We start from the raw sequence: 144,179 nt of genomic DNA, 5'->3' as shown, positions 1-144,179 counted from the left end.
AACTTATTGAAAATAGACACAAGATGTATTATAAAAATTGTCTAGTTCTTTATCTACTAAAGAAACATGACAGAAAATAAAAACCTTCCCACAAAGTAAACTCCAAGCATAGATGAGTTTAGTGGTAAATTATTCCAAACATTGAAGGAAAAAGATAGCACCAATCATATCTAAATTTAGAATAGAAAAAGAGGGAATGGGGATCCCTGGGTGGCGCAGCAGTTTGGCGCCTGCCTTTGGCCCAGGGCGCGATCCTGGAGACCCGGGATCGAATCCCACGTCGGGCTCCCCGGTGCATGGAGCCTGCTTCTCCCTCTGCCTGTGTCTCTGCCTCTCTCTCTCTCTCTGTGACTATCATAAATAAATAAAAATTAAAAAAAAAATAGAAAAAGAGGGAACACTTCGGATTTTATTAAGCCAGTATAATCTTGATAACAAAACCTGATAAAGACATTTTTTTTTTAAAGATTGATTTATTTATTCATGAGAGACACACAGAGAGAGAAGCAGGCTCCCAGCGGGGAGCCCGATGCGGGACTCGATCCTGGGACCCCGGGATCACGACCTGAGCCAAAGGCAGACGCTCAGCCACTGAGCCACCCAGGCGCCCTGATAAAGACATATTAAGAAAGAAATATTACAGGTTAATATCTGTCATAAACATATGCCAAAATCCCAAATTATACTGGCTGATAACAGAATCAAGTGAGATCAGAGTGGGTTTGTATCAGATTGTTTCAATATTCAAAATCAATATGAGAAAATTAAGCAGAAAATTATATGATTATGTCAGTCATTGCAGAAAACATTTGATACCACTTAACCTGAAGTCACATGATAAAATTCTAGCATACTAGAAAAAAACTACTTTAGCCTTACGAAGAACATCTGCAAACCCTCCACTGATTAATGGTAAAATCTTTGAAATTTGCACCATGAGATAGGGAATGAAAGTAAGATGCCCACCTACATCTTTTCTATGTAAATTGTACTGGGGCTCCTAGTTAGAAGAAAATGGCCTGAGTTTTGGAACGGAAGAAATGCCATTAATTGTGGATAACATGCTTATAGATGTGGAAAATCCCAAAGAGTCTCTAGATAAACTCTAAGAATTAGCAAGTGAATATAGTAAACTCAGCATACAAGTATCAATTTGCCTTTTTATATATCAGCAAAAAGTAAGTAGAAAAAATTTAAAAACTACATAGCTAATGAATGATGTGCAAGGTCTCTATCTACACAGAACACTATAAAATTTGATTGAGAGATTGAAAGCATTTAGTCAGAATCCAGATCAAAAGCACAAATATTCAGAGATACCCTATAACCCATTAGCACTAATTGTACAGGAGCCCCAGTAAGAAGAAGACAACCTATTAGCTGCTCATCATAGAACAGCTGTTGACAAACTTCCATGAAAAGTGTCACTGACCTCAAAGCTTTGATCACGTCTGGCAGGAAACATTGTGGTACGTCTTGTGAATGTCTGGAACATGAGAGGAGATAAAGAAGATAATGTTAATAGTGACCTTCAAACTACAAATGAGGGAAAGGTCAGGAAGATGGACAGTGTTGTTGGAATAAATTAATTTCTGTGTATAAAGTGATTATCAGGATCTGAAGACAAAGTATAGGTCACCTGACTTGATTTTTCTGCTCTAATGAAGACATTGTCTTAAGAGTTGTTTCAGCCTTTTGATTCAGCATTAATGTGTGCCCAAATCTGGCTTTTTGTTACTAAGAGTCATCTATAGTTGCTCCTCTGTCTAATTGGATTTATTGGTGAAATACTAAGACCATGAGGCAAGAAACACCAGGACAATGCTCTCCAAGCGTGGACAAATTTTCTGTGTGAATTGTGAGGCCTGTGAATTTATTGAGCACTTATTATGTACCAAGTGCAATAGAAGTTTTACATAGTGTAATATCTGTTAGATATTATTGTCTCTTTCTTAAAGATAAGGAAATGAGATTCAAAAAGCATATTCAACTTATTCAAGGTACTCAGAGGGCTAAGGGTCAGTTTTGAGCTCAAACTTACCTGACTCTGAAACATTAGCTCTTTTCATTACACCATGATGCCTACAAACTTGAATTTTGTGATAAACCATTCAGCTCAGTATCTGATACATCACAAGTTCTATTATTATTGTTTAAATATGACTGAGCTTCAAGAGGAGGCTACTTTTTCCTCCAATGATGTAGAGCCTGCATCTCTTATCTAACAAATGATTGTTTCTTGTTCATATTATGAAATTCTGTAGGAATGATAATGCAAAACATGGTAGAGATAAATTTCTTTAACCTTTTCTCTTAAGAAGTGACACTTATGGTGGCAATTTGATACCTTTGAAATTTCAGCTAGGATTTAGCAAATTCTGGGTGGCAGGCTCTTTTTCCCTCTACTATATTCCCATCCTAATAAACTCTTAAAAACACACGACACTTTTCAAAGAGAAGGATGTTTTGCTCTAAAACTCTGAGGATTGTTTTGTCTTTGCAGTGTATAAGTCATTTGATGACTTTTGATGAAATCTTAATTTATTTAATAGATAGCAATCCTGAAAGCACCATAAATATACTACTAGGAACTAAATTAGTTCTTCCATCTTGATTGGGTTAGATTCAGGTGGTCGGTAGATTTGCAAAAAAGGACTCTTTTTCTGCCTTCTGAGTAGGTGGCAGATTGGGCAGATCAAAGATAATTTCCTTTTCATATTTGCATGAACTTTAGAATTACACCTGAGTAGGTATATTCTAAACAGGAAGATGATTATGGAAAATTGCCAGTTGTCTTAAATTTTTTCTCTAAGAGTGCTCAATGGCTAAATAAAAAATGTTTCAAGTCAAAAGCAAGAGGAAATATGTAAGTTGTTTGATATTTGTTAATGCAACACATCAAAATTGTATATTAGCTTTATATAAGCCAGAAAAATAGAATCTAGAAATGTAATTCTTTATATTTACTCAAATTTTCAGGAAGTTTTCTCTTTCCTCATATCTCATTTCTACTTACCCTGATCCTGTATCTCTGCACTGCTTAGCTCTTGAAGATTTTTTCCCCCATGGCATGAACATTAAGCCATGTTTTGTGGTGGTTTTTACACATCATTTCCCTGTAAATATCTTTTTTTCTCTCTGAAATATACAGTCCTTAAAGACAGTTGACTATTTTAAAATTTATTTTTTGTAAGCCCTAGGGAGCCTAGTGCAACGCACTGCATGTGGTAGGTGCTCCACAAATGTTTAGTTGTTGGATAAAGAACAGAAAGATTCCTTTGAAAAAAGTGAAGTAGAGATTAGGAATTGAAAAGATTAGGTCTTAAACTCTCCGTGGGAAAGAAATATTTTTCTTTTTCTTATTTTGAAAAAGATATTCCAGTAGAAATGGAAGAAGCAGTTTAAGATGCATGTATGATAACATATAAGAATAATAACACTACTAATTCATTAATTATTTTTAGGGAAATAGGAAGACATTTTTTTAAAATTAAAAAAATGTAATTAAAAATGCTATCCATATGTGAATACACATTGTGGATTGTGACAAATACTTCATCTTCAGCAATCTTTTTATCTGTGACATTTAGATATTCCAAGTAAGAGAGAATTTGGTTAGTCAGCCCCATTACCTTTAAAACATGCAAGCTCTTTCTTAGTTAAGCTTAACAAAACAGTTACTGGGCAGCCCTGGTGGCTCAGTGGTAAACCGCGCCAACTTCGGCCCAGGGCATGATTCTGGAGACCCAGGATCAAATCCCACATGGGGCTCCCTGCGTGGAACCTGCTTCTTCCCCTTCCTCTCTCTCTCTCTCTTTCTCTCTGTGTCTCTCATGAATAAATAAATAAAAATCTAAAAAAACCAAAACCGTTACTATTTCTCTAGTCTTTCCTTCCTGGATTCATTTCATCTCCCACAACCTAACAGCTACAGTTCCCACTTTACACTTCTTTCTCACAAATCTCATTCACTGTTAAGAACTCAATTAGCACATTATCCATGTGGCTATTGTTTCAAAGCTCACATGTACCCCAAGCTCCAGTCCTGTGTCTGTAAATGTCATCAGGTGGTGCCACTTGAATGCCAACTATCTCGTGGGCATTTTCTAGGCAGGCCCATCTCTATCATCTAATTGCAAAATGAAAATACCTAAAATTTAAATACCGAATCTTCTCCCCACCGCATACAGTGTTGTGCTATCATAGGAGCTACTGTGTACTCAGCCACCTAACTGTGCCCTATGTACTGTGCAAGTTACCGCTTACACTGGAGATCTCTTTAACTAAAAATAAATGAATGAATGAATGAATAAATGTAGGTAGGTGGTATTATTTTCATCTTTCAAAAAAAATATTTAGACTCAGAAATTTCACGTGCCCGAGATTTCATATGACAGAGAGGGGATTCAAGTCAAGTTTATTCCGAAGTTAGAGGTCTTTCTGCTTCTCCTCACTGCCTCCAATCTTCATTATCTTATTAAAATACAACATAGTGGTTAAGAACATTTACTAGAGTCAGACTCCTTGAGGAGTCTTAATCTGAGGTCAAGTTATTTTCCTATGCCTCTTTGTTCTCATCTATAAAATGGGTCTATAAAATACATATCTCACTGGATTGTAAGAATTAAATGAAATACAAAGCATATGGGGATCCCTGGGTGGCTCAGCGGCTTAGCACCTGCCTTCAGCCCAGGGTGTTATCCTGGAGTCCTGGGATCGAGTCTCACGTCAGGTTCCCTGCAGGGAGCCTGCTTCTCCCTCTGCCTGTGTCTCTGCCTCTCTCTCTCTCTCTGTGTCTCTCATGAATAAATAAATAAAATCTTAAAAAAAAAAAAAAGAAATACAAAGCCTAGTACAGTAACTGGCACATTGTAAGCTCTCAATATATCATTCCTGGGAATCATCTAATAGTTATGCTATGCTATCAACCCATTATTTAAAATTCTCCTCTGTCCCTTTTCATCTTTTCAGTTATTTATTTATTTATCTATTTATTTTCAATCTTTTAAAAAAATATTTTATTTATTGATTTTTAGGGAGAGAGAGACAGCATGGGGAAGGGTAGGGGGGAGGGAGAAAGAATCTCAAACAAATTCCCTGCTGAACGCAGAGCCCAATGCAGGGCTTCATCCCACGACCCTGAGATCATGACCTGAGCTGAAATCAAGAGTCAGATGCTTAACCGACTGAGCCACCCAGAGACCCTGCATCCTTTTTGTGCTGTGCTTCCTTCCACAGACACCCTCTCTGTTCTTTTCTGATTGTATCCCATCTACCTCTCCAGGCCAAGCTCAAATTTGTGCTTAAGCAAATTTTTCTCTAATGCAACCAAAAGTCATAATTTCATCTTCCCACTGAGAAACCAGGAGTTGATCTTGTTTGAAATTTGGATAGGGTTTGGGCAGCTTGGGTGGCTCAGTGGTTTAGTGCCGCCTTCAAGGCATGATCCTGGAGACCTGGGATCGAGTCCCATATTGGGCTCCCTGCATGGAGCCTACTTCTCCCTCTGCCTGTGTCTCTGCCTCTCTCTCTCTTTCTCTGTGTCTCTCATGAATAAATAAATAAAATCTTAAATAAATAAATAAATAAATAAATAAATAAATAAATAAATATGGATAGGGCTTAATTCCCAACAGACCTCAGCCTTTCCTATGGACCTCACATAGACATACCCTACTCTTCTCTCCACACAGCAGCCTTGAGATGCAGTGCTGATGGCTGCCCACTAAAGGACAGAGTTCTGTGATTCTGTGTTCTCATCTGGCTTTAGGAAGAGACCTTTGGTTCTCCAAGGAAATCACTCTCTACTTAGTATTACTATTCACTGATTAATCACAATTGGTTGTATGATGCATATAATTGCTAATATTGTAGAAAGAGAGCTAGGCTGTGTGTTCGCCAGGGTAATTATCTCTAGCTGCTGAGGAAAACAAATCTCAGTAGATTAAAATAACAGAGGTTTATTTTTTGCTTATGTTACAGTCTGCAGGGCGTCAGATGATTTGCTGGGGATTTTTGGGTACTACTGTCTTCCAAGCAGTGACTTGGGAATACTGATTTTCATCATGCAGCATGATTTGCATCATCCGTGGTCCCAGACCTCACCCTTCTAGGCATAAGGTTAGAGAAAATTAGGATAAGAATCATTGGGATGGTTAGTAGCCTATATAGTAGTACATCCCCAGTCACTTTTTACTAGGCAGCTACTGCCCAGATTCCAGTCACATGACCTTAACGCAACAACAGTGAAAGCTGGGAAATTACTTTTCTTGTGTTTCCCTGGAAGAGGAAATGGAATTGATCTGCATCTAGCTAGTATGTGGTAGGAGGCTGAAGAAACAACTGTCTCCTCACCACCAATACCAATTCATGTAACAACCATGAAGCTGTTTCTTCCTTTGCTACCTGTGAAAAATAGATCAGGTATTAAGACAATTCCAGTCACTCCCAGATAATTAAACATCACTTTAAGTCCAAGAAAAATCTCAGTCTAGTCATTGAAATGTCCAATCTGAAAAAATAAGACTATGAAATCCCTTTGAAACTGAAATTTTCCTTTTCTTCAACTTGCATGAACATCATGTTAGGATAAGCCTGTTCTGGGGTAGGAACCCATGACAAGCTTCTTTTCACCAGATGACATTCTTGAATTCTTTGGGATTGGTGTAGGGAAAGAACAAAGAGGTCAGATTCAGGAAATGCCATGCTTTAATTGTATGCTTGTGACCTGGAGCTAGTGGTCTTTGGGCATGCTAGATGGTCGTGGTTCCTCCCCACATCATGAGGCACATTTGTGGCTTCCTCGGAGATTTCTCAGTTGGAAACATCTGATTTTCACACCCTTGATGTTGGCAATGTCTTCCTGTTGGCTGTCCACTCATGACTTCTACCCTTTTCTTTATGTATCTAATAAACACATTTATAATGAGGCTGACTCTTGGGCAGTCTATTTCAAAGTCTTTTTCTCCATGCTGGCTCCCTACTATGCAATCCTTGTTGGGTCTTTGATGTATATATCTTTCCCTATCATCACTGGAAACTCAGCTGCTCGCCACCATGGATACCACTTTTCTCTCTGGCACTATGACAGTAGTCATAGCCTACCAGGTTCAGAGTTCTCAGGCATTAGTTCCAAAACTCCAAGGGACGTCTATCAAATTGTCTACATGGTCTTCTTGCGCCCTTTCTCAATAGGCCCGAAACAAGGAGAAACATGCCTTTACTTTTGTCTGAGAGCAAGTAGTGGGGAGAAAGTATCATTACATCCTCAACTGCTTTCCTCTCAAATTTCTGTCATCCTTTAACCTCAACTCAGGAGGTGTCTCTTTAGGCCACAGATTCTGTGAAGAATCTGCCTTGCAGTTTAGCATCCTTGTGGAATTTTGGGGGAGTGGGTATTGACATACATTGTTTGATTTCAGCTTTAGGTTTGCCCTCAACTAGTACTGAGAAAATGACCAATTTAGCATGCTTTTTAGGTTAATATTAAGTAAAACTTCCAAGCTGTGATTTACTTTAAAAAATAAATTAGAATGGATCGACTAAATGTCATGTCACACTCTTTTGCATTCTGACTGGGAGAGAAACAGAGAATTAGAACTTTGCACACTGAGAATTTCTGGGCATCATCTTAAGTGTGCTCAAGAGATTGCTGAGTGTGGGAAGCTCATTGTTCATATGTGTCTCTGCAAAGTGAATGTTGAAAGCATTATGTGGAAGGGATGTGAGAGTCACACCCGACTTCATGCCTTTCATGGTGTGGCCTGCAAACATAACCATGCTGGATATTAGGCATGCAATGTGAAGCCTTTCTGATCACTCAATAAATTGAAGCTACCGTACCATATTATTAAAATATGAGAGAAACTGCTGTGGGAGAAGGAGATGTGTACATTTGTACCTAAAACTAATCAAAAGAACTTGTGTGACTATAGTCATGTCAAAGTAAACTTTAGAAGGTGAAATATTACCATAAAGAAAAGAGTCCCATCACATGACAACAAAGAGGACAATTCACCAAGAAAGCGTAACAATCCTAAATCCTGGGGTTTAAACTGAGGGATTGGCAAACCTCTGTCTCTTTGGTATTAAAAAACTGTGGGGGATCCGACTATGTTCTTCAGAGGTTTCCACATAACTTTTGAGCCTTCTGTGTCATGCAACTTCAAAATCTGGTAAAATGTCTCTAGAGAGAGGTTGGCTGTGTGGTTACATCCAACTTCCTCCCACTGGTCTTTGTATTTTCATCACCCTGAGACTAAGGGAGTTTTACCATCCCCTTATAGAATCTTTTGCCTAACTTTCAGTCTCTGTGTGCCCCAGAATTTAAGAAATATTTTATGAGAACTTTGTGATATTGTGATTTATAATAAGATCTATGTATTGAGTCTTTGGCCCAGTTTCAGGCACAGAACTCCTAAAATCCTTAGACTTTCCTAAATGCCCAGAGATATAAAAGTATTCTGTTACGTTAATAAAACAACTTAGGAAGCACCCAAAGATGAGGGTGGAAGAGAGGGGCTGGTTCCCTGTGATTTGAGGGTTGAAATGTCCAGTCCTATCCCAATCTCCTGGTGATAGGAGAAGGGTTGGAGATTGAATTCAGTCACCAATGGCCAAAGATTTAATCATAAATCATAAATAGCCTCCATAAAAAAACCCCAAAGGGATGGGGTTTGGAGAGGTTCCCTTGGTAGACACATGGAGATGTGGAGGGAGTGGTGTGCTTGGAGGGGGCTTGGAAGCCAGGTCTTTTCCTCGTACCTTTCCTGTGCATCTGTTTTATCTGGCTGTTCTTGAGTTACATCCTTTTATAGTAAACCAATGGTCTGATAAGTAAAATGTTTCTCCAAGTTCTGTGAGCCATTCTAGCAAATTAATTGAATCCATGGAGGGAGTGGTAGAAACCTCTAGGCTCTATATAGCCAGTTGGTCACAGCCACAGGTAACAACTGGGGCCTTCAACCGGCATCTGAGGCAGGATGAAGAGTCTTGTAGAACTGAACCCTTATCCTGTGGAAACTGATGCTATCTCTGAGTAGATAGTATCAGAATTCAGTTGAATTGTAGGCCACCCAGCTAGGGCTTTATAAAGAATTGGTGGTGGCGTGGAAATCCATCCCCCACAACACACTGGAAATTGGGAGCAGAATCATTGAAGCCTTTGAGGTCCTTCAAATCTCCAACTGTTTTATACCAGCCCAGTATGGTTGTGACCAACTTTTAATTTCTCTTTCCTCTTTCCCCAGGAGAGGTCCTAGGCCTGGGCACTCCTAGTCCTCAGCCTGGGGTCAGAATGAGCAAAGCCCTTCGTGGGGGAACAATGACTGAAGATCATTAGCTCACTCACCCAGGACATAAGCTTTTCAGAAATTTTAATCTAATCCTTGTTCCCACAGCATCTTGATGTCTTCAAAATTGGATTTCTGTAATTTATCTGACTTTTTCTAGGCTTAGTTTTTTGAGTCCAGCGGGAGTGAAAGTGTGACCCAGCCTACTACATTTGAAAGTAGAGATCCTTTTCTTTATTAATTTTTGGAAGGTAGACTACCTTTCATTATGTTAAGTTTATCCTAATTTTATGAATCTTCTCTTGCTTTTGGGAACTTCTTGTATTTAGAGATACAGTCACCAAACAGTTTATTGAAATAGATCACTTTCATTGAGGAGCAATATAGAAGGATTTCTTTGAAATTCAGTCTCTATCTGGAAACATGAGTTGATATTTGCAGAGTTGTGAAACTAATATGTATGAATAGGCTTTGGATATACAAATACAAAGGGTTTTTTTATTATAATGTGGAACAACAAAAGTAGGATATTTCCTTTTATATTATTTATTTTTGTAAGCACTGTAGAGATAATACATCCAAAGTAAAGTCATAGACAATCTTCTCCTAAACAAAGGCTTCTCAGACATATAAATCCAAAAGAGAACAAATGTCATTTTTGAGCATACAGTTTTTATTCAGCTATTTTCATGTAAATTTTATATTGTAAAAATAAGACAATTCGGGCTGCAAAGGGTTAGGAATCTTACATAGAATCACACAAGTAGGAGACTGAGGGGCCAGCATTCAGACCCCTGGAAGTAAGTACAAACCTAGACTCCTAGTCACATAAAAATGTGAAATGAGGTTATAACTCAAAGATTATCTGTAGTTCTGTTCTGTTACAGTTGCAGCATAAAATACATAAGAAAGTTAAATAGTGTCTCCTATGATAATTCTAGGGTCACTGAAGCTCATTTACCTGGAGGTTGAAGGAAACCATCCTGGAAGTCTTCCTGTGGACCAATCTTTTCTTTCAACTACTAACCATATATTAATGTCTTATGATGACTACATTGGCATGTTAGACAGCGACGGGGAAGGCAGGATCCTTAGCAAAAGTCAGTTTCCAGAAGGTGGAGAGACTGTTGAGAGACACTGTTTTGAAGTAGAGGACTTTGTGGATGACATAATGGATGAGTTCCTGAGGACACAGTGGAAGGATTTCAAATGCTGAAACTAGATAAGAATCGAAATGACAGTAGGGGATTCAGAGCTACAAGCAGGAGACAGTGAATGATCCAAGAGTCCTGAACTTTGGGAGGTGACTGATTGGAACAGGAATAAAGACACAATGGAATTAGTTCTGAAGGGCTTCAAGGCAGATGGCACAGCAGGGCTGTGAAGTTGGGGAGAGAGAAGAGTGAGAATTGGAACTAAGACAAACAGAGCAGGTCTTTCTGTGGGGAAGCCATTAGGGCAACACGCAAATCACAGAAGGGTGGGAAGCCAGGCCCAGCGAGGGCAGGAACTCCTGGAAGAAGCTGAATGAGCCATGCTCCACTTCTTCAGCCACGATCTCTTTTGATTATCACTCACAAGTTCTTACATTTGCAAATTTTCAGGCTCACAGTTCCAGTTTTTAGAGCTGAAAGAATATCACTGACTGTCATGATGAATAAAACCCTGTATTTCTCAGGTATTCCTTTTTAATAAGACTATTTTTCCTTACCAGGTGTCTCTTAAAATAGTCATCCCAGCTTTAGTGCAGTCAGTTTAAAGCTTTACCAAGTAATTTCAAGGGCACTCAATTAATGATTCAATGATTGAAAAGTTAGCTTAGATCCAATCACTAATAGTGTTTTATACCATCAGCTTCCCTGGTTCTCATGCTTTCAGACTCAGATTGAATTCTACAACCAGCTTCCCTGGGTCTCCAGCTTGCAGACAATGGACTGTGGGGCTTCTCAGCCTACATAATCATGTGGCCTATTCCTATAATACCTGTGTATCTATCTTTCTATCTGTCTGTCCAACGGATTGTCTCCTACTGGTTCCCTGGAGTACCCTAACTAATATGCTAGATGAAGTGTAAGATCTTAATGTTTGTAGCCCATATGCAAACATTTTATTTTTTTAAGATTTTATTTATTTGTTAGAGAGAGAGAGAGAGAGAGAGAGAGAGAAGCAGGCTCCATGCAGGGAGCCCGACGTGGGACTCGATCCTGGGACTCCAGGATCACACCCTGGGCTGAAGGCAGCACTAAACCACTAAGCCACTGGGGCTGCCCCAAACATTTTAAAATATAATTTTCTCTTCTTTGACTTTAGGAAGAAATTAGTTAAATAAGTATAGTATGTTCAACTAGGTAAATTCAAATATACTATTCAGTCTGAGTAAACATAGCATATTACTTTTCTAGGTAGTTTATTTTGTCACAGAATTCACCACTCCATACAGTTCGATCTTTTAAAAAATTTGACCCTTGTGTTTCCAGGGCATGTACTCTGCCTCCACCTAGAATGATCTTCATACTCTGTACCATTTATTTAAAACTGAATGCCAACATCTCCTCTGTACCTGTTTCCCTGACCCTCCTCCCTCTATTGCTACCATTCTGAAGTGACTTATTCCATCTTCTAAACAATTTCTGGATATATATATATATATATATATAATTTAATATGTAATACATATTTTATATAAAAATAAATATATAAATTATAATATTTGTCTTATTTTTACCATACTGTTTTTACCATACTGTTTCATAGTTTCTATGTCTATCTCACAGTGATTATTCATGGGGATAAATCATATCATTTTCATTTGTACATCCACAGCACCTAGCGTAGTATATAAATTATAATATATCACTGAAATTTCAATACCAGTTTATTTTTTATTTTTTTATTTTTTTCAATACCAGTTTAGAATTTAATAGTACAAATAAGCATTGGCTTGTTCTGTATTTTACATTTTGTGTATTTTGATTTTTGATTTGTTCTTTTGAGATGCCCAGACTATTCTTTGGTTATTTTTCACTATCACTATCATTTTAATGTCATTTTTAGTAGAAACATTTTTGTCACTACCGAAACATTATTTTGGCAGGCCAATTTGATTAGTGGTGCATTATAAAATACAACATTGAAAAATTTAAAGGATCATTTAATAAAAATTCCTTCACTTTGTATTTACTACTATATATACTGCCAGTGAACTTGTAAAATTGGTAGGTGCGAACAAGTGACCCGCCCAGCATATGTGCTTGCAACCTGCACTGACTGTTCTGCTACCAGCTCGGTATGAGTTCACCATGACTTACTAACATGATGTTTTGACAACTTTCAGCCATCACATAGCACCAAACTGGTAGAAATCCAAAAGTAAACCTGGCACTGGAATTAGTGGCAGAATTGATGTTTAATTTGGTTCTCTAGGTGATTCATTTACTCCTATGTTTGATCTCCCAGATTCACTGCTACATCTTGAAAGTGTCTAGGAAACTTTCCTTCTTGGGTACTGCATCCATCAAAACATTTTGCACTCTTGGTCATTGTTAGATATAACACACTATATGCTCAAGAATTCTTGTCATTTCTTGTCTTGAGAAAAGGGGAGGTGGCATAGTTACATTTGGCACCTAAGTACTTTCCACTCAAAATAGAGGTATTGGTGGAACTCTTTGTAATTAGACCACCTTTTCCTTTGTTGACCAAAAAAAATTTTTTTTTAAGATTTTACTTATTTATTCATGAGAGGCAGAGAGAGAGAGAGAGAGAGAGAGAGAGAGAGAGAAAGGCAGAGACATAGGCAGAGGGAGAAGCAGGCTTAATGCAGGAAGCCTGATGTGGAACTCGATCCCAGGACTCCGGGATCACACCCTGAGCCCAAAGGCAGACACTTAACCACTGAGCCACCCTTTGGCCACTGAGCCACCAAAGGGACCCTTTGGTGTCCCTTGACCAAAAATTTCTGTCTCCATTAAGTCCTACAGGAATTTTGATTCACAGTCTTCCAATCCTAGGCTGTCTCTGTGGTTGTATTCCTAACTTATTAAATGCATGCAATTAATTATAATTAAAGGTAGAAAGTTATAATCACTGTAAGAGATTTTTAAAAATATTTTTTAAAAATTTACTTAGAGGGTGTGAGAGTGTGAGCAGGGGGAGGGACAAAGGAAGGGGCAGAGAGAATCTTAAGTGAGTCTTAAGTGCAGGGCTGGATGTGGGGCTCCATTTCACCACCTGAGCCGAAATCAATTGTTGGATGCTCAATCAACTGAGCCACCCAGATGCCTCTTTAAGAGATTTGTTTATTTATTTATTTATTTATTTATTTATTTATTTATTTATTTATTTAATTTTATTTTTTATGTTTTCAAAGATTTTATTTATTTATTCATGAGAGACACACAGAGAGAGGCAGAGATATAGGCAGAGGGAGAAGTAGGCTCCCTGCAGGGGAGCCTGATGTGGAACTCCATCCCAGGACCCTGGGATTGTGACCTGATCCAAAGGCAGATGCTCAACACTGAGCCACCCAGGTGCCCCTGTAAGAAATTTTTTATAAGTTAAAACTGTATAAGATTTCAGATAAGTGAGATTGCTTTCATCTAGAATATCAGAAAAGACATAGGAATATAGTAAATGCATGATAGCCATACCAACAATCGTAACACCACGAGCATTGTAGTGGTCATTTTCTGGTTCACTTCACCCTTAGCTACCATTCTGTTCCTTTCCTTTTCCTACTAGAGTCTATCTGCCTGACCACTAGGATCCAGACCTACATAAGGTTGTATGTCAACTCTGTGCAATTAGAGAAAGATGTACCTTTCTTGCAGGTGAATGCAGTCCAGCATCAGATTTGTATAAGTTTAGTAAGCAGAGCGCATGCTGGGTTTGAGTCCTCATTTTTCCCCCTTGGTTGGATGCCCTTGTTCAAGGCATCACCTATGTAATTATCTATGGTGGTGCTGACATTGTAGCATAAATCAATTTAGACTAATAAGATACGAGGATACATACATGGAGGCTTTTGAAAATAAAAGCTCTTTCTCCTATGGAAGCTACTAAAAAAGACTCTACGTCCAACTGGACATGAATTAGAAAGCATACAGTCTTAGTTACTACAAGTTAATATCATGGGACCAGGTTAATATCTTGGGACAAGCCCTAGTAAAAAGCTATAGTGGTAAGGATATAACATACAAACAGGCATAAATGGCTCAATACAATACAGGTTTGTTTATAACTTACATCAAGACTAAATTTTTTCATTGCTTTCCATACTTTTAGGGATTAAGATCTTTAACATTGTTCTTAACAGATTTATGGAGGAATAACTGACATGTGATCAACTGCATATATTTGAAGTATACAATTAGATAAGTTTGACATATGTATACACTTATAAAACTATCACCAGAGTCAAGAAAATTAACATATTTGTCCCCCTAGAAGATTCCTTGTGCTCCTTTGTAATTCTTCCCAGCAAACCATTCTTATCCTCATCCTCTCCCCAGGCAACCACTATTCTGCCTTTGGTTACTATGCATTAGTTTGTATTTTGAAGGGGGTGAGGGAAATATATATATCATACAATATGTACACTTAATTTTTCTGGCTTTTTGCACCCAGCATAATTATTTTTACATTCATCCACATTATTGCATGTATCCATACTTAACTCATTCTTATGGTTAGGTAATGTACTATTGTAGGGATATATGACACACTTCCCCTGTTCAGTGGTTGATGGACATTGGGATTGTTTCCAGTTTTGAGCTATTACATATAAATGTACATCCACATACACGTCTTTGATGGGCATATGCTTTCATTTCTCAGAGGTAAAGACCTAGGAGCAGCTGGATCGTATGGTTGGTGTATGTTCAACATTTTTGGAAGGTGTTAAACTATTTCCAAAGCAGTTGCTCTGTTTTACCTATTTTTTTTCAATTCCTTTACCCCTGTGTGCTTATGTAGGTTAGTTTTTGTTGCCATGGCCTCAAATTCACTAATAAGTCTCCTGCATTTGGTTGTTAATATCATCTATGTGGTCTTCATTTCAACCATTGTAACTTTCATCTAGAAGCTCTGATCTTTTTAGTCTCTTCTCCACCAGTTTTATTGAGATACAATTGAAATGTAACAATGTATTAGTTTGTATACAACATAATGGTATGATATATATATCATAATAATACCATAATAATATACCATATAATATATATATACATATATTATTTATTTATTATTTATCTTATAGCTGGTTTATTAATTTAATAAATTTCTGAACATATAGAGTATAGCTAGTACAATTACTGTTTTAATGCCTTTGTTAGTTCTATTATCTGTGTTAGTTCTGGGTTGATTTTCGATTGATTGGTTTTCTTCTTCATTATGGGTAGTATCTTCCTGCTTCTTTGCATGCCTAGCAATTTTTGATCGGATGTCAGACAAGGGAGATTTTACCTCGTTGGCGGCTGTTTTTTGTATTCCTATAAACATTCTTGAACTTTGTTCTGGGATACCGTTATGTTAGTTAGAAACAGTTTTATCCTTTTAGAACTTGCTTTTAATATTTGTTAGGCAGGGCTAGAGAAGCATTTAGTCTTAGGCTAATTTTGTCCCACTACTGGGACAAGACCCTTCTAAAACCTTTCCCCAGTATTTCATAAACTATGAGGTCTTCCAGCTTAGCTGATAAGATGTTTCTAGCCCTGTGTGATCTCCAGGAACTGTTTCCTCTAGAACATTCTTTTTCCAGCCTTAGATAGTTTCCTCACACACATTTGCTGATGAGTATTTTGCTGAAGACTAAAGGAGATACCCTTTGCATTTCTCTTATGTTCTCTCTTGCTGTTTCCTTTCGAGTACTCTATCCTGTAAACTCTGGCTGCCTGCATGTCCCCAGATTACCATCTCTGACTTCTCAGTTGACAGGTGTGCTGGGTCCTCTCTGGGTTCCCACCCCCTCAACCATGTCCTGGAAGCTTTTGAGACAGCTGTAGAGCTTACCTTGTTGACTGTCTCTCGGGGATCACTGTCCTTTGCCGCCTGATATTCATTGCCTTGTAAATCATTGTTTTAAATATTTTGTCCAGTTTATGAATTGTTTCAGGAAGGAAGGAAAATCTGATCCCTTTACTTCATTCCACAGAGAAGTCGAAGTGCCTGAGCTCCTTCATTTTCAACATACAGCCTGCAAGATCTCTGTGTTCTTTTCCATCAAGCTGTGGAAAGAGAAAGAACATGAAGGATTATGCATAGGTAATTTTATGAGTCAAGTCTAAAAGTTGTTGCTCATATCTGTGACATTCCCCTGGCCAGACATAGGTCACATAGTTATATCTGACTGAAAGTTCAGTGCGAAGTAGTCAAGCTATAATCTCAGGGAAACACAGGAAATGGTTTCGGTGAATGGCTGGCCAATTTCTGCTACTTGCACCTTTGTGGGCATCACATACCTATTTTACTCTTCCTGCCACATAATAGAAGACAGTTATTTCATGTCAAGAGAGACTACCATCCGGGTATTTATGATCTTCAGGTGATGCTTTTTTTCTCTACATTAAGTTTGAATCATTTTGCAGCATATAAAGCAAAAAGTAAGTTTTTTGCTCTTCCATGCCCACCCAATAAGTAGTACTGGACTAGGGATAAGATAATTGCAATGAAAACTTCCATTCAAAGAAAAGAGTAGGATTCTACTGCAGTGTGTGGTCCTTGGCAATGTTGAACATTCTGGCAGGCAGGCTTTGTGCCTGCCCTCTTCCCTAACAAATGGAGAAGATTCCTCAATTAGACATTTATTTTACTTTCTGAAAACATTTTGTCTTTTATTTTTTGCATGTCCTGACTCTTCCCCTGGGAGGTGCCTCCCTATTAATTATCCTCCACTATCTTTCAGGAATTTAGTTTTGGGGAGTGAGCCTTTCTTAGGGGTTGCACAAATTTTATATTTCTGTTCATGAAAGGGGCTTGTATGTTTGAGGCATGAGTGTTCGAGACATTTTTAATATTGGTTCATGGCTTCATTAGCAATCAATTTTCCTAAAAAATTAGTGGATCTCCTTGCTTCTAGACAATTTCATCTGACTGTAAATACACATTCTTTTCTAGACATCCATTTTGAAGCCCAATTCAGTTTTATGCTTTCTCATCCACGTATCTCTTATTCTTGACTTAATGATGTTACTTGGAAACCATCTGAAGGGATCTGTAGGAATATCACATGTTATTAGCCTACTGTTGTGTTAAGCTTTTTTCAATCTTACCTTTTACTTTTTGAGGTCTATAATCAGTCATCCTTTTCAATCTTTTGAGGCCCTGAGTTCTGGAATCAATACATTACCTTTTATTTCTAATTGAGAATCATTTTTTTAAAAGATTTTATTTATTTATTCATGAGAGACACACACACACAGAGGCAGAGACACAGGCAGAGGGAGAAGCAGGCAGAAGGAGAAGCAGGCTCCATGCAGGGAGCCTGACATGGGACTCGATTCCTGGTCTTCAGGATCACGCCCTGGGCTGAAGGCGGCGCTAAACCGCTGAGCCACCTGGGCTGTCCGAGAAACAATCATTTAAGCTGATCTTTTTCTTGTAGTAACTTGCTAAAAGCAGCAAACAATAGCATCACACAGTAAGATTTTGGATCTTTTCAAACACTTTCCTGAGTGCTGCAGGCTTGTAACATACCCTTCCAATTGCTGAACCATTTTATTTTAATAAAAAAAATTTTGTTTTGCATAATATGGATCACTTGCTTTACAGTGTGTTCTATCGATGCCTAAATTAACTAAATAAAACTAAACAACTAAACCAACTCTATAAAGTTTAGGTTGTTGTTGGGTTTCATTCTGCTTCTGGTATCAATATTTTAAAGTAAATCAGTAAAGTAATGCAATGGCTTAAACATTATAATTTATTTCCCATTCACATGACTTCCAAAATGAATGTCTTCATTGGCAGATATCTTTCCTTCGGGTGGCTCTACCCAGGCTTGCCATATGGCTTCTAAGATTTCGATGCTTTCCTCCATCAGCCTGTGGAAGAGGAAAGCATGGAGGATCATGTGTGGGCTGTGCATGGACATAGATACATCAGTTTTGCCCATTTCTTCTTGACTAGAACTCAGTCATATGGCCAGACCTAATGTAAGGAAGGCTATGGAATACATACAGTCCAGTTGCATCAAAAGGAAAAGTTGGGGATCCCTGGGTGGCTCAGTGGCTTAGTGCCTGCCTTTGGCCCAGGGCATGATCCTGGAGTCCTGGGATCGAATCCCATATCAGGCTCCCTGCATGGAGCCTGCTTCTCTCTCTCTCTCTCTCTCTCTCTCTGTGTGTGTGTCTCATGAATAAATAAATAAAATCTTTTAAAAAAGGGAAAAGTTATTCCATGTTGAGGAATAACATGGAATATGTTGGTGATAAATCACCAAAAACTTTGGTGATTAGCTTAGTGTCTGCACAGAACCAATACTGTGGAAGATAGAATAGGAAGACTGACAAAATGGTATCTGTCTTGACGTCTTTCATCAAGTTTCATGATCAGTTTCACCATATCACTAGACTTTTCAACCACATTAGGTAGCATTTTTTTTATTGTCAAAAGTTGCTTTAGCTTGATGTCTGCTACTTGCTATGTCAAACATTGTAATTAATACAGTTGTGAGATGGATTTTCCATTAACATCAGCAAACCCTCCTTAACATAACATCACCCCCTGCTGCCTTCCTGTTATTTGTTTGTGTAAAGCAAGTCTTAATGTTTAATGCCTGGGTTCCTGGTAAAATATCTGGTATATTAGGCTGCAAACTGCTCTGCCCAGGGGATGAAGCTTCAACATACGTAAGATAGTTTAGAGGCAGGCTAAGGTCTGAAGGAGCCCTTGGAATTCATGTGTATTTGAGGGTTAATCTTATAGCAGGAATGTGGTCTGTGATGATCCCCTAAGGCCTCAGAATCTGTGACACCACCTTTGGACTTCTCTAGAGCAGAAGAAAATCCACAGATTAGTCTCTGTTTCAGACTTCACTCCTATTGTTTGATTGTTTTTTTTCCATCTGTTAGATCGGTTGAGCCCAAACCCTACTTCTTGGTGATCCCCAATTCAAACTCATGTCCTCTGCTAAATTTAAACAGTTGTACTTTCCAAGGCCAAAATAGAGCTGGTTGTCATTGTTCTCATCTTCTGGTGTCTGCTTCCCTTTGTTTCCTTTATAACAGGAGAAGCTCATTTTCCCATCTTTTTCTGCTTTCAGGAATCATTTATTCATTCATTGATTCAGCCAACAAATGTTTGCTGAATGTCTGTGGTGTATTAGATACTCTATAGCAAGCTAGAAAAAAAAGTCAGATTTAGCTACTTCCATAAATCAGACATTTAATAAATGTCTGATAATAGAGCCTTGAGGCAATTTCTAGAATTGTAGTGTGATGTATGGGAGAAAGTAGAGGCTTTGAAATCAGATACTGTTGAGTTTAAGCTCCAACTCAATTACTTACAGGTTGTGTTAATTATGAAATGAAGCTCTCCTTCTGAAAACTTCAGTTTTTCCATTGTAAAAATGTGGGTATACCATTACTTCAAGGTTAGAAGAAGAATTAAATGATCGAATGCTAGCCAAATTGCTGGCACAGAGGAGTACAATGAATACTCCCTCTTTTCCTTTTTCTTTTCTTTCTTTCCTCTCTCTTACCTGCCCGCTACTCTTTCACCTTCTCTTCTTCCCTACCTCATTTTCTATTTCCCTTCCTTCTTTTCCAGCTTCCTAATTTTATAATTTCCTTTCGAGGTGAATATGCTAATGGCTAAATTGTCATTCTCCAAGATGACATTGAAATGTACTCCTTAGCACAAATGCTCCAGATTATATGCTCTTTGAAAAATCTAATTAAGGATATAAATAAAAATATTCTTTATGAGATCCATATGTTCTTCCCATTCTAGACAGCTGCATGGGTAGTTTCTTTTTCTGATTCTGGAAGTACCTATTGCTGTCCAATTGGAATGATGTCCATTGCCACTTTGCAGGCATATCTTGCAGATGTTACTGAAAAAGAGCAATGAGATATCCAAAATAGCAACCAGAGGGCTGAAGACTATTTTTTAAAAAAATGACAGGGGAAAGCTTGCTTTATTTATTTATTTATTTATTTATTTATTTACTTACTTACTTACTTACTTATTTCTAGGCAAAGAACTTTATTAACTTTGTTTCAAACTTTATTTCCAGGCTTCTTCAGCTTAATTAACTTCAAAGAATGAATTGTATATAAGCAAAAACTGAAAAGAGCTGCAGTGTCCAAGGAGCTTGGGCTTAAAAATGTTAGAGGTCTAGATTTTATCAAATCCATGAACAAAATTTTAAAAAGCAGTCATACTATAAAATAGCAGCTCCCAGTAACTTCTTCAACTTTTATCTTCTTCGGAAGTTGACTCAATTCAGTTTGCTCTGTTCTTGGAAGCTTCATCAGAATTCTCCACAAGATCTAGAACTTCATCTTCCTCCTCCTCCTCCTCCTCCTGTCTGGTAGCAAGTGATGCTACCAGATTGTTTGGGCAGAGCTTTAACCACTCTTAAACTAGCTAGACTGTCTGCACTAAGCTGGTTGAAGACCTTGGGTAGCATTTCTGTCGGCTGCTCTGGCTCAGCCTGGCCAGAAATGGTGAAAGCCTTCCTGCCAGGGATGTCCAAACTTTAGGGCTGTGAAAGTGGATCCTGTTCCTTGGTTTGGGAACAAGTTCACTTCTTCAATACTAGGAGATATCATTTACCCCTCACTTTTCAAAGAAAAACTGAAGATTTTTATTATCCACTGTAGCTGTTCTATGAACCATGTTCTTTGGTTGAGCCATGTTTTTAGTTTCTTTCCCACCACTGCGCCCTTGTGCTTGCAGTTTGGCAAGTTTCTCCTGGTTCAGGATAGCTCCTTTCATCTCCATGGAGTGGAAATGGGACCCCACAGGGGCACTAGAGTTGGCCCGCAGCTGGGAGGACCAGCTGAGATTAGGTGCACACAAGATTAGCAGCTTGACAGGGGAAAATATATTTTTTTTAATTTTTATTTATTTATGATAGTCACAGAGAGAGAGAGAGGCATAGACACAGGCGGAGGGAGAAGCAGGCTCCATGTACCCGGGGCCGATGTGGGATTCGATCCCGGGTCTCCAGGATCGTGCCCCGGGCCAAAGGCAGGCGCCAAACCGCTGTGCCACCCAGGGATCCCAGGGGAAAATATTTTAAATGAGAGACATAAAAGCATGAGAATTTTGTAAAATTTTAAAAACCATTTAGTTATCTAATTTACTATATTTGATAAAAAGTTACTATTTGCGGGACGCCCAGGTAACTCAGTGGTTGAGCTTCTGCCTCTGCTTAGAGCATGACCCCGGCCGGGGTCCTGGGATCAAGTACTGTATTGGGTTCCCGGGCGAGAGCTTGCTTCTCCTTCTACCTATGTCTCTGCCTCTCTCTGTGTGACTCTCATGAATAAATAAATAAGTAAATCTTTAAAAAAAAAAAAAAGAAGGTTACTATTTGCATCTATTTTATTTTAATATAATTATCATAGGTAAAAAATGAGAATAAATGGGTTTATTTGATTCCATTTGCTATAATATTCATCTTGAAATAGAGCATTTATTTTAGTGCTCGATAAATTGAATCTTACCATATATTATATGTAGCATCATATAAAGGATATTTTTATAGATTTTTCTTTGTTGAATATCACTCTGGATTAAATCTTTAATTAAAAAAACTGAGTCTTTATTAAGATGTGTGAAATGCTTTGATGCTCTTAAGATAAGAAGTGCTAAGTGCGAAGTATAATTAGATTTAGCAAATTTGCACATGCTAAAAATTATGTTCAAAGACCACATTGATTTTTTTGTGAAATTTGCATTTTGGATGAACTCCCAAAATATATGAAGGATAATTTATATAGCTCAAGAAGACTATTTTTATTACTCCCTATTTCAGTTTGGAAAAAAAGCCCCACAGATGTTTTATTATCTTTTGAAAAAGGAAATGATATTTCCTTAACATGCCATTTCCTGTGATATATCACTTCATACATATGGGGTTAAAAATAGAAAAAACTCCTTAACTGTAGTGATGTTATACCTAAAAAGCTCTATTTGGGTTCAAAACTAATAATTTCCTGAGCATTATCTTAAATACACTTTTAAGGGACAATGGAAGATGACTGTTTGGAAAAAATACATTTCATAATGCTTGAAACAAAGGAAATCCCCATTATGTAAACAATTAGATTTAAGAAATCAAGATACCTATATGATATTGTTGTAACTGTATTTACATATCTATGCATATATACACTTCAGAGGAATAAACATAGAAATAAGTAATAAAATACAACGCAGTAAAATGTTGGCAGTGATTATTAGCCAATGAAATTATGAATGATTTATTTTTTGTACTTTCTGTATTTGCCACACTTCCTGAAAATGTGCTTATATGAGTGTATAATTTTTAAAAATTAAACATAATCTGTTTGTCTCAGTGTGATGAATAAAAGAAAGAAAATAAATTATTTCTTTTTTACTGACTATGTTTTGCTCCTTCATAAATTAGATAATGATGCATGTATAGTACAGACTGGTGAGAAAAAGTTCAGAAATCATTGCTATTAAGCAATGATTATATAGTTTTTAAAATATTTATTTATTTATTTGAGCGAGTGGAGACAGAGGGAGGGAGAGGGAGAGAATCCTCAGACTCTCTGCTGAGGGCGGAGCCCCACACTGGGCTCCACAAAGGGTGGGGCTGGGGGCAGGTCTCTAGGCTGGATCCCAGGACTGTGAGATCAAGACCTGAGCTGAAATACTGAAATGGAGAGTCAGATGCTTAATGGACTGAGCCACCCAGGCTCCGCAAGCAATGATCATATTTTTTATGTACTTATTCTAAGCATTTATATGCATTAACTCAGTACTCAGAACAACCTGACAAAGTTGCACTATTTTTATCTCCATTTTACAGGGGAAGAGATTGAGGCACAGAGAGACCCTCACTATTAACCAGCATACCATGCTTGCACTTGCCAAATATCTACTGTGTGTTCTGAACTTTTGATTATGCATGATTGCTTGACAGTAAGCACGAATATCTCAGACCTGGACAGTTCTAGGTTTAAATTCCAATGCAAGTATTTCTATGTAGTGTGACTTTGGAGCAGGAACATAGCTTCCCAGTCTGAGTTCCTTCATAAATGAAAGGGGATAATGGTAAGATTCAGCTATAAAAAAAGAATGGGGCTTGCAATACCTACTGGATACAGACATGAAAACTCCAAGACCCATGGCTAAGTGACTTCTCCAAGATTATACAGATAGTGAGTGGGAAAACCACAATTTGAACTCAGCTCTGCTTGATGATCCATCAGCAGCATGTGTCACAGACTTTTAGAGGGGCTAGAGAATCACTCTAGTCGGCAATGTTTAGTGACATTTTCTTAGAAGAGGTTGAATTCTTTTGGTTTTTAAGTTTTATAGCCTGGGCAATAAAGTTCTCTTAGCCTTATAATAAAGGCCTTAGTAGAGTATTAGTACTTAGTCATATAGCAGAGTTCCTTTGGTTTTATAGTGTGGGCAACAGGAGTACTGAGAAATCATAACTCACCTTTGTATAGTAATCTCTTTAATTTCCTAAATAATTGCTCATTTATCCAATTTGATTTTTACAATGAGGGAAGACAGATAATATTCATCACATTTTACCGTTCAAGAATCTGAGGCTGAGAGAGATCCAAGGACTGCCCAAGGTCAAACTGCAAGTGAATTGTAGAGCTGAGACTAGAGCAAATAATTTGTCTTTTTCAGTGGAACCTGAAAAGGCACGAATGAAAAGTTAAGAGTATCCACTGGCCTCCCTGCTTGTGTGTACCAGGGATCTGCTATAGATGTTTCCTTCTCTCAGCCAAGATGGCCGTCACTTCTCTTGCTGGGACCCATAATTACAGGCTTTTCAGTAATGCCTGTCAGCCCAGTGTCCCAAATCTTGTTTTTCTTAGTTCTGCTAACTTTTCTGTATAATAAATGCCAGGCGGCACTAGCTAATTAGCAAACAGCAGACAATGCACGTTGATACATAACTTACTCTTCCAAGGCCCCTATTTACTGCCAGTGACTTGTGACCTCACTGTGAACCCTGGTGGCAATAAAGCTACCACTGTGATTAGGGTTAGAATACATGTAATCTTCTTAGCCTTAGTTGAAACTGTGAAAATCCCTTTCATCTTCAATTATTATTTATTTGGCCCTTTTCTCTGGAGGGCAAGGGGCTGTCTAATCCCCCAGGCTGAGCCTCGGGAGTCTGTATCAGTAGGAAAGAATGCCAGCCTTGCATACCAGGAGCTGGAAGACTGGACCATGGATTGGGGAGGACATGACCCTGATGGGGGTGGAGATGGGGCTGCAGCAGGAGCTTGCTTTCTGATGGTTATTCTCCAAGGGGACTGCTTTGAAAAGGGCTCAAGAAAAGTTCCTCGCAATATAAAGTTTTCATAAGGGGAAGAGAATTAACAAACCGTAAAACCTTTTATTAAAACCACACTATGTAACATTGAGTAGAATGAGGTACTACGACTCAGAAATGATGCAGCTGACTGAACTGTTGCACTCCAAAAGGATCCCATGTCAGCACAGCCAAGATATGCTCATTGGAGATGCACAAATTTTATCCCAGAACAGTTGAGAGTGTTGGAAGATGTGCTCATCCAAGTCGAATGCCTGGATTGTATTACCTTAGGGTACCTTGACTTTAATGAATCAGTAGTAAAGGCTTGGTTGAAGAATTATTTCATTGAATGAAGGAAGTAGCAGCCAAAAACACCTAGCAATGGCTGTCACCAGAAACTCTAAACTCAGTGGCGGAGTCCCTCTTCCTTACTTTGCCCATGGGTCCCAGAGTTTTAAATGCCTGTAGCCCTTGATCTTCCTGCCTTCTGGTACCCAACAACCTAAGGAGCCTGAGCCTTTTTTTTTCTTTCTTTTCTTCCTTTTTTAAAAATTTATCATGGAATTGCCAGGCTCAAGAAGCCCAACGGACATGTCTGGGAGACCTCTGGTCCTCTTTTTGGCTCTCTTCCTTATAACATAGGCCAGTTTGTGTAACAGTGTGTCTTCCTGAGGAAGGTGATCCCACCTGTCATACTAAGTATCTCTTCTCCGAGAGGAACTGGCCGAGGGAGGCTGGCAGCTGCTGACAAAAATCTGACCTGGGTACCCAGCTGCTGACAAAAATCTGGGATCCTGATCAATAACATATTTCCAAACCCCTTTAAGGGGCATACTGGAGTCTAAACAGACTCGAGCTAAGAGGTTTATTTATTTTTTTAGAACGATGACAAAAACAACTCCCATCCTTCCTCTGTGTCCACATTTTCTCTTTCCTTTGAATTATTCCTAATTCAAACTTCTGAAACAAAGAGGGCCATTCGGTAGGTGGGAGGAAAAACAGCAAAAACTAGTCAGTTTTCCCTGCCTTCTACCTTGCCCCAAAGTGAGCTGAGTTCAATGAAATGGTCTTCCAATATCAATCAAGGCAATTGAAGAATTCCTGCTCCCCAGTGGCCATCTATTACCTCCTTCACAAAACTCCTAGGTTATTGCTAATGCTAGGGATTGTCAGAGCTTATAGATCTGTAGGCATCATAAAATTCCAGTGCTATTTAAACACTTCCACTGTAGTGGGGTAGGGATGGGGAGAGCTGGTGAATTCTCTAATAATGTTTAGGGAGCTGCTAGGAAATTCTTCGCAAAAATCAGCAAAGAGAGCTTATTGATCAAGGTTTGTATTTATGTTTTTGGAAGCCGTCACATTTTTAAAAAGTAGTAGCTAATAAAAAAACTTTCAGTGGAATACTTGGAAAAGGAAAAGCAAGTTGAGCAAGTCTTCCAGAAAGTAAGATACAGAAATAAAAAGAAAACACTAAAAAACACTAAAAAGAAAAAAAAAAAGCCATAATAATAGTGGTTTAAAATTAGATTAAAACAATTTAAGATACTGCAAAACAGAAAAGAAGACCAAATTATCAAAGGAATAATGCAAGAATGCTGCTGCCAAAACGAAGGGCAGGAGATCACATAGTCACTTAAACAAAGATATATTACTGTAAAATTTCAAAATACCAAGAGTAAATAAAATAAAAAGGGTTTTAGTAAGGGGCTGAAAACAACTGCACAGTATACCTGAAGGGCTCTAATTAGAACCTCTTCTTAAACTTCTAAGATTTGGAGGGTGGCTGTGGGGATCCATTTGTCTTGCTGCCGCTCAAGACAAGCCTTATATGTAAGTTCCCTTTGCTTTTTAGAACTGCCACCTACCAACCTGGAGTGGCAGGCTCTATTCCTCTTCCTGCCTTCCAAGTATGGGGGTTGGTTTCAGATTACACCTGGGAAGCTCCCAGGAGTGTTGTGAATAGACAAATGATAACATGGATGTGTTTCAAGTGTAATTTCATAGTTTGCTTTTTTTCCCAAATAATATCCTAAACATTACATGGCACTATTTTTTTACAAATGTGATATTTAATAGCTACAAAATATTAAATTTTGTGGCTATGACATTGTCTTTTTTTAAAAGATTTTATTTATTCATTCGAGAGACCCAGTGAGGCTGAGACATAGTCAGAGGGAGAAGCAGGCTCCCTATAGGGACCCCGATGTGGGACTCGATCCCAGGATCATGCCCCAAGCCAAAGGGAGACGGTCAGCCACTGAGCCATCCAGGTGCCCCTGACATTGTCTTTTTAACCAATTTTCTATTGATTGTACTTGAGTCACTACTAAAAATCTTGTGCATAAATCTTTGAAAGACTGATTATATTTTTGGATGGATTCTTAAAAAAGGAACAACTAGTTAAAAGGCTACTATTTGTTGCATAATTATGCCTGTTTTCAAGACTTTTAATAATGTATAGGGCCAGATAGTCTTAGAGAAGTTCTTATCAATTTAGAGAAGGTATTCAAAGGGGGTCTGATGGTGTAGGGTGAAGCGACTGGGCTGACCTGGGAGTTAGTGCCAGAGTTAAAAATGGAACAGAGCCCTTAAACTTCTAGTCTAGCAGTCATGGGACTCTCCCCCTCCCTTCCCTTTGCTTTCTCTGGAAGCCAGCAGCGATGCTCAAGTCCCTTGTATGGAAAACAAGCAGCTTATTGCATCCAGGGCTCGAAGTGGTTGGCAGTAACATAAGACATGGTCTCACATGGTTTATATTTTCCATTGTCTTTAAAACATTTACTGTCTACACAAGTCAGGACACTAAATGCAGCCCTGTCTGAAGAAGACAGACCTTGTTTTAAGTCCATGGGTGTGACATGGCAGGTACTGTGGCAGGTGCTGGTAAGGTACATGATCAGTAGGATAGACTGGGAGGAAATCCACAAAAGTCATTCTGGTAGGACGCAGAGCAGGGAAAGGCATCCATAGAACCTGCTGTCACATAGGTGTGCTACGGAAGGAGGCGACCTTGTTGGACTCCAGGAGCTTTATCATTTAGGATTCAGTTTGGTTGCATACAACGGAGAACAACTCAAGAAGGGTTGAATAAGACCGAATTTATTCCTCTCAAGCATAAAATAAGTTTAGAGGTTGTGACTAGAGGAGTGCCCTACTGAAAGAAATTATTTTTGAAGAAAATTGATCTCAGTGGTAACAGACAGGCCTAAGAAGGGGAAACAGAGGCAGGGAGATTTCCTTAGGAAGCGGCCACTGGATGAGATGTCTAAGAGGGGCTGAAATGAAAGGCACAGGGCGAATCAGAGGGATATTGGAAGGAAGAATCAGCAAATTGGTGTCCAAGTGGAAAAACAGGACACAAGCAGGAAGGAGACGAAGATGATATCAAGGTTTGAGAGGGCCATCTCTTTAGCGGAAAGATGATGTTTCCTTTCGGGCATGTGGAGCCTGTGGGGACAGCTTCCATCAGTGCCTCGTGAGCTGAGCCTGGGCTTCTGTGGTGGGGGCTCCAGGACCGCGAGGGGACCTCGCCTGACATTCTGGAGCGTGGGCCTGCTTGTGCCTCCCATGAAATGGTTCTTTGGTACCCTTGTCAGGACAAACATCTCAGCACTGATAAGATCAGTGAAATCAGGATGAGAAAGATTGGCTAGAAAAAGACAAACCTAAAACACTGATTCTAAGCAACTGGTGGAGAGGCCTAGAAAATGCTGTTATACAATGACCCCTGAAGCCTGGAACTGGGGCTGTTTGCCATCCTGCCCCAAAACCTGTACAGTGTACATTCATTTAAAGATATTTTTTTCTTCCTTTGAAATCAATGTTTTTGTTTTAAAAAGAAATAAATATATATATAAATAGAAAAAAATACAATACAGCAAAGCAGTAACCTCATCATCTAGAGATAATCTCTGAACAAATAGGTAATTTTCCACACCTTTCTGGTATGTGTATTTATGTATATATGTAAAATGGAAATTAGATAGATATGCCAAATGGGGTATTTTAATATTTTATATTTTTAATATTAAATATTTTTATTTTTTTCCAATTTTAAAATATTGTGAAAAATATTATGAATACCTTGCCAAGTCATTCAGTATTTTTCTTTTATCTCATTTATAAAGGCTATATAATGTGCCATTACATATTTATGCCATTATTATATTTAACCTGATGCATATTTAGGAAGTTCCCATTTTGTTCTATGATAAACAACACTGTAATATGCATCCATGAGATTAAATGAGTACAAACCTCTAATGATTTCATTATCACAAATTCATACAAATGGTATCATTTGGTCAAAGGACACATACATTTTTAAGGTTTTTGGTACATATAACCACATTTCCCTCCAACAGCTTTTTTTTTTTTCAAATTATAGTTCCACCACGATCATATGATCATTTCAATTTCTTTCCATCTTCTTCAATATTGGATATTTCTAATATCAAAACATACTGGCCTATTTGAAAAGTGGAAATGGTATCTCATTGTTTAATTTTCCTACTTCTATTACTACTGGCTTTTCATTTTTCTTGTGTGGTGGTGGTTTATTTATATCTCTGTCCCTTTACCTATTTGGAGTTTTAAAAATAATTTACAAGACCTTTGTATATATAAAGTATATTCCTTTTTTGCCTGTCTTAAAAGTTGCAAATTCTTCCTCAGTTTGCATTTACCATTCATCTTGCCTCTGGTAATTTTTAATATATATGCATTTAAGATGTTTTTCCTTTTATGATTTCTGCCTTTTGCATAATGCTTAAAAATCCTTTGCCCACAATAATATTGAATAGGTATTCACCTCTATGTTCTAATAGTACTTTTATGGAGTAGAAGAAATACTCTCAAGAATTTGTCCTAGATAGAATCAGAGGACTCAGATGATGGGATGTGAGGTAATTCAGAGGGACGAGTGGAGTGTGACTGAGTTTTCAGGCTTGGTAGACTTTGGTGAGGGTGGAACCACTGACCAAAACCAGGAATACAGGAAAAGGAACAAGTCTGTTAGGGTAGATAATGTGTTCAGTTTTGCATATGCTGCACTTGACATGTCTGCCAGAGAGCCTAGCAGAGATCCCCTGAAGGCTGTTGGAACAGGGTATGGAATGCAGGAGTAAGGTTGGAGTCTTAAATACAGATCTAGAACTCATTGGCAAACGTTTGATAGGTGAAAAACATTTGGTTTTCAGTGCATATCCTGGGTCAAACACAGGTAGAGGCACTTCACTGCTAATCTCATGCAGATGTCCTAAAGATTTCAGGAGGTGGAAATGATTATTCTCATTTTACATCTGAAGAGGCAGGTTTCCAAAGGCTGTGTTTCTTTGCCAAAGTCTGTAGAGCTGCAGAGCTGGATGGTGGGGAAACTCCAATGTGCTTACCTAGTGGGCCTGTTCCAGAGTTAAGTTGATAGCCTCATTGGCTCCATTGCCACAGGAGTGGAAGCGATCAGGCAGGGAAAGGCAGAGTCCCACGGATGGAGACTAGCACAGTCGAGTGGTGGGCAGCAGAGAAAGGAGGGAGCCAGAGAAGGAACCTGGCAAGGAGGCCGAGGGGAGGGAGGAAGGCCACTTGTGTACCTGCTGACCAGTGCTCTAACCAGAGTGCAGGGACATGCTTTTTATTTTATTTTATTTTATTTTATTTTATTTTATTTTATTTTATTTTATTTTATTATTTTATTTTATTTTTTATTTTATTTTATTTTATTTATTTTATTTTTATACCAGCTTATTATAAAATGACTAGCAATTTAGGTAAAGAAGATATCCTCCAATATGATGTATATTTAGAGAGAGGGATATTAGTCAAATTTTAGGGAAATAAGCTCTCAAGTCCAAAAATATATATGAGTTTTAAGTGCACATTTCATAGGGAAGAAAAACATATTAAGGCTACTTTCCACATCATTGGAATCTCACTGTATTTTGGAAGAGGGGGGAATCTAGAGGTGGTAAGCAGGCATGTGATTGACAGCAGGTAGAGGAAGGAGGAGGGTGAGTGTGTGAGGTGACTGTATTTGTCGTGATGTCACTCTCCTATACGGCACTGTGACGGCGGCCACACCACACTGCTGTGTTGTCACAGCTCAGTAAACTGTACCCCAGAGCGACAGCACCTTCCTGTAGGCAGAGAATGTCATCTAGGAGTCTGGGGTCCATGACGGGGCACAGGGTGACATCATTCCATCCACTGCTCCAAGGAGGTGTGACCCCGTATCCCCGAAGAGAGAAAACAGGAAGGTAGGGATGTGAGGGAGTTTGAACAGTTGGAAAAGGGAGCAAAGAAACTGCACATGAGCCCCTTAGTCCAGATGACAGAGTGTGTCCCCTGGGCTGAGGGCTCAGTCATTGTAATGTGTTGGAGCCTTGCCTGGAATTGAAACACGACGTCCATGGTCACAGATGGTGGGAACCAGGGTAGGGACATGCTTTTTAAAACATTTTTATTTATTTACTTTTAGATTTTATTTATTTATTCTTGAGACATACAGAGAGAGGCAGAAACATAGACAGAGGGAGCAGGAGGTTCCCTGCAGGGAGCCTGACATGGGACTTGATCCCAGGACCCAAGGATCACGACCTGAGCCAAAGGCAGACGCTCAACCACTGAGCCACTCAGATGCCCCTCTTTTTTTTTTTTTTTTAATTTAATTAGCCAGAATACAGTATGTCATTAGTTCAGATGTAGAGTTCGGTAATGCAGTGCTCATCACATCACGTACCCTTCTTAATGCCTCTCACCCAGTTACCCCATCCCCACCGCCCATCTCCCCTCCAGCAATCTTCAGTTTCTTTCCCAGAGTTAGGAGTCTTTCATAGTTTGTCTCCCTCTCTGATTACTATCCATTCAGTTTTCCCTCCCTTCCCCTATGATCCTCTGCACTGTTTCTTATATTCCTCATGAGTTAAACCATATGATAATTGTCTCTCTCTAATTGACTTACTTCACTCAGCATAATACCCTCCAGTTCTGTCTACGTCGACGTAAATGGTTAGATTCCATGGACATTCTTGTAGATAAAGCTGAGACCCCCCTCCTGCCCCGGAGCCTCAGAAAACTCCTGTCACAGAGCTTTGCACACAAATACTCTTTGATTGACACTGTCAGTAATTTGCTTGAGTTACCCTCTCAGTGAGACCATACCAGTCCTGCTGTCCCCACTTGTTATGGCTGGGGGCTCACTCCAGGGAGATCCTGAGCATTACTAAACTATTGCCGTCTCTGAGAGCATCAGAAGTAGACTCCTTGTTTTATGCCCTCTACCTATGTTGATCAGCTCACTCCCACAAATGGATAGCATGCCGTTTTGCATGAGTTTTGAGGGAGTGTGCCATGTACCCTTTTATGTTTGAATCATACATCTTTCTTTTACTCTTTTATTTTTTTTAAGATTTCATTTATTTATTCATGAGAGACATAGAAAGAGGCAGAGACACAGGCAGAGGGAGAAGCAGGCTCCATGCAGGGAGCCCGATGTAGGACTCAATCCCGGGACCCAGGGATCACGCCCTGAGCGAAAGGCAGATGCTCAACTGCTGAGCTACCCAGACGTGTCCATCTTTTACTCTTTTATTGGATGTTCTTCCCTCCATGCTTAGGACTTTGTAAAACAGAAATAGAATCACCTCCCCTTCCCCTTTAACAGCCTTGATATCTGGTATCATAGCAGAAACAAAGGTGGAGAAGTCTGGATCTTTACCGCATCTATAGGAATGTGTAGAGTAGGGAAAGCAGGGGTGATTTAGGAATCATGAGTTACAATTTTCATTCTGTCACTTTGGGCAAATTACTTAAATCCTCTGATCCCCATTTCCCTCATTTTCAGAAAGTGGGGAAACCTACCAACAGTTTAGTTTTGAAGGTTAAATAAATTAAGACAAAGGCTTGGTGCATTGTAGGCCCTCAGTACAAGGAAGTTGAAACTGTGAGTCATATTGAATCATTTCACTCAGTGTTCTCAGATGCTTGCCTTTAGGCCATTCCATAGCCCATTTATACTCATCCATGTTGGGTGGGTTAGAAGGAAAATGAATCCCAGCTCAGCCCCATCTGTTGAATGCAAATCAAATATATGCAGCTTTAGCATATAAGTTTAGCTGACAATAAATCTACTGCTGAAAATGGTTTAGGGTATAATCTGCTTTTCTTGGTCCCAACTAAATGGTACGTTAAAAAACTCACCTGCAATCAATTTCTGATGATAACCAGTAAAAATCCTAATATAGTTTTCCTTTCTGGGTAAAAAGTCCAACATCAAAATTCTTTTAGACTGAAGTATATTCAATTCAAGCATTTTCCATACAGAATCTATCTTGGCCTCTCTCCAAATACTTTGAAAATGGTTGCCTTCCTCCAGACACCTGGAGGTCTACTTTCAGCCCAGTGTGGATACTGGATAACTCCCACTGCAAGTCAGCACAGGCTTCTGACAAACTAGTAGATAAAAGGGGGACTCTTTGAAGACAACAAGAAATTAGCTCCGCCTTAACTTGGCAGAACTATTTATTGAAATGGTGATTTAAGAGATTTTTCAAATGTCACTCTTAATTGTGGATTTTACTTGAGAACTCCAGCCCTCCGCTTCAGGACTAAACACTCTTTTAGACAGCTCTGGCTTGTTCCTATGGTTTGGTGTAATTATTAATATGTCCCCCTTTCACTCTCAAGAGTCCCTGTTTGGATGATAAATTCTATGGCAATCTTCTACAGACCTTTTTCAGAAGATCTATTGCTTGCATTAATCTAAGAAAAAGTACTTTACTTTTCCTCCAACCTAGTCTTTGGTACCCTACCTTGCGGTCATTTAAGTAATTCTCCAGATCTATAATTAAGAGCTATATGAACAAGGGGCACCTGGGTGGCTCAGTGGTTGAGCGTCTGCCTTTGGCTCAGATCATGATCCTGGGGTCCTGGGGTCCTACATCCAGCTCTCCGAGGAGAATCTGCTTCTCCCTTTGCCTATGTCTCTGCCCCCTCTCTGTGTCTTTCATGAATAAATAAATAAAATCTAAAAAAAAAAAGAAGAAGAAGAAGAAGAAGAAGAAGAAGAAGAAGAAGAAGAAGAAGAGAGCCATATGAACTGATGAATAACTTCTTACTGCTCTCTTCTTGGTGAAGGCAAATAAGGTAACCTTATAGGGACCCGTCTAATACAACAGTCCTGGGAGAGAAACATGTAGGCTTCATGTTTATGTTTGCAAAGCAATTTTCCAACCATTTTAATTAGTTTTACCCCTGAATCCGTGCAAGAATATGTACCTGCATTGGATAGCAAGGGAATGGAGATGAGAGAAATCTAAATCTGTGCTTTCTGGAGTGCCATTCCATGCTTGAATTCTGAGCCCTTTGTGGTCTCATACAGCTTTTACAGACTTGAGTCACCTCCCTTCCTGTTCTTCAGGAGAGGGTGTACTGTGGTGTAGCAACTTGAGGGTAGTAAGCCATCAGAACATCGCCAGAGATACTTTAAGAGTTACTGCAGGAAAACGGGTTTCCATGGTGCAGGTGGCTGCTGGGAGGAGCCCCATGGCACAACCCCAGCCATTCTCTCTGGAGGCAGGAGAGCCGGCTTGTCAGGATAAAGCCAGGCATCCTTCCGGATAGTCCCGAGGTATCTGAGGCAGATGGAATCTCAGGTCGGGACAGATGGGTTCTTATGGACTCTCATAATCTAGGGGAGAATAAGAGGAAAGGACGTCTACTTGTTTGCTAATGTCCCCTTCATCTAAAGGTGCCCTACCCTGAATCCAGCTGATATCCTGTCCTCAGCTACCCGGTTTCCTGATTGCAGCCTAGTTCTGAGGGTAGAAAAATTCAAAGCAAAGAAAGGGGACACAGAAAGGTTTGCCATCCAAAAAAATGTGCTTGGAGGGCCCTTATCTGTGGAGCAAATATGTAGCAGAGCTGGGGAGAGAATGGAGCCATGAAACCGGAAGCGAACCGTGCCATGATGTTTGTTTTGAAATGGCCCTTCCACAGGCTTCTCCCGAATGTCCTCACTGGTCAGGGGAGCAGATGGAGTGCAGGGGAGAAAATACCACAGCTCGGGTAATGGTGCCATTGTGGGGGGTGGTTAGAATTGGTTGGGGTGTCACTCCTTGCCGGAAGGTGTCTAAAAGGCCCAGACTTGAGTCTGACATGTTAGTCAGCAGTACACCCCGGAGATCTTGCAACCCAATTCTCTCATTTTACTTGGAATCTTTCAGGATTTCACTGAACTGCTAGCCTGGCAAGCTCACTGAGCTGCTTTAGTCTGAAAGGTTTAAAAAATATAAACCAAGAGTAATTTCTTCCCACTGTGAAGAATTATCATGAGACCTAAATGAGTGACCCTGGAAACTAGTTGCAATACTTCCTGTCTAGCCAGGGAGCTTGCTCTCGCTCGTGGGCCACTGCCCCAGACAGAGGGCTCTCCTGCACCTGAGGCTGAATCTTTAGGACTTATTCCTTAATTCTGTGTTCTTAAAGGCTACTCCCTGCCCGCCCCCCAATTTTAGAAGCTTTAGGTCTCAGAAAACCTGAATCTTGGTCTACCTGTCCTATGCGGTAATCTCACCGTCTGGCGCTCCAGCATGCTCCTGATCGGCAGAGGAGGCCAGGTGAGGGTGGGGATGACTCAGCTTGGACAAGGCTGGGAAAACAGGCTGGGGCCTGTAAGCATCTGGGTCAGGCCTAACATTGAGGGCTGGCTCATGTTGTGCCTCAAACTCCCACCCCTCCCTGTATCCACCACCAGCTCCTCGCCCAGACCAAACTTGTCTTCAGATCTCCAGAGCCACGATTTTAGATCTGGGGAGGGCCTTTGTCATTATTGCTGTTTTCAAGCTCTAAGAAGGGCCTAAGGCCCCTCAGGATTGTGAACCCCCCTCCCTGCAAAATGAAGCCACAGCGTTGGCCAGCACTTAAGGTAGGTAGAACACTTGGTTCGCTCATCAGATATAATCTGCTTGGTGTGTCCCTGCGTGGGCAGAAACCAAAGAATGATGTCTACCTATCTAAGCATTCAATAAAACACAAACCAGGGCAATTCTGCACACCTTCATTTAGTGCCCATTATGAGCAAAGCTTCTGAGTTACCCCCTGAGGGGATAGAAAGCTGACCAGACATGATGCGGGTCTCCAGTATTCCAGAGACCCTCGTGTGAAAAGCTTGTCGGTCATTTGCTATTAATAGCTGTCATTCAGCACCTTCTACAGCCTTGGCATTTTATTATATGGTCTCTACTTTTACCAACAACTCTAGAAGGTAGATCTCCTTCTTCTCATTTTGTGGATGTGGAAACTGAGCTTCAGAGAGGTTATGTGATTCATCCAGGTCAGGCAGCGAGGGTCCCCCTCTGCTCGTCTGGGCTTATAGAGGAGGAAGGCCTCAAGCGCAGTGTCAGATGGAGGCAGAAAGCCAATGGGCCCACCAACCTTTCTCTTCTCCATTTCACACAAGCCTTTATTGGAATCTCCGTTTTAACACTTCATGTGGGTTTGGGAAAGCTGCTCTCTGTCTTGCTTTCTTCATAAACTGGATGAAATCCTCCCTGACATAGCTGGGATGATGAGATGACAATGTGGACGTTGCTGAGTTCCTGGAATATTCAGGTGAAAAATGACTCACTCGGGTACAGGATCCTCATCATCTAGATCTGCATGCCACTTCCAGAGAAATGGATGTTTTTACTCAATTGTTCCCTTCTCGGCGAGGCCTTCCCTGGCAACCAATCCCATTCCAACTCTTCATACCCATTCCCTTCCCTTATTTTATCACCCACTAATATGTTACAAATCGTACTTATTTCTTTTTGTTTGTCTTGTCTGCCTCCACCCACAAGGATGTAAAGTTTTTTTTTCAAAGAAGCTATTCAAAGGTAGTTTTTAAATTTTTTACTATTTTTAAAGATTTTGCTTATTGATTCATGAGAGACAGAGAGAAAGGCAGAGACACAGGCAGAGGGAGAAGCAGACTCCTTGCAGGGAGTTTGATGTGGGACTCGATCCCAGGACCCCGGGATCACGCCCTGAGCCAAAGGCAGATGCTCAGCCACTGAGCCATCCATGTGTTCCCTAAAAAGTATTTATTTTTATAAGTGTTCTCTCTGGCCAGTCTATCTCAAATTGCACTTAAGAAACAGAAAAAAAAATCTGTATTTAATCCTGTGAAAAGCTAAAAGAATAACCAGTAGCTTCCATTTCTTGTTTTAGGTTGTTATTAGCGTTAAATTATATTCTCCTGGTATAGAAGTCGTTTTCAAAAAATCCCAAACTAATACGTTAACAAGCCACCAAACCTACCAACGTATAAATGCAAACACGGCCAACGACGGACAGGTCAGGTGAAACAGGAACGGGGTTTCTGGGGGATCAACAGTGAGGAGTCTTCGTGTTATTTCTGTAGCATCCCAACCACAAATATATATTGGCTAAAGGAATACATTGAACAGAAACACACAAAGTCTTTGGTTCAGAAAATTGAGTTTTAATTTGTTGTTTTTTTTTCCTTATTAGTGATTGATACTGGGGACATTACGTAGAATGTCTAGACCTCAGTTTCTTCCTTTGTAAAATGGGAAGAATCATGGTATCAATTTTAAGACTGCTAGGATAGGGGGTCCCTTGGTGGCTCAGCGGTTTAGTGCCTGCCTTTGGCCCAGGGCGTGATCCTGGAGTCCCGGGTTCAAGTCCCACGTCGGGCTCCCGGCATGGAGCCTGCTTCTCTCTCTCTCTCTCTCTCTCATGAATAAATAAATAAAATCTTAAAAAAAAAAAAAAAAAGACTGCTAGGATAATAAGATGATATGTATATAAAAACGGGCACATGGCAAGTCTGGATAAATGCCTGCTATTATTATCACTTAAAATAATCTGACTAGTTATTGACATTGTCTTTCGGGGCTTCCCGGAGCTTTTAGGAGAGGAGGCGGCTAAAAGCCAAGGATGCCGGCTGCGGTTTCCGCCCAGGTGGTCCCCCGGTACGGCCGGCGACAGCTGCGCAGGTGGGGGAGCGCCCATGAGTTCTCGCCCCGCGGCAGCGCAGCCCGATTAGCATTAGCGCCGCGCTGGGGAAGAGGCTTGCCCAGGGTCAAATGACTTACCCAGGGTCATTCGCCTCCAAACCCCAGAGCTCAGGGAAGCAGACCCCAGTGACGGTCCTGCCTCCTCCACCCGCATGACCGGCTGCGGGTCTCCCCTGGGCCCGGGCGGCGGGCGGCGGGCGGCGGGGGCTCGGGACCCGGGGTCACCTCCGCTCGTTCCCACGCAGTTTTCCCGCACGCAAAACAGGGAGAGCAGAGCCCACGCCTCACAGCTTGGGGTTGAGGCTCACAGGCGCGGGGGGCTCTTTGGGAACCGCCAGGTGCAGCGCCAATGGGCTTCGCAGCCGGCGTTGGGACGCGAGCCCCCGCCTCGCGGGCCCGGGCCGCTCGGGTCTCCGCCCTGCGGGGCGGCGCGGGGAGGGACCGAGGGAGGCAGGCCGAGCCCCGGGGCGCCGGTCCGCGCTCCCCCGGCGGCGGGAGGAGTTCCGCCCCGGCCCGCGCGCCCCGCCCCGCGCGCCCGTCCCCGCGCCCGCGCCCGCCACTCGCTCCGCCGCCCAGGCCCCGGCTGCCTCCCCGTCGGCTCGGCGCGCGGGCGGCCCGCCAGGATGCAGGCCCCGCACAAGGAGCACCTGTACAAGCTGCTGGTGATCGGCGACCTGGGCGTGGGCAAGACCAGCATCATCAAGCGCTACGTGCACCAGAACTTCTCCTCGCACTACCGGGCCACCATCGGCGTGGACTTCGCGCTCAAGGTGCTGCACTGGGACCCGGAGACGGTGGTGCGCCTGCAGCTCTGGGACATCGCAGGTGAGCGCCCGCGGAGGGCCGGGCCGGGCCGGGCCGGGGCCTGGCGGCGGCTCTGCGGGCCCGGGGCAGGGCGTGCGGGCCAGGCTTTTCCGGCTGGCTCGGAACTTGCTTCCAAAAGAAAACCAAAGTTTCCCTGCGCAACTTCCCGCGCAGCCGCTCCCCGGCGCGTTGGGGCCGCGGCTGGCGCTGCCTCCCACACCCTCCCCTGGGGCCTCGCGCCCCGGCGCCGGCCTCCCCGGGACCCAGCGGGAGCCCATCTGCAGTTCTCGGTCCCCAGCTCTTGTTCCGGACTTGGGCGACGCTGCCGGCCACAGGCCACGGCCACCGAGGGGGAAGCCCCTGGGCGGGTTAACCGCTGCAGCCAGGAGAGCTCCAGGCTAGAGGGATCTGTCCTCCAGCTGTTTTCCATCGCTCACCTTGTTCCAGCTCTTGCCGCCCCGTCCACTCTTCAGTCAAGCGAGTTGGAGGCTCTCAGCTTTGAGGAGCCAAGGGTCCTTGTATGTAGGTGTTGGGGGCAAAGTATTATTTCTCGGTCTCTCTCGAGATCCCTGTGGTCTATGAAAAGGAGCCTGTGCACATGCCTTGGGGTCACTTTTGTCAAAGAGTCGATGACATTAGCCCTAAGGTTTCTTGATTTGTCCTTAAAGTTTCCACTGGGAGATCTGGGAAATGAGAAGCTTCATTAGAATGTCTGAAACCAGAATTTGTCTCCAGAGGTAGGCGGGGGAGTTGGGCAAATGTGAGTCTACGGCAAGAGTGAGTCCTTGCTTGGACTGAAGCTGTTTGCAACCCCTGCCTGTCAGGCCCCTGGTACAGATCCTGGCTCTGCCACTCACTAACCTGCTCAATGGCTTCAGACAAGTGGCTTCAGCTCACTTGCATCCCTGTTGAGTGGAAGGGGGTTGGGCAGCTCAGGAATATTCCTGCTCTGAGGTTGCAAGATCCTCTGGGATTCTCTGCGAACAGAGCCACCTCACCTCTGCCTGTTTTGTGGTCTGTGGTACCAGGAACCTTTATAAGTGCTGCATGCAAACTGGCCACTTCTCTTTCAGAAAATAGGGTCATTTTTAGCTGGTGTGTTTGCCTGGAAACACTTTATCATGGCTTGAAGCAAGAACAAATGTGGAAAATTTCTGAAAGGGCATTTCTGTTTTTGAGGGCCCCGGTGCCTCTTTAATCATGAGCTGCTAAGTCTTATGATACAACTTTTGACATGTGAACAGATTCACGCACTTGGACTCATCTTCGGCAGCTCTAGTAGCACAGGGGTTATTAGAGACCGGAAGATGTCATCGGCCACTATCTGATTGGGCTTTTCATCTGGAAAAGCCACTGTGAGGCTCTGCACTGGGTTGATGCATGTTTTAGCATCTGAGACAGAATTCTTCTGGCTGCACTGATGTATGTATCCAGGACTGAAGCTTAGAATTAGCTTACTGTTTCAAAGGCCATGTAGCTGTCATGTAGACCTTTGGGTCAAATGCAAATAAGGATGTGACCTCAGGCATGTTAGAGAATGTCCATGTGTCTCATGTCCTCACCTAACAGGGAAGACAGAAAGGTATAGTAATTAAGAGCCTAAATTCCAGGAACACCTGGGTGGCTCGGCGGTTGAGCGTTTGCCTTTGGTTTGGGGCGTGATCCTGGAGTTCTGGGATCAAGTCCCACATCGGGCTCCCTGCATGGAGCCTGCTTCTCTCTCTCTCTCTCTCTCTCTCTCTCTCTCTGTCTCTCATGAATAAGTAAATAAAATCTTAAAAAAAAAAGAAAGAGCCTAAATTCCAGAGTTGAACTGTTTTCGACTGAATCCTTGTTTTACCCCACATATCCTGGGCGATTTTAGGCAAGTTCCTTAACCTCCTGATCTTGGTTACCTTATCTATAAATTAGGGAGAACGCTTCCTCCTAGTAAATGAGAAATGAGTAGCCAGCTAAAGGTGGTGCTCCCTACTATCGAGGAGAACTGCAAGGATTATTGTTACACTAACATATATAAATGGTAGGCAAAAAGGCCATGATATATATGTGCAAAGTCATAATAAATGATGAGTCCTATATTACACACATAATCTGTCCCCGAATACCCAGCACCATTTTTCAACTTTATCCATATTACAACATGCTGTCATGAGCAGTTTATTTATTTATTTATTTAAAATGTCTTTTTTTTAAAGATTTTATTTTATTTATTCATAAAGAAGGAGAGAGAGAGAGAGGCAGAGACACAGGTAGAGGGAGAAACAGGCACCACACAGAGAGCCTGACGAGGGACTCGATCCCGGGTCTCCAGGATGATGCCCTAGGCTGCAGGCGGCGCTAAACCACTGCGCCACCGGGGCTGCCCTGTCATGAGCAGTTTAAGTCCCAAGTTTAGAAATGCCTCCTGGGTGGTTCAGTCCTTTCAGTGTCTGCCTTTGGCTCAGGTCGGGATCCCCAGGTCCTGGGATTGAGCCCTGTGTCCAGCTGCCTGCTCAGTGGGAAGTCTGCTTCTCCCTCTCCCTCTGTGCTTCCTCTCTCTAATAAATAAATAAAATCTTAAGAAAAAAAGAAATGCCTCCTGAGCCAGGTTCTGGATTGAATGAAGTTGCTGTGAAGGCTCTAGTGACAGAAGTCTGTGTAAATAAGAAATCTGAGGTGCCTTGGAAAGTCAGTTGTACGGGTACAATGGTATGTAGCATTTCAGTAGGGGAACTTCTTTTTCCCAGAACTCTGAAGTTCAGTGGGAACCTGTGTTTGGCAGCCTACAGCCCAGAGACCCCGTGAGCTGAGTTAGAAGCAGGGCATCAGGCGCCGCTTGTTGTGGGAAAGCAGGACCCTTTTGGGAAAGGATGATTGGTGTGTCGCGGTGACATAGAGAGCCCTGTGAGGAGTGAATTCATATGAAATCCAGCCTCAAGGGCCCATTCAGACTCTAGTCAGCTAAGTGTACCTTAAGCACCTGCACATCAGCCTGTCTGTCCAAACATGGGAATGCTTCGCTCTCTCCTTTGGCTCAACTCTGGGGTGTGTGTGGAAAGAAGAGGTGAGGCTAAAAGATAACTGGTTGAGCTTCACTTTGAGATGATTGGGAATGTGGATGAGATGAAGAGGATGGCTCTGTCTTGATAGAATATCTTCTCTTTTTTTAGGTATTATTTATTTATTCACAAGAGAGATGCAGAGAGAGGCAGAAACATAGGCAGAGGGAGAAGCAGGCTCCATCCCAGAACCCCAGGATCATGACCTGAACCAAAGGCAGATAGATGCTCAACCACTGAGCCACCCAGGTGCACCCTTGATAGAATATCAGATCCATCTGCTATAGAGCATATCTTTGCCCATTAGATTGTTTTTTAAAGATTATTTATTTATTTATTTATTTATTTATTATTTATTTATTTATGAGAGACACACAGAGAAAGAGAGAGGGAGGCAGAGACACAGGCAGAGGGAGAAGCAGGCTCCATGCAGGGAGCCTGACGTGGGACTCGATCCCAGGTCTCCAGGACCACACCCTGGGCTGAAGGCGGCGCTAAACCGCTGAGCCACCCGGGCTGCTCTGCTCATTAGATTTTTGATATTCATTTGATTCAATGCCAAGTCAGGGCCTATTTGTCCAACTAAATTACTTGATAAATCTCTTGTAGCCACTTCAACTGGCCAGTCTGTTCCTGAAAGACTCCAAAAAAATACCTCTCAGGGGGCGCCTGGCTGGCTTAGCCTGTAGAGAATGAGTCTCTTGATTTCTGGATCACGAGTTCGAGCCTCACATTGGGCATAGAGATTACTTAATAAAAAAAATTATATATTTTTTAATACCTTTCAGGGCTTGTGAAGTAGGCCTGAAAACCAATATGGTAAATTACACAAACCTCACAGGGAATGGCAATCACCCTGAATCCCAAAGATTCCATCATAGAGGAGCAGCTGGGTCAGCTCAGGGTTCCAAGGCTCTTGATGGCATCAAGAGAAATTAAGTCACTTTGCCCAAGGTCACCTAATAAGTGGAAGAGCCGGATTAATAGAATTTTGTGTGATTTGGAATCAAGCCATGCTCTTCAAGACCATAGGCCTGTGAGTGCCTCAGGCACAGTCGGCCCACTGGGGCTATACCCTCCTCTTCTTTAAAGCTGCTACTTCTTTAGATTTACTAAAGGTTATCCTTGGCTTCTCCTTCCTATTTCTAACATATTTTTGGATATTAATCAGAACGACTGTGCGGGCAGTGGGAAGAAATAGAATGAAAATCTATTTCTGAAAATTTGACTCTAAGTTATAGGGTTTTTAAAATAGATGTATCAGGAAAAAAAGTAAAAGAAAAGGTTCCCCTTTCAGACTCTCCTTTTCTATTCCTCTCCAAATCTAATACTATAATTATTCCATTAGCATTTTCAAAGAGAACTATACAATTTTGTCTAGAATTCTCGATGTGCTTTGGGACCCTAGCTGCAGGAATTAGGTCAGTCATAGTAATAGTAGCTAACATTTCTCAAGCATTTATTCTTACAGTTGTCCATACATATTTAATTTTTAATTCCCCAGTAAAATAGCTGGTTAAGTGGTACTGCTGGAATTTAAAATTTGGCTGTGGAATCCAGTACCAGTTTCCTAACAGCTTTGCTCTACTTCTCACGATTTAAAAATAAAATACTTTGGGGTGCCTGGATGGCTCTATTGATTGAGCATCTGACTCTTGATTTCAGCTCAGATCATCTCATTGGGCTCTGAGATGGGTGTGGAATCTGCTTGAGTTTCTCTCTTTCCCTCTTCCACTCTTGCTCTCTCTCTCTCTTTCAAATAAACAAATCTTGAAAAAAAAAAACTTTAAAAATAAAAATAAAAGTAAAATGCCTTAGATATATTCGAAATTATTTTTAAAATATACTACTTGGCGTTGGGCAGGCCGTGAGAGCTTGCTGAACCTCAGTTCCCTCATCTATGAACTGGCTCCTGATTCATTTTCCTGCGATGTCACGTATTTGTATTATGTAGTCTCCTGCGGTTGCTGTCAGCTCTGATATATCTTGAGTGTGCCCAGGTAGCATGCCGCAGCTTATTCCACCTTCTTTCCTTGCCAGCTTTGGGACTGATGCAAGCCACTTAAACTTCTTTGCCTTGGTTTCCTGTCTGTAAACAGGGGACTATAGCAGAACCTGCTCCTTAGTGTTGTTAAAAGAATGAAATGAGGTAATTCACGTGGAGCTGTGCCTGACACATAATAAATGCTGAATAAATGTTAGCTATTACTCTTATTCTTAATTGCCATTTCTAACTACCTTCACATACAATTTCCTTCTTGATCTGCCCAATACGGCTAAGGATATAGATGGATCAGGTGGTATGAAATCTATTTGGGACGCCCGGGTGGCTCAGTGGTTGAGTGTCTGCCTTCAGCTCAGGGTGTGGTCCTGGAGTCCCAGGATCCAGTCCTGTATCAGGCTGCTTCTCCCTCTGCCTATGTCTCTGCCTCTCTCTCTGTTTCTCATGAATAAATAAAATCTTGAAAAAAAAATCTATTTCATAATAGAAAGAACAAGAATCAGAGAGGTAAGGGACTTGCCCAGGGTTGTAGGAGTTAGCAAGTGGCAGAGGAGGAAAAGTGGCTGAGGAAAAATAATTCCCTCAGGGCACGCATGTGTGCTAACTTTCCCTGACTGAACTCTGTGACAGACATTGGAGGACATTGACTGTCCCACAGGCCAAGTGGTGGGGAGGTGGCCTGGGCCTAGCGTCAAGCCAGTGGCCAGGAGGTTCATCTGGATCACAGTGCTGTGTTGTTTCAGAATTTATAAAATGTTCTTACACCTCGTGAAATTCAATGGGGGGAAGGTTTTGGACTTTATCTCTTCGGTGTCTATTTCTAAAAGACTGTAACTCTCCAAGGTTTTAGAAGAAGGGTCTTAAATGTTAATAGATCTAGAAATGTAGAGGGAGCTAAATTTGGCAACCACACATCAAGCCAAAAATAAATAAGTAAATAAATAAATAAAAATGCATGTCAAGTCTGGGCCACTCTCTTCTGGGCAGTTTATTGCCTTGTTTCTAGGCTGGCTAATTATAGATTTTCTAAATACCATGTGGACTAACGTGGTCTGTGCTTAGAGGTAAGCAGTATGTACACTGAGCAAGATGGGGAGCTTTCTTTTCTTTTCTTTTTTTTTTCTCTTAAGATTTTGTCTATTTATTCATGGGAGACACACAGAGAGAGAGACAGAGACACAGGCAGAGGGAGAAGCAGGCTCCATGCCGGGAGCCCGATGCGGGACTCGATCCCAGGGCCCCAGGATCATGACCTGAGCCAAAGGCAGACGCTTAACCACTGAGCCACCCAGGTGTCCCTAGAGGACTAGTTCTGACAAGAGAGCACATAGCAGTCTGCACAAGGAGTGCTAAGTCATTTGAGAGAAAGAAGAGATGAGGAGGAAGAGCTCTAATGTGTACATCTGGGTTCTTCAGCACAGATGGTATGAAGTGGCACAGTGTGTATGAATGTGTTAGAGACTGTTCTAGGTGAGAGGAAGACAAAAGTGGATAAAAAATCGAATAAGACCTGATTCCTGACCTCAAGAAATTCACAGTTCAGTGGGCACGATGGCACCAAAGCAAATCACTATAATAGTGAATGAACTGTATTGAAATAGGCCACTTGAAAATATTCTGGTGGCGCAGAGGGGGTCCGGCCTGCACCACATATGTCTGCTTTCTGAGCTTAAAACTGAGCAGGTTGGATAAAGCCTCTGACTCCTAGGGTATTTCTAGTGCTCTTACCCAGCACCAGTTACTCCCTGAGGGTGATTTCAGGGCCATGCAACCTGGGGCTTTCTTCAATTCTGTCTTTCTCTTGAGGATCTTACACATTCCCACGGCTTTAAATTCCATGCAGACAACTCCAAAAATGTGCATGTGACCTTGACTTCCCACGATCTTCAGACCTGCCATTTGGTCTTCCTGCTGAGCATCTCCTTCATGATAGCTCACTTATATTGCAAGATCAATATATCATAGGAAAGTGGCATAAAAAACCCAAAGATTGTTGGTTTTTCTCTATTGGTGAAGTAATATATGCTCAATGTATCAAAATTGGAAAGTAGGAAATGATAACAACAACAAAGGAGTACAGAGAACAGCCACAATAACCCTTCCTAATGATAAGTAGTAAAGGATGCTATTTGTAAGTCTAAACTAGGCATCCTTCCCCGCTCGCTGGACTTGGTATACACCTTTCCCGTAGTCACTTGGACTTAGAGCCTCTGCCATCTTTTCTTCTTTGACCCTCCAAGTCAGATAGTGATTATGCTTCTCCTGCCACTGCTCTAGACCAAGCACAGCAGTATTATTACTTCCCTGTTCTTCCATAATAGCCACCTGGCTAGTTCTAGTCTCTTCTTTCTTCAGTTGTTATGTGTACCTGGGTCAAATTCATCTTTCCAGAACATTGCCTTGGTGGCTTCCCATTGCTTATAGATTATGTGTGTCATGAAAAGAGGAATTAAAACACTAGAGATGGGAAGCCTGGGTGGCTCAGCAGTTGAGCGTCTGCCTTCAGCTCAGGCGTGATCCTGGAGTCCCAAGATCAAGTCCCACATCGGGCTCCCCGCATAGAGCCTGCTTCTCCCTCTGTCTGTGTCTCTGCTTCTCTCTCTGTGTCTCTCATGAATAAATAAATAAAATCTTAAAAAAAACCCCACTGGAGATGAGGTGATAGGAGGGCTGATGGCTAGAAAGAGGACAGGTTTCAGGTCATAGAGCCATTGAGGGAGGAGTGGGGTTCTTAGCAAGTAGAAGTGAATGGTGCCCTTGAGTCCTGACTAGATCAAAAGAAAACCCAGGATCCATTTCACTGTGGCTTATTGTCATGAATACAGTTATTCTCATTGAGGGTTGAAGTGGTACTTAAATATTTTTTTGTTTTATTTTGCTGAATCTTATTGAAAAGGTCATTTTAAAATTTGAGGATTTGAGAAGTGTAAGATTTTGCCTGGGAAAATTTACTCATTCACTTGATAAGCAGAGGGATTTAGGGGTAAACAAAATGGATCCATTTTTGCACTTATGGAATCTGATAGTCTAGTGGGACATAATATTTAAAACAGAAAGATAATTATTTAATCTCTGTTTTGATGAATGCTCTGAAGGGGAATTGTCAGATACTGAAAGGAAGTCAAAACAGGACACCTACCCTAGCTGTGAGGAGACATGGCATGGACAGCAATAATCTGACATAGCTACAGGTTACAAGGTGTGAGAAGGGGGTGTGAGAAGGGAGTGTGCAGCTTACAAACCATGAGAGGACACATATGTTAAGCTAAAGGTTAAAAGTGATGATCCGTTACATTTATCAGTTTGTAAAGGCAACTTTTGCAATTTAAACACCACAGTGATTCTGGCAAATAGGTCTTATTAGTTCCAATTTTGGAGGTGAGGAAACTGGGCCAAGCCTAAGTAAAGCATGGTGCCTGGTGTGTAGTGGTCACTCAGTGAAAGTGGTTTGATACTGGAGTCATCGCTCACCTGAAAAGTTTTTGAGAATGGTTGCTTTGTAGCAAGGCTTAGACTTTTTCTCCCTCTTCTGATGATTTACTCTGTGGAATCCTGAAAAGCTTTCAAGTCATTAAGAACTGCCCTGCCCCCATCCCCCTGTTTTTCTTTCTTTCTCTTGATTCTTTTTTTTTTTTTTTTTTTAAGATTTTGTTTATTCATAAGAGGCACACAGAGAGAGGCAGAGATACAGGCAGAGGGAGAAGCAGGCTCCCTTATGGGGAGCCTGATGTGGGACTCGATCCCAGGACCCCAGGATCATGACCTGAGCCAAAGGCAGATGCTCAACCACTGAGCCACCCAGGTGCCCCTCTTTCTTTCTCTTGATTCTGAGATGGAAACTGCCAGGAGGATATGCTGGCCCTGCTGCTCCTGGGGTGAAAATCATATTTATTCCACCAACGGATGACACTCATCTTCCAGGTTGATGTACCAGCGTAGCGTCTGACTTGGCAAGGCCAAGACTATGACTGTAGCCTGGGTTTGAAATCATTGAGTTCGACTATTTTTTTTTCCAGCTGTTTGAAAATTTAATTAAGAAACTATCTATGTGATTTTAAGTTACTCTTTGAAAAACACTCAGGTTTTAACCTCCCATTCCCCATTCCTTTTAGTTTCTTACAGGTAGATATTAATCAAATTCTATCTCTTCTGTCTTGAAAACTCACTCTGTCTCATCCCTCTGTGAGTGGCCATGTCTTCTTCACGATGCATCAGGACTACTGTAACAGCTGCCTAATACCGACCCTTCCTCAAGTTTTTGAACATGGCCTCATTCTCCTGTTTGGCATTCTTCAGTAGATCCCCATCACTTTCAGAATTAGAGGCTAAACTTTACCATGAAATTGAGGTTACTCATTCCAGTCCCATTTCTCATACCTCTGACTCTTGACCATTCCACACATCTTACTGTGGCTTCAGTTCACCTACCTCACCCTCTGTGTTATGGCTCATATGGTTGTCAGTGGCTAAATACACTTTCTTCTTTTCACTTAGATGACTCCTATGGATTCTTGGTCACTAAACCCGTCTCACCTCTTTTAAGAAATGTCTGTTGAGCCCATGTGCCCATGGGAGGCACTGTTTCTCTGTTCCTATAATAGCCATGCTTTTTGTGGATTTGAAGCCTTCTACTACTGCTCTGGAATGTCTTTTTCTTCCAATCTATAACCCCAATCCTAACATAGTTCTTGGTAATCAGCAGGTTCTCAGTGAGTGTTTGTTCATTCAGAAGTTTTCTAGACAACTATCCATCATTGCTTCAATTCCAAGATATATCATTGATCTAAAAATTTCTCCAGTAAAGCAAAAAAAAATAGCTTCATAATTTTATGAATATTAATATATTACAAGTGCATACATTGTAAAATTGATAAATATGGTAGTCACTTTTCTTACAGTGGCATTCTGTCTCATTTTTTCACCATAAAAATTGGGGAGCCACCCTAAAGACCATTCTTAAAAGCTGCACTTCATCATTTAACCAAGTCTTCATAATTTGGAATGAAGTGTCATTCATCTGGAGGTCAAATGGCAAAGCTATCTTTATGATTTTTTGATACATTAGATGGAGTAATAATTTTGAAGGGTAATTTTCACAGAGTTAAGATCTTGAGAGCTCATTAAACCAAGCTCTGCACTGAAAGGGAGGGGGTTTGTATTAGCTTCTCAGGCTTTTAGAGCTAGTTAATGGTAGAACTGAAACAAGAGTACAGGCATCTCTGGTTTACTAATGATGAGATTTGAAGAATTGATTTTTTAAACACTAGATGTTTTGATATAGTCTTACGCACTGAGACACACAATAATTGAATTTAGTGGGCACCCAGTCCTATGGAAATTCATGCAATGAAGAAGAGAGGGTGAAGAGACTGGGAACATCCAGAGACATCCATGGTCTGGCTCAAATAACATCTGTAATATTTTCCTCTGCTCTCCATTATGAGGCTAAGAATCTGGCCTTTTTTTTTTTTTTTTTTTTTGCCTCCTAGTTCACACCCCAAGTTCATTGCCTCTGAGACTTTGTTCCTGCTCTTCCTGCTGGTTCACATGCCCTTCCCTTTGTTTCCACATATCCAAATCCTATCAAATGTTTGAGATCCACCTGGAAGGGCAACTCTTCTATAAAGACTTCTATAATTCTCTCTCATTCTTCTTCCCTTGAATTGCATGCAACCTTTTTTTTTTCTCTCTCTCTCCCTGTAGCACTTCTTCCTTCAGCCGTGTATTAAGAGTTATTTCCTACCTTCCCAGATATGCCTGGTGTGGCTTAGCCGACCTTGCCATAAGTTGTGACATAGTTTAATTAAATGACTGTGGAGTGAGCAAAGAGGTAGAGAAGGAGAAAGCATTATACAGGGGATAACCAAACAAGGAAAACCAAGTTAATAGTTTCAAATATCTGAGAGAAATCAGAATTATTTCTTTGTGCTGAATCCCTACTTTTCGTAGTCTCTGTTAGCCTGATACATTATTTAACCTGTCTTCCTCATCAGCCTTACACAAAACTGCTCTCTCAAGAAAAGGAATGAAAAACTTTGCTTCTTATGGAGCTCCTCAGCCTAATGGGGACAAAGGAAATATCCATTGTGGAAGGGGTCCACACAATTTGGAATCTAACTTCCAGGGCAAAATTTAAAGTAAATTGACAAGTTATTTGTCAATTTCCCTACAATGTAATGTGTTATTAATAGCCATCATTATTGAGTGTCAGGCATGATACTCTGTGTTTTTATGTATCATTTCACTTATTGCTCACAATGAACAGATCCGGCGGGTCCTGTTACTAGCCCCATCACAGACCCGAGAGAACTACGCTTAGATGAGTTAGAAAACACATAGGCAAGGACAAAAAACATGTAAAACTTTTCAAAAGTCATACAGGTCATGAGGGATACTGCTGGGTAGGAACAGATTTGTTGTCTATTTTCTGACTACTCCATTTCTACTGTTTCCTGAGTGTGATACAGCAGTGCAGTCATTTTCACATTCCTGAGATTAAGTTGAATTTAGAAGATACACATTATATATTTTAAAGGAATAATTTATAATTTTTAGAATCTTTATATTTTTGGATAGAGCTAAGAATTAAATGAGCTGAATTCTTTGCACATATCACTGCTGAGACCAGAGGGTTGGCTTGGCTTAATAACAACTATCTTTTTTTTTTTTCTTTAAGATTTTATGTATTTATTTGAAAAAGAGAGCATAAGTCGAGAGGGGATATGGGGTGGGAGAAGAAAGGAAGATGGGGAAGCAGACTCCCTGCTGAGCAGGGAACCCTTCATGGGTCTGGATCCCAGGACCCTGAAATCATGACCTGAGGTGAAAGCAGACGCTTAACCGACTGAGCCACCCAGGTGCCCCAACAGCCATTTGAATATACTCCTTCTAGGTAGAAAAACCACAGTGACTATGGGGCGCAAGTCTCTAGTTTGAAAATTAAAGGTAAAAATAGTTTTGACGCTTGATGGTATTGGAATAAAAATTAAGTCTTGTGTAGGATAGAGGGGGAGGTATATGTGCATACGTGCATGTGTGTTTTAAACTTAAAGAAAACAGGGGATCCCTGGGTGGCGCAGCGGTTTGGCGCCTGCCTTTGGCCCAGGGCGCGATCCTGGAGACCCGGGATCGAATCCCACATCGGGCTCCCGGTGCATGGAGCCTGCTTCTCCCTCTGCCTGTGTCTCTGCCTCTCTCTCTCTCTGTGACTATCAAAAATAAATAAAAATTTAAAAAAAAAAAAATAAATAAACTTAAAGAAAACAGCACTCTAGACTCTAGAGGCTATAGCAGACTTCTTAGGTGTCAAAGTAATTTTTTCATGGTGCCTCTAGGTCAATAGGATTAACAGGCCAAGTTCTATGTAGTCAGTAGTTAGCACCAAACAATTCAATAAGTATTTTGTTCTAACAACTTAGTAGCCATTTGAAAAAAAATTGAAACACAAGTTTAAAATTTTTTCATTACATTTTTAATAATTTTAATTATTTACTATTGGCATATATGTGCCTTTGGGCCATGGAACAACATCACAAAATTTTGAGTCAGAATAGACATCAACACTCTCATTTCCTGTTTCACATGACTCTTACTTTTTTTTTTTTTTGTAAATACTTTATTTGACAGAGAGAGAGAGAGCACAAGCAGGGGGAGTGGCAGATAGAAGGAGAGGGAGAAGCAGGCTCTCCATGGAGCAGGGAGCCTAATGTAAGGCTGGATCCCAGGATGCTGGGATCGTGACCTGAGCCGAAGTCAGACCCTTAACCAACTTAGCCACCCAGGCCCTTGAGTCTTGGTTTTTTATCACTTAAACTGTGAAAACTATAGTTTTGAAAAGATAAGATCATGTCAGAAGGACTATAGCATGATCTAATGTTCAGATTGTGAACTGTCTCAAGCTAGAAGTTCCTGAGATCAAGTTCCTTGATGGAGCTTGAGTACTGCTGTGTCTGGCTTGAGATTTTAAAATATCCTGTTTATCCTGTTGCACCCCTGTGGGTTCACTGACACACCCTAGAGCAACCTGGTACATGTTTTGGGAATTAGGGCTCTAGAGGAATCTGGAAATTCTTTAAGTGAAACCCTTAGAGTCTAGTCATAATTCCTAGATTTCTGACTTATTTGTAAAAGTGTTATAACTCGTGAATTTTTTACTGTCTTGTGAGTTATTTATAAAAGTATCTTTGAAGGTAACTTAGAGGTGATGTCAAATGTTAAGTAATTCAAACATACCTTTTTATGAATACATTTGAGCTTCTTGTTCAGTGGAGATATTTTTAGGTTATTTGTTAGGCATTTGTTTAATTTGTTTAGGTGACAACATGGAATGCTGGTTTTGTTTTTTTTTTCTCAATTTGTGCCAACCTCTCTTCTGTGACTTGGTTTCATTTCCTCCCACTATCCAGTATTGGACATTACATTATTCTCTATTCAAGTGAGTTATTTCATCTAATCTGAGTAGTGTTGGACCTCAGTCAAAATAAATTCTGACCAAAAAATCTGGGATAATGGGGTACTAATTGTCTCTCTCTGTTTCTGTTTCTCTCTCTCCCTGCTCCCACCACAGCCTGAAATTTAAATATAGAATTTAATTAGAATATTCTGTTATTATTTTAAAAATAGGTCACTACAAATCATTCACCCTTCCTTTCCATAATGTTATTGTTTATTGACACCTGAAAAATCAATTGTTACTTTTTATGTCATCTTACTCTCACAGACTTTGGCTTCATTCGACATACCCTATCTAGCTATGAACTGAGGGAACTAAAGAAGTTGTGGAAAGAGCTTGAGTGGTTCTGAACAGGGCGGGAGGGTAGATTATTTTTTTCAAGGTGAATCTTAAGAATGAGCGGGAGTTTAGTAGGCATAGATAACAAATGAGTTGGATGAGAGATCTTGCTTTCTTCAGTTCACTGTTCTCCCCACTGGGGTTCCCCCCTCACTAATAAGAAATTAGTGTTAGTTGTTGCTTCATTATGTGAAGAGTCCTTGTATTATAGTCCCCTTCTATCACACAGGTTTGTTGTGAGTGTAGTAGCCTATGAGCGTCTCAGAGGGTGTGTGCTGTGGAGACATAGGGAACAGCATTGAGTAATTCAACAGTGGGCTCAAGGCATCTCTGTGCAATCAGGGACATAGGCTGCAGAGATGTGCAGCACATAAAAAGCCATACAAGATGGGGGGTGGTGCTGCATAAGTGGGCAAACAAGTGACACAGTCAGTGCTAGGTGAGTACAATGGAGGAAAGAGTTAAGAGTGGGGTCAAGTTAGTCAGAAAGCTCCAAGAAGCAGGGCTTGGTACAACCTTGAAGAATAGTTAGGGTTTAGTTAGGTAGAGGGGAAGGGAATGGGTCTGTTCCAGCAGGAGTGAAGGGTGCCCTGGAGTGAGTGTGAATGAAAGCAAGAAGAGAAACTTAGAGGAAAGCCAGGCAAGGCATGGTTTCAGGCACGAGGATCCTCAGTCTGAGGATTAGCCTTTAACTTGTATATCAAGGTATGCAACTTTGAAAATCCCATAGGAGCCCAGAGGGTAACATACGGGAACTCTTTTGTCTACCTGACAAACTCTTACTCATCTTTTGATGAGTTTCTCCCTGAAAAATCTGTTCCCAGTTTAGGACCACTCAAGCTACTGCTCCTTGTTTTCCTAGGAAGTGGTAACACAGCTTCCCCATAATCCTGGATCATGTTTTGTTTCTCTACAAAACTCCACTTTTAGGAGCCTTGGTGTCCATCGAAAGATGAATGGATAAAGAAGATGTGGTTTATGTATACAATGGAATACTACTCAGCAATTAGAAACGACAAATACCCACCATTTGCTTCAACGTGGATGGAACTGGAGGGTATTATGCTGAGTGAAATAAGTCAATCGGAGAAGGACAAGCAGTGTATGTTCTCATTCATTTGGGGAATATAAATAATAGTGAAAGGGAATATAAAGGAAGGGAAAAGAAATGTTGGAAATATCAGGAAGGGAGACAGAACATAAAGACTCCTAACTCGGGGAAACGAACTAGGGGTGGTGGAAGGGGGGAGGAGGGCGGGTGTTGGAGGGGAATGGGTGACGGGCACTGAGGTGGACACTTGACGGGATGAGCACTGGGTGTTTTTCTGTATGTTGGTAAATTGAACACCAATAAAAATTAATTAAAAAAAAAAACTCCACTTTTAGCTAGATGAATAAGCTGGAACAAGCCCAGTGGGTTAAAGAGTATTTTGATGCAAAAATAAACAAACATGGAATCCTAGGTAACCATTTGGAAGAGGCTTATAGTAAGAAAAACAGATCAGTAGCAACAACTTTAAAATAAAATTATATCAATTTCATTAAATTCTAAATATTTTGTTAGAGTTATTTTTATAAAATGGATGCAATTATACACATTTAAATTTAAGACAGTGTTTTTGTGGTATATGACAATGCAAAAGGAATAGCATCTGAGAAAATTATCTTTCCTTTAAAATTGGGTGTTTGGTACTAGTTAGCTCAAATAAAATAAACTAGCTTCTAGACATCACTCTTATTATGTGAACTTGGTAGTTCTATATGCTCTGAGTTTTTAAGAAATTCCAATATCTGTCTTATTAGAGATCTTCCAATTTTTAAAAAGATATATTTATTTATTTGAGAGAGAGAGAGAGAGAGAGAGAGAATGAGAGAGAACACACCAGTGTGGGGAGGGGCAGAGGAAGAGAATCTCAAGTAGACTGACTCTCCATTGAGCTTAGAATCTGACGCAGCATTTATCCCATAACCCATAAAATCATGACCTGAGTTGAAACCAAGAGCTGGAGGTTTAACTGACTGAGCCACCCAGACATGCCTAGAGATATTCCAATTTATGACTGTTGGAAAATAGCTCAAATTGCCTTAATTTTGTGTGGGTCATAGAACATGTTAGCAGCCCAACCACCAGTTTGTGGCATCTGCTGTTAGTGTGGTGGCTCTCTGAATGTGTTTAATTATGGAAATGATAGGATGAAAATAGAGCTTTGGAAGGTGAATCTGGCAGAGGCATATAGAAATTAAAGTACCAGTTAGCTCTCCAGACCTGACCATCCTCTGGAACTTCAGCATTATATACACAACTGCCTACTCAACATATCAGCCTAATAGATGTCTCAAACTTAACGTATCAGAGTCCTGATCTACTTCCACAAAACCTGCACCTCCAAAGTCTTCTTTAAAAAAAAAGATTTTATTTATTTATTCATGAGAGACACAGAAAGAGACAGGGGCAGAGACATAGGCAGAGAGAGAAGCAGGCTCCATGAAGGAAGCCTGATGTGGGACTCGATCCTGGGACTCCAGGATCACACCCTGAGTCAAAGGCAGGTGCTAAACTGCTGAACCACCCAGATGTCCCCCCCAAAGTCTTCTCTATCTTAGCTACTAGCAACTCTGTTCTTTTGATTTTTTTAAGCCAAAAGTTCTGGAGTCCTGCTGGAATCATTTCATATTCAACGTCTCCTCTATTATCTTGATTACCAGATATATCCAGGAAGCAACCAATCTTCACCACCTTTCACCATCACCATGTTTCTTGCCTGGATTATTGTCTCCCCACTTCCAACCTTGACTCCTATAGGTCATTCCTTAATGCGACAACCATAGTATCCATTTAGTCCTGCCTCTGATCATGTTTCTAATCTGCTCACAGTCCTTCACTGCTTTCCTCTCTCATGCAGAATAAAAGGCAACCTTCATATAATGGCCTGAAATTAGCTCCCCTCTGGACCTTGAGATCTGCCTGCCTCAATATATACTCTTCCTCTTGCTCTATCCTCTCCAACAGAGACTCCTTGCTCTTCTCTAAACACTTAACCGACACATTTGTGCCTCAGAGTCTTTGTTGATGTTGTTCTGTCGAAAACACTCTTCTCCAAAATACCAATTTGGCTTTCTCCTTTACTTCTTTTTGGTCTTTACTTAAGGGACACTTTTTCTGTGGGCCTTCATCATCCATCCTGCTTAATTTTGCCTTCACCCCCACATACCATATTCTCCTTTCCTACTTTATTTTTCTTCCTAACACTTAACCAGCTAGTGTAGCGTTGTGTGTACCTTACCAACTTTTTATCTCTTGCTGTTAGAATGTAAGATTCATTAGAACAAGGCCCTTTAATTCTGTTTTCTAGTTGCTAGAATAGAGCCTGAAAAATAATAAGGATTCAAAACTTTGTTCTTCAGTAAATGGATGGGATGAGATGAGGCGATCCTCCCTAGAGTGGTGATGATGAAGGCAAGAGACATGGCAGAGGGTGACTCTTAACATCTTGTTAAGCCTGCATGTATCTGCTGGGAAAGGTGGCGGGGGGGGTGGCGAGAATCAGGGGCTATTCCTTCACTCAGTGAGGCCTTATTGAGCACTCACTGTATACTGACTGCTCAAGATACTTGTCATGGGGGCTGCTGAAAGGTGGTTCTGGCTAGGGGGAGCTTGTAATTTTGTGAGTGAAGATTACACATGGTTAATGCTAGTATGTCAGCATAGGTGATTTGGAAAAAAAAAGTGATGGTTTGATGCGTTTCTGCTGCTTGCTTGGTGGGGCAAAGTAGGGAAGAGAGAAGATGAATGAGTTTCAAAACAATGGCCAGAGGGTCAGATGGGCTCTTAAAAACTGGAGGAAACCTATTCACGAGGATGTCCTCCAAACTCTGAGTCTAGTCTGTGGGTTTCCCTGAGTCTTCAAAACTAGTTAAGCTATTTTAAGTTCAGTGTCCATTTGGCCATCACAGTCATTAGATAGACTTGTTTTCCTCTAGATTCCTGTCCAAAGTCCATATATACTTTTGGATTCATCTTCCTGCCTTTCATACTATTATTTCTGAGATATAAAGAGAGTATCTTAGTGGTACTCTTAACTCTCTGGATTATGCCGTGACCCAAAACATATGTTATTTTGAATAGAGTAAATTGATTCCAAGAGATTATTTTTTAAGAGGATGAGAATGATTACAAAAACATAACATTCCAGTCTCAAACTTGTTACAACAGATATGCACATAACCCTTTCAGAATGTTAATTTTTTTCCACTATTGATTATTTACTGGAAATGAGAGTATAACATAGAGTGAGTGTATTAGTACATAGCACTAGTTCGTGAATACATGATGATGTTGTATTTTAGAGGAAGAAAGAACTTTAATTTCAGTTTATTTCTACAATAGTACCTTGAGTTTTTATTCTATCATACAAGTAGAGAAGAGACCTCAGATTTGCAACATTAAAATATGATCAAGGCACCTGGGTGGCTCAGTCAGTTAAGCATCTGACTCTTGATTTTGGCTCAGGTCATGATCACAGGGTTGTGAAGCCTAAGATATTCTGTCTCCCTCTCCGTTTGCCTCTCCACCAACCCCTGCTCACATTCTCTATCTTTAATATATATATTTTTTCAATTTGCTCTTTAGGATTGATTTTACAGTACCATGCTGGAGATATATAGATAATATAGCATGACAAATATGAAGAATGTAGGATAAAGAAGATGCTGTGGGAAAAGGAGTTATTAGTTTCAGCTGGGGGGCCAGGGAAAGTTGCACCAATATAATGACATTTCAGGGCACAATTGCAGTTTGCAAAGGATTTCATGGAGCAGAGTGGGAGGAAAGATGGAGAAGGAATTCAGGCTTTGGGAACAGAGGTATGAAAAGGCAGGAAAATCCAGTGAGTACTGTAGGATGTGTTTTAGGAAGAATAAGTAATCCAGTGAGGCTTGGCTGTGGAGTATGTTGAAGGAAGTGACAGAGGGGTTTGGAAAGGTGATTGGAGCCAAAATCTCCTTACGTGCAATGTTAATAAAGGTGTCTGTTTTTAAGCGTGTAAGAGTCAGTAAGGGCTAAAGCAGTAGAGCGCACTGTTAATGCTTACATTTTGAAAGTGAATTCTCCTAGAAATAGAGTTTTAAGACTTCACCTAGGGAGTGCTTAAAAACAGATTCCTGGGCCCCACAGAAAACTAGCACAGTAAAAATCTCTGAAGAGCAGGGCCCAGAATGGGTATTCTAGAGATACCTAAGGTGATTTTTCTTTTTGGCTTTATTGAGGTATGGTTGGCATGTAACATATACATTTAAGCTGTACAACATGATGGCTTGATATATATTTCAAAAGTGATTATCACAATAGAATGAATATCTCTATCACTTTACATAATTACTGTTTTTTGGTATGTGGTGAGAACATTTAAGAACTACTCTCTTAGCAACTTGCAAGTATATAATACAATATTACTAACTATAATCACCATACTGCACATTAGATCCCCAGAACTTATTTATCTTAGAACTGGAAGTTTATACCCTTTGGCTAACATCTCCCTGTATTTCTTTCTCCCAGTCCCGGCAACCACCTTTCTACTTTATGTTTCTACACGTATGTTTTTGTTGTTGTTGTTGTTGTTTTGTTTTTTAAGAGAGAGCACCTGAGCAGTGGGGAGGAGGCAGGAAGGAGAAGGAGAGAGAGAATCCCAAGCAGGCTCCATGCTGGGCATGGACCAGCCCAAGCCCAGTGCAGGACTTGATCTTATGACATGAACTGAAATCAAGAGTCAGACGCTTAACGGACTGAGCCAACTAGGTGTCCCTACAAGCTTGGCTTTTTTGGATTCCACATATAAGGGAGATCATACAGTATTTTTTTCTCTGACTTATTTCATCTAGTACAATGCTCTCATTTCTTTTGTCCATGTTGTCACAAAAGTCAGGATTTCCTTCCGTTTCATAGCTGATATTATTCCACTGTATGTATATGACACGTTTTCTTTATTCATTCCTCCACTGATGGACACTTAGGAGGTTTCTAAGTCTCAGTCTTTACGAACAATGCTGCAGTGAACATGGAGTGCAGACAGCTCTTGAAGGTAATGATTTCATTTCCTTCCAATGTATGCCCATCTGGTGATCTCTTATGAGAATGTCTGAACATCTGTGTTTATATTTATATTTATTTTAAGGGAGAGCAGGGGTAATGGAGCTGAGATGCTGGGAGCCTCAGTTCGGGAGCTATCAGGGCTCCCAGTGAGGGCCTGAATGGGAGCAGTGGCAGTGCTGATGGTGGGGGAGGGCCAATCACAACCTGCTTCTAAAACAGAAACATTGGTAGGATGTTAGGCAGTGGGGTGAAGAAAGAGTCAGAAGGTGACATAAAGGTACTAGGGGGGCAATATTACTAGTGATGTCGAGAACTGGAGGGAACACTGGGTAGTAGCAGGTGGAGAGCTAGATGCCTGCATCTGAGGAGGTTGATGGGAGGCGTGGCCAGAGGCAGTAATGAATTTCATTTCAGGTATCTTATCTACTCTCCCTATTTTACCAATGATGAAAACTGAGGCTCAGAATGATAAAATGACTCATCTGAGCTCACAGAGCTAGTAGGTTAGTGGTAGAGTGGTAAGGGAATGTGCCCAGTCTAACAGAAAACCCAACTCGCTTCCTTCTGTTGTTTCTATGTCTGTATAGAAGATTCCCAGCTTGGTTATGCCCACTGAGAACATCTATAGAGTACTAATTACCAAGTGAAAATACCATTAAATACACATTATAGCTTTATTGCTTGTGTATATTTTTAACTGAGTCTGTGAAACCAAATGGACCATTTAAGGCTATTGGGGCAGAGGGCCAAGCATTGATTTACTAGGAATATTTTAACTCTAGATGCAGAAAGCAGGAAGGGAACTTAGAGGTCAGCCAGAACAAATTCATTTTACAGGTGAGAAAACAGTTTCAAAAAGAGAAATGCATTTGTCTAAGGCTGCACTGGTAACCAATGATTAAAACAAAGACCCATGTCTTCTGACCATTCAATTTATTGCCTTCTGCAGCAAGATTGTCCAAATTATTACAGCAGCCATTGTATTAACTTTTGTGATTCAGTTCATTGCTTTGTCATTTAACTTTCCTGGAAGCTGACACTGAATCATGAGTCACATCGACATGGCCATGGATGTATGTGTAGAGCCTAAGAGAAATGGGAACCTACATGATGAATCGGATCATTTTTGGTGCAGGCATTCAGTATGACACTTCCTAGTATAGAAGTTCCTTAAGGGCAAAAGATATGTATTTGCAGCACAAAATACGGAGCCTGGACCTATTAGCTATTCAGTAAATGTGCTTTGAATGAGTGATATAGCCCCACTGGGAATTTTTGAACTATGGTTTTTTTTTGGTTTTTGTTTATCTTAATTACCTGTGATAAATTCATTAGGTCTCTACAATGCCCATATGTAGGCATTCATGGAAAGTCACCTGGTTCTCATTCTTTAATAAGAAACAACAGAGTGACTATCAGCTGACAAAGGAAGGATAAAATGTGAGCTCTGGAAATGCCCTTGTCTGAATGTGACCTCCTGCCAGAACACTGGAAATACAGACTTTTCAAGTCAGCAGGCCCAGTGACCTCAATATACTTTTTTCTCTTTGTTTCTGATCTGGCACACTTGCCCTCACAAACTCAAACACACACACAGAGGCATACACACAAACACACAGATTGTCCTTTTTGAATTCCTACAGAGGTGTTAAGCCGATATATTGCTTTTTTGCTTAGTCTTAAAAATGACCCTTTGCCATATATTTGAACTGTAAAGGTCTTCTTTCTTGAAGATATCCTTATTCTACTATGAAAACCTCTGGACAAGCAGATTATTGAATAACCCATGACTTTGCTTTTCATCTGATTAGTTCCCTGCAAGGGATCATAAGACAACTGTACAAAGCCTAGAGGCCTTCAGAGTCCTGAATGATCAGAGGGCTTTTTTCCCCCGTCTTCCCGAAATGTCATGGCCATCCTGAGCAGTATCAAAGGGGATCACTGTTTGTATTAGGAACTAAAAAAAGAAAGTAAAAGAAATTTAAAATTCATTTGGGAGAAATGAAAGTTCATCTGCGGGTTGTGTGTCATATGAAGAGCATTATACCACTTTCTTTCATTGGCTAGACGATTGTGGAGGAGTACAAAGAAAAGCTTCTATGGTAAATCCCGTGTAAGAGATGTTTTAGGATCATCATGTGGCTGGCCCTTACAGGATGCTCTTCTCTCCAGTGATACATGCGTGGGCACACGGCTCACCCACTAGGGCAGAACCTTGATCTGCATCCATTTTTACTAAGTGCTCGTGGATCATGTCCTCCAAATCTGTAATGCTCATGCCCATGTGAATGTAACAACCTGCCAAAGTATTTGTTAATGTGAATAAAAACTCAGCATCACAACACGTTGTGCTCAAAGTTAAGTGTGAAGTGTTCTTAGAGCTGTTGACCTGGATATTCTTAGATACCTGCCAGTTTTGGCATTTTATTCTTTTTTGCAACAAATTGGCTTATTAAATACACACCTTGCTTTGTTTTAATTTATATGACTTTCTAAGACTCTTACCATAAATAAATGACCAAATCAGAAGAAAAGGCCTTTGTCTTGTCCTATACTTCTGGAGTTTTGAGTTAAAAAGAAATAAACCCTGCCTTCATTAGCTCCTGTCTTCAGCTACTATTAGTGGCTAGAGTTACAAGCAATAGGATTCATTTCATCAGCCGAAATCCCAGTAATTTTTTCGTCATAAACTCTGCTCTGGAACTCTGATTTCATATTGTCTTTCTTAATTTTTAACATGCTGGAGAAAGGCAGGGAAATCTCAAGGGCCAGTTAGTTCTAAGGTCCCGTGCTGGGCGCTTTCCATATGTTGATTCATTTCATCCACACCACAGTCCTGTGAGGTACACATTCTTGCTGCCATTTTGCAGATGAGGAAGGCTAACCTTCCAGTGTTTAACAAACTGGCCAACATTTACTTAAAAAATGAAGAATCAGAGCAAAAGTGAGTCTGATTGGTCTGAATAAAACCAATGCCTGCCTACCTAAATCTTTCTTTCTTTCCTTCCTTCCTTCCTTCCTTCCTTCCTTCCTTCCTTCATTCCTTCTTTCCTCCCCTCCCCTCTCTCTTTCTGTTTCCCTCTTTTTCTCTGTCAGAGGACTTTTCTTATCCAATAGATTGTAGAGTACTTAAGGGTAGAGGCCATCTAGTTTATTGTTGTATTCCAAGCAGGTAGATGCCAGCAGAGACTGGCATCAAGGTAAATATCTGTTATCTGTTCAGTTGAGTTGAGTGTGACCCTCTTGGTATGTAAGCCTGGAGGAGAGATAGTCAAAGACTAATGGTTTAGTAGTCGAGAGTATTCAATGTTGGCAAATGACTATGGGCTCTGGATTCATGAAGTTCAGATTTGAATTCCAGCTCCAAAGCTCATCATCTGTATACTTTGAACAAGTTATTTAGCCTCTTGAGGTCCAACTTTTTCACCGTAAAATGGAGATAGTAATTCTACCTTTATAATTACTTATGAAAACTGCATTTCTGATGGTTATTAAATATAAATAAATGCCAACTACCACTACCCTTAATTGGAATTGACTGTGGGCACCTTTTAACATATTGCATAATTTAGGTATGTTTGTTATGTTTATAATTTATAATCTATCACTCCACTAAAACGTAAGCTCCATGATGGCAGAGATTTTCACATTTTAATCATTGTATCCCAAGTACTTAAAACAGTATTGTCCAGTGGGATATCCAGTGATAATGGAAATGTTCTATATTGGAGTTGTCTAATTCTGTAGCCACTGGCCACATGTGGTTACTAAATACTTGAAATATGGGTAGCTAGTGTGACTGAGGAACTGAATTTTAAACTGTATTTAATTTTAATTAATTGAAGCCTAAGTAGCTGTTTGTGGCTAGTGGCATGCTGTTCTAGCACAGTTCTAGAACACTACGTGCTATAAGAAAATACTTGTTAAATGAACGAATCCCTTCCAGATTCAAAGATGAAAAACAAAGCTGCGTGATTGTATCTTCCGCTTACTCTTTAAAGATAGATACTGAGGCACTTTACTGAGTGATCTGCTCATAATAAAGGCCTCATGAGGTTCTGGTATGGAACTCAGTTTACAATTGTAATTAGGTTTTGATTTCTATTTCTTTTTGGTGTTAGGTCAAGAAAGATTTGGAAACATGACAAGGGTCTATTACCGAGAAGCTATGGGTGCATTTATTGTCTTCGATGTCACCAGGCCAGCTACATTTGAAGCGGTGACAAAGTGGAAAAATGATTTGGACTCCAAGTTAAGTCTCCCTAATGGCAAACCAGTTTCAGTGGTTTTGTTGGCCAACAAATGTGACCAGGGGAAGGATGTGCTCATAAACAATGGCCTGAAGATGGACCAGTTCTGCAAGGAGCATGGTTTCGTAGGATGGTTTGAAACGTCAGCAAAGGTAATGTGACCTTAAAGGATTAACTAACTAGGCAAGATTCCCACAGAAAATAATCATATCATCATCAGCATCATTATAATGATACTCATATGTGTTTGTCTAGTGGTTTATGGTTTCCAAATTGCTTGAAGCTCTTTCTGATTTCAAGGGGATGAGTGGGCAGGGTAGAAATTACTATCCACAATTTAAGATGATCTTGGCTAAGAGGGCAAAAGTGACCTGGACATGGTCACAGTGATAATAGCTAAAAACTTTGTTTGTTTATGGAGTGCTTATTATATGTCAGGCATGTTTTATATGCATATTCTCATCGAGTCCTCACACAGCCCTATGAGGTAAGTATGATTTTTAGAATGAATGAAAGAAATGGGTTCACATGCAGTGTCACTGCCTTATCCCACGTATTAATTAATTTATGCCATAAACATTTAATATGATCCTCTGCCAGGAATTGTGCTTTGCCCTAGAAATGAAAAGATAGCAAGAATGCAGAGCTGTCACATTGGGAATACTGGCATAGTGGAGTGAGAAAGTAGATGGCAAGTGAAGAACATTGTGTGGTTTGGCACTGCTCACTCTCCTGGATGACAGAGGAGTAGCAGGGAGTGGGGCAGAGTCAGGGCTGGAAGATGAAGAATCTGATGTGGCATGATAAGTATATTATTCTTCCCATTATGCCCCATGCTGCTATCTTATTTGTCAGATGTGTGGCTTTTGCTCTGCTCCCTTTGTTTTTGCTTTTATTTTTGCATGTCAGTATCAGAGAGAGAGAGAAAAGTTTTTACGGTAAATTTTGAAAGTTAAAAAAAAGCATAAATTAGAAAAGTAAATGTTTCACTGTATTTTTTTTTTTGCTATTTTTGGTGGGCATATAAATATATTTTACATTAATGTATTTTTAATGTACATATTTTAAATAAAACATAAATATATGTATATTTATATAAATATAAAATATATGAAAATTTATATATAATTTATAAATAAATTGTATGTTGAAATATTTATATAATATGTATCTTTTACATATAAATGTGGAAATATATTTTACATTATTAGGATTACATTCTGCATAGTTTTATATCATAATTTTCCTATTTTTATTTATTTGTGGAAAACATATTTAAGACTTACAGAGCATAGGCACTGGGCTAGGTATTTGGAATTCAGCTGTGAATAAGATAGATATTGTCTCTCTACTTCTGGAAATCACACTAAGGCCTTATTGTAAACATTTATGCAATCATTAAAGAACGGTTTGAAAATATAACGAATGTCATTCAAATAGACTGAGGAGGACTCTTTGACCCGTTTTATGCTAGAGAGCAGAATGGTCAGATTTTCCCAGGGACTAGGGAAAGACGGGAGGCAAGTCAATCTGGAAACAGAGTAGTCATTGCGTTCTTATGGGAAAATACCAAGGCTTTGAACAAGGGTAAATGCTATAGGGATTGGAAAGAAATACCTGATTTGAGACTCTGACTGAAGTTTATTTTTGGTTTTTTAAGTATTTTATTTAAATTCAATTTCCCAACATATGGTATAACACCCAGTACTCATCCCAATAAGTGCACTCCGTAGCGCCATCAACCAGTCACCCCATCCCCCCACCCTCCTCCTTCAAGTTAATTTTTTTAAAGATTTCATTTATCTCTTTGAGAGAGAGAGAGAGAACACAAGCAGGGGGAAGGGGCAGAGGAAGGAGGGAGAAGCAGATTCCCTTCTGAGCAGGGAGCCCAGTGTGGGGCTCTATCCCAGGACCTGGAGATCCTGGAGATCACGAAGATCATGACCTGATCTGAAGGTAGAAGCTTAAGCAACTAAGCCACCCAGGCACTCCTCAATGAAGTTTGAACACCAGCAGGGATTAAGCAACTGCTTAATGTCACTTTTCGGTTATAGTTGGGATAATCTTTTATTCTGGCCATATTCTGGACATTTTTGGTGCCTGCCTTCTTTCAGTCATGTCTCTGAGCTGGCCTGCATCTGGAAGTTGCTACTTCCAGAAGTTCCTGGGGGTTTTGCCTTCCTTCTTGGCACACTAGAATGCTTTTCTCCTTCTCTCTTCCAAAACCCTTTGTTTCCCCTATTTCTTAGGATTTTTCCTTGGATTCAGGACATAGTATCCATCATTTGCTGCCATCTTTCTACTTTTCTTGTCATTGAATCTTTTTGATTTGTTTGTTTGGGGGATGATTCTTGTAAAGAGAGAAATGTAGAGCAAACTCACAGGTCTGATGAGGTTACAGAATTTGAGAAACACGACTTTGTTTTTTTTTAAATGCAGGGCTTGAACTCATGGCTCTGAGATCAAGACCTAAGCAGAGATCAAGAGTTGGTTGCTTAACTGACTGAGCCACGCAGGTACCTTAGAAATAGGATATTTTTTATAGTTTAATTTTTGGACATTCTTCTGGCTTTTTCATTTTAAATTGCAAAATGTATGTGAATTCACCTATTCCCCTTATTCCTTAGCTCCACACTCAGTTTTGTTCTATGGCTTCTGCATATCCCTTCACGTTTCTTTCTTTCAAAAGAATTGCTCTCCTGCTTGCAAACTCTAGGTACAGGGGTAGAAGAAGAGGATTTTACAGAACTTCTTCTCTTAATAGATTACTTTACATCTGAAGGGTAAACTGAAATGAGTGACTTATATCAATATGGTGAGGGAGTCTTCCATCACTAATTCATTCATTCATTCATTCATTCATTCATCCAACAAATGTTATTAAACACCTCTTCTGTACCAGGCTTTGGAAATACAAAGATCTATAAAACAGACAAAATCTTGACCTCATGGATAATGATAACAAATAATAAAATGTAAGTAAAATATATAGGGTAGGATAGGGGATGTGGTAGCCAAAGAGAGAGAGAGAGAGAGAGAGAGAGAGAGGAGGAGGAGGAAAGAAAAGAAAAGACTATGAATTTGTAGGGAGGGCTGAAGTTGCTTGTGGACCAAAGGACCTCCTAGACATTTTCTTTTACCTCACTCTGACATTTCTTGCTCAACCACGGCATTCAAACTCTGCTTAAGAGCATGAGGTTCATTAACTTAAGGCCTGACTGACCCACTGTACTTAGATAGGGGATTTTTAATCCTCCAAATCCCTGCCAGTGTAAACTTTGAAGAGAAGCTTTGTACAGAGAGAGGGTGGAGGGATTTCACAAGCCTGAAGTGTGCTGAAATGCTAAAAAGGGTACAAGGCCTCATTGTACTGCATTCAATGTCATCTTCCCTCCAAACATACCGCTATTGAAGTTGTCCTGAAAGTCTTAATAATGAACATGTCTTCCCAATGCCAGGTTAGTATTCAAAGTTAACATCTAGAATCTCAGGAACAATACTGCAGCATTGACACTGGAGTGTCAAACTGCTCAAAAAGTCTTTTTAAAAGACCTCTGATAAAACTCTGCTTAATTTCTGAGGCTAGTATTACAGCATTTACAAAACAGGCCCAGACCAGACTGTCTACCTGAAGACAAGATGGAAGCATTTGGATACTGTGATCCACTGCTTCTTTGATTACAATGTTTGGGATCAGAGAGCATTTCCCATAGAGATCTTAGTCTAAGAAAGTGAATCTACTAATAATTAAAGTCCTTTTGTGTGATTCCATAATCATTCAGTCTGGTCATCAACATCTGATTTCCTTTTTTTTTTTTTTTTTAAAGTCTCTAAAACTTCGAATGAGCCAAAGGCCATCACCTTTGGCTTTGTCCCCATGGCCACATCCTGAAGCAATCCTGTATCCTGGCCATTTCTGAAGCTGAAACTCCCAGGGTGTTAGAAGACTTTGTCTTTGGGATTAGCTTCCATCTTGCTGCTGACACTCCTGCTGAGGGAAATTTGCTGTCTTGCTCTTCAGTCTTCTAGAATAACTTTCCATGAGAGTTTTCTTTTCTTTCTTTTGTCTTTTTTTAAAGATTTTATTTCTTTATTCATGAGAGACAAAGAGAGACAGGCAGAGACATAGCAGAGGGAGAAGCAGACTCCTTGCAGGGAGCCTGATGCAGGACTCGATCCTTGGCCCCAGGATCACTACCTGAGCTGAAGGTAGGTGCTCAGCAGCTGAGCCACCCAGGTATCCCTCCATGAGAGTTTTCATGTTTCATTGCTGTTGCTGGAACACTCATGGTAGCCTCTGACTATGAATTAGGAGAGAAAAAATAAAATGTATGCTAGCTTGCATCTCTGATTTTTACACCATCTCTTCAAATATTAAAACCAAAGGAATAAAAGGGAAAACCCTCTCTTAAGTCAAATTTTATTTAGTTTTCAACCTTTGCATTCTTGTCCTTTCTCAGCCATGTTTACTTGAATTCTACTTGCAGACTCACTAGGACCAGATAATGTATACTTGTGGTGATCACATGTCCCACTTTCCAAGGACATTCCTGCCTTATCCTACTGTCTTAGAATAATTATGGTAACACCCCCATTCCTGGTTTGTAATTTAGATTTATGCAGTCACCCCATAGATCAGGAGCTCTAGTACATCTCACTGCTAAAGTATGCTTTAACTTTAATAATGTCTATTTTATGCAGTCCTGTGCCCAAGCCAGTCTTTACTGGTAGATTTGTCTCTTTAGGATGACAGCCTTGGTCTGTTCTTGTTGGAGCATCCACAACATTGGGAGTCCTATCTTCTGGGCCCTTCTCAGTGGCCGATGGGGTCCTGCTACCTGCTGACCCATATATCTGTATGTTGTGTTGTTGCCTGAATCTCCACCAGTTGCTCCTTTAGGATTCACTTTCTGGCCACACCCGCCCACCTTTTAGGGTTGCCAAGAGCATTAAGAGACGTAATGTATATTTTATGCCTGATCACACATATACACCATACCTACTCCTCAAACATAACGTCCCTATCATCTGTTCCCACAGCCCATCTGCTGGTGTAGATGTCACCATCCATACTTAGCTCTGATGCACACAACAGCAGCATTTGGTGGAAGGGTCTGTTTCTATATCTCAGCCCTTTCCAGGCTATTCCACACTGCATTTATTGTGATGGGGTCCATGTGTGGATATGTTCAGAAACAGGACACCAGGAAAATGCCTTGGTGGATGGGAAGTAGTAGAATGGTAATATTTATCCAGGAGTGGTGGTAGGAACCAAGGGCACAGAAAGAACCACAGTGCCCTTTCTTCATGCTCCCCTCCACCTCATGCCCTACTCCTGGCAGATTTCTGTCCTATGTATAGCGACTTTTTAGCCCCACCCCCTTTCTCAGAATGTTCTCAAATCAATGAGTACTCCAGGAAGAAACTTTCTTACATTAAACTACACTCACTTTTAGTCTCCCACACCCCCCCGCACAGTTAAAAAGAAAAATGCTGATGTGTGTCCTTCTGGGAGAAGGAGTATATTCAGTAGTGTTCGCTTTAAGAAGTTATTCATTTTTTCAGGGAGGAGTTGGTGGTCCTTAGTATAGTGGATATTTTTCATGTGTTTGGATTTCTAGCAATTAATACACGTTTGCTATCTTCGGGGAGCTTCTAGCCATAGCAGACTTACCTCTCCAGGAAGAACCCATAAAGCTTTCTTCTTTTACTTTCTTTGCAGCCAGAGCACAGGCATCTGACCTAGATTCCACCAGTCATACTGGTTGAGCAACTAGACGAAGAAGGTGCAAGTCAAAATCCACTTTTTGGTAGTGGGGTGCGTGGGTGGAGGCAGAACAGGCATCAGTCCTTGGAGACAGCAGAACTTGTGCCTGACCCAGAAAGAGAATCAGTGCTGGCCTCGGGGACAGTTGCATTCAAGTTGAGCTCCTTGAAGCTTCATAGATTTACAGGACCCAGTACTCAATGGTGGCTGGCAGCTGTGTCCTCATCAGGCTTGTTTTATGTGGGGTTTGAGTTTCTGGAAGCTTAGGCTTGAGCCTGTTTATTTACACTGCTGAATAATTCTGCAAGCTGCACAATATCCCTTGAATAAACTGTTTCATATTTAGCCAGCTTCAGATTCTGTATTTTGCCCCTGAGAACCTGGATTAACACACATGGTCAAATACATTTGAGAAAGCCAACCTGAACAACTGCTTCTCTTGTTGTGGGATTTCTCAGACTTCGATATTCTAATGTACATTCTGAGTCTCCAGTAAGAACCATGGCTGTATTTTTTTTTTTTTTTTTTTTTTTTTTGCTTTCTGCTCTATGTTAGCTTATGACAAGGTTTTTCTGCATGTGAACCTCATTCAATCCTTAGCATGAACCTATGGAGTAGGCTTTATTATTATTTGCCATTTTAAAGAAAAAAAAGTTGAGACGTAGGTGACTTCCCTAAAGCTGTATAACTACTATCTTATTTTTATTTATTCTAACATACTCTTTTTGTTCTTTCACATGTTAACATTTCAAAATCAAAATATGCCCTAGAGCCAGTGTGGATTTCTAAAATAATGGTGTGCCAGACAAATAATAGCTTTTTCTAGTATCTCCTTCAAGAGGGGACTACATCATGCATCAGTTCCTAAATATGTTTGTCATGTAGAACACTTAAAAAAAAAAGATTGTATTTATTTATTCATGAGAGACACAAAGAGAGAGAGAGGCAGAAACAGGCATAGGGAGATGCAGGCTCCTCCCCACTTAACCAAAATAGAGGGACTTGCTTAAATTCTGGTCTAGATTTCTTATTTAAAGGGAAAGTTTTCTGTGTTTCATTGTTTACTGAGTTCTTTATTATTATTATTATTATTATTGTTATTATTCAGGCTGAAATATGCAGCAATTAAAAAGTGACTAGTTTTTCTGGGAGCTGCTTGAAGAGTAGTATCACATATCATTTATTTTATAGGCTTCTAGAAAATAGGCACTTAGAAACATAATGTACTTATACACTTTGGAAATGCATAGATAATTGCACCTGGGTATGGGTGGAGAGTCATTCTAATTCACTTTTTAATGGAGTAAATATAGAATACCATTAAAAAAAACCTTTTATTTTTATATTGGGTAGTAGGCCATCTCTGATTATTCCCATTTTTCAAATGCCAAGCCGTGAAAAAATTCTTGACAGTCACTAGTACATTCACTGATTCAACACAATTTGTACTGAGTGACTGTCCAGGTCTGTGCTGTGAATGATGTATATTAAGGCCTTTCTGAGTTCAAAGCATGCTATGAGGTACCAGCTCTTAAAGTGTCAGAATTTCCTATAAGAAATAGATATTCCAGGTTTTAGGCATCCATTGCCAAAGAATTTAGATGAGGTTGTAGGATGTGCCTTCACTGACTTACTTGCTTCTGGCACACTTAACCCTGGATTTTTAGCTGATTTGATTAGAGCTCTGTACTTAGCGACATAAAAGGAAGGGCCCCATCTGAAATTTAAAATCGGAAGAAAGTTAGAAGACATCATTTAAAGGACATGATGGCCAGGGGCCTGGGTGGCTAAATTGGTTAAGCAGCTGATTCTTGGTTTCAGCTCAGGTCATTATCTCAAGGTCCTGGGATTGAGCCTTGTGTCAGGCTCTGTGCTCAGCAGGGACTCTGCTTGAGATTCTCTCTCCCTCTCTCTCTCCCTGCCTCTCTCCATGCTCTTTCTCTCTCAAATAAAATCTTCAAATTATTTTTAAAAATAATGGAAATGGTGGTAGTACTTAATGGTCACAACTGTTTCATACTCCAGTCTGGAGTACAACCATTTGAATCATTGCTTCTGACAGATTCCTAAAGCCCTACGATGAAAAATGGGAATAGTTTCTTAAGTTGAGAGTATCCTAAGTACAATATCCTCAAACTCAAACTACTTACCCTATTTAAGAATCAGTATAAATTAATAATAATATTTTAATTTTTATCTTTAGCTAAGTTGGTTCTCCAGAGGCTTTCTAGGTCTGTGCTTACAGCTGAAATTCAACTATGACTAAACCATTGTAGGAAAGTAGTTATGGATCCTCAGAGGATATCATCATAGCTTGGTGTGCAGGAGGCACGGTGTGACATATGTCCTTCTCTCCTGCATGGTTCACATTTTCATTACTTAAAGCTTAGGTCTTCCCTATCTTACACTTGGACAATTTTAATAGTCCATCTCCAGACTTTGCCCATGGTAGTCTGTACTGCATGGTGCTAAAAAGCTCAACCTACCGAAGATAATTCAAGATCTTCTGTAGGATCTACTTCTTGATTCAAGTTTAGACACCTTTAAACAGGGGTCAGTGAACGATAGCCTGCAGCTCAGTTATCCTGCTGCCAATTTTGTAAATGAAGTGTTACCGGAACACAGTCATGCTCATTAATTTATGTTTCTGGAGTCAGCTTTCCTCCTGGATCTTGATCTCCAACAATGACTCCCTTCCCAAACTTCACACTTCCATATTCTTCTGGATCTCTACTTGAATATCTTCAGACAACTCTTCAAACCTTACATGTCTGAAACTGAATTCATTAGCTTTTCTGATCATCAGATCACCTGATGCGGAGACCTCACATCCACCTGGACATCTAAGCCATGCACTCTTAGAACTAGGTCACTCACCCTTCAGAACTCCCCATTCCTGAGCATAGAAAACCCCACAGTGAGGTTCTTTCTTGCCCCTCCAGGCCTGTCTCTGGCTACCTTGACCCTCCATGTGTCCCCGAGTGATATGAAACTGCATCACATGCCCTGTTCACATCTTGCTATTCCCCCTGCCTGGGACATAGTTTCCTTCCTCTTCTTTCCTACAGTTATTCTCCTGTCTCTCAATTCTTCCTTCGGGACTCGGCTCAAGCACTCTCCATTGCTGACTTTCAGGTAGTTTGCCCCATCCCTTACCACAATTATGTTAAGGTTCTTTCTTTGTGGGGCTGGTTCCTGCACTGTCCTGGGAAACCGTCCTGGTCCTTCACCAGCTCTGTGGCTTACACATGCAGAGTGGTCACTTGGTCAGAGGTCTGTGGTTATTGGACAGAACTGAACTGTTTGCCACAATGCTATTCAAGGACTCTTTCAGAAGATTCTTTTACTGTATTATTCTTTCCCTATCCTTTGTGGGGGTATTTCTGTCCTGAGAGAGATGTGCAGAAGCAGAAAAATTAATTTACTGCTGTATTTCCCAGGAGGACTCCCCATTATATAACTCCTTTCATCCAGAAAGCTCTATAGACACTTCGCACAGCGGGGAGGTTGTAGTGCCCTGCAGTGTGGAGGGGGAGCAGAGAAGGAAAATGAAGATGAAGGCAACAGCCCCCCTTCAAGCCTTGGGCCGCAGACTGGGAACTGCAGGACTGTCTGCTTGGTAATGCCACATAGCAGCCTGCAAGAATCTCCCATGAGCCTGTAGATCTGATTATCCAGCTTATTCCTCCTTCACACCCCGGGACCACAGTTTAACAGTTTTTTCCTCATTGAAATTCCCAGCATCTTGTTTACATGCATCTCTCATTTTCTTCAGCTGCCATCATTTGAGCCATGAACAGTGGCTATCATATTGTTTTTTTCTTGCAACTAGTAAAATGGGAGTTCCAGAGAGGCTTTTCAGTGATTTTCATTGGAGAAACCAGGTTGAGACTTCAAGTCTAGTCCAGAACTTTATCCAGTGACAATACTTTCTTTTTTAAAGATTTATTTATTTCTTTTAGAAAGGGAGTGAGAGAGCATGAGTGGGGGGAGAGGCAAAGGGAGACAGAGAGAATCTCATGCAGACTCCCCATTGAGTGTGGAGCCCAACTGAGGGCTCAGTCCTGCGACCCTGACACCATGACCTGAGCCAAAATCAAGAGTCAGACGCTTAACCGACTGAGCCACCCAGGCTTCCCCAGTGACAATGATTCTTCAAGAGTTGTACATGAGGAACTCCTGAGGAGCTTGCTAGGATTGCACATGGCTCAACCCTGCCCTGAGATGTCTGGAGGGGCGCAGAATGTATGTTTTTGGAAAACAGTCCTTTGGCAATTGTGATATGCACCCTGGTTAAGATGCATTGTGTTATACTTTGTTCATTCATTCACTCATTTATTCATTCATTCATTCATTCATTCATTCATTCATTCCTGAAGTATTCCTTGAATAGCTACTATGTATTCTTTGCCAGACACTGGGGCATTGATGATAAAGGGCACAGATTCTTCCCATTAAGAAGTTCCAAGTCTTCTGGAAGGAAACTCATAAACAAATAATTGTAATACAGTATCAATTTCTATAAAAACTGGTGGCTACCTCTGCCCAAGAGTGAGACAGCATCCTTGACGTTTGATTTGTGTCACCAAGAATGGGAGTCCCTAAAGGAAATTCCAAGGGGGACTGGTGAGAGGAACTCCTTTTTAAGGGATGCTATGCAGAGGGGCGTTAGAAGCCACCATTAGGAGATTCTTAAAAGTGAAGCCAAACTTTTCATCTTTATTCTGAGGTATCTTTTTTTAAAAGATTTTATTTATTTATGAGAGAGAGAGAGAGAGCTCATGCATGAGTGGGGGGGAGGGCAAAAGGAGAGGGAGAAGCAGACTCCCCGCTGAGCAGGGAGCCCAACATGGGGTGGATCCCATGAAATCATGACCTGAGTTGAAGGCAGATGCTCAACTGGCTGAGCCACTCACGTGCCCCTCTAAGATATCTTTAGTAAGAACATGTCACTACTGCAGAATTAATAGCTTTATCACTCATCAGAAAATTCTCAATACAAGACCACAAAGAATCTCACTATTAAGAATAATAGTTAAACTTTATATTTATGAAACACACTCTTACTCTTCTTACTAGGCCTTGTCCTAAGTGCTTTATTTGTTTCATTTACTACTCACAAACCCAATGAACGAAGTGCTATTCTTCTGCCTGTTTTACAAATTAAAGAGCTGAGACTTACAGACGTTGAATAATTTACCCTTATCATATGGTAAGTGGCAGAATCAGAATTAGAACCAACATCCCTCTATTCAAAGCCCTTGTCCTTGTAAATCCACTGCTATTACCCATTATGTTCAGATTTCTACAAATATGTTGGAAGGTGCCTAGGTGGTTCAGTGGTTGAGCATATGTCTTCAGCTCCCTTCAGCTTCTGGGTCCTGGGATCGAGTCCCACATCGGGCTCCCCGCATGGAGCCTGCTTCTCCCTCTGCCCTATGTCTCTGCCTCTCTCTGTGTGTCTCTCATGAATAAATAAGTAAAATCTTTTTTTAAAATGTGTTGGATTTTCTTGAATGCTGCTGTGCATTTTCTCATTCTTTTAATTCTTGGGAGTCTAAATGAAATATTTTGTTTCTTTGAAATAGAATTTTTTTTTCAGCATTTTGGTAAGGAAAGGGAATAAACATATTTCCTCAGTCTGCCATGTTTAACTAGAAGGTACCCATGCTCCTTGGCTTTTTGTTGATTGTCTCCTTCATTTCTGACTCAGTCTTAGTCATATAATTTAACTCATTACAGTGTCTCTTAAAATTAGGTTTTATCCTAGGATTATGTGGAAACTGAAGTGCAATGGGATTTAATTAACTTACCCAAAGTCACACAGCTAGTGAGTCTCAGAGCTAGGATTTAAACTCAGGTCTGATTGATTCTGGATATGCTTGGTGTTTTCTAGACCACCTTTCTACCTTGTAAAGAAAAACCACAGGCAAAAGCTTTGTCTCCTCTATCAGAACCATTGTTGAAACCTTCTGAAAAGGGTTGCTTCCTGTGTCAGTGGGGGTTTTGTTACTAAGACATATTTGCCTTCTCCCTCCCTGTGTTACTTCATTTTTTTCAGTATTGATTTTGTTTGTCCCTGTTTTGTGGTCTTTTACCTTCTTTGATGCATCTTGTTTGCCATCTTTGAAGCAAGTGGTCTTAGATTTGTGAGCAGCAGCCCTGCTCTCCCAAGGCCTTCCATTTCATCTCTGTTTGCTTCACTGACTAGTGAGGTATTGATTTCTCAGGCTAGTCTGCTGGGATTGGAGGAAAAACCAATATCCCATTAGATATAAATGAGAAGCAACGGCAGCTTCTCAGCAGCTTGTTCATTGACCTCACATGCTAGGACACTATTCAAAGACTAGTTAGCCTGACGTGTCCACGGATATTCTGAAGTGATTAGATTGTCTGAGATATAAGGTAGAAAAGCCAATGACAGAAAAATCAAGGGTTGTAAATCTATTTCCTTGAACTAAATGAGGTGGAATCATCTTTGGGAATCATTTGCCTGTCAAAAGTTGCTCCAGGAGAAGGAAGTTCTCTGTGGAGAAGTTTTCCAATTCTTGGTCCCTTTGAATTTTCTAGGGTCAGCACAATCTTTGTGAATCATAAGATAAGTCCTCTGGTTTTCATATTCCCCAGGGTCTCAAGATGAAAGGATGTCAGCAATGGGGTACCTAGCTTTACCCATACAATATGTTTCTGAAACATTGCATGTAAATCCCACTTTTTAACAATACCCCAAGGAGCTCATTATGACAGCTATCCCTAGATGAGTCCCTTTGAAAAGGAAGTGTTCCCTTGGAAGGACAATTATCACCTTCTGGTTCATCTGGTGATAAGTTTAGTTCTTAATTTTCAGATTTTGTAAATGACAGACATGAGCACTAGTATCAAACGGTCAAGGTCTAAAGAGACAGTAAGAGAAGCCCATACTTAACCCTCAAATTTTCATGTCATTCTATCTTCCTCTACCATTGGCTAGAAACATAGGAAAAGAAGATTTGGAGAATACTTCAAAAGCATCTTGTGGTCTAACTACTTATTTTATAGTTTCATTCATTCAGTCTTAAAATAGTCATTGAGCACCTCTCCTCTATGTAACAGGCACTTTGTAGGCACCAGAGCTATACTAGGGGACCCAACAGATCAAATGCCTGCCTTCCTGGGGCTCGCATTGTAATGGTGCAGACAGCTAATGAAAAGATGAATAAGTGCAATGTGTAGTGTGTCAGTGGAGCTAAATGCTCAGGAGAAAATTCAAGCAGGGAAGGAGTGTAGAGCTAGTGTGGTGCAAATGCACGGGACAGGAGAGTTCAAAGAAAGGAGAGCACTTTTGGGCAGGTCACCAGGGAAAGTTCCATTAGAAGGTATTGTGTGTTTTTATTTAATTTTATTTTAATTAATTAATTAATTTTTGTTTAAGTTAAAGATTTGAAAGAGGGACAATACTGAGCTGTATAGATTCCTGGCAGGGCAATGCACCAGGAAGAGGGTATAGCATATGATGAGGCACTATGGAGGGTTCAATAAAAATGAGGTCAGAGAGGTGATAGGGGTCATGTTGATCTTTAGAGCATTGTAACAGCTTTGGGTTTTCCTCTGAGTGAGATTGGAAGACACAGAATATGGGATATGATTTGATTTAAACAATTATTCTGGTGGTTACATTGAGCCTGGATTGTGGTCGGAAGAACTGGAAACAGGAGGTGAGCTAGGACTCTATTGCAGCATCTATGAAAGAGAAATTTCATGTCGATAAAATGAAAGTAGGAATGCTCGACATGTGTCTTTGAACATGTAGTAGAGAGGATTTCCTAATAATTTGGATGGAAGTTATGCAAGAAAGAAGGGATTTGGGGAGGGCTCTGCAGTTTTTGGCCTGAGCAGTTAGAAGAATAGAGCTGCTATTTACTTTCTTAATTGGCTTTCACTCAAATCCTCTGAGTTTTCACTCTTTTGTGAAACTCTTTGTTAAGACTCCTGCTTGTTGTTCATGGGAAATGGCTTTAAGAACTCTTATCATTCTCATTCCCGAGCTGGACACTCTGTAATCTGTCCATCTGCCTTTTTTTGAGGTAGTGGCCAGGTCTGTTGATAACATACCAGACAGACTGGACAGAGCATGGTATAACAAGGCTTTAACTTACCTTGCTTATGTCGTGTTTTTAATTTTATATAGTAGTATATTGTATTAATTTAACAGGTGTAGCAAAACTGATGACATGTGTTATACTCATGGTCATCGAAAAGCCTCCTTATTTTTGCAAATGATAAGCTGTCAAAATAAGGTCTTACTCTACTGATTTAAACTGCTGATAATTTAAGCTTAAGTGTAAGATTTTATACTAAGGTCTATTAAATTTTCTTCTGAGGCCTTAATCTATGAATCCAGTTTCATTTTTTTAAAGATTTTTATTTATTTATTCATGAGAGACACACACACACACAGAGAGAGAAAGAGAGAGGCAGAGACACAGGCAGAGGGAGAAACAGGCTCCATGCAGGGAGCCCGACGTGGGACTCGATTCCAGGTCTCCAGGATCAGGCCCTGGGAGGAAGGTGGCGCTAAACCACTGAGCCACCTGGGCTGCCCAAGTATCCTATTATATTCATAGGTCCTACCTCTACTCAATGGCGATGGACCCCAGAAGGTGGGAATCTTGTGGACAGTTTAGACTTCTGTCTGCTTTATTGGTTTCTAGGTAGGAACAAGTATGTTGGAGGGTTAAGGGTAAAAGACATGTAACAGTTGAGTTTGCCCATCCCACCTCCTGTTTTCTAAATTTCAGGGAACAGTAGTTTTACTAGAAGTTTACCTGGTAGTCTTCTGCTTATATTTCATTAGTCTTAACTATGCTTAGCGCAAAGAAGCGAGGGAAATCAAGTTTTTGCTACTTACACATAATCAGGATTCCATCAGAAAGGAAGAGGAGATGCTATGTAGTGTGTAGATGGTCAGGGTGTGAGTGGAAATGCCAAAGTGGAGAAAGTAAATATTACCTAGTTTAAGAAAATTGGGACTTAATAATGAAAAACAAAACCACACATAAGCTCCCACCCAGGATTAATCACTGTTAACCTCACATTTCCTAATTGCATCATATTATATGCAACTTTAAAACTTATCATGAGCATTTTTCATAGCAAACTCTTTGTAAATGTAATTTTTAGTAGCTGAGTAATTTTGCATCATAAGGATGCACCATAACATCCCCTCTATTGACCCTCCTGTACTTGTTCTGCATTTAGGCAGTTTTCGTTTTCACTATGATAAATAATGTCATTATGAGCATCTTTATACATAAGTTATTTTATGTATTTAAGATTATTTTATTGGGCTTTATTCTTAATAGATTACTAGATCAAAAGGAATGGACATTTGTATGATTCTGATTACATGTTTTCATATAGATTTTCAAAAATGATGAGCTACTTTATACTTGCCAAGTATTTGTATGTCTGTGAGGACACTCTAAAATCCAAATTTCATCATGTCATTTCTGTCTGTTACTTGTGGGTCTACCAAAAAGTTGCTCATTATGCTTATGCCTTCATCCAAACTTCTGATGAAAATGAGGTTAGTTCCCAACTGGATTTGAGCTCTGTGCCACCATCTACCCATTCTGCGTGAAGCCACCTTGTTCACAGAATGTGATGACGGGCATCATGCTAAACATAAGATTTGAGAGGCAGTCTCCTGATTGTTCAATCTGAAATCCTTATTATTAGAAGAAAAGGAAGTTAGTTGGTTTGTGTTAGGTCTGCCTTCTCTGTGTCATCTGTTATCCTTGCACCACATTATTTAAACATTAGGCTTTCCCTTCATGATCTATACTTTTGCTCTGAATAAACTCCAGTACTGTCTCCTTCTGCTTTTATCTTTTTCTCCAGGCGTGTCCTTAGACTTGGTTTGAGCACCCTGACCTATTTGGATGAGTTCAGACCACCCTCGAATCTGTTCTGAGTTTACTTCCCTTCTCCTACCTGTTGTACATATTATTTTTAAACCTAATCTTAACTGAGATGTTCCTGTAGTCAAACGGGTTTCTTTTTGATCTCCTTCCTCTTTCTTCTTCACTGGGTTACTCGTGACTATAGAGTTAGAATTTCTGTTTCTGAGCTTCTTGTCCTTATTTTTCTCCAGACTCAATCTTATACTTTGCTTTCCATCTGTGAGAAAAACCTACATAAGTTTCCATTCATTCTCTATAATTCTATTTTTCAGTTCATGAAATATTTATAGATGTGCTGTTTCCTTCCTGTTGTCTGGGCTTTGAGAGTAAAATAAAGATATTAGGATCTACCCTACTCATGGCTCAAGATTAATCACTCCTCTGTTCACACCTTTGACTGTGAATGCTAACATAGTATGTACATCTTATAAATAACTTTAAATAACCAGAATTATAAAATAGATGATTAAAATTATCTGTAATCAAATTACCAATTGATTTTGCTGTTAACATTTTCATTTGCCTTCTAATCAGCAATAAAGGTCTATTAAAAAGAACCTCATTCTATCCCTTTTAGGCTATATTTACTCTTAGCTCCTCAACACATAGAATTGACTTATTAGCTGTAGACCTAAATATACACAATACCAGTAGAGGAAGGAAGAAACAGGTGGTAAAAGGAACCTGGGTACCACAAAAAAAGCTAAGTCATTTTCTGAATCATATTTTATAATGCAAGAAAGCAGGTAATACATCTTAAATGGTTCTCGGGAACAAAGTTAAGACTTTGAAAGTTTGCATTTGAAACAAATGTCCTTTACCTGGCAAAGTTATTGTCCTTTGAATTGACTGAATTCAGTGGAAATCTGTAAAAATAACCAGAAAATCAGAACTAACTTTAAGTCTTAAATGCCAAGAGCCTCTTTTATTCCTTTTTAAAAAAATTTAGTAAGCAACTACTTCATACCTTTCTGAAGGGGGCTTCTTTTCAGATCATTTATATTTCAACTCTACTTACCTCTTTTTGCATATCCAATATAAAAACTCCAATGTCCACTTATTCTGCATATGTGAAAATTATCAGCTGCCACTAGATATGTATCTGTTTAATAATGCACAACTTTATGGAAAAATATTTTTCTGTTTCTTTTTAAAATCATACCTTGCTTATGCCTGTCTAGAACATGAAATACGTATGTTAGTGTAGATGATTATGATGTTCATGAAGCTGTATAGTAAATACAACAGAGAGTTCCTGACTTTGCAGTGATTCCTCCGTGGCCAGTTTTGTATTTCTACTCCCAAACATTCCCTTTCAGGTCCCCCCACAGGTTATCCAAATGGAAATTACCATTTCCTGCATACTCTCTCTCAAGTCATTGTAATTGGCCAGTAATGTCCACGTGACCTGAGTGGGGTTTCTCCTGGGGCCATTCTCTCCTGGACTCAGAATTGCTCTAATCTTGAGTATGGGGACACCTAGGTGGCTCAGTTGGTTAAGCATCTGCCTTTAGCTCAGGCCATGTTCTCAGAGTCCTGGGATCGATTCCCACATCAGGCTCCCTGCTCATAGGGGAGTCTGCTTCTCCTTCTCCTTCTGTCCCTAACCCCCTCTCCAGCTCCTGCTCTTACTCTCTCTCTTTCAAATAAATAAATAAAATCTTAAAAAAAAAATCCTCAAATGTGAATATGTGACTGAAGCCAGACTCATCCATGTTCTTCCCCAGCACTTCTCCAACTGAGTTTTGGGTTAGGAGGCCTTTTCTTTTGGGTGGCAAAGCTGTGGGAATGTAAGCCCAGAACCTGCTAAAAGCTCTCTCCCCCTTTATGTGCAAGAAGGTGCTGGGTAGATAGAGAAAAATGAAGCTGATCTGATGGCATTTGAGAGCCTGATTTTATTTCCTAAGGTTCTTGGAGTTGTCTGGGTCTTTTAGGTAATTCCCTCACTCCTGGTGACTACCCTTCAGATGACTTAGGTAATTCAATGGATTTCTGATTTTTGCAACCAAACATTTATAGCTAATCATGTTGATAGAGTGTACTTGCTCTAGTAAATGATTGCTTAAATAAACATCTTGTTCTTAAACTCTCAATTTGAGAAATCTTTCCCATTAAGGGAACATTATTCTTGGGACTTCTACCAGTTCAAAAGCATTAGTCAAGGGCTGAAGATAGTCTCAAGTCACCTTCAATCCTGTTTGGGAAAAAGGCAGAATATAAATTCTCTCCTTTCACAGCTGATGAGACTGATGCCAAAGAGTAAACTTAACCTGTTCGTAGTAACTAAGCTAGTTTGTAGTAACATCAGGGCGAGGACTCAGCTCCCTTAATTAATTATCTGTCTAAAGCTGTCCTGAGTTTAAAGGAAGTTCAGTATAATAGACTTCAACATAAAAGACATCACAATATTTTCTTGTGATTTTAATTGGTATTAGACCATTTCTCTTTCCCTTTCACAGCTCAGTTCATTCATAAATTACTTGTTGAGCATGTAGGTGCAAACAAGCCCTATATAAGCTGCTGGTAACACTCCAGGTGCCTAAAAGTGCCACTTCTGCTCTCAAGAAGTTTAATATCTAGTGGAAAGGTAACCCTTCTAGAAGTCATTGTAACCATGCATGATTAAAGCTACTGTAGAAGCTGCTATGGAAGCACCTAAGAGACCTTGACCTACCTAGCTCAGATTATCATCACCAATCAGGCGCTTTGTCTTTAAATTTATTATTAAGATTATCTCTGTCTACTCTTTTAGTCATGTTGAAAAAAAATATACAAACTTCATTTGGGCCTAGGCCCAGAAAAATGAAAAATGGCAAAAATACCTAGCACTACGTAGGTAAAGGTAGAAAACCACAAGTATAACATAAAGTCAGTTAATAAATATCTCTATCCACTCCACTCCTTAGCCATCCACTTCTAGATATGTCACCACAACTCCTCATCAGTAATGGCCAAATTGTGCCAAGGCAAACACTAGCTCTGTAAGACAGAGCATGAAATAAGGGTTCTGTGATCAGATGAGTTGATGAAATATTGCATACTCATTCTCGACTTGGAGATGGGAGAAGAAAGTGGAACTGCTTGCTTCTCTCCAACCCTCCCATCCCAACCTGCATCTGCCTTTCCTCGATTCACGTTATTGTGTAGACCTTTACCCTTTGCTCCCCTTTCTTCTGTGTTGCTCTGGTTCTCCTCATGTCCTGCCACCCAAGATGCTAAAGCTTTTTTCCGTTTAATGCAAGAAGTTTGACCACATGCCACATTCTGTGAGCTGCTAGGACTCTGAGGAGTGATAAAGAAACATTTTTGAATTGTTTTTAACTTTTCATTAAATGATTTAACCATAAGATGCCTTTTTTTTTCTGTACCATGTCATGAAACCTCAGACATACTCACTCTAACAAAGAATTATGTTTGTTCCCCCCAAACATATACATATCTCATATACAACCTAATATTTAAGCAGGTCGCTGTGTTGTTCCTCAGATGTCTTCTTCTTTTTTTTTTCCCCAGGGCTTATTATATGCTGACACTATTGCTGAGTTCTTTCACATAGCTCACCTTGTTTTCATAACATCCTCAGCAACCTTGTAACATTGACATTATTTTTTAAATCACAATTACAGGTAAAGAAACTGAGGCACCAGTTATGCACGATTGCCTGCCTGGTGACATTTGGTTACTTCCCTGAGGTTACATAGCTAGCAATTGGCAGAGCTAGAATAGTCTCTTAAACACACAAAGGGTAAAAATTCAAGATACCCTGAAGATTCTGAACCTGGGAAATGTACCCAGATTTCACCTAAAAGTTAAAAGCAGAGTAAGATGAAATCCTTGTGAATCAGTTAGATGTCAGTAGCTAATTACTTCCAAATGAGATCACTCTGTAGGCAGAGGACCTACAGACAGAGAAGTAAGAATAATCCAAGCAAAGCACATTAAGAGAATGGCCTATAGTTTTAGTTCATTTGGAGCCCAGCTAAGTAAGGGGCACCAGGGGTGATGAGCCAGGAGAATTAAGATGGAGTTCTGTTGGTTGGCCCTCAGTTTAGTGGTTTGGACTGATTCTGACCAGGCAACATGAGTCGACAAAGTTTTTTGAGCTGGGAATTAGGGCAAAGTATGACTATTACTACACTTTAGTTAGAGTAGTCAGGAGACCATCTGGAAGGAACATGGAAGAAAATTGCCATGGGAAGAAAAATGGAGGCATGTGACCATAGAAGAGATTACACAGGTCCTGGCTCAGAGCAAAATGTCACGGTGATTGTGACATGGAGCACATCACTATCATCATGTCTAAGCAGAGGCAGGAGAGGCCTGGACTAGTAAAATAACCACATAGGGACTGGCGCCAGAGTGTATTAGAGTGAAGATTATAGATACTTTGATGAATAGTGCTTGGTCCATGAAAAACGATCAATGACTCTTTGCTGAATAATAAATTATTTCATTTGGTTACATAATATTTCAATATTACATAATAGAAATTCCAAAATGAATATCTCCTCCTCCTTTGCTACTACAAATTGTAGAATGAAAAGAAGTGAAGTGTTATTCCCCATCATAAAAAAGAAAATCAAATAGCACATGCTAAGCACTACCTCAGGGAGGTTTCCCAGTCTACAAATGACTTGTTATCTGAGTGTGGAATTTAGGAGTTAGACATCAGAGATGTGGTAGAGAAGTGGAGACTTAGGTCTATCCCTTAGTGTAGACCTAGGGTTAGAGAGTTCTGATAGTTAGCTAGTAGCATGACATTCGAACATAAAAAGGGGGTTAAAAGATCTATTTGCTTAATTTTATCAGCACGTCACCTTTTACACATGGTTTTGTTGATACATGTTTTTTCCCAAGCTAATTGTACTCTAACAATTATGGTTGGAGTTTCATTTATGCTATCTGGAAAAACAGGTTTCAAACTCTCTGCTGGAGAGGGCTGGACAAAAGGGCTGTATATAAAGTTAAAGGACAGGCCTGAGAAGTGATCATGAAGCTTGAATTGATCATTCATTCAGTTTCATAAAAGTTCTTAAGGAAAGATGATATAAAAATATTCATATATAACATAGTCTTAAATATATATGATGTTGCCCAATTTCTACTTTTGCTTCATATCTAATTATGTCTCATTCTCATAATTCTGTCAGTTGGGTGCTATTACCTTTGTATTATAGGTGACATGCAAGAAAAGTGAGTATTTTGCCTAAGTTTACCATATAGTTATTAAATAGTGGAAGTCACCTGAAATAGTTTTTGAAACATCAGGATATAAAGACATTTTTTAAAAAGCAAAATCAGTATTTAATGTAGGTCTGCCTTACTGCAAAGCATTTAATAGTTCAGCTTGATTTTTATAAAGTGGTTCAGTCAGTCTTCCTTCCATTTCACCCAAAAAAGAATGGTGTCAAATCATACTTGGAAAACAAGATAAGAACAGGCAGTTTGACTTGAGAAATAAATTCTGTGGTGAATACGTTTTCCTTTTCACTCCCTGCAGATATCGCCCACATCTGAAGTTATTTTCAGGTTGAAATCTGGACTTGTTACTCTTTGGAGGGCCCTTGTTAACTTGTTCATTCATTCATTTGTTAGAATTAACAAATTTACCTAATATATTTGCCCAGTATTTTCCAAAGCTATCCACCCAAAGGTATTTTACCCAGTATCTTCCAGGTACCTCCTGTCTGCAGGCACTGTGCTATGCACTGGGATGCAGCCATGAAACCCACAGGAGCCCCCAGTTCAGTGGAGGATACGTACTAACAAGCCATTCCATACTGACCAGTGGCAGGTGCCAGATTAGAGGGGTGCTTGTCTGAGCCCGGGGGAGGCAGAGGCAACTTCTCACGAGAAATGATGACTAAAGAATGACCCAAAGGGAGAAGATGAAGAGAAGCAGACATGATAAGGGGGCTTGTATTTATCTGAGGACCTATATGTAATGTCTAAGTTATTCATCTGTGTATCATTTAATTCATAAATTCTAACAAGAACCCTATGATGTGTAGTTATCATTAGCCCCATTTTCTAGATTAAGCAGGGGAGGCTCAGGATTTGGATTTGCCCCTGGTCCCGCAGTCAGTGACAATACCAGGTTTTAAAGCTTGACTCCAAAGCTCATTCTCTCTCTTTTTTTTCTCTCAAAGCTCATTGTCTTTCCATTATATCCTGCTGCTTCCTGGGACAATATTCTAGTCTCGATCCTCAGACTTGTTCATGGAGGTGCTGGAATGAAAGCATTTGATTATGATAGAAATGAATTATTAGGTAATTTCTGCTCATAGCACTCGATAAGTGTGACTTTAAGTTGAATTAAGTCCAGCAAATCCTGTGGACACACAACTTATCCTATATGTGTCTCAGTCTTCTAATCTGTAAAATAGATTAGTAATATATCCAGTTCCCAGCATGTACTAAGGGTGAAATGAAGTTATTCACGAAGCATACATAGCATAGCATAGTACCCGAGTAAATGTTCGATAGTAAGTGTTCAATAAATGTTAGCAAGTATTACTATTAATATTTTGTGTCTGGTGGGGCATTTATCTTCTTAAGCCTTGTAACTGAAGGCTTCTTTGTCTTCATTAATGGAATTTAGAAAGTCTGGCTAAATGATAGGTTTTCTGCTTATGTTTATTCTTTATTTTCTTTTCAAGACTGATTACTGTGTACTCTACCACTGTTTCAGTATAGGACTCACTGTGAGGGAGATTTAAAAAACATTAGATTAAAGCCAAATATTAATAGAGGCAAAATCTATGAATGCTTTGATTCTTTATAGCCATTAGTGGTAATCTGCGCACTACATATTGAATTTGGCAATGTATCACAGGAATGGTAAACTCTAAAAAAAAGATCTTGGGAATGGTGTCTGCTTGGTGCTAGTGTTGTCAGTCTGGTGTGAGAGAAGAGACAGGAATGGTGAACTCACATTCCTCCAGGAGCCAGGAAGTTAAGGAAATGAGTCAGGTAGGTGGCAAGCTGTAGACTATGCATATGTGTCATTTAAAGAGATTTGAAATAAAAAATAAACACCTATGGGCCAAACATACCATGTTGCAACTGCTCATTCATAATTTTTGAAATTTAAAAAGAAAGCACTGGCTATCAAGTTAAGGGACTTGCATCTTCATTCCTTTCGCAGACATTTACAGAGAGGAGTGGGCACAGTAGGTTAAGAGCAAGGGCTCTCGGCTCTGATCAGGTTTGCCATTTAATACTGTTGACCTTTCAAGGGCCAGAGGAGAAGGGTTTGAGCACAGGCTGGGGAACCAGGTCCCAAAAGTTTGATTTGCTGGCTGTGTGATCTTGGGAAAAAATTTAAAGTCTCCATCCCTGTTTCCTCTCCTGAGTTTTAGCTTAGTTCATTAAGGTGAAGTACATAAAGATACCTGGCATACAGTAAGTTTCCACAGATGTCAGCTAACTTTGGTAATTTTTGTTTAAAGAGTTCTTATGCACCAAACACTGTGCTGGGAGCCAGGAACACAAACATAATAAGATAAAATCCATTTTTAAGGACTTAGATGATAGGCACTTAGGAGTCACTGGTAAGTGCCAGGTGGATAGAAAGTGCCAAGGAGCCCTGATGACACATTTCATAGTGCCGAGAGAAGGCTACTCTGAAGAGATAATATTTCTAGAAACAAGGAAGTGTGCAGACAGCAAGAGCTGAGAGGTAGTCTGTGTGATTCCAGACAAGTCACTGTCCTTCTCTGTTGCCTTGGTTTCCGGATGAGTCGATGAGAGCAGGTTGGATCAGGGCTATCAGATTTCCCTGATAATTGGCATGCTTGGGGATGTTTCATGCCTGAGGTGGGGTTCCTGGGGCTGCCAGAGGGCTGGTGGGGAAGAGAGCTGTAAGGGACCAGGAAATGAACTTGGACCCCTAGTGAAGGGAGGACAGAGGCTGGGGCAGGGCTATGGTGGGGGCGGTGTGGGGGGAGGTTGTCAGAGGGACACTGTCTTCAGAGCTGATTTTATCTGTGAACTTTGCTCTTCTTCACCAGTATCTACATGTTGACACTGTGATTCTGTCCTGTTATTGAAATCAGAGACACTATGGCTCCATCTGTCCTTCCCAGAGCCTGTCTGGTAAACTAAAAGTTACTGCCAGATGACAGGGCATCATGAGGACCTGGTTTATCTGAAGCACACTCTCTAGTGTAGAACCATGGGGGTGGGGTTTGGATTCAGGCAGACCTTTGCCTGGGCACCAACCAACTGTTGGCCATAGACTCTAAGAAGTCAGCAGGGAGAGGGAAAAGAAAATACAGAAGCCCCAAGGATTGGTCCTGGAAGCCAGGTTCTGCCCCTTGCAGTCCTTGACACCTTGTGTGCATGCCATTTAGCCTCTGTGCTCCTCACTTCATCAGTAAAAGGAGGACCATGCCTCCTGCCTCAGCTTTGTTGTGAAAATTAAATGAAATGCCAACTCCTGAGAACAACGTCTGAGATAGAGGACTCAATTTAGAGGCGCCCCAGTAGAAGCTCAAGATTGGGAGGCAGCAGTTATCGGAAGGATGGGGAGAGTGATATTAGGGATGAGAGAAGGAAGAGGTGCCAAGCAGACAAAGATACTGCTTGGTGTCTGCTGTGCCCGCCCATTTAGATAGGAACTAAAGCAAATGGAAGCAGGCAAACTGTTTAGTGCTTATGCGCTCAATGAACAAGTGCTAAATCTTAGAGAAAGGCTATGAAAACCGCTGTTCTGCGCGCGATGACTTCCAATGGTGGTGTTATCCTGCGGGCCATCTGCTCTAATTAAAATTTCACAGGGCTGAGGAATTTAGTGTCCTAACCTCAGAGCCTCTGGTACACTTGGTGTTTTGTTTGAGGTTGATGCATTTGGAAAGATTAGAGGAGGATGAAATCTTTGCCAGTTTCTAACTAGGCAGATGTGAAGGGTTTCTGCTAGAATATTTTTGCTCTCTGGCACTGGGGGGTCAGAGATTAAATAATTTGCCACCAGACAGATGTTCTGAAGAGCTAATTAAAAAACTGACAAGTACCCAAGACCTCAGATAGTTAGATTTATATGCCATCCTCTACAGGAAGATCAAAATCACTGCAGCTTAAAATCACTCTATTAAATGATACTTCCAGAAAGTTCACCATTGAAATAAAAAAAAAAAAAAGTGCCATTAAAGACATTCCTGATTATACAAGTGTGTTTCAAATCTTGATGGACATTTTAAAGAAACGGAGTATCTTTAGGATGCCTGGGTGGCTCAGCAGTTGAGTGTCTGCCTTCAGCTCGGGGAGTGATCCCGGAGTTCCAGGATCGAGTCCTGCATTGGGCTCCTGCAGGGAGCCTGCTTCTCCCTCTGCCTGGATCTCTGCCTCTCTCTCTGTGTCTCTCATAAATAAATAAATAAGTCTTAAAAAAAAACTTAAAAAAAGAAAAGAAATGGAGAATCTTTTTAAAAGGTACCCATGCTGGGCCCCATCCTAGACCAATTATATCAATGTCTGGGAGGAGGGCCCCAACAATAGATTTTTTTTTTAATTCTTTAAATGATTTGAATATGCAGCCAGGATTGAGAACTGATTTAGAAATGAAACTATTCTAATATCTGTTTTAATCTTGGGAGACAGTACAATGTAATATATGGAAACAGGATAGGAAGTGGAGTGAGGCCAATCTTAGCTGGAAAGACAGATTGAGGTCATATACTGCTCTGGGTAAGTTACCTAACCTTGTTAAAGGTTAAAGTTTCTTTACCTTTAAAATATGGCGATTAGTTTTTTAATAGATTTTTCTGAGGATAGGATGTGAGCATTATTTCATAACTACAGTACCTGCTATATGCCCAGCATGGAGTAGACACTCTATAACAATAGCAATAGTTACAACTATTTGTTTTTACTAAATTGCTTTGTTAGGAATTTTAAGCCTTTTTTTCAGCCATGCTTAATTAATATGAATGAAAAGGTTCTGAGCAGAGATACAAAGAGAAGCACACATAAACCTGACACAGTGTGCACAATAACCATCCTGCAACTTGTAATAAATCAGTCAGATGCAGTCTAAGTGTACATATCTTGAAAGTCATAGAATGTATGCATTTCCTCCTGGAAATGTTCGTACTCTCTAGAATAAATCCAAATAAAAGTCCCCAGGTAGTGTTTTGCAGTTAAGCCAGCAGCTGTGTGTTTTCACAGCACCTAGAAAATGTGGACTTGGCTGTGTCCACTGGGATGCCAAATAGCTCAATCAATTATATTTCAATATCATTGCCCAAAGAGTCTGAACCTATAGTTTTAGCAGGCAAGTTTTGATTATCCATGCTAGGTGTGGACCGAAGGAGAGGGGAAGTTTGCTCTGTGTTGCCATCCCTTCCCCACATTTAGGCCCTTGGCTGTGACGTCAGTGGTGGATACAAAGAGAGTAGGACCTGCAATAGAAATCAACTTTGCTGGAGGCTCTGTGCCCATACTGTTTAAATGCGAGACACATGTGCTCAGACTATACTGTTCTGGAGGAGCTGAGTGTCTGGCTCTATGCCAGCACTCTTAACATTTTATACCTTGCTTCTTGTAGTAAGCATATGGTAAATATTGTGGTAGGTATTCGTGTTTACTCTTCTCCTTGATCTCACACCTGGCCCCATTGCTTACCAGTGTGTGTCTTGAGATCAGCCAGTTACTCCATCTCCTCTGCTGCAAAATGGAGGAATAGAATGCACACATTATTGTGTTCTACTGATGATTAAATGACAATATCGTGATAACAGGTATTGATTATGTAGACCATGCCCTTGTCTGAGTATTTGTCTACATAGTTCATGTGTCCTAAATATGAATATGCATTAACTTACAATTACCTGTAAAGTAGATCTCTTAATTCCCTGTTGACAGATGAGGACACTGAGGCATGGAGTGGTTAAAGTCATTTTTCCAAGGTCACACAACCACAAAGTGGAGGAGCTAAGAGTTTGGCTTCATGCCCGTGCTCAGAACACTAGCTACCAGGCCTTTCTGTAGAATGAGTGCAATAAATGATCATATTTGCCCCTCTTCCAAGCTTCTGCTTTCAGTTTCTAATCTGAACTGGATATGCCATGGCAACAGCACCATGGTTCACCCAATAGGTATTTACTAAATACTTACTGATAGATGAATTGATCAAGCAGAGTGCTAAGGGTCTCTCTAGTAATGGATGTGTATCATATTGTGTTTATTGACACCTCACCTGCAGAAAGTCCTCAGTGACTCTGCCTGGCCCCCTGAGCACTCGAGGCTCTATAGTGATGTGATACCAGACACCCTTTCCAACCTCATTATATTTTTGCTGTTTATACAAACCTTGCTGGTGGTGAAGCTCAATTAAAAAATGGGACTTATTTTATCATCTTTTCCTTTGTGTGTCTACCGCTTAGTGGGACTCTGAATTATATCAATTGAATGGGCTAATGAATGTTATAGAGCTGCTGTGTTGTTCATTATTCGTATGTACCACCTGAAAGCAGGCGGTTAACACTCCTTGGCTCTGATGCTTTCCTTTATTGACAGCCTCATCCTCCATGGTCCCGAATCCTAGTCCTAACACCAATTAGCCTTTATTAGGTGTGTTCAACTTAATGAACAACCTCAGCAGCAGCATCTTATCTTTTGATAATCCAAGTAGTCCCACTACTTGGGCTTAGGTTTTTGTTGTCTTTCTCATAGTGCCGATGAAGTTTTATAAATTTATCCACACTTGCATTTCACTCGCCTCATTAGTAGATTTTGCCAGTTTGCACATTAATGAAAGAAAACCCTATTTAAATGGCATGTTAATATATGAGTGGAGGTTTAAAAAATACTACTGACTAGTCTAACTTAATACTGGGGGCCCTTTTGAATGCTTAAAATGTGTTTTTCCTATCACATAAACATGTTTTTTCCCCTAATGTATGAAAGAGAAAGAAACTAAGATTTATTTAGCACTGGGCCTTAACACTGAAGTAAGAATGTTTTATTTGTTTTTGCACTTGATTTCCAAAGCAATCTTGGAAAGGAATATGGCATGGTAAGAGCCGGCTTTGATGTCAGAAAGACCTGGATGTGAGTTTTGGCCCCAACCCACTGTGTGATCTTGGGGAAGTTTTCTAATGATACCAGCAGGCCAGGTCCAAGGAGCCAGAGGGGGTCCTGTAGGACCGGCCAAGAGGGTCTTTGGCTGTACATAGGATGGAAATCAAATGTGAGCCAGCATGAGGTGAAAGCAGAGTCTATTGAAGATGTTGAGAGAGCCGATATAGATGGAATGTCCAGGAGACTTGGAAAGGAAAGGAGCAAGAGTCTCATCTTTATTCAGGGTCTGGGGGCTTTTGCTGGGGTCAGTGGTCCGGTGTACGTACCCTCTCAGGCATTCAGGAACTGGTTAGATGGAGGCACAGGCATCATTCCTTGGAGCCAGGAGTCCTTGGTGTCAAGATGTCTAGTGCTGATGGTCTGGAACACACAAATGCTATTTTCAACTGGTCATCCTCACCTGGTCCTACCTTAGATGTTATCTATTCTAGAGAAGTCATTAACTCCTTGTCTGTTACAAGGAGGACATATGCTATATGCATTTTGAGGCACTTGTAAAGTGGGGTGGGGTTGCAGGTCTTATCAACAAAGGAGCAGAGAAAGGAGCAAAAAGTAGATATTTATGGAGTCCTTTAGTTTCCCTGTCTCATTAATCTACCTAAACTTAAGTTTTCTTATCTATAAACAGACATAATAATATCTTGTGTTCAATATTTGAGGTGAGATTTTGTTGCCTCCTTCCCTACACACAAGCAATAGCCAAATGGGAACCCAAGTGTTGGTTTATTAATGGCTTGGCAAGCACCTAAAAACCAGTCAGAAGTAGGACTTCCTCAATGAGATGTGCTGGCCCATGAAGCCAAAATCTGGAAAGCTGTGTGAGGCTACCCAGTAGCACTTTCTTAAAATTGGAGATAGCAGAAGACCTGGACCAGGCTTCTAATTGTTCATGTAAACAAGTGGCTGGGTGCAAAAGCAGATGTTGAGCTGGGTCTCTCCCAAAGAGCCGGGCCCCATCTAAGTCAGATTACTTTCTGAGAGGAGATAGTTCAGGTGTGACCCCTGGGCATGACACCAGGCAGAGGAAGAGTGGCAGAAGGCATGCTGAGCGTGGGCAATGACTTGAAGGCACAGTAATCCACTCAGCAAGGAACAGGGCTAGAGGAAGCCGATCTCTGTGGACTGGCTTCCATGGAATGAGGCACATACTTGAGCTAAAGCTAACAAAGCCCAGCCTAACAATAACAACAAAATCAGTAAGAAAAAACAAACTCTTACCTTATATGGCTTTAAATGGAATTAAGTAAGATTATGTGTGTAAAGTGCCCAGCGTGTACATATTGTGCAAGCATCAATGGCTACTATACCCTGTAAGGAGAAGCAGTTTTTCATTAAGTAAGTATTGTCATCAAGACCATTGTATAGGGATCCCTGGGTGGCTCAGAGGTTTGGCGCCAGCCTTTGGCCCAGGGCGCGATCCTGGAGTCCCGGGATCGAGTCCCATGTCAGGCTCCCTGCATGGAGCCTGCTTCTCCCTCCTCCCTCTGCCTCTCTCTCTCTCTCTCTCTGTCTATCATCAATCAATCAATCAATCAATCAACCTTAAAAAAAAAAAAAGACCATTGTATAGTTGAGGAATGGGAGGCTCAGAGACATGAATTCTGGCCTGAAATAAAAACCAACAACGAGGGATCCCTGGGTGGTGCAGCGGTTTGGCGCCGGCCTTTGGCCCAGGGCGCGATCCTGGAGACCCCGGATCGAATCCCACATCAGGCTCCCGGTGCATGGAGCCTGCCTTCTCCCTCTGCCTGTGTCTCTGCCCCTCTCTCTCTCTCTCTCTCTGTGACTATCAAAAAAAAAAAAAAAAAAAAAAAAAAAACCAACAACGAGAACATTATAAACAAGCAAAAAAAAAAAGCAACCAGAATTTTACCTTGTTTTATACTTAGAAAAAGTATTTTCACTAAGGCTCTGTAAATAAGAGAAAATAATCAGTCTGTTTCCTGGAACTCCAAAAATTTTCTTAAACTTTGGTCTCAGGTGAACTCAGGATTGGGCTTGAAAGATGGGGAACATGTTAATGAATATTTGCATCAACTGCCATTAGCCATAGGTACCATTTGCAAACCATTACTACCTCTTACATTTTCCATGTAGTATGACTTTTTTCAGTGATCTCAAAATATATCAACAAACATGACACACATACAAAATTCAGAGATAAGAAGTTATACTTCAGGTCGGACAAGGTCTTGTAGTAAAATAATTTGATAAGAAAATCCTTATCTCTTTACATTGACTATGAGGAAACACCCAGAGAAGTTCTACACATTTGACTTTACTGGAGATCCAGGTTTTTTGTTTAGTATGCCAGTAGTAAATATTCCGTATTTCTCAGTTTTCTGATTAGCAGGAACGATTTAATCTGGAGTAACTGAATAAGCAATGTATTTTTTAAAAGATTATTATTTGTTTTAGAGAGAGAGAGCACAAGTGGGAGGGGCAGAGGGAGAGGGAGAGAGAATCTCAAGCAGGCTCCATACTGAGCATGGATCCCAAAGTAGGTCTTGATTTCACCATCTTGAGATCATGACCTGAGCTGAAACCAAGAGTTGGACACTTAAGTGACTAAGCCACCCAGGCATCTCCATAAACAATGTATTTTAGATTTAAATGTTTGCTCCATATTTTCCCCAGATTGAAGTTTATTTTATTCTTGAACACATACTGAAATTTCTGGTTTCATGTTTTCCTTTGAAGAGTTATATCCACCTGGATTGTCTAGGTAATATAACAGTAATGACCTTAAATCTCAGTGGCTTGGAACAACAAGGTCATAATTCTGACTCTGCTACATACATCATCATGGGATACTTGTCTCTTCTTGACCCTCATACATAGACCCAGGTCAAGAGCATTTCCATCTCTGTGCTTCCATGATTGCAGAAGCAGGGAGAAAAGATTGACGAAAGAAGCACTGCCTTTTATTACATCTATATGAAAGTGAGCCACATCTTCCCTCATATTCCATCGTCTGATGAAAGTCATATGTCCATGAGTAACTTCAAAGAGGTCAGAGCAGTGTGCTCCTACTGTTTGATCGAAAGGCAGATAGCCAGAAAATACTTGTGAAATCACTATTGACCACTATAAGAGGTGTCTTATTATTCCTATTTCTTATCAAGGTCACAAAAATAGTATGTGGCAGTAGGCAATTATGAACCAAAGTCAGACTGAAGACACATACGTGTCTTACACCTGACACTATAGTGTGTAAGAGTACGTGAAAACAAGAAAATTGCCCTCTAAGTTAAATCCAACATATTAAAAGTAAGTGAGCCTGCTAAACACTTTCTCCTAAGGGACAAAACAAATATGTTTGCTTTTGTGAAGGACTGAAAAGGAAGGTTCTTCGAAGGAATGAGAGTGTGGAGAATAGAAAGAGGATGCATGGGTAGGACATAGAAGAGGTATTCCAATGAATTACCAAAAATACTGCCCTTTGTCACATATAGGACCCTGCTCCAGAATTATTTTAGTATATTGATAAGAAAAGTTTTTTTTTCCCCCCCTACAGGAGAATATCAACATTGATGAAGCCTCCAGATGCCTGGTGAAACATATACTTGCCAACGAGTGTGACCTAATGGAGTCCATTGAGCCGGACATCGTGAAGCCCCACCTCACATCGCCCAAGATTGTCAGCTGCTCCAGCTGTGCTAAATCCTAGTAGGCTTCTTCACTGGCATCTGACAGAAATAATCCCATTATCTCACGTCTTAATTCTTAGCAATTTGTGTAAATGTCAAGATAGGGATACATATGTGGCAAGCCAAAGATCTATGCCTATACCTTTCCTATAAGAGAAAAAAAGCAAGTGTTCTTTTTTATGTTTTTTCCAACACCAGCACAGTGTTTACAGGCTTGTTAAATATTTAGTCTGTTACAAAATTCTGTCTTGTAGTTGACCACAATTCTTCAAGGCCAGCATCGGCCCTGTTACTTGCTTCGTGGAATCAGCCAAGGCCTCAGGTCTTAAAGAGAAAGGGGAGAAGAGCAGTCTAGCTGTCAAGTTAAGCACTGGCTTTCACTTTGCCCCTGATGCCTTTGTCCAGACTCCAATACATTCTCTGCTGGGCTGACAGGCCTATTAAGTAGAAACAACTTTTTTTCTCCAGAGATGACCTCCATTTTCAACAGACCTAAGAGTCATTTCCTATTTAGCCCTTTAGAGTCAGTACACAGGTTTCCTGAGCTTTTATGGCTTTTATTGTCACTTGTGATGTCCTAAATGTTGTTTAACTGAAAACTTATGAAAAGACCTGCCTCCATATGTGCCTTTCTGTTAGCTTTCTTTGATTCCAGCCGTGGGACTCTTCTGTTCATGTAATATATATTATATATATTTTCACAAGTGGAAAATAAGACATTAAAAGATGCTGTTTCCCTGTTTCTGAAAAGGCTTTAAGTGTCTTAGTATTGTGATTTTTTTTCTTTTTGACTATGTATCCATGGTTCTCAAGACCCATTTCTAAAATTCTGTTTCGAATTTTCGAAACAGGATGAGAAACATACACTTAAAGGAACTTCTGGGCACTATTATACTGAGATGAGTCTGTCTATTGTTCATATCAACATTTAGGCCAAGCAGTGTATCCATATTTTCTTGGTTAGACAGAGGAATATATTCTCATATATTCTCATCAAGAAAGGTACCAAATCAATCAACATGCAAAGAAACAAAACAGACATCATAATGTTTTGGTTTACACAATGGATATGGTGCTGATATGCTGTGGGTAGCTACTACTTTTTAATGGCATTGAATGGCAGCACTGAGGGGTGCCTGGGTGGCTCAGTGGGTTTAGCATCTGATTCTTGATTTCAGCTCAGGTCATGATCTCAGGGTCATGACATAGAGCCCCACATAGGACTACACACTGAGCGGGGAGCCTGCTTGGTATTCTCTCCCTCTTCCTCTGCCCTCTTCCCACTCACACTGACAGTCTCTCTATCTCTCTCTCTCTCATTCTCAAAAAAAAAAAAAAAAAAAAAGAAAAGAATGGCAGCACTGACATTCGTAATATACTCACGGGAGCTTTATCTTTTGTAACAGATGTTTTGAGCGTCCTGCCCAAATATTATCTTGGCATTCCCTGTTTCTATAAGCACCAACCACTCAGCCTCTTACTATGAATGTTTGTGACCCCATTCCCAGAGGGTATTCTCTGGCCTCTGGAGCACTTGACACATGAGGCAGGCAGGTGAGAAATTCCAGGAGTTAATGTCTCTCAACCAATGGTAACAGGAATTGAGAGATGACTACCCTAGGTTCCTTGCTCCTCAGGAACATTGTTCTGAGGCATGCTTTATGAAGCCTTACAGAAGTTCCCAGTGGGATGAAGCCCCTGGTTCTCATAGGGGAAACCTTCCATCTGACTCATCCTGCATGAGCTTCCTTTTCTTTTTTCCTCACTTCTCTACTCCTCTACTGGTCTATCCTGGGTTCACTTCCCAAATTAACTACTTTTACTCAAGTCCTTGTTTCAGGGTCTTATGGGGAAATCCAACCCCAGCATAATAAGTTAGCTGGGACAAAGATGACCTAAGAAGCAGATTCTCAACACCAGCTTCTTGAACTGAATCATTCAGCAGCTAGGTGGTACTAAGGACCACTTTGCTGATAAACAACATGGTGGAGCTAATCCCTAACAAACTGTATGTGTAGCATCAAAATTACTAAGACTGTCATCAAGTGGATTGGGATAGAATACAGATGGAAGGGGGATGCCTGGGCAGCTCAGCGGTTGGGCGTCTACCTTCAGCCCAGGGATGTGATCCTGGAGACCCAGGATCGAGTCCCACATTGGGCTCCCTGCATGGAGCCTGCTTCTCCCTCTGCTTCTGCCTGTGTCTCTGCCTCTCTCTGTGTGTCTCTCATGAATAAATAAATAAAATCTTAAAAAATATATGGATGGAAGGAAAGTCTATTGTTCTTGTCTTTGAAAGACATGACATCATGGAGTTGGCTAACTTCCAGAAACTCTGTAGGAGGAAACGTTACAGTCTTGAGTCAGCCAACACTCATCTCAGGATTTGGTGTAAAAGCTCGAAGACCTCCAAACAACAATCAAAGTGATCCTCATTTCCTTCTGCTATAGGATAGAGATGATGGATGCTGAAAATCAGGCCTCAGATCTGATTTTAGGAGAAGCAGAGTTTTAAAGGAGACTCCCTACACAGAGCTAGCAAGTCTCCACTAAAATGAGAATTCTTTTAGGAAAGGAGTCAGACACTGAATATAGGAGGAGATATTTGGATAGATACTCTTAGAGTGTCTTGGCCCCAAAGATGTTTCTGAAACCATGCCCAGAAAAAAAAGACCCTTGCCCATTCCTAGGGGAGAAAAGTCACTTGCCACATGAATGCTCCACCTGAATAGGATGTTTTATAAAGTGATACTTTTCCTTCTCGAGTTCTGCTACCAACTGCCCTCATTGCTTTTGGACAAATAACTAGGATCAGGTCTCACTATGAACTGAGTAGAAAAATATGTTCTATGTTGCAGGGTAAAATGGATTATTAATCAAACAAACTATAGGACCTGGCTAATAAGTACTAGTAGGAATCTGGAGAATGTTCTTGATTTGGTCTTGAGATGCAATCAGGACAGAATGTAGCACAAGATGATAGATAATCTGTTTCTAGGAGAGCACTCTTTAATGAGTTAATTTTTAACATTCTGGCAAGTAAACCTGGAACTGATCCCAAAGTGCTACTAGAATAGCTCTTTGAAGCTTGGAAACAATGTTGGCCTAAAATAAGTGATGTGGAGATGCCAGAACTACCTTGGCAAAGTATTAGAAGAGAGTTCCAAGGTCTCAGAGAGGTGGGCATATTATAATGTATTTATTTTGTGATATCAGAGAAACTACCAACTGATTATGTTCCTCAGGAAAGCCCATAGACACTCCCTTCACTAAAACAATAAGAAGTGTCCGCCAAAAAGGGATACCAGCATCAACGAGAAGCTCAGTGGTCACTCTTCTCTGTACCAGATTTGAGACTGTAAATATGTTGCTGTGTTTCACTGGGAATGACACCAATGTGGTTAAATTCAGTAGGTGGTACTACTTTTAGATGATGTTAGTATATTTAGTGCTAGCTCCTGAATAGCTAGCATCAAAGGTGGAATTGGGAGTGAAGCCTCCTACCATCACTTTAAAGAATCAACTTAAGAAAGCAAGCTTCCCCTTGTTGCAACTCCGGGTTCTGCAGAGTTAGAGGTCTTGATAATTCTACCAGGGGACACAGTAAGGGCTCTGCTAACTCTATAGCTTCAGCTGCTGCCTGATTATTTTTGGCTCCTCGTGCCTACAGGCCTGTTGTTGGAGAAGGCTGTTAGCACACAGGCAGGGGTAATTCATCCCGATTACCAAGAGGATACAGTTGCTGCTAAATAATGGAACAGGAGGAGTCTGACGAGAAATCATGGCACTCGTTGGGGTGTCTCTTGATGCTTCCACGCCTAGTGAGAACTGAAAGGGCAATTGCAGTGATAGCATCTTGCTGAGGACAAGTAACCCGGGACCCATACTCTTAGAAATAAAACTCTTGAGTATTTGCCCCACAGGGTGACCCTAGCCTAGGAGCAGGTTGGTCAGGGGAATGGAAGTGGTAAAGGAGGGAAATGTGGAATATCAATTATCGTCTCAAGATTGACTACAGCAGTGGAGACTAGCTTGTCCTACCAACCCTTTGTTCTAAGTTCTCTATTTCTCTCTCTCTCCCTTTTGGAATTATGACCAAGAAGTTCCTTTAAAAAATCAGTGAAAGGGGGACGCCTGGGTGGCTCAGTGGTTGAGCATCTACCTTTGGCCCATAGCGTGATCTTGGAGACCCGGGATTGAGTCCCACATTGGGCTCCCTGCATGGAGCCTGCTTCTCCCTCTGCCCATATCTCTCTCTCTCTCTCTCTCTCTCTCTCTCTCTCTGTGTGTGTGTGTGTGTGTGTATGCGTGTCTCATGAATAAATAAAATATTTTTAAAAATCAGTGAAAGGACAGACTGAACTTAACATGTGGCATAAATGAATCTGAGAAAGGAAGACATGGACTATGGTAGTGAGACAATAGTGAGGAAATGCCCACGCCCCTCAGCACCATGCTTCCAATCGCAGTCCCCTGCATCTCTGCTTATAAGCATTCCACGGATGCATGGGGTGTGTTTGTCTTGCACATTGGACAGACCAGAGTGCTACAAAGTTAGCACCCCCAGGAGCAGTCTCATCTGAGGCTGGCATACAGGGACGTAAGTTCTTCAGCATCCTCCCCTCCTCAGGTGGAATAAATCTGAATCTCATGCTATGAACGCTCAGAGGTCCCCCTGGGACTGAGGCAAGGTTTCACACAGTGGTAACTTGCTCATTATCACAACCTTTTTGCTCTCCTTTCCTTGCCTGTCCTACTTCTCTACTCCTCTGCCAGTGCTTCCAAGGATCATCTCCCAATTAAGAGATTCTCATTAAAAAAAAATATATATATTTATTTATTTATTTATTTATTTATTTATCTGAGACAGAGAAAAAGAGTACAAATGGAGGGAGGGAGAGGGACAAGCAGACTCTGAGCTGAGCAGGGAGCCCAACTTGGGGCTGGATCTCACCATCCTGAGATCATGACCTTTGCTGAAATTATGAGTTGGTTGCTTAACTGACTGAACCAACCAGGCACCCCAAGGGATTTTCATTTTTGATTGAGCTTCAACTGCTAATAGTTCTTAAAACATCAGAGCATCCAGGCAACAATTCTTCATTACCACGGAATCTCTAATTCAGTGTTTTTCTTTCTAAACATCCACTGAACTGTGGTGTCTAAAATATGCATGGTAAGATTAGAATGTCCTTCTAACCCTAATCCACCACAGAAAATTGTTATTTTCATGGTCTTCAAAATGAATATCCATTGATTTATTGATTCCCTTACTCCCTCAACTAATATTTATTGGATAATGACTCAGTTCCAGGATTTGGCTAGGTATTTTTCTGGAGATACAAATGACTAAATCATGGTCTCAGATCTTTTAAAAAACATTTTTTTGCAAGAAGATCCTATAATCTTTAATATATGAAACACTTCACGAATTTGCATGTCATCCCTGCACAGAGGCCATACTAATCTTCTCTGTATCCTTCCAATTTTAGTATATGTGCTGCCGAGGCAAGCACTATGCTCTCAGATCTTAAGATAGCAACTCAAATATGTAAATAATTTACCACGTATCAAGAGAGAGGTCAGACGTCCAAACTAAGATATCTCTTCCAAAACCATAAGTTGGTTTTAAATCAGGGACCACAGCTCCAATTGTGTTTAAGCAAATTGAACATGTGTGCCTACAATTTTCTTCCTAAAACACCAGGATCTAGGCACACAAGACTATTGTGTTCAGATAGCACTTCCTGATGTTAACAATATCCTTTGCCCCCCCTTTTTTTTTGGCCTGGAAACCCTACTCATTCTTCAAGGATCAGCATAATGGCTCGGCCTTGTAGCCTTGTAGGCCACTGTACGTAATTCAAATCTCTTTCCATACTTGCTTAGCTCTTGACCATTATCACTCACATGCTGCATTATGGTGATATGTTAACTGTTATTTATAAAATACATACTATGGGAGAGTCACTGATATGTAAGCTTTCCTTTATTATGTCATTTAATCCTCATGGCTGCCCTACATGGAATTACTCATCTCCTCTCTTATATATGTAGAAATTGAAGGACAGAGATACTGAGCAACTTGCCAAAACTCACACAGCTACAGATGGGCAAGGCAAGCCTTCCAACCCAGGGAGCCCAATGGCAATGTCCCTGCTTTTAAACATTATCCTGAACTATCTCCTCTTAGCCAGTCCAGGAAATGCTAACAGGGCTTACCATATGCCAGACACTACTAAGCACCTCTCTTACCTATCAGGAGAGGTGGTGTCCTCTTGTGATAATATGTGAAAAACACTTAGCACAGCACCTAAACTATAGCAAGTAATTGATACATGTGGTTATTATGATACTATTCTGTATGCTTAGTTATTTATTAAATCCAAATAATGCAAATAAAACAGATAAAAATGGCATCGATTTTTGGAGGTATCAAAATTAGGACAATACCAAATCTATAGAGATAGAAAGTAGATTCATTGTTGCCCAGGTGTAAGGGGATTAGGTGTGGCTGCTAAGGGTTTACTTTTGTGGGTGACGGTAACATTCTAAAATTGATTGAGGTAAGGCTTGTACAATGACGTGAATTTACGAAAATCCATTGAACGGCGTACTTGAAATAGGTGAATTGTATGGTATGCAAGTAAATAATAAAGTTGTAATAAAAAACTGGGGCCATAGGAGAAAGCAGTATGTGGTTATTACCTCCCTCGGTACATTATCTTGTGCCTCCATGGAGAATCATCCTGCTCTTATTCCCTAGGAAGGAATCCTTTACCACCGCTGGCATCTGTCCGGTGAGTCATCATTGCCAAATTCATGACTTACTCTCAGATGTCAGAACTAGTATTATACCTGGATTTGGATTTGGCTGCATCCGAGCCGTTTCAGTGTGAAAGTAGCCTTCGTTTTCTGGGCTCCCCGGGGAACAGAATATTCCCCAGTGCTAGAAGAGAAAAGAGTGTAAGACATCCCAACAAAAAGAGGTCAGAGGTGAGGATGCTTAAGTAACTAAGCTTAAGTAACTCTCAAAGATGAGGACAAAATCTGTCTGGGAAGTGTGGATGCACTATCTCCCTGCCTAGATGAATCTGAAAATTTCCATTTCAACAAACCAACTTATTTTGTTCCATTGTAATGATTTTCAGAATATGAATCCCCAGGCCCAGGCCTTAGTATTTTCCTAAGTGCAATGTACTCCTTCAAACTGTAATTAATGATAGACATAAGACTCTGGAATTCAAATTTCTAACTGGTCCAGATTATGCTTTCTATTAGAAAAAAATGTTCTTATAAATGGGCTTAAAGGAACCTTATGAGAGAGGGGCTTTTTTTTTCAAATGTGAAATATCAAAGCATTCTATTACTTGTAATACAATACATTGTTTTCTGTTTCTGATTGGACTGCACTTTTAAGAAGTAACCTATTCAGACGTAGAGCAGCAGTCAATTTGCATTCCCTGAACTTCATCAAACAGCTATCAAGTGACTGCTCTGAATAAGCGCTCTACTAAAATGCATAGTGCTTACTATATGCTAGTTTCTTTCCTTTTTTCTGTGATAGTTGTTGTCATGGAAACATGAGGACTAAGAGTCATGGGTCCCTGCTCTTTGCTATTTTCTTAAGGAGATGGGGATGGGTTAACAAGACAGGCAAAATATATGGTTACAGAACAAAAAAAGAAGGTCATTTCTGTCTCTACCACATAACATTCTTAGTTTTTATCTTATAATAAATGTTAATAGTTATTGCTCAGGTCTTATATCTTTTCCAAACAAAATGCCATTTCATCATCATGATCTCCCCTACTGGGGTGGTGGGTGATTTCACAATTTATGGATAAGAAAACAGAATGGTAGAGAACAATGTCCACACATGTTATATGATTCTGCGCAGGATTCTTAGGATATCATCTGCCCATTTGGCCACAGTGGGTTAATCAGAGTACTTTATCCTTCCTGGCTAAAGTAAGAGATCTAGGACTGGGCTAGTGATTCAACTGAACCATTCAAAGTTCTCTCATATGTCTTCCCCTCCAAAGCTTTAAGAAAGAGGTCCATGGAAAACTGTCATAATTTTCTCACACCACGGGACGTGTGACAGATGAGCACATGCCAATATGGATGAAGAGCCAAGAATGAGAGAAAGGAGAGCAGGAAGAAACAAAAGCCCTATTTGAGTCCCTCAGTCCATTCATGCCTGAATCCTGATTTAACCTTTAACTTTGCAGTTGTGTGATGCAATAAATTCCTCTTTGATTTCTTTGTTCATCTCTTCAGGGAAGATTGAGTTGATTTTCTGCCACTTGTAACTCAGATGCCACATGGTCATTAAAAGTGGAGCTATTGATGTTGAACATCTTTTCATGTGTCTGTTGGTCATCTGTGTGTCTTCTTTAGAAGAATGTCCATTGAGGTCCTTTGCCCATTTAAAAAATTGGATTATTTGTGTAATTTTTATGTTTTCAATTGTATAAGTTCTTTGCATATTTTGGATATTAACCCCATATCAGATATATCATTTGCAAATATCTTTTCCCATTTAGTAGGTTGCCTTTTTGTTTTGTAGATGGCTTCCTCCACTGTGTAAATGCTTTTTATTTTGATGTAGTCCTGATAGTTTACTTTTGCTTTTGTTTCCCAGAGGAAATGAATATAGAAAAATGTTTCTATGGCTTATGACAAAGAAAGTATTGCCTATGATTCCTTCTATATATGGTTTCAGGTCTCGCATTTAGCTCTTTAATCTAATCTTGAGTTTATTTTTTGTGTATAGTAAAAGAAAGTGGTCTAGTTTCATTCTTTTACATGTAACTGTCCAGTTTTCCCAACTTCATTTGTTGAAGAGGCTTTTTCCCATCATATATTTTTGCTTCCTTTGTTGTAGATTAATTTACCATATAATCATGAGTTTGTTTCTGGACTCTCTATTCTGTTCCATTTATCTATGTATCTATTTTTATGCCAATACTATATTGTTTCCATTACTACAGCTTTGTAGTATAATTTGTAATCTGGGATTGTAATACCGCCAGCTTTCTTTTTCTTTCTTAAGATTGTTTTGTCTACTCATCACTAATTATCAGGGAAATGCAAAATAAAACCACAACAAGATGTCACTTTACACCTGTCAGAATGGCTAAAACAAAAACACAAGAAACAACAAATGTTGGCAAGGTTGTAGAGAACAAGGAATCCTCGTGCACTATTGGTAGGAATGCAAAACTGATGTAGCCACTGTGGAAAACAGTGCGGAGTTTCCTCAAAAAATTAAAAAAAGAATTACCATATGATTCCAGTAATTCCACTACTGGATAGTTACCCAAAGAAAATGAAAACACTAATTTAAAAAGATATGTGCACCTCCATGTTTATTGCAGCATTATTTACAATGGCCAAATTATAGAAGCAACCTAAATGTCCATTGGTAGATGAATGGGTACAGAAGATGTGGTATATTTTTATAACGGAATATTATTCATGCTGTAAGAAAGAATGAAATCTTGCCATTTGCAACAATATGGATGGAATTAGTATAATGCTAAGTGAAATAAGTCAGTCAGAAAAAGACAAATGCCATATAATCTCACTCATATGTAGATTTAATAAAATAATAAATGAGCAAACAAAGGAAAAGAGGAAACAACAACAACAACAACAACAACAACAACAACAACAATAAAACCAGACTCTTAAATCCAGAAAACAAAGGGGCCAGAGTGGAGATGGATGGGGAGATGGGTGAAATAGATGGAGGAGATTAAGAATATACTTATCATCAAGAAATGTACGGAATTGTTAAATCATACTGTATACCTAAAACTAATATAACACTGTGTGTTAATTATATTTAATTTTAAAAAGGAGAGTTAAGACTTTTACCCAATGTGTCAGTGTACATTGTCCTCCTGGTCCATGTTCTTGACCATAAGGTTTATGTATAAATAATAACAGCTTCCACTTAAATGGAAGACTCTTACAGGCATTGAAAACTTTACTTCAAATATTCTTCTGCTAGGGAAATGTGTAAAGACACAGTTGATAGAAGAACCGGTGCTTTATGCTAATAATAACTAAACAGTCAGTATCCCCAAAATAAATAGATAAATAGTGACAAGAGGCTTACAGAATAAAAATAAAGCACATAAATACTTGTGGGGACTAGGTGATATTGTGAAATTACTGTAGAGGAAGTTCTAATAGACACATCATACCACATGTTGTATTTAAATTAACATTTAAAAATTAATATAAAAAATGCTCTAACCAGATGGTGTTTGGCTATAAAAATCAGGAAGCAGTTATTCTTAAGAGTCCACAAAGTATGATCTGGGAATCTCTCTTTCAGAAAGAAAGAATAGTGAGCAGAATCATAGAAGGATGGAAAATAAAAGACTTATGAAAGCATAATTGGGGTCAGAGAATCTCCCCAAAGAAACATGAGAAGGAATTTGATAAACACCTTAAATACTGATTAATTTTAACAGAAATGATATTCAACTATAATCTTTGGCAAAAGAAACAACGTGAGAGAACAAAATTTAAGCTACACTTAGAAATGCTTTGTTTGACATAAGTACACAAAGATCTACAGTGAGGCTATGGGGGACACAATCACTTGAATATGACAAGAGAATGAAAGATTGCTCAACCACAGGTACTGAAAAATCCTCATAGTGAATTAGTGTTTAAAATACCATTTAGGGGATGCCTGGGTGGCTCAGCGGTTTGGTGCCTGCCTTTGGCCCAGGGCGCAATCCTGGGGTCCCGGGATCGAGTCCCACATCGGGCTTCCGGCATGGAGCCTGCTTCTCCCTCCTCCTGTGTCTCTGCCTTTCTCTCTCTCTCTCTCTCTGTCTATCATAAATAAATAAATAAATCTTTAAAAAAATAAATAAAATAAAATACCATTTATTTGGTACCTACTTTGTGCCAAAGATGTACAATATGCTACTTAATCTCGATAGCAAGAGAGATATTTAGAGACCCTCTAGAGGTCACAGAACTAGCAAGTGACAGAATCAGTCCTCAAACTCCAGACTGGCTTACTCAAAATACTTTATTTTCAATATGTCTCCATGTGGCCATATTTTATATTACTATAGATTTGGATGGCACCAATTTTTAAGTTGTGTATTTATTTCATGCATATTGGTTAAGGTTCAGTAAAGAAACAGACATTATCCAGTAAGTTGAGCAGGGAACATTTAACATTAGGAATTATTAATTAGCAAAAACAAATTAATTATTAAGAGAGTTAGAAAAAACTTCACAGGATAGCAGGTGTAGGGAAAAGCCACCACTTCTGTGGCTGAAGGAGAGCATCCAAAGAATGAAAATGCTTGTCAGAGCCTGCCCACTTCCCACCCACTTTGTTGCAGAAGGTATTCCTGAGGCCCATTGGATGGTGGAAGAGTTCACTTTTGGATGCCTCATGCCTTGGCTGATGAGCAGAAAACCACTTGCTGGGCAGTTGCTTGATGGTGCCCCACTGAAGCTCTCTGGAGGGTGTGCACCTGTAGGTCTCCATTATTGCCAGTGCCTCTGGCAAGAAACCTGTCTGCTGGTAGGAAGATGGCCTCTGGCAGCAGTGGTTCTAGGGAAAACAATCCCCTCCTTCCTACAGTGTTCCTCTAGCACCATGCACTGGCAAAGCCTTTACACTGTGCCTTCTGGAAAAGGAGAAATGTTTGTAGCATCCAGCTGTAGAATCAAAAAGAGGATGGGTTTGGAAAAGAGGATGGGTTTGGAAAAGAGGATGGGTTTGGAACACAGAGGCAATAAATGGATAACTGGCAAAGTGTATTAATTAGGATAAGTCATAATAACTGTGGAAACAAATAACTACAAACCATTAGTGACAACATAATGAAGGATCACTTCTACATACGTTTAAGTGGTGATCTGGTCCCAGGTAACTATAAAATGCTACCCTTCTACAAGCAGAAATTCAACTATTTTGGCTTCTTCCCTTATGTGGCTCCACCACTTTGCAGTCCTTTGTTTCTGGATGTACAGTAGGAGAAAGAAAGAGAGAACATAAAAGACTGAGGAGCATACTTTAAAGCCAATCCTATAACATTTGCGCACAGTGAACTGACCAGAGCTTACAACCTTCCACCTCGTTGTGGCTCGGAAATGTACTGCAGGAAAATGAAATGGACAGTAAACAGCCTTATTTCTGCCACACTAGATTTCAAATACTTGGTCTATTATTACTGTTAAGCAAGTTATTATATCTCTGAGTCTTAAATAACTCATCTTTAATATAAAAATAATAAATCAACCTCCAAGTAATGCTGTGGGATTTAAAGAAATATAAAGCATTAGCCAATTTATAAATATTCAATAAGTATGAGATGCCTTAAATCAATGATTATCAAGAGCGAAAGAGGAAATGGATACGTATTAAAATCTCAAAGCAGTGATGACAAGAGGGAAGATATTCAATCTTATAGTTCTATGTGTGGAAAACGAAAATGCCTAATATTTTCATGATACAAATCTCAGACGATTTAAAAATCTTCTGTGGATGGGATATGTAGAAGTTAATTACACAGGATGGATTTGTAATAGAGGGTCATGGCTGATGGGAGTAAAATGTAGAAGGTACAAAGATGCTAGGTGAAATGACATATCAGAATCTGGTGTGTGTGTGAGAGTAAAAGAAGGTGGAAAGAGCAGAGAGTGCTGATTTAGTTCCGATTAAAAGGAGCATGTTGGAGGCACCTTGGTGACTTAGTTAAGCATCCGACTCTTGATGTCAGCTAAGGTCTCCCATCTCAGGGTCATAAGTCCAAGCCCCACGTTGGGTTCCTTGCTGGGCGTGTAGCCTACTTAAAAAGAGGGGGATGGGTTAAGAGAGGTTGAGAAGCACTGCTATAAATGCTTGTTAGGTATCTGCAGTAGTCCCTGCCTTATCTGCAGTTTCAGTTATGCCCTGGTCTGGAAGCAGATATCCTCCTTCTAACGGTGGCGGGGTCAATAGTAGCCTAACACTGCTTCATAATCCTTACGTCCCTCACTTCGCTTCATGTCATCACATGGGGATTTTATCATCTCACCTCATCACAAGAAGGGTCAGTACAGTGCAAGAAGATATTTTAAGACAGAGAAACTGCATTCACATAACTTTATTTACAGTATATTGTTACAATTGTTTTATTATTATTGTCGATCTCTTACTATGTCTAATTTATAAATTAAACTTTAACATAGGAATGTATGTATAGGATAAAACAGTACATAAGGGTTTCTCATTTCTGGCATCCACTGTGGGTTTGGGATCCTATTGTGGCAGGTATGGGGGAAACTACTGAAATCTATTTGAAGCATTTAGAAGAGTCCCTAGAATCTTGAATTGAGTATGTGCTGTTATTATTCTGATATGAATTAAAATTCAAATTATCACAAGGCAAGACAATTTCACATATCCCTATGTGCCAAGGGTTTTTCTGAAGCAACCATACTTTTAGAGAAATTAGATCTGACACTCTTATCCTAAGAGAATGTCAAGCACTCTAAGTTTTGGAGGATGTTCATGTGGCATATTTTAACATATGCTCTCATTCATTAAGCTCCCCTGAAAGGGAGCCCACTGTGGTATATGTATGTATATAAATGCACACATGCACCCCCTCATATTGTCTTTTAATTCTATGCTCTTACTTTGGGTTAGTTTACTCTCCTCAGGAGTTCTAATTGATTGCAACGGAATGTTAATATAATTAAAGTAGAATTCCCACCTGTGCCCATTTTAAGTTCTCTTCCTTCTTTTGATTTTGGAATATCACACAAAGAAGGCCTCAGAGACTCAAAAAGAGGTCACGAATTTTGTGAAAATTGAAAAACAAAAAAATATGACAAGGAAAAGAATTTCCTTGAACTCTACAACATAAGCATCACTATTTAATAACAAACCAGGCTTGATTTTAATTCCAGTCTCTTTTTCATAATTTTACTGCATTTAAAGATATATTACATGGAATCAGTTTGCATAATAGGAAATTACATATACAGACTTCTTATTCTGTTGAGATTGTGTTTGATGTTTTTATATCAAACATCAAATGTTTGATGATGATGTTTTATATCATAGTTATAATTCTATTTGTGTTTTAATCATTATTAAAGAACTTTATTTGAACTAAAACAAACACATGGAAAGGCTTTTCCATTTCCACTGGTCCATTCTATGCTCAATTCAGAATAAAAATGATTTAGGGTAGAATTAGCTTATCTAAAAAGAGTTGTTTTGTTCAAGTTTTAATTTAAATTCCAGTTAAAATAGTGTTATATTAGTTTCAGGTGGATAATATAGTGATTCAGGGCTTCCATACATCAGCCAGCGCTCATCATAACAAGTGCCCTCCTTAATCCCCATAACCTATTTTCCCCATCACCCCACCCACTCTCTGGTGACCAGCAGTTTGTTCTCTGGAGTTAAGAGTCTATTCTTTGGCTTGCCTCCCCCCCCCCCCCTTTTTCCTTTGCCCGTTTGTTTTACTTTCTTAAATTCCACATATGAATGAAATCCTACAGTATTTGTCTTTCTCTGACTGACTTATTTGCTTAGCATAATACTCTCTAGCTCCATCCATGTTGTTGCAAATGACAAGATTTCATTCTTTTTTATGTTCCATTATATACATACGCCACACCTTCATTATTCATTCATCAGCTAGTGCACACTTGGGCTTTTTCTATAATTTGCTAATCGTAGACATTGCTGCTGTAAACATTGGGGTGCATGGTATCCCTTTGAATTAGTATTTGTGTATTCTTTAGATAAATACCTAGTAGAGCAATTACTGGATCATAGCATAGTTCTATTTTTAACTTTTTAAGAAAACTCCATACTTTCTTCCACAGTGGCTGCACCAGTTTTCATTCCCACCGACTGAGCAAGAGTGTTCCCCTTTCACCACATCCTCACCAACACCTGTTGTTTTGTGTTGTTGATTTTAGCCATAAAAGACTTTTTGCCTTAAAAAATGTTTTTAGTATTATGCCTGTTAAGAAGATACAAAATGAAGATGAACTATTTTTAAATAACATAAGGGTTTCTTCTGTTGTCTAGGTAATGATGGAGATGCCAGGAGTAAATACAATATATAGGAGGCCCTTAGCCATTAACTGAGCCAGAATTCTAATAGAAGCAGCAAACTGAGGTCAGCTGAATAATCAAGTTACAACCTTGGCCTTGAGTTTGAGTCTTTTGACTCACAAAGATCCAGAGGTGCTCTTGTGAGGTATCAGTAAAAAAAGACAAAAAAAAAAAAAAAAAACAAAAACAAAAAAAAACACTTTACTATATATATAACCTAGGTTGCTCCCTTAAAACCTAGGTTGCTTTGAAAACCTTTATCTTTAGGTTTTCTTCCCAGCCACTCCTTTTACTGATGAAACTGAAGTCCAAAGAGGTTTAGTGACATATGTGAAGTTACACAACAAGCTAAGACTTAGAATAATTGCTAAAAGCCACATCTCTACTATTCCTCTAATAATACCTCCTGCTCCTGAGAGTCTATTGGGTACTACGTATTCGACTTACATTAATTTATTAAATTGGCATAGCAGATTTTCAATGTAGAATTAATTTCACAGTTGGTGAATAAAGAAACAGAGGCTCTGAGAGAGTAAATAAATTGTACAAGGTCACATAAAAGTAAAGATATAAAGTAAAGATATAGACACATATATAGAGAGACTATTTTCTATGTGTATATATATATATACATATGTTTTTCTTTAAAAAATTTTTAAAAATAGGGTACCAAATTATGTATATCCTGTTACTGCAAATAAAAGGTGTATACAGAACTTTTCTATATACAGAACTTTTTTTAAAACACAAAATCTTCTTTCCTTCCTTCTTCCTTTCTTTCCTTCCTTCTTCTTTCCTTTCTTTATTATTTTTGTGTAATGGGATCCTTTTCTCAACAAGGATTTATTTATTCAACAAGCTGTCAACATTGTTGAGATTGCTATGGATGGAGGAGTGAGTAAATCAAAGTCCCTGCTCTCATGGGGGTTGCATTCTAATGGCCTGCAGTGAACAATACACAAATAAACATATGTTGCATGCTAATGAATTTCATGGAGAAAAATAAGGACATTTAAGAAGAAGAGTGTTTGTTGGGGATACTGTTGATATAAAGTAATCAAATAAGTCTTCTATGATAGTACAATAATTGAGTAGAGCTCTGAGGAAAATGAACTAAGCCATGTAAATGTCTGAGAGAATAAAATCCCAGACAGAAAGACAAGGAAATACAAAGGCCTAACATGGGAACATAAATGAAACTTTCCAGGGACAATGTGACTTAAAGACCTGGAGCAAGGAAGAATTAGCAGTGAATGAGGTAAGAAAAGTGGTAGGTAGGGAGAAGATGATGTACTTTTACCCTGACTTTCCATAGGAATAAAATTGGGAATTGATAGAGGGTATTGAGGGAAGGGAGTGGCATGATTTAATTGGCATCTTAAGAAAGCCTGTCTGGGTACTTTATGGAGAAGAGTTTATAGGGGTCAGGGGAAAGCGGAGAGGCTGGAGAGGTGATTATTATGATAAACCAAGAGGATGATGCTGAAGATGCTGCTGGACTGAATCAGGGGAGCTGTCGAAAAGGTTTGAGGGGAAATGAAAAGGTGTGAGATAATTTGAGGAAGGAAGATGACTTGACTTAAAAAATATACTCAGGGTTGGTAATTGTGAATTTAAAATGAGGGCAGCCCGGATGGCTCAGCGGCTTAGCACCGTCTTCAGCCTAGGGTGTGATCCTGGAGACCTGGGATCAAGTCCCATGTCAGGCTCCCTGCATGGAGCCTGCTTTCTCCCTCTGCCTGTATCTGTGCCTCTCTGTCTATCTCTCTCATGAATAAATAAAAAAAATCTTTAAAAAAATAAAAATAAAAAATAATAAAATGAGGTTAGTAAGTACGGTTGTGCCTTTTTTCCCCCCTGTCACATTCTACTAGGCAGGTTTAGGTCAAAATAGGAAGAGATTTAGATTCCACATGAGTTAGTGATTTAATAAGAAAGTGCAGTGGAGGGAAAGAGGGGCAGTGGATATGCAAATGAACATAAGAGAATTAATCTAATAATTGACAGTGGAACTCAAGTGAATAAAAAATGAAGACAGGAGGAGTTGAGGGACAGTAAGGGGGTGGTAAGATCAATGTATAACAGGTACAGATGGGGTTATTGGAAAGTGAGACTCCTCATTCGTAATGGCAGGGCTAGGACAGATCTCAGAGGCAAGTTGCTGAGGTAGGTAGAACAATAGTATTAAGATCAGGTCCACAATACTAGACAATTTATTCACGTGCATGTTGTAATCATAACAGGTGGAATTGGAGAGTGATGTCGAGCTACATGATAAAATCTCTAATAAAGGGGAGGAGAGTAATTTTGGAAGTTCTGGTCTATCCAGGAAGGGGCAAGAATGGTGGTACATTGAAAAAAGCACTAAACCTGGCTTCATTCATTTACTGAGTCTCTATTGAATCTTTGTATCAGGGAGTGGAAATGTCAACATGCATAAAATAAAAATCCTGCTTCCTCAGGGCTTCTGGCCAGTATGAGAGAGAGAACACATCATCAAAGCCTGTGCAATCCAGTAGTCATGAAAGCCCCCATAGTGTGGGAACAGCTTGTTGTATCAAGGGGCTGGAGAAACTTTCTCAGATAAAGTAGAAAGGAAACCTTGGAAGGATAAGTATATGTTTCAAGATAAAGAGGATAGGACATCTGGTAGAGAAAAATGAATAGGAAGAGAGTAGCAAATGAAGTGGAAGGTGAGGGGAGACTTAATTGGCAGATGTGGCAGCGCAAGTCCTATATGGGTAGCAGAGAAGCTGCAAAACTGGGGCTGAAACACAGGTTGAAACCATCATTAGAAAGTCTTATATTGTAACCAGTTAGAGTCACCATTGAGCTTAAACAACGGAGTGACCATGAGATCTAGATTTCAGAAAAATTCTTCTGTCTGTGGGATGGAAGATGGATTGACAGCAGCACTGGATGTAGAACAAGTTAGGATAATACAGTTAAGAATTGGCAAGGGGGGATCCCTGGGTGGTGCAGCGGTTTGGCGCCTGCCTTTGGCCCAGGGCGGGATCCTGGAGACAGGGGATCGAATCCCACGTCGGGCTCCCGGTGCATGGAGCCTGCTTCTCCCTCTGCCTGTGTCTCTGCCTCTCTCTCTCTCTCTCTCTGACTATCATAAATAAATAAATAAATAAATAAATAAATAAATAAATAAAAGAATTGGCAAGGGCCTTGATTGGCAAGAGGAATGGCTGGGGGTATAAAGTTGCAGCAGATATATATTTTTAAGTATATGATTAAAATATTTTCCAATATACTCACAAAGTTGCCTGATGATGACTATAATCAGTTTTAGAACATTGTCATTACTTCTGAAAGCAATCCCATAACCATTAGCAATCACTCCCAAATTCCACCCCTCCATCCCCTGAAAATCACTAATCTATGCTCTATATCCATGGATTTGCCTATTCTGGACATTTTATGTAAATTGGATCATATAATGTCTTTTGTACCTGGCTTCTTTCACCTAGCATTCATATACAAGCATTTTTGTGGACATATGTTTTCAATTCTCTTGGATATATAATTAGAAGTGGAATTTCTGGCCCATACAGTAACTCTATATTTACTTTTTTGAAGTACTGTCAAATTCTTTTGCAATATTGCTGTACCATTTTGCATTCCCACCAGTAATGTATGAGTCTTCTAATTTCTCCATGTCTTCACCAACACTTGTTATTGTTTCTCTTTTGGATTATAGCCATCCTAGTGGATGTGAAATGGTAACTCATTGTGATTTTGATTTACGTTTAACTCACTTCTAAGGATGTTGAATATCTTTGCATCTGTTTATTGGCCATTTGTATATCTTCTTTGAAAAAATATTCAGATAATTTGCCGATTTTAATTGTGTCTCTTGTCTTTTTGTTACTGAATTGTAGATTTCTTGATACAATTCTATAAAGAAATCTTGTGTCAGATGTATCATTTAGAAATATTTTCTTAAATTCTATGTGTTGTCTGTTCACTTTCTTGATAGCATCCTTTGAGGCATAAAGGTTTTTATTGTGATGACATTTCATTTATCTCTTGTTTCTTTTTTATATGGTTGATGCCATATTTGAGAAGGCTTTTTGCCTAATTCATGATCCTGAAGATTTATTACTATTTTTCTAAGAGTTTTATTTTTTAGAGATTTTATTTATTTATTCATGAGAGACACAGAGAGAGGCAGAGACACAGGCAGAGGGAGAAGCAGGCTCCCTGCAGGAAGCCCAGCGCAGACATCCCAGGACCCTCGGGATCACTCCCTGAGCCGAAGGCAGACTCTCAACCACTGAGCCACTCAGGTGCCCCTTTCTAAGAGTTTAAAAAAATACTTTTAGCTCTTATATTTAGGTCTGTGATCCATTTTTATTTAATTTTTCAGTATGATATGAGGAAGGGGTCCAACTTCATTCTTTTGCATATGGATATCCAGTTGTCCAAGCAAGAGTCGTTGAAAAGACTATGCCGGCAGCTGAATGTGCCTGACTGAGCTTCAACTGAGGCTGGACTCCCAGAGCTGGAACCATTACAGAGCCAGCCTCCATATTCTCAGAGGCCACTTCCCTCTCATGGCCCAAGGGGATGCTGCTGCTCCAGGGAAATATTAGAAGAACTGAAAATAGAGGGTGGTAAAATAGGAAAGGGAGTACATTCAGGGCAACTATCTCTATATTTTCCTCCATCTGGGTTGGGGATGGTTGCAGAGGGCACTAGCTCAGGAGATAGAGGAATATGGGAAAAAATGGACACTATGATGACCATCTACCACTTGGATACATAGCTGGAGCTAATGGAGCAAACCCAAGCTCCAGTGATCCTCCATCCCTTCAGAGATGGAGAAGTTCCCTCTAAGTAGGAGGAGATAGTCTTCAGAACAGGGAGTAAAGGAGACTTCCTGAATTAAGTCCTTGCTGGGTTCTTTTTTCCTGCTCCACTTGCCTGCACTATAGTTTATATTGTTAGAATTGTAAATGAATTTATAATTGTCTCAGTGAAAATGTCAATTAAAAAATAAGAAAATTGAGCTAAGGATTTTAACATGCTTTTATTTAGCCAAAAATCTACATATGTCATATAAAAATACATGCAAAGATAGTTAACATCAATTAGTTATTAGGAAAAGCTAGTTAAAAGCTGTGAATGTGTTAGGATATGAGCAACTGGAACTCTCATTTATTGCTGATTGAAATGCAAAATGGTACAACCTCTTTTGAAAACAGTTCAGTAAAAAAAAATAACAGTTCAGTAGATTTTTTAAATAAAAGTTAAACATGGAGCTGTTGTATGAACCAGATATCTTATTGTTAAGTAGCCAAAATGAATGAAAATATGTCTAAACAAAAATTGTACATACATGTTCATAGGATAACAGCCCCGAATGAGAAAAAACTCAACTATTCATCTACTGGTGAATTGATAAAATATGCTATATCTATAGGATGGAATACTATTTAGCAATATACAAAATGAATGAACTATTGATAAATGCATTAACTTGTATTAAAAAGTCATTATGTTAAATGAAAAAAAAAAGCCAGACACAAAAGACTAACAGTTCTATTTATTTTTTTATATAAATTTATTTTTTATTGGTGTTCAATTTGCCAACATATAGAATAACACCCAGTGCTCATCTCATCAAGTGCCCCCCTCAGTGCCCGTCACCCAGTCACCCCCACCCCCGGCCCACCTCCCCTTCCACCACCCCTAGTTTGTTTCCCAGAGTTAGGAGTCTCTTATGTTCTGTCTCCCTTTCTGATATTTCCCACTCATTTTTTTCTCCTTTCCCCTTTATTCCCTTTCACTATTTTTTATATTCCCCAAATGATTGAGACCATAAAATGTCCTCCTCCTATTGACTTATTTCACTCAGCATAATACCCTCCAGTTCCATCCACATCGAAGCAAATGGTGGGTATTCGTTGTTTATAAGTAATATTCCATTGTATACATAGACCACAGCTTCTTTATCCATTCATCTTTCGATGGACACCGAGGCTCCTTCCACAGTTTGGCTATTGTGGACATTGCTCCTAGAAACATCGGGGTGCAGGTGTCCCGGTGTTTCACTGCATCTGTATCTTTGGGGTAAATCCCCAGCAGTGCAATTGCTGGGTCATAGGGCAGGTCTATTTTTAACTCTTTGAGGAACCTCCACACAGTTTCCAGAGTGGCTGCACCAGTTCACATTCCCACCAACAGTGCAGGAGGGTTCCCCTTTCTCCACATCCTCTCCAACATTTGTGGTTTCCTGCCTTGTTAATGTTCCCCATTCTCACTGGTGTGAGGTGGTATCTCATTGTGGTTTTGATTTGTATTTTCCTGATGGCCAGTGATGCGGAGCATTTTCTCATGTGCTTGTTGACCATGTCTATGTCTTCCTCTGTGAGATTTCTAACAGATCTATTTATAAGACATTTTAGAAAATACAAAACTATGTTGACATATCAGATTAGTGGTTACCACAATTATAGAAAGAGCCCAAATGTCTATCAACTAATGAAGGGATAAAGATGTGATATATATGTATATATAAAATCTGGTCTATATATATATATATAATAGGATACTACTTAGCCATCGAAAAGCATGAAATCTTGCCATTTGCAACAATGTGGATGGAACTAGAGTGTATTATACTAAGCAAAATAAGTTAGTCAAAGAAAGATAAATACCTTATATTTTCATTCATATATGGAGTTTAAGAAATAAAACAGAAGAACATAGTGAAAGGGAGAAGAAAGAAGGAGGCAAACCATGAGACTCTTAACTGTAGAGAACAAACTGAGGGGAGGTGGATGAGAGGTATGGGAGGATGGGCTACATGGATGATGCGCATTAAGGACGGCACTTGTGATGAGCACTGGGTGTTATATGCAACTGGTGAATCACTAAATTCTATCCCTGAAACCAATAATATACTGTATGTTAACTAGAATTTATTTTTTTATTTTTTAAAAGATTTTATTTATTTGTGAGAGACACAGAGAGAGGCAGAGACACAGACAGAGGGAGAAGCAGGCTTCCCAGGGGAACCCTGCTGTGGGACTCCATCCCGGATCCCAGCAGACACCCAGCTGCTGAGTCACCCAGGCATCCCAACTAACTAGAATTTAAAGAAAACTTGAAACTAACAAAAAATGCTAGCTCATTCCAAGAAAAAAAAAAGTAATAATGTACCACTAGATTAAAATAATGGTCTATTTTAACAGTATCATATTGATAAAGACTAAGAGGGCAGTTGAGAAAAGATAAAATCCTGGTGAGATGAACTAGTACAAATGATTTGCTGCTTTACAGGATTACATATGTTTGTGTGCATGTAAACATATATAAAAGAATGCTGAATGGCTACCTATCTGACAGGTATAAAAATGAATACATGATTTCAAATTTGAAAATAAAATATCAAACAAAGGAGATGCATACTTAAAAAAAAAAAGATTAGTGATTGCCAGAGGCTAGGATTTACTATAAAGAGACATGGGGACTTCTGGGCCATTGGAGATGATCTATACCTTGATCATGGTAGTGTTTACATAACCATATGTGTATTTGTCAAAAAAGTATTGGGCTGCACACCTATAATGAAAATAGATTTCATGTAAACTATACCACAGCAAAGCTAATTTTAAAACATCTTCAGGAAAACCATGAGTAGATTTTCCTATAATTAAATTGGGGATTTCAGACCTATGTCTTATTGTCTCAGTTTGTTTTAAATCTCAGAATTGGAAGGAATCTTAGACATAGATATCTGGGTCACCCTCTTATTCTCAACATGATGAAATTGACGTTTAGAGAAAAAGTCTTCCCCAAGGCCTCATGGTTAGTTAATAAGAAGACTAGAAGCCACTCTCCTGAATTTCTAATGTGTCTTTTAGGTTCTTCGTTATACAGTAATCTCCTCTGAAGATACTGACCATGCCTTATCAATCTCTTAATCAATCTCTTATAAATCTCTCAATTTATCTTATCAGTTCTATTTTTAAAATTTCAATTTAATGCAATCAATTAATTTCAGATGTTTTAGATGTTACATATTTTAATTCTACAATCTGCATTTGATGGTTATCCTTAAGACTAATGTTTAGCTAATTTATGATCTATTTATCATCTCCCCTCAACCTTAGTCCTATTAATCATAGAGTCTCCATTACCTAACTGCAGTAGCTGAATGGCTTGTGGGTCTTTTTTTGCTGTAATTTTCTATTTTACATTTTTTGGTTATGCAATCTCTTACTAGTTTTTTTAAAAGTTGGTTGTCTATTAAAAAAAATAGACTTCAGATTATATCTTTTACCCTTGTCTTTGTAGGGAGGGAGGGGGGGGCCTGAATCTACTCATGGGCAGTTCTGAGTCAAGGCTGAGATGCAGGGATCCCTGGGTGGTGCAGTGGTTTGGCGCCTGCCTTTGGCCCAGGGCGCGATCCTGGAGACCCGGGATCAAATCCCACGTTGGGCTCCTGGTGCATGGAGCCTCCTTCTCCCTCTGCCTATGTCTCTGCCTCTCTCTCTTTCTCTCTCTCTGTGACTATCATAAATAAATAAAAATTTTTTTAAAAAAGGCTGAGATGTAGCTCTATCAAGAGTGAGCTTCTTTTGGTTCTGTTTATCCCTCTTTCAAGAGGGAGCTTCATAAATTCCTTACCCCTCCACGTTAGCACAGAAATGTTCTCTTCTGTTCCTGAGTCTCCCAAAACTGCTCTGCTCTTGAGACGCTTTTCACTTGAATTCGGCCTTCTGCCCCATGTAGCCTAAGTATTCAGCACAAGTCCTGAGGGGAAAGCTGGCAGAGGCTTGGAAGCCCTGTCAAGCTTCTTCCAAATACTCTGCCAGGTTTTCTGTGCCCTCCATGGATTCAAAGCCTGAATTGTCAGACTCCTGTCACACCAAGAACCAACAAATGCCCCCCTGGGTAAAGGAAGCAGAGAAGGTCAGGCCACATGAGGAGGCTCCTCCTTCCTGGAATTTCATTCCCTTCATATCTGGAGGCATCTGAACCTTTTGGCTACTTTCAAACATATTTTCTAAATTTTATAGTTTTTTTTTTCTAGTTTCTAGTCAGGGGCACTGACCCACCATTAGCTAGTCCACTGTACCCGAAATGCAAATCTAACCCAGAGAAGTAAATGTCAGTAGGTAAAATATCTACAGTGTAAGTATTTTATATAAACTGGCAGAAAACTTCGCAGGATTTAGAAGATAAATCTAGTAACTTTTCATTTTGTCAAAAATTAATATTCTGTTTTCATGTATATTAACAATAATATTACCAACTTTGTTGACATTTTTAGACACCAAGTAGTGTTCATACATACATAATCTCTTTTAATCCTTGCATCGGTACTGAGATGTGGGCCAACTCTTCCCATTTACAGATGAGGTTATTGAGACACAGGGTAGTCACACAGCTAGTGAGAGGGAACGCAGAGATTGGAGACTGAATTTTCTTTCTCTCAGCCACTAAACCAAACTACCTCACATGAGAACCACTTTACAATGAGCTGCCTATTGCACAATTCACAGTTTACTCTCTCAATGACAGAGTACACTTCCCAAGACTCATTCACGTGTTGTAATATAAAATCAGTTCTTGAATTGGAAGAAAGGGAGAGAATTCCGGAGGTTTTAGTCCTCAGGGCCTTTGCATTAATTGGTCACATTGACTAAAAGCTCCATTATGAAATTCAACACATATGCCTCTAGTGAGGAGCTGTTGATCACATTTTCCTGGAATTCATTCGTCAAAGATGGGCAGTTCCAGGAAGAAGGATCCTGCACATTGATTGCCCCATGGAGGGTTCTAGTTCACAGGGCCCTATGTTTCCATTAGAAAGTACTGGGAGTGAATTCTCAAGCTTTCCAAAACCTCTTATGGTAGAGCAGAAACCATTATGGGGCAGCCTCTCATGTGTGTGTGCGCATGCACACACACACACACACACACACACACACACATACACACACACATAATGGTGGTATTAGATAAATCCTGGGGGATGGGAGTGACAAATGCTGATTTTACTGAAAAGACTCTGAAGACTAAGAAATTAAGATTCTGTTAAAAGATGGACTAAGGTTTGGTAGAGAATGTATGATCAATATAGAAAAATAAAAGTTACTTTTTCAGAGACCTCAATTTATAGCCTATGAAAATTGTATCACTAAACTATTAACTAGATTATAATTTAGATAGACTTAAGCATAGGGTGCTTTTAGGATGCAAGAAAAGCTGCCCTGATGAGCAGCTTAAGCAAGGTTATGAAAGAGTAAAGAACCAGTCTTTTGAATAAGAACGGACAGGATATTCCAGGGAAAGAAATGGACATTTAATCCTACAAAAATCTATGGGGTAAATATAGTCTTATTTTGTGAGAAACTAGTCTTAAATAAATTCAGCAATTTGCCCAAGGTCTCAGAGCAATTAACTGTTTGAACCAACTATCAGTTCTGGATATATGTAAATTTAAAGGTGTTGCCTTTTTACGACACCCCACTGCTTCTCCAGCCATGGATGCAAGTGGATACACCTCACTAAGTTGTAGTTATGGAAAAGGACATTAGTAAATGTCTTGTTTTATAAGATTATTATTAGGTGCTCTTTTTCCATAAAGCTTTAAAGCTTTTGCAGGTGATACTCTCTTCTTCCAATCATAACAATGAAAATCTCTCCAATGAGGAGATAACTACGTCCAGGTCTCCTAGCACTCCACGTTGGTATCTTAGGCCTCTCCAACCTGTGACATGAGCACTATCCTAATTACTGACCCAAGGGATGGCCTCTTTTACGTTGTAACATGAAGTCTCTGTTAATCATCATAACATAACATTTCTTTTTCTACAAACTGACCCTTGAGAAAATCCACCCACTAAATTGTATAGGCCCCATAATCTATTTTGAACAAATTTATTAGTACAGCTAATAGTACAGCCACCAAAATCAATTCACTTTGGTTAGAAACCAGCTCTACCGTTAAAAATTATTATCTCCTACCCTTGTGAAACCCACAAAGTTGGTTAAGGCTCACGTTTTTCAAGTTTTTATTTTAATTACAGTTAGTTAACAAGTATGATTTTACTTTCAAGTGTATGATATAGTAATTAAACAATTCTATATATCATCCTGTGTTCATCATGACAAGTGCACTCCTTAACCACCGTCACCTATGTCCCCCACTACTACCCTCCTCTCCTCTGGTCACCATCAGTTTGTTCTCTATAATTAAGAGAACTATAGGAACAAACCTATTTCTAGGAACTAGAAACTATAGGAACTAATCTGTTTCTTGGTTGTCCCTCTCTCTTCTTTTTTTTCCTCCCTTTGATTTTTTTGTTTGTTTCTTAAATTCCACACATGAGTGAAAACATATGGCATTTGTCTTTCTCTGACTGACTTCACGCCTAAGTGAAGGAGTGTGTTCTCTAGCTCTATCCATGTTGTTGCAAATGGCAAGAATTCATTATTTCTTATGGCTGAATAATTTTCCACTATAGATATATACCACATCTTCTTTATCCATTCATAAATCAATTGACACTTGGCCTGCTTCGGTATCTTGGCTATTATAAATAACAGCTATACACATATGGGCGCATGTATGCCTTTGATTTAATATTTTTTGTACTTTTTGGATAAATACCCAGTAGTGCAGTTGCTGGATCTTAAGTCTTAGGATAGTTCTATTTTTAACTTTTTGAGGAACCTCTGTACTGTCTTCCATAGTGGCTGCACTAGTTTGCATTCCCAGCTACAGTGCGAAGGGTTCCCCTTTCTCCACATCCTCTCTAACACTGTTTTTCTTGTATTGTTGAATTTAGCCACTCTGACAGGTATGAGGTGATATCCTATTGTAGTTTTGATTTGCATTTCCCTGATGATAAATGATGGTGAGTATCTTTTCCTAAGTCTGTTGGTCATCTAGATGTATTCTTTGGAGAAATGTTTATTCATCATCTCTGCCCATTTTTAAGCTGGATTATTTGTTTTTTTGGGGGGGTTGAGTTGTATAAGTTCTTTTTATATTTTGGATATTAATCCTTTATTGGGTATCACTTACAAATATCTCCTGCCATTCAGTAGGTTGCCTTTTAATTTTGTTGATCGATTCCTTTGCTGTGCAGAAGCTTTTATTTTAATGTTGTCCCAATAGTTTTCTTTTCCTTGACTCAGGGGAATGTCAGAGAAGTTACTGCCTGTTCTAGGATTTTTTATAGTTATAGGTCTCACATTTAGGTGTTTGATCCATTTTGAATTTATATTTGTGTAAGGATAAGAAGTGGTCCAGTTTCATTCTTTTGCATGTTACTGTCCAGTTTTTCCAACACCATTTGTTGAAGAGACTTTTTTTCCATTCTATATTCATTTCTCCTTTGTGGAAGATTAGTTGACAGTATAAATGTGGGTTTATTTCTCAGTTTTATGTTCTATTAATCCATGTATATATTTTTCTTCCAGTACCATACTGTTTTGATTACTAGAGCTTATAATATAAATTGAAGTTTGGAAGTTTATAATATAAATTGAAGATTGCGATGTCTACAACTTTGCTTTTCTTTTTCAGAATTGCTTTGGCTATTTGGAGTTTTTTGTGGTTCTATATAAATTTTAGATTTGTTCTAGTTCTGTGAAAATGCTATTAGTATTTAATAGAGATTGCACTAAATGTGTAGATTGTTTTGGTAGTATAAATGTTTCAACAGTATTTGTTCTTCCAATCCATGAGCATAGAATGTCTTTCCACTTCTTTGTGTTGTCTTCAATTTTGTCCATCAGTGTTTCATAGTGGTCAGAGTACAGGTATTTTACCTCTTTGATTAGGTTTGTTCCTTGGTATCTTATGGTTTTTGGTGCAGTTGTAAATGGGATTAATTCCTTGATTTCTTTTCCTATTGCTTCATTATTGCTGTATTAAAATGCAACATATTTCTGTACATTGATTTTGTATCTCATAACTCTACTGAATTTGTTTATCAGTTCTACCAGTTTCTTTGGTGGAGGCCTTATGGTTTTCTATTTCTTTTTTTTTTAATTTTTATTTATTTATTTATTATAGTCACAGAGAGAGAGAGAGAGAGAGGCAGAGACACAGGCAGAGGGAGAAGCAGGCTCCATGCACCGGGAGCCTGACGTGGGATTCGATCCCGGGTCTCCAGGATCGCGCCCTGGGCCAAAGGCAGGCGCCAAACCGCTGCGCCACCCAGGGATCCCCTGCCTTATGGTTTTCTATATAGAGTATCATGTTGTCTGCAAATAGTGAAAGTTTTATTTTTTCCTTACCGATTTGGATGCCTTTTATTTCTTATTGTTGTCTGATTGCTGTGGCTAGTACTTCCAGTATGATGTTGAATAAAAGTGGTGAGTGTGGACATCCTTGTCTTGTTCCTGATCTTAAAGAAAAAGTTCTCAGTGTTTCTGCATTACAGATGATGTTAGCTAAGAGTTTTTCATATATGACCTTTTTTATGTTGAGGTATGTTCCTTCTACACCTACTTTTTTGAGGGTTTTTATCACAGATGGATGTTGTACTTTGCCAAGTGCCTTTTCTGCCTCTATTAAATTGATCATATGATTCTTATTCTTTCTCTTACTGATGTGATGTGATGATGTTAATTGATTTGCGAATATTGAACCACATTTGTAACCTGGGAATAAATCCCATTTGAGCATGATGAATGATTTTTTTAATGTATTGTTGGATTTGGTTTGCTGGTATTTTGTTGAGGACTTTTGCATCTACGTTCATCAAAGATATTGGCCTGTAGTTCTCTTTCCTTTGTGGTGTCTTTATCTGCTTTTGGAATCGGGGTAATACTGGCCTCATAGAATGAATCTGGGGGCACCTGAGTGGCTCAGTTGGTTAAGCAGTTGACTCTTGATTTTGGCTCAGCTCATGATCTCAGAGTCCTGGAATTGAGCCCTGCATCAAGATTTGTGCTCAGCTGTGCCCAGTGAAGAGTCTGCTTGAGGATTGATATTCTCTTTCTCTCTCCCTCTGTCTCCCCCATTCTCTCCCTCTCTCCCCTTCTGCCCCTTCCTTAGTCCCTCTCTCTCTTTCAAATAATAATTAAATATTTTTTTTTTAAAAAGAACAGATTTGGAAATTTTCCTACCTTTTCTATTTTTTGGAATAGTTTGCGAAGAATAGGTATTAACTCTTTAAATGTTTGGTAGAATTTCCCTGTGAGGCCATTTGCTCCTGGACTTTTATTTGTTGGAAGTTTTTGTTGTTGTTGTTGTCATAGATTCAATTTCTTTGCTCATAATTAGTATGCTCAAATTTTCTATTTCTTCATGTTTCAGTTCTTGTAGGTCATATGTATTTAGGAATTTATCCATTTCTTTCAAGTTGTCCAATTAGTTAACATAAAATTTTCATGATGTTCTCTTATAATTGTATTTCTATGGCATTGGTTGTTGTTTTTTCTTGCTTATTTGTGATTTTATTTGGGTCCTTTCTCTTTTCTTTTTGAGAAGTCTGGCTAGGGGCTTATCAATAGTATCGAATGTTTTCAAAGAACCAGGTCCTGGTTTTGTAAATATGTTCTATTGTTTGTTTTTTTTTAAGTTTCTATATCACCTATTTCTGCTCCAATCTTTATTATTTCTTTCCTTCTCCTGGTTTTAGGTTTTGTTTGTTGTTCTTTTTCTAGCTCCTTTAGATGTAAGGTTAGGTCGATTACTTGAGATTTTTCTTGCTTCTTGAGGTAGGCCTGTATTGCTATAAACTTGCCTCTTAGAATAGCTTTTGTTGCATCCCAAAGGTTTTGGATTGTTGTGTTTTCATTTTCATTTGTTTCTCTGTAATTTTTTATTTTTCATTTCTTCTTTAATATTGTTTAGTAGCATGTTATTTAGCTTTCATGTATTTGTGGTCTTTCCAGAGATTTTTCTTGTAGTTGACTTCTAGTTTCATAGTTTTGTAGTCAGAAAAAATTTATGGTATGACTTTGATCTTCTTAAATTTATTGAGGTTTGTTTTGTGGCCTAATATGTGATCTATTCTGGAGAATGTTCAATGTGCACTTGAAAAGAATGTGTATTTTGCTGTTTTACGATAGTATGTTTTGAATTTATCTGTTAAATTCATCTGGTCCAGTGTGACATTCAAAACCATTGTTTCTTTGTTGATTTTCTGTTTGGATGATCTGTTCATATGTAAGTAGGGTATTAAAGTCCCCCACTATTATTGCATTAATATCAATGAGTTCCTTTATGTTTATTATTGTTTTATGTATTTGGGTGCACCCATGTTGGATTTGTAAGTATTTATAATTGTTAAATCTTCTTGTTGGATCGACCTCTTTATTATTATATAGTCTTTGTCCCTTATTACAGTCTTTGTTTTAAAATCTATTTTGTCTGATATAAGAAATGCTACTCCAGGGGCACATGGGTGGCTCAGTCAGAGCCCTATTTCAATCTGCTTCTCTCTCTCTCTCTCTCTCTCTCTCTGTCTCTCTCTGCCCCTCCCCACTGCTCGTGCTGTCTCTCTCAAATAAATAAAATCTAAAAAAAATAATCACTTCTCTGGCTTTCTTTTGATATCCATTTGCATGATAAATGTTTCTACATTCTCTTATTTTCAATATGCAGTTGTCTTCAGGTCTAAATCTTTTGTAGGCAGCAGAGATGGATCTTATTATTAAATCCATTCTGTAACCTTATGTCTTCTGATTGGAACAGTCCATTTACATTCAAAGTAATTATTAATAGATATGTATTTATTGCCATTTTATTATCTGTTTTGTGGTTGTTTTTGAAAATGTTCTCTGATCCTTTTTTGTCTTTCATGATTTGCTTCTATTCTCTAGTGATATATTTGGATTTCTTTCTCTTTATTATTTACATATATATTAGTGGTTTTTTATTTGTGGTTAGACTTAGGTTTGTGTATAGCCCCTTCTGCATATAGCAGTCTATATTAAGTTGATGGCCTTTTAAGTTTGAACCCATTCTTTACTTCTCTCTCCCTATGTTTTAGGTATATGGTGTAATATTTTACATTCTTTTATTTTGTGAGTTCCTCAACCTATATTTCCACTCAAGGAGTCCCCTTAAATATTTCTTGCAGGGCTGATTTAGCGGTCATGAACTCCTTTAGTTTTTATTTTTCTGGGAAACTCTTTATGTCTCCTTCTATCCTAAATGACAGCCTTGCTGTATAGAGTATTCTTGGCTGCAGATTATTGGCATTTAATACTTTGAATATATTGTACCTTTCCCTTCTATTTGGTAAATGTCTTCTGAAAAATCCCCTGATGGCCTTTTGGGGTTTTCCTTGTATGTAACTGTTTTCTTTTGTGTTACTTCTTTTAAATTTTTATCTTAATCACTATATTTTGCCGTGTTAATTATAATATATCTTGGTATGAGCCTGCTGTTGTTGATTTTGTTGGAGGTTCTCTATGCTTCCTGGATCTGGCATCTGTTTCTTTCCCCAGATTAGGGAAGTTTTCAGCTATTATCTCTTCAAATACAAGTTCTGTCCCCTTTTCTCCCTCTTCTAGGACTCCTATGGTGTAAAAGTTATTATTTTTGATGAAATCACTGCATTTCCTAAGTCTATTCTCTTTTTACGTAATTATTCTTTCTTTCTTTTGTTCAGCTTGATTACTTTCCATTATACTGTCTTCAAGGTAGCTAATTAATTCCTATGCTTCTTGTACCTCCTGTTCATTCTAACAAGCTTGTTTCTCATTTTATCTATTGAGCCCTTTATCTCTGCTATGTTATTCCTTATTGTTGTATTCATAGTCTCACTCATGTCTTACATTCTTTTCCCAAGTCCAGTGAGTATCTTTATGATCATTACTTTAAATTCTCTATCATATATATTAGTTATAAATATTTCACTTAGGTCTCTGGCCATGGCCTTGTCTTGTTCTTTCATTTGGGACAAATTCCACAGTTTTCTCATTTTGTGTAATTCTCTGCCTGCTTCTTTGTGTTAGGAAATTCATCTATTTCTCTTGTTCTTGAGCATAATGGTCTTATGAAGAAGAGATCCTGTAGTGCCCTGCAGTGTAGTGTCTCCTGTTCCCTAGGGCATGATACTTTAGTGTGTGTCTCCAATGTGTGCTGTGTATACTCTGCTGTTCTGTCTTGGCCACTTTATCCTTTAGGCCAGCCATCTGCAGAGGTTCTCTTTGTCTATTGCAGTCAGGATTTGGTCCCTGGCCTACTTGTGGTGCATTTTGACTAGTTGTGCTCTGGTCTGTTTGTGAAATGAGTCCTGTTGCCAGCAGTGCTGGTACTGAGGCTCCACAAAGCTCCTGGGTCAGGAGGTGTGATGTGAGCAGGGGCTTGAACCAGTTTTCTGGAGGTGGGGGCCCACCACACTGGGACTGAGGCAAGAATGAGTGGGAAGGGCGGTTCCACTGGAGTGTGGAGGTGGGGCTTGGTGAAGCACATTAGATGGAGAGTGTCGGCACTGTGCTGGTCCTTGCAGGTGGATCTGTGTTTATGTTGAGGGGCAGGACAGGGAAATGGTGCCTGCCAGTTCCTTTCTTCCTGGAGAGGTCTCTCCATGAATGTTGTCTCTCAAGGACATACTCTGAGATGAGCAGATAACCTTCCCACTGTGTATCCCAGGCACTCTTCATATTACTTTTTCCAGGCTGGATGTCCATGGGTTATTTGCCCACCTTCTCTCCAAGAGCAGCCCCAATATCCTCCAGGCTCTCCTTGAGCCAAGCCTGCTGACCTTTAGAACTTTAGGCTTTAAGCCCTGCCAGTTGCAAGAACTCATGAAATTCAGGCCCTCTCATTTTACAAGCCAATTGCTATGGGAATTCATTTTCCCCATGTTCTTCCTTATGTGTTAGTCTTTTTCTCCCCACTCTCTGTGACAGCACTATGCTCCCCACCCCAATGGCACACTCTGTTTCTCTCCCAAACTGTGTCTCCATACTCCCCACCTTCCTTGATAGGGTCTATTCTCAGCCTTTAGTTCTGGAGATTGTTCTATATGTCTTCAGTTCAATTTTTGGGTATTTAAGGTGATTTGATAGCTACCTAGTTTCATATTCATAGGATGAGATGGGCCTAGGGTCCTCCTATTCCATGACTATTTTCCAGAGTCTGAGTTACCTATAAACAAGAAAGTGCCCTGCTTGCATATTTCAGAGGGTTTGGGACTTGAACTACAGATAGTCTTAGAAAAGACAGTGAAGGGATCCCTGGGTGGCGCAGCGGTTTGGCGCCTGCCTTTGGCCCAGGGCGCGATCCTGGAGACCCGGGATCGAATCCCACATCAGGCTCCCGGTGCATGGAGCCTGCTTCTCCCTCCGCCTGTGTCTCTGCCTCTCTCTCTCTCTCTGTGACTATCATAAATAAATAAAAAATTAAAAAAAAAAAAGAAAGAAAAGACAGTGAAAAAGCAATAAGAAACTATTTATCTGTATTTTTCTGCTTGGCCATCTAGTTGACAACAAATTCCCTTGTTCTTTACTAAGGTGTTAAAGAATTTCAACCACAGAATTGGTTATTTGATTGATTGATCCCAAAACTCTGACTTGTAGTCTTACCTAGGCTTATATCTGAGCCCTAACACCCAGCTCTTTGAAAAACGCAAGGCCCAGTAATTAGAATTGTATATGCCACATCCCACCAAAACTCAACAGAATTAGGAAATCTTAGTATCTTAAACCTTAACACTTAGGTGTTGAGGCAGAGGACCATTTACTTTGTGCCTGGGCACAGGAGGAAGTGACAGCATCAACCCCAATTTTCCCATATCCTCCTTGGACAATGATTGTTTTACTTCTTCACTGAAAGTTTGACTTGTGATGGATGATACAACATTAGTGACTCTTCCTGGACCATTGACATAGCAACTGTTGGACTTCTTTGGGGAAAAAATAAGAAATGTATAAGGAAGGAAGGAAGTCAACAAGGAGAATGTACACCAGATAGCCCATGTGCCCCACCAAGGCTTTACTAATAATAGTATTTTTGCTTTCTTTTCACCTTCCATGCTGCCATACTTCTTCTCTTTTGTTAACTCACTTATGAGATTGCCATGGTAAACTAGAATGTATTTCCTATCGACTCATCTGCCAATCCTTGTTATAACAAAATAAAATATTACTGAAATTTAGTATATTTTTGCAGTTTTGTTAAGTGAGAAATTAAAAAAAATTTTTTAAATATTTTAAAAAGATTTTTCATTGATTCATTTGGGAGAGAAAGACTGTGAGAGCATGAGCAGAGGGGAGGGTCAAAGGGAAAAGGAGGAACAGACTCCCCACTGAGGAGGGAAACCTGATGCCAGGCTTGATTCCAAGACCCTGGGATCTGAGCTGAAGGCAGAGGCTAAATGTATTGAGCCACCCAGGTACCCTAAAACTTCCTTTTTAAAAATAATATTTGCAATACTTTATGATTCCTAACTATCCTATTTATCTCTTAAGGTAGCAGAATCATAATTATGATTTAGGATTTCCTGAAATGCATTTATTATATCATTTAGTTCTCATAATAACCTTATAAAACAAGTCTTAATACTAAATCACATTTTCCACATGAAGAAAGGGAAGTTTAGAAAGATTAAGTAACTTACTCAAGATCGTACAGTTAGCCGGCTGTGGAGCTAGAATTCAAACCAGCCTACTGACTCTAGTTGTTACAACACTACATTAACCTGCCTTCTTAGAGGTTAATGCCGGCCTCTGGACTTTACCCCTGAATCTACCAAGAAAGCTTGGTTCAGGGGTAAGAATAGCTTCAACTCATGTCCTTCTGTAAAACAGGGGTTGTCAAACTTTTTCTCTAAAGAGTTAGATAGAAATACTCCAGGCCTCACATGCTTTATAGTCTCTGTCCTAACTATTCAACTCTACAAGAGCAGCCATAGACAATATGTAAGCAGAAGAAAATAAACTGTGTTCTAATAAAACTTTATTTATAAAAATAACTGACAGGTGAATTTGGATTATGAGCTATAGTTTGCTGACTACTAGTATAAAGAAATCTTCCAATGATCGTTGCTCAATCATCTTTTTTAAAATAAATCACAACTTATTCTTTGCAACCATGTAGATTGCTGAAACTGTTTTCCTTAAAGACATAACTTAAAGTTAATGAAGTTTTCTCAGCCTTCATCATCATTTTTAACTTCTTTATAGCATTTTGCACCAGGTGGTGACATAATTTAATGGAAATACAATTAGGTTTGAGTACTGCTTTTGTCATTTCTGAACTATGTGACTTTGAAAGTCACTTCATTTCTTGTGGTATATTGCCTTTGCTCCTTCAGATACACCCTCTACTTACTATTAGCCAGAGGCAATCCTAGGAGCTAGGAATATGGTACTACACAAGAGAGAGACCATTCTTGAAATTTATATTCAAATGAAAATAGCTAATAAACGTTGCCTTATTCAATTGAATCTAAGAGGCCAATAGCTATCAAATACATCCCTATTTTATTTATCACCACAAAAAAAGACTCTGTCAATTGTGAGATGTTTTGATTTCAAAGATGTTAAAATATACTAAATATGAATTTTTACTGCTTTAGATAAATGAAATTCAATAATGTAAATGCCTGTAATATCTCAGATAATGGGAAGTGCAAAGGAGAAAAATTAAGTGGAGAAAAGGGATAAGGAGAGCTAGGGATGAGAGATGTAGTTTTAAACAGGGTATTCAGAAAGGTCCCATTGCAGAAATCATATTTTAAAAGGAAGTCAGCCTTGTTTTTTTGAGGGAAAAACAGATCAACAAACAAAATAGTAAATACAAAAGCCCTGAGGCAGGAGTACATCTATTCACACTCAAGGTACAGTGAAGTATCCAGTATGACTGGAGCAAGGAGTAAACTAGAAGAAGAGTGGTAGATGAGGTCAGAAGGAATAGGCCAGATTATGTAGGATCTTGTAGGCTTTGTAGGACCTTTGTTTTTACTAGTGTGACACAAAATGGTAGGAGGTTTTTGCACAGAGAAGTTAAATAATCGGATTTATGCTTTAAAAGAATGACCCTGGCTACTGAATGGAGTAAAGACTGGAGAAGATGAGGCTAGGAGCCAGTTAGGAGGCAATGGGAAAAATTAGGAATGTGGTGCTGGTGGCTTGGACCTGGATGCCTTCAATAAAGTTAGTAAGAAACGAGAGACTTTTGGCAAGTATTAAAGATGGAGCTTTGGGATTTGATGATGTCTGAGATTGAGATTGAGATGAAAGAGTCAGTGATTAACACCTCTGTCTTCGATCGGGGACCCTGAAAAGGTGGAGTTGCTGTTTCCTGAGGTGATGTACTTTATGAAAGAAGCATGTTTGATGGAGAAGGTTAAAAGTTTAAATTTGGCTGTCTTAGATTTGAGAGTCCTATCAGGTATCCCAGTGGTTAAATTTTCTGACACTGTTTACTCCCTATTGCTTCTGCCAGTCTGACACTTTTCCTGCTCAGATTCTTAAAACTGAGCTCCTTCTCTCTAGACTTTGCATGTCCTGATTTATTCAACAAATTATTTTTAAGATTGGGGTGATTAACATGTTTATTATTTTTTAATTTTAATTCCATTATAATTAGCATACACAGTTACATTAGTTGCAGGTGTACAATACAGTGATTCAACGATTCCATATATTACTCACTGCGCTCTTCAATCCCCTTCACCTATTTCATTGATTCCCCTCATCCACCTCCTCTCTGGTAACCATCAGTTTGTTCTATATAGTTAGGAATGTTTTTTGGTTTATCTTTTTTTTTCTTTTGCTCATTTATTTTCTTTCTTAAATTCCACATAGGAGTGAAATCATAAGGTATTTGTCCTCCTCTGACTGACTTATTTCACTTAGCATTCTATTCTCTAGCTCTATCCATGTTGCAAATAGCAAAATTGCATTCTTTTTATGGCTGAATAATATTCCATTGTGTCTATATATTATATATAATATATACACCCACATAAACCATATAAAAAGATATACACATATCTATATGCCACAAAGGTGATTAACATCTTTACTCAAAAACTTTCAGTGTCTCTTCAGTGTCTTTGTAATGGTGTATGTAGCCACCATTACAATTAAAATTTTTATCAGTTCTATCATCCCTAAAAGTTCTATCTTGTACTTAATTCTCATCTCTCATCCCCAAACCCTGACAATTATTGATTTGATTTTGTTTCTAATTTCTAGCTTTTTCTCGGATGTTGTATAGATGGAATCATGGAGTAGGTAGCTTTTGTGTCTGGAGCGTCTCACTTAGCATGAAGCCTTTGATATCTATCCATTTGTTACATGTAAATAGGAATTTATTCCATCTTACTGCTGAGCTATAGGGGTAGGTTCCACAATTTATTGATCCATTTACCAGTTGAAATATATTTGGGCTTTTCCAGATTTTGGTGATTATGAATAAAGCCACTATAGTGGACTGAATAGTGGCCTTCCAAAAGACATGTCCTCCTAGAACATCAGAATGTGGCCTTATTTGGAATAAAGGCCTGTGCAGATGTAATTAAGGTAAGGATATTGAAATAAGAGTATCCTGAATTAGAGTAGGCTGTAAGTCCAATAATGAGTGTCCTTACAAGAGATGGAGAAGGAGAAGACATTCAGGGACACAGAAGGGAGATGGCCAGGTAAGACAGATGCGGAGATTGGAGTGATGTATCTATAATTAAAGGGCACCAAAATTGCAGACAGCCGCCAGAAGCTAGAGAGAAGAAGGGAATGAATTCTTCCTCCCAGCCTCCAGGAGGAACTAACTCTACTGATATCTTCATTTTAGCCTCCTGGCATCCACAACTGGTGAAAGAATAAATTTCTGTCATTTTCAGCCATGAAATTTGGGATAATTTCTTGTCATAGTAATCTTTTATGATCCTTTGTATTTGTGTGGTATCAGTTGTAGTGGCACTTCTTTTATTTATAGTTTAATTTAGTCACCAACTGTTTTCTGGGTAAGTCTAGTTAAAGATTTTTGTATTTTGTTTACCTTTACAAAAAACAAGCTCTTAGTTTCATTGATCTTTTCTATTATGTTTATAGTCTCTATTTCATTTATTTCTGCTCTGTTCTTTGTTATTTCCTTTCTTTTACTAACTATGACCTTAGTTTGTTCTTCTTTTCCCAGTTCTTTGAAGTGTAGAGTTAGACTGTTTATTTTGAGATTTTTTCTTTTTTCTTAACGTAGGTGTTTATTGCTCTAAGCTTACCCCTTAGGATTGTTTTTTCCCCCTGCATCCTATATGTTTTGGCATGTTGTGGTCCAATTTTCATTTGTCTCAAGATATATTTTTATTTCTTTTTTTATTCCACTTTGAATCCTTGGTGGCTCAGAAACAAGTTGTTTTATCTCTATGTATTTGTAGATTTTGCAGCTTCCTTATACTTGATTTCTAGTTTTATACCATTGTGTTCCGAAAAGATGCTTCATGTGATTTCAATCTTCTTCAATTTATTAAGATGCTGGATGCATTAAGCCGCGTCCTATTAACAATAGGTATGGTACCAGGCTCCAAGTGTCACTGCAGTAGGACCTATATTTTAATCCTGTTTCTAACATTTCATTTTACTAGCAAGAACTCTTTTATTTCACTGTATTCTCTGTAATTCTAGACACTAGCATATGTAGTTGAGTCTCTTCATAGTATCACACAATGTCTGCCTTTAATTTGGGTGTTTAGAACATTTATGTATAACAAAATCATTGATACATTTGCATTTAAGTAAAACACCTTGCTAATTTTCTGTTTATTTCACCTATTATTTTTTATCTTACTCTTTAGTTCTTCTTGAGTAATGGAATGTTTTTATTATTTCATTTTATCTCTAGTTTTAGCTTAGTATTTCTATCTCTGTGATTTAATTTTTTAGTGTTTATTCCAGCATTTACAATACACATCTTTAATTTAACTCTACTCTCAAATTATGTTTCACCACTTCCTGTATCATTTCAGAAACTTACAACAGAATGCTCCACATTCATTACTCACAGGCTTTTTGCCATTGTGGGCATACATCTTACTAAGTATATACACTTTCCATAATACGTTGTTGCTCTGTTTGCTGTAGAAAGTCATTTCTTTTATAACAAATTTAAAAAAGAATATCTTTCATGATTATCCTAATTTTCACTGTATCTGGCACCTTTGATTTATTTGTATAAATCTAAATTTCCAACTAATAGTATGTTTCTTTTTCCTGAAGAAATCATTTTTAACATCTCTTAAAAGTGCTGATCTTCTAGCAATGAACTCATTCTCTTTTTGCTAAAACATTTTTTTTTTACCTTTAAATTATATTTTTACTTGGTATAGAATTCAGAGATGACTTTTTTTCTTTTCTTTCAATACTCTAAAGATGTTCTTCCATTGTTTCCTTGCTTGAATAATCTCCAAAGTTGACTGCAATTCTTATATGTTTAATTTAATTATGATAAGAACACTTAATATGAGAGTTGTTTCATCTTATGTAATGTTTATTTCCTGTGGCTTTAAGATTTTCTTTTTATCTTTGTCAAAAGTTTGACTATGATGGATCTAGGATGTTTAATGGATTATTATTATTTACAATTAAATCTGCCTAGGATTCCCAGAAGTTCTTGTTGTAAGTAATTTTGGAAATTCTTTGCAATTAAATCTTAGTTATTCTTTTATTTTAGGTTTTTATAACTTTTATTTATTTTAGAGAGAGAGAGTGAGCATACACAGGAGGAGGGGCAGAGGCAGAGGGAGAAGGAGGGAGAATCTGAAGGAGACTCTGCACTGCATGTGGAGCCCCACACCAGGCTTGATCTCACAACCCTGAAATCATGACCTGAGCCAGAATGCAAGAGTTAGTTGCTTAACCAACTGAGCCACCCAGAGGCCCCTTAAGTAGTCATTTTAATACTCAGGTTCTCTCTCTTCTCCTTCTGGCAATTCAATTACATGTATGTAGGACCACTGCTGCTGTCTTACAGGTCAATGATAACCAGAAGTGAGCGAGTGTGTGTGTGTGTATGTGTGTGTGTGTGCACGTGCACCCGCGTGCACCCGTGCACACACGCAAAGTTTCCCTGCCCCTTCTCCAATGAGTTAAAGTATTTGCCTTCCACATGTCCTGGAAGGCAGGAAATGTTTTGTGCTTGTCTTCCAGTGGCAGGAATCACAACTTGAATGCTTGCTTCACAGAGCAGGGCTCTTTCTGCTTGCCCATCCTAACTGCATCTTTAATTTGAGCATCTAGTTAAGGCCCATAAAAATGAACTTTTGACCATGTACTTGCCAACTCCTCCTGAGTTCTTTGGGCTCCCAGGTATTTGAAACTTTCATGCTAGCCCATAGTTGGCCTTTAAAAATCCATTAAAATTTTACTTGAAGTTTTCTTACCAACATAATGTCAGTCTCTTCTTCCTCCCATGTTCTAGAAACAGTGACACAGTTCATGTGTCCTATCTCTCCCTGAAGGAGCTTATCACTCTTTAAAATTCAGTCCAGGTCTTACTGTTTTGCAACCTCAGCTATCTGATGAGCTCAAGAGAAGTTATAATTGTGTAGGCTGCTTGGTTTTTTTTTTTTTTTTCTTGTTGTTCAGATGGGACCACCATTTTCTGCTTTCTCCATCCAGAGTAAAAGTGATATTTTTGTCCATTGTACTGATCTTGATATTCTGACGTCTGGGATAATAGTATGTCATTCTTGACCTCAATCCTCAGGCTAGTTTTTTTTTTCCTCTCTCTGTCTCTTTCTGATGTTAAAACTTAGGAAAATATTGCCAGGAGGACATCCACATTTTTAATTTCTGGGAAAGTTCTTAAAATAGGTCAGGATCATGTTGCCTTCTAATGCCCTACTTAAGATAACTGTGTGTGAACTGAGAAAATTGCCTCAATATATTTATTTTCATCAAATTAGAATGGGTTGATGCCAGGGTTGAAGACCCTTTGACTTCACTTGGTCTCCCAAATGTCTTGATCTTATAATTCCTTGTTATAGATAGATAGCAGTAGTGTGTTTAGTACAGCCTGATTTTAAAAATGACTTGCCATTTTAAGGGAAGTATAAGCTTGAATATAAAATTCTGATTTGGGTCCATGTATATCTATAATAGCTTTATAAAAATGTTTAAATATGAAAGTATCACAATATTTTATTTTGATTAAATATTAGTTGAATAAAAAGGAAGGTACTTATGGCTTATTTGTAGTGATCTTTTGTAATGTCTAAGAGTCCCAAATTCTGTTTTGTTCTCCAGCTTGCATTCTAACCTTGAAATTTACTGTTTTTAAATGCATTTCCTTTAAGATTATGTAAGTTGTTGAGTTATTGATTGCTTTATTTCTAGATCCCAAGATCAGACAATGCCTCCATATATGAAAGAAATAACAGAATTTTAGTATATGTGCTGCCAAGCTGAGCACTACAGAATTTTAAAAATAGCTACAAAATCTCAGAGTATAGATGATATATCACCCAAAGTAGCTATGATTCAATTGGCAACATCTAGATATTTTACGCAAACCCACCCATGATTTAAAATGTATATACAGTGAGTAAGAGTGTGCCTGCTTAGACCTGACATCATACCATATTTTCCAATCTTAGTTTTTGATCACCTTCTTTAACCTCAAATCTAAATATTGAGATTTCAGTTGTCCCTTTTGTGGACTGTGTTGGGACATCTGAGTATTTGTGGCCTGATTTAACTCAAGCATTCTTCCTTTTGACAGACACTTAGAAGATATTGTTACTTGAAGTTAGACTAAAATTTTAATTCTGACTCCTGAAATGTACAGTGTGTGTGTGTGTGTGTGTGTGTGTGTGTGTGTATTGATAGGGGGTTGAAGGAGAAGGAATAACTGCTTTAAAGATTAAATGAGTTAATACATGAGGAGCATCAAGTTTAATACATTGTCATTTTATGACTCAGTGTTGTTTTCCTTTTCTTTTATGTGTCTTTTAATATAGGGATCACAGTGGTCTATTAGAATAAGTGTAGTTCTAGAGCTGGACAGAGGCTTCACTCTCAGTCTTACTACTGAACAGTGCTTCATGATATTAAGAAGCTACATAGCTTGCCTGAACCTCTGTTTTCCCATTCATTAATAGGGGAGATGGTTATAACTCTTAGAATATTGTGGAGATTAAATGATGTAAACTCTTAAAGCACTGACATCTGAAAGAATTCAGTGATGGTTAAGGAATATCCTGCTTTTTCTTATTTTTCTTTTTCCCTTTTCTTAATTTTTCCTCTAGTGTCTACTGTGCATCAGCTACCCCAATGATAGCTCAGAAGAACTATTAGTCATCATACTTAATACAATGTATTGAATACTTAATAGATACCCAGAAATATTTTGAGCACTTTATAGGCATGATTTCATTTCAAACGGAGTATTCTTTAAAAGTAAGGATGACTTGTAATAAAAGAAATCAGAACAGTGTTGTCTTCAAAGTGGGATAGTCAGGGCTGGACTAGGAAGGAAACTAAAAGAAGTTTCTGAGGTGATGAAAATGGACTATATCTTGATAGAAGTCCAAAAGCATTTGAAAGACTCATCAACTGTCCAAATAAAATATAGGTATTTCATAAAAAGTCAAATTATCCTTTGATGAAAAATTTAGAGAAAAAAATTAATCTTTTTAAAAAACATCCTATGGGAAAGAAATTAAAACTATTTTCAGATGAGAAAACCAAGGACCTGAATGTTCAGGTTTACATTTTATTCAAGTTCACATTTACTGGTGGTAGTACCAAAATCAACTGTAGGTATGTTTAAGCACACAAGTCCGTGCACTTAACCATCAGGCTAAGCTGCTTCTGGTGAGGCAGGTGCATCCTGACCCATGGTTTGTGATTTAACTTATTTTATCCTTTGTAACTGTATCACGCACATTGAAGCAGAGAAACATATTTTAAAATGTTCTGACTACTGACTGGGGATATGAATTGTATATTTGGATAAAACTCTAGAAAAAATATCTATTCCAAAATATTTAGCTAGGATGATGTCACCTAGGATATATCTAGTGGAATCAGTTTCTCTTCCTTTTCAGCCTGTGTTTCTAAGAACTTTGGAAGGTTTTGAGAATAATAGCTCAGCTATGGTAACCCCAGGCAGCATATTCGCATGGTAGCTCAATAAGTCCTATGGTATAAAAGCTGCTGCCAATGTCTGCTGTGCAATAAACCAGCAAGGAATCAACAGTATCTCTAAGACAGGGTTTTAGCAATCAAGTAAACCTATTATCTCACCCTCTGTTACAAAGCATATGTTTAAATTTCCAAATCAAAAATGTCAGCAAAGGTCCTTTGCTATTTTGGTGATTACAAAACAAAGCAGTCTGCAATGCCTTTGGAGGGCTTGGGTCACTTCAGGGTTATTTCTTCCTTAAACGAGGCAGCAGCTTTTAAATTTACAATAATAACCTTGCATGATACTTCTCCTCCCAACTTCCCAACATAATGGCCATAAATATACAGAAAACAGAATCTGCAATGTAAATGTAGCAAAAGGACAATTGATTAAATCAAAGGGACATTCTCCCTCTGTGTCATGATGAATATAAACTGAAAAATGCCTTATTGTGCTGTAACCTATGTGGTTCACCCTCTGAAACCCAATATTAATGCAAAGCACTTTATATGCTCATTTAATCCTTGCAGCAGTCCTATGAGAAATCTGCCCATTCATAAATTTAAATGTGTTACCCAGGTTAATTGATTTAACCAAGGACATACATGATACAACTGGAGAGGGAAGAGCCAAGATTCAGGCCTCTTTAGCTGCCCTCCATTCCCCACTACTAAATATTCTCTTCCTTCCCCCACCACATTAGAAAAACATGTTGATCTAGTCTCCTATCTCTACTGTGATGTTTCTGGGAAGGCACTGGCCTTCGCTGACTAGAGTTAATCATTTTTACCTTGCCCTTTGAGCACTCCCTCATTCCCAAACATCCTTGAGACTCTGAGCTTGAAGAGACTTGAAGAGCTCAGAGCTTCAAGGTATTGCACACAGAAGCAGGGGATTAAAATCTGGGTTTAAGGCAGGAAGAATATTAGCAATAGTAGATGTCAGGTCATGTGATCTGTCTTGTACTAGACTGATCAGAAAACTATAATTAAAACCTTAGTTTCAGTCAAAATTATGGAACCCACTCTAGTGGACATTGAGTAGAGGAGAGCCTATATTTGTAAAGCAAGCATACACCTGAGCATCACACATGAACCTGGGAAATAAATATAAAGTTTACACCTTGTACCTTGATCTGAGTGAGAAATTCTGTAAGCCTGCTAAATGCTAGCCTTGATAGAACTCTGCCCATTAAAAATTATTAAGGAGGGACGCCTGGGTAGCTCAGTGGTTAAGCGTCTGCCTTTGGCTAAGGGTATGATCCTGGAGTACCAGGATCTAGTCCCACATCAGGCTCCCTGCATGGAGCCTGTGTCTACCTCTGCCTATGTCTCTGCCTTGCTCTCTCTGTGCCTCTCATGAATAAATAAATAATATCTTTTAAAAAATCATTAAGGAAATAGTAGGAAAGACAAGGCAAGAATCAGAGAGCCCAGGAATAGATGCTACAGCACAGGGTAGGAAACTAGAGACTTCAACAAATCCTTGAAAATGATTATTCACAAGATCCAGAAGACTTCTTTACTAAACTCTAAGCACTATGTGAGCAGAAACACCTTGCTTTCCCCCTTGGAATTCCTAGCACCAACAGCAGTGTTTAACAAATAGAAGGAACTCAGAAATTGCTTGTTGAATGTCCATTGAACAAAAAAGTTGAGGAAAAAAAAAAAAGCAAAGGCTTGCGACCAAAGAATTTCCCAAATGTCTAGCTCAAAGACAATCACAAGCGCATAGTATCTCAAATTATGTGGCATTCCTGTTTTATTCCTGGGAAGCCACTTAAAGAGATATGTTTCTATCTAGCAGTGACTCTAAGATAATTCATGCTAACTTCTTCAATAAATACTCCTTAAATCTCAGTGGCTTAGAAGCATAAGGTCTATTTCTCATATGTGTTATAGGCTGAGTGGGCAGAAGTGTCTTCTATGTTGCTCTTTTCCAATTGATAATTCAGGAATCTAAGCTCCTTCCATTTCAGAGTATTATACATCACTTCATGAGACATGAATGAGAGAGAGAGAAACATTAAAAAAAAAAGTTCTCATAAGTCATAGCAGGGCCAGTCTGGAAGTAGAATTTATCACTTTCTCCCACATACCCTTAGCCAGGAGCTGGTCACATGGTTCCAACCTAACTAGAAGAGGGGCTGAGAATATATTCTTCCTTTCTGCCCAGAAGGAAGAAGGGGAACTTGTAGGCACTTATCCACTCTGTGCTACATTTCACTGTTTCAAGTGCCAAATACCTTTATGCTTTTTCTTCTACACAGAATATACTCAGCATATCCATAAGGCGATGACCCGGAGTCTCATGTGATCACAGCACTGCATCCATCTCAAAGTTTAGAATGTCCACTGATGAGTTCCTTCTTTGAATCCCTGATATGGCTCCTTATAGTTATCTGGCTCCCAGTATAGCCATTTTCAATACTAGGACATGTCCAGGACAACCAAAATAGACATCCCTATTTCAAAAGGGACACAGCAGTCGCTGATCCATATCAATTGTGAAACCTCACTGAGCACATGCTGGGAAGCCCCCTACCCATGGTGTAGGATGAGATCCTTCATTAGGCTCCAGTTTTACTTTCTGACAGGAGTTTTCTTGCTCTTTTACTCATTGTTCACTGAGGCCTCACATAAAGACAATATCCTCTTCACATTTTTCCCCTTGATTGTTCTCAAATGTATGTAAGGGTATGTGCTCTCCTTGCGGACTATAGATATTTCAAAGTCTGCCTTCTACTTATGCAAAATTTGGAATCTAAGGGTAATGACACAGCTTAAACAATGTTTTAGGGATTTTTCTGTCAGGGAGAGGTGGACTTAAGGGGACAGATGCTTTCTTTGGCAGTACAATTACCTAAAAAACTTAGTAAGGTTTGATATATTGGGTTTTAAGATGTTCCATTTGCTTCTAATTACAGGGAAAGTTCTATTATAGATAGAGTTCTAAAATATGCTTTATTATTTTTCTTTCTTCCTATCCCATCATGACTCTTGCTCTTGATATAAATGGGGCTACTTTTGGACAATGTATGAATAGATCTATTCTTTGAGATATTTTATTCAACTAAGAAATTTTACTAGACACTTTTCATCAAAGTCTTACATATTATTATGGAAAATTTCTAACATAGAAAAGTAAAGTGAGTAATGAACCATTCTATTATCCAGGCTCAACAATCTTTAATACATGGCCAGTCTTGTTTTACTATACCCTTACCCACTGGCTCTCACAATCCACACATTATGGTTTTGAAGCAAAGCTTAGGTAGCAGATCATTTGTCCATAAGTATTTTATTATGCATCATAAAAATATAATTATTTTTTTATTTTAACCAAGAATGTTCATACTTTCAAAAAGCAGTCACTTCCTAATATCAAATATCTGATAAGTTGGTTTTTTTTCTCATTTGTTTAAGGTCAAAATGAAGTTCATTCATTGCAATTGATTAATATGACTTGAGATTCTTATTACTTTTTTTCTCCTCATAATTTAAATTATGAAGAAAGAGAATTGATTTTGCTAAGTTTTGTATAGTTTGATTTTACTATTTGGGACTCTATGTTGATGTTTAATGTGTTCCCTTGCCACTTGTTTATCTGTAAATTGGTAATTAGATCTAGAGGCTTGATCAGAGTTCAGTTTACTTTTTTGGAAGGGATACATGATGATCTCAAATAAATGTCACTGTATGATGCTCATCCCTTTGTGTAATTTCCTCCCCTTGAGTGTGCACAGGACTTGTGACTTACTTCTAAGCAATAGAATATGGTAAAGGTGCTGAGATATTACTCCTGTGATTAGGTGACGTTATTTAAGATTCTGGCATAGTAGACTAGAAGTGAGAGATTCTCCTTCTTGCTTTAATGATGTAAGCAGCCACGTTGAGAAAGCCTGTGTGGCAAGGAACCACAAGTGGTTTCCAGTAGCTGCAGGTGGCTGTTAGGACGTAAGGGCAGTTGCCAACTAGCCACTCATTTGTATCTCCACAAGGACATAAATTCTGTCAGAGACCTAAATGATTTTGGAGGTACGTTTTTCCCCATTTGAGCCTCTGGCTGAAAACCTAGCCCAGCCAACACCTGGACTGCAACCTTGTGAGAACTCTTAAGCTAAGGGATCAGCTAATCCATACCTAAACCTTGATCCACAGGAACTATGAGATAATGCAGTATGTGTTGTTTTAAGACACTATGTTTATAGAATTTTATTACACTGCATAGACAACAAGTCCAGAATATTTCATAAGTGATATTTACTGTCATCAGGGGTACAAACTATCTGGTGGTGCCTCTATGACATTAGTAGCAAAAATTTTCAGAACTTTTCAAAAACATTTTTTAAACACCATTTAATATAATGTATTTCTTTAGCTTGATGTGATATTTTGAAAGCTGTAGTTCCCAGAATATGTTAATGAGTCACTTGTCCTATTAAAAATGTTTTGTGAGAATATGATTCTGTAGTCAAGTAAGTTGGGAAAGCAGAGCACCATGTAGCTTTCTTGTGGGAAACTAATGCATGTCAGTAAATAAAAACTCTGATAAGTACTGCAGTAAAGAAATGTATTTAATGCTTAACTATAAGTTTTCTAACTATCTGAACACAGGATTTTCTTTATTAGCCAATATCTATTAAAATCCCATAGACATCTGCTCTAACATTTAATGGACATAGTATTTTGAATATATTAGATTACCACCATTCTTTGCAGTGGGTCCTCCCTAAGACTATATTTCAGACTTTTTTTCCCTCTTCCTGGCACAATGATTTTAATTCCATTATTTATTTTTGTTCTGTATCTCTTCAATGTTTTCAACATGAGTTCAGAAATCTTGTCTCTCAAGGCACCTGGGTGGCTCATTCAGTTGAGCATCTGACTCTTGGTTTCAGCTCAGGTCATGATCTCATGGGTTGTGGGATCCAGCCCTTCCCTGGGCTCTGTGCTCAGCGAGGAGTCTGTTTAAAGATTCTTTCCTCTGCCCCTCCCCCTACTTGCATGTGTACACATTCTATCAAATAAATAAATCTTAAAAAAAAAAAAGAAATCTTGTCTCTCCTCTTCATCATTGTGTCTCAGTGCCTACAACAATGCTAAACATATAATAGGTGTTTAATAAATGTATGCTAAATGATTTTGTTGCTGAATCCAGATATCTGAATGCAAAAAGTATTTAGGGTCCTCTTCATGAAATTCTTATCTGATAGAAAGAAGCTCCTGGAGTGCCGATAGTGGGTAACATCCACACATTTGTCAAGAATAATGTACCATGGAAATGGTAATTCCTCCTTCCTGCAAAAGCAAGAAAAGCCCTGGAAATCATCTTTCCCCATGTGATCCTGTGTTTAGGGAAGAGAGGAAATGTTAAAAAGTGATAGAGTCAAGATTGCCACAGACATTAAAAGCTTTTCAATAGTACTATCACTGCTACTAGCTGAAGTGTATTGTGCATATTGTATGTGACAGTCTTTAAGCCATATGACAACCTTGTGAGCTAGGTACTTTTATTTTCCTCATGTAACAGATGAGCAAAATGAAGTTAAATAAATTTAAATAAGGTCTAACAGCTAGGATTTGACCAAGCTCTGTGACTCCATAGTCCTTACATTACTGTAGACTTAGGGGGATTAAATTATGTATCCACCCAACCCTCTTACCAGGTGAGACAAATGCAACCTGAGAAGCTCAGTGACTTGCTGAAGATTACAAATCATTAGTGGGAAATCCAGCACTAGAAACACAAGTTGTGGGAGTTTTGTCTAGTTCTTCCATGTTACACTTTGACCCTGTGATTAAACCAGGCAATTGTTATATGTTTATCTTTTTTTTTTAGGAAAAACAAGTGCTACCTTTTGTAAGGAGCCTAAAGATGTTTCTGGAGAGATGAGACCTACAAAATAGAAACAATTGCAAAATAGGTACAATCAAAGTACCATAAAGTTAGTGTTTAACTGTTCAATCTATTTTTTCTTAAATTTTATCTAAATAATCTCTACATCCAATGTGGGGATCAAACTCACTACCCCAAGATCAAGAGTAGCTTTTTCTCCAGCTAGGCACATCCTCAATCTATTTCTTCAAATATTTTTACTTTAATTTTCTTTATTGAAAATTTCTCCTTTTTCCTGTTATAGTTAGTAAAGGAAAACATGAGTCTGTATCTGACAGTTCCAAAGAGGTAGAAATTTAGAATGAAAAATTCTACAACAGTGAAATTGAAAAAAAGCACTAAAGTGAAAAAAAGATCATATATATACATATATATATATATATAGTCATAATAAATACTATATATATGGTCTTTATTTCTTAAGATGTACCTCATCTTAACTTTTAAAATTTGTGATAGTAAGCATACTTTTCATATATTTCTTGGCTAATGCTTTCTTTATGCAAAGTATCTTCTTATATATTTTGTCCTGTTTCTATTGAGTTACTCATTTTGTCTTCCAGATTGATGTAAGTTCTTTATATATTAAAATTTTTAGGTCCTTTATGTTTTATGTGTTAAAAATATTTCTCATTATGTTATATATACTAATAGCATTTCTCTTAGTACTTTAAACACTTTTAGTGGCATCTGTTTAAATGATAAAGCTTTTACCAAAACTATAAAAAATTTTAAGAAGAAAAGGCCCTATTTCAGGGTGGAATGAATCAAGACTTTGTGTCACTAAAATGAAGGCTTGTAGCCATATGAAGATGACAACAAAATGAATCTGATCATTTACTCTTGTTGTGACACCTCTGCATGGTGCCAAACACACTCCCCAGCAGAGTGGATTGGT

The 144,179-nt window shown here is 39.3% G+C and overlaps 1 protein-coding gene and 1 non-coding gene across 2 annotated transcripts; one reads left to right on the top strand and one right to left on the bottom strand.

Moving 5' to 3' along the window:
• The first annotated feature begins 38,319 nt into the window (after window positions 1-38,319).
• On the top strand, window positions 38,320-94,958 carry RAB38 (RAB38, member RAS oncogene family). Its single transcript, XM_026015263.2, has 3 exons — window positions 38,320-38,615; window positions 62,638-62,918; window positions 94,073-94,958. The coding sequence occupies exons 1-3, from the start codon at window positions 38,414-38,416 to the stop codon at window positions 94,223-94,225; spliced, it is 636 nt and encodes a 211-aa protein (XP_025871048.1). The 5' UTR covers window positions 38,320-38,413; the 3' UTR covers window positions 94,226-94,958.
• A 4,656-nt stretch (window positions 94,959-99,614) lies between these two features.
• Window positions 99,615-99,721, bottom strand: LOC112932352 (U6 spliceosomal RNA). The gene has a single exon (XR_003237462.1). It is a non-coding gene; the product is annotated as a U6 spliceosomal RNA (small nuclear RNA).
• Window positions 99,722-144,179: the final 44,458 nt, after the last annotated feature.

This window comes from Vulpes vulpes, chromosome 11, assembly GCF_048418805.1.
Source record: "Vulpes vulpes isolate BD-2025 chromosome 11, VulVul3, whole genome shotgun sequence".
Lineage (NCBI taxonomy): Eukaryota > Metazoa > Chordata > Mammalia > Carnivora > Canidae > Vulpes > Vulpes vulpes.
The sequence above is the reverse complement of the archived record's forward strand: the minus strand, read 5'-3'. Positions and strand labels throughout refer to the sequence as shown.

Excerpts from the sequence above, each read along its gene's own strand:
- RAB38 (XM_026015263.2), top strand. The coding sequence starts at position 38,414 with ATGCAGGCCCCGCACAAGGAGCACCTGTACAAGCTGCTGGTGATCGGC. Across the intron at positions 38,616-62,637 it reads GCAGCTCTGGGACATCGCAG|GTCAAGAAAGATTTGGAAAC; the intron begins GTGAGCGCCCGC and ends TTTTGGTGTTAG. Across the intron at positions 62,919-94,072 it reads GGTTTGAAACGTCAGCAAAG|GAGAATATCAACATTGATGA; the intron begins GTAATGTGACCT and ends CCCCCCCTACAG.